Source organism: Salvia miltiorrhiza, chromosome 8 (assembly GCF_028751815.1).
Source record: "Salvia miltiorrhiza cultivar Shanhuang (shh) chromosome 8, IMPLAD_Smil_shh, whole genome shotgun sequence".
Classification (NCBI taxonomy): Eukaryota; Viridiplantae; Streptophyta; class Magnoliopsida; order Lamiales; family Lamiaceae; genus Salvia; species Salvia miltiorrhiza.
The window spans coordinates 52568906-52699643 of NC_080394.1; the positions used below are offsets into that span (position 1 = coordinate 52568906).

At 38.6% G+C, this 130738-nt stretch overlaps 9 protein-coding genes, 2 long non-coding RNA genes and 2 pseudogenes across 19 annotated transcripts; 9 read left to right on the plus strand and 4 right to left on the minus strand.

The window, feature by feature from the left end:
- Positions 1-7132: 7132 nt before the first annotated feature.
- Positions 7133-9245, plus strand: LOC130999019 (uncharacterized). The gene is made up of 7 exons (XM_057924488.1): positions 7133-7299; positions 8084-8198; positions 8285-8347; positions 8425-8472; positions 8551-8604; positions 8741-8798; positions 8965-9245. The coding sequence occupies exons 2-7, from the start codon at positions 8115-8117 to the stop codon at positions 9006-9008; spliced, it is 351 nt and encodes a 116-aa protein (XP_057780471.1). The 5' UTR covers positions 7133-7299; positions 8084-8114; the 3' UTR covers positions 9009-9245.
- Positions 9246-17737: 8492 nt separating this feature from the next.
- On the plus strand, positions 17738-22341 carry LOC130999020 (C-terminal binding protein AN-like). Its single transcript, XM_057924489.1, has 7 exons — positions 17738-18528; positions 19084-19252; positions 19346-19476; positions 19939-20736; positions 20878-20925; positions 21698-21811; positions 22119-22341. Exons 1-7 carry the CDS (start codon positions 17956-17958, stop codon positions 22188-22190), a joined length of 1905 nt encoding a protein of 634 aa, XP_057780472.1. The 5' UTR covers positions 17738-17955; the 3' UTR covers positions 22191-22341.
- Positions 22342-24067: 1726 nt separating this feature from the next.
- Positions 24068-27468, plus strand: LOC130999021 (protein REVEILLE 3-like). 7 transcript variants are annotated; one of them, XR_009093375.1, is made up of 8 exons: positions 24068-24531; positions 24647-24704; positions 24956-25079; positions 25181-25345; positions 25426-25548; positions 25773-25815; positions 25913-26025; positions 26308-26366. XR_009093375.1 is itself a non-coding variant. In XM_057924490.1 (8 exons), the coding sequence occupies exons 1-8, from the start codon at positions 24296-24298 to the stop codon at positions 27155-27157; spliced, it is 897 nt and encodes a 298-aa protein (XP_057780473.1). In that variant the 5' UTR covers positions 24068-24295; the 3' UTR covers positions 27158-27468. The 7 variants fall into 7 exon arrangements, 3 of the variants coding, with proteins under 3 accessions (XP_057780473.1, XP_057780474.1, XP_057780475.1); XR_009093376.1 differs by having other exon boundaries at positions 25916-26025; XM_057924490.1 differs by lacking the exon at positions 25773-25815 and adding an exon at positions 27140-27468 and having other exon boundaries at positions 26308-26367.
- A 269-nt stretch (positions 27469-27737) lies between these two features.
- Positions 27738-35075, minus strand: LOC130999023 (uncharacterized). Its single transcript, XM_057924493.1, has 12 exons — positions 34571-35075; positions 34305-34457; positions 34112-34210; positions 33724-33935; positions 32565-32758; positions 32270-32375; positions 31843-32159; positions 31050-31460; positions 30149-30230; positions 29983-30057; positions 28487-29887; positions 27738-28082 (listed from the first exon to the last, which is right to left on the minus strand). Exons 2-12 carry the CDS (start codon positions 34370-34372, stop codon positions 27940-27942), a joined length of 3108 nt encoding a protein of 1035 aa, XP_057780476.1. The 5' UTR covers positions 34373-34457; positions 34571-35075; the 3' UTR covers positions 27738-27939.
- Positions 35076-52576: 17501 nt separating this feature from the next.
- On the minus strand, positions 52577-57113 carry LOC130999024 (uncharacterized). Of its 3 annotated transcripts, XM_057924494.1 has the most exons (9): positions 56753-57112; positions 56618-56665; positions 56456-56515; positions 56298-56381; positions 53924-54028; positions 53553-53654; positions 53338-53441; positions 53118-53229; positions 52577-52918 (listed from the first exon to the last, which is right to left on the minus strand). In XM_057924494.1, the coding sequence occupies exons 1-9, from the start codon at positions 57014-57016 to the stop codon at positions 52802-52804; spliced, it is 996 nt and encodes a 331-aa protein (XP_057780477.1). In that variant the 5' UTR covers positions 57017-57112; the 3' UTR covers positions 52577-52801. The 3 variants fall into 3 exon arrangements, with proteins under 3 accessions (XP_057780477.1, XP_057780478.1, XP_057780479.1); XM_057924495.1 differs by lacking the exon at positions 53924-54028; XM_057924496.1 differs by lacking the exons at positions 56298-56381; positions 56456-56515 and having other exon boundaries at positions 56753-57113.
- Positions 57114-68753: 11640 nt separating this feature from the next.
- Positions 68754-70376, minus strand: LOC130998659 (uncharacterized). The gene is made up of 5 exons (XM_057924074.1): positions 70231-70376; positions 69905-70067; positions 69617-69828; positions 69266-69533; positions 68754-69077 (listed from the first exon to the last, which is right to left on the minus strand). Exons 1-5 carry the CDS (start codon positions 70374-70376, stop codon positions 68790-68792), a joined length of 1077 nt encoding a protein of 358 aa, XP_057780057.1. The 3' UTR covers positions 68754-68789.
- Positions 70377-78864: 8488 nt separating this feature from the next.
- On the plus strand, positions 78865-87415 carry LOC130999025 (DExH-box ATP-dependent RNA helicase DExH12-like). The gene is made up of 5 exons (XM_057924498.1): positions 78865-79053; positions 79506-82479; positions 83125-83514; positions 83622-86850; positions 87189-87415. The coding sequence occupies exons 2-4, from the start codon at positions 79534-79536 to the stop codon at positions 86802-86804; spliced, it is 6519 nt and encodes a 2172-aa protein (XP_057780481.1). The 5' UTR covers positions 78865-79053; positions 79506-79533; the 3' UTR covers positions 86805-86850; positions 87189-87415.
- Positions 86808-89793, plus strand: LOC130998660 (50S ribosomal protein L5, chloroplastic-like; annotated as a pseudogene).
- A 1257-nt stretch (positions 89794-91050) lies between these two features.
- LOC130999026 (sphingoid long-chain bases kinase 2, mitochondrial) lies at positions 91051-94944 on the plus strand. Its single transcript, XM_057924499.1, has 12 exons — positions 91051-91437; positions 91670-91746; positions 92200-92253; positions 92332-92391; positions 92510-92584; positions 92721-92767; positions 92878-92918; positions 93026-93110; positions 93229-93343; positions 93444-93566; positions 93941-94041; positions 94403-94944. The coding sequence occupies exons 1-12, from the start codon at positions 91278-91280 to the stop codon at positions 94530-94532; spliced, it is 1068 nt and encodes a 355-aa protein (XP_057780482.1). The 5' UTR covers positions 91051-91277; the 3' UTR covers positions 94533-94944.
- Positions 94945-96085: 1141 nt separating this feature from the next.
- On the plus strand, positions 96086-99225 carry LOC130999027 (uncharacterized). The gene is made up of 3 exons (XR_009093379.1): positions 96086-96236; positions 98312-98376; positions 98967-99225. It is a non-coding gene; the product is annotated as an uncharacterized LOC130999027 (long non-coding RNA).
- A 6308-nt stretch (positions 99226-105533) lies between these two features.
- LOC130999028 (uncharacterized) lies at positions 105534-108266 on the plus strand. Its single transcript, XR_009093380.1, has 3 exons — positions 105534-105810; positions 107353-107417; positions 108008-108266. It is a non-coding gene; the product is annotated as an uncharacterized LOC130999028 (long non-coding RNA).
- A 625-nt stretch (positions 108267-108891) lies between these two features.
- On the plus strand, positions 108892-113196 carry LOC130999029 (mechanosensitive ion channel protein 1, mitochondrial-like). Its single transcript, XM_057924500.1, has 7 exons — positions 108892-109216; positions 109365-110178; positions 110260-110537; positions 110848-110948; positions 111376-111483; positions 112180-112401; positions 112929-113196. The coding sequence occupies exons 2-7, from the start codon at positions 109439-109441 to the stop codon at positions 113025-113027; spliced, it is 1548 nt and encodes a 515-aa protein (XP_057780483.1). The 5' UTR covers positions 108892-109216; positions 109365-109438; the 3' UTR covers positions 113028-113196.
- Positions 113197-113305: 109 nt separating this feature from the next.
- LOC130999030 (putative UDP-rhamnose:rhamnosyltransferase 1) lies at positions 113306-114900 on the minus strand (annotated as a pseudogene).
- Between the last annotated feature and the right edge of the window lie 15838 nt (positions 114901-130738).

Consider the following 130738-nt stretch of genomic DNA (forward strand, 5'->3'; position numbering starts at 1 on the left):
TTTCACCACTCTCAATACCAATTATAACACATTTTCACATTTTCACCACTCTCAATACTAATTATAACATATTTTTCTCTACTATCAATACACTTTACCACTTTTTCTTAAAACTCGTTCCGTCCCCAAAGAGGAACTTATTTTGGGGACGGAGGAAGTATAAATTATATACATTTAGAACTAATTTACCCTTATGCCGAGCATTAGTTCGTACTGATGCTCGACTCGTAATCGATAAATGTCAAGCATTAATGTATTTTTTAAGAATGTTAGACTACTAATACTCGATTACTCGACTCATAAAGGTCAAACATTAATGTATTACCATAAATATACTAATGTTCGATATATTCGACTTGCCATGAAGAAAAATATCGAGCATTAGTATTTATCACTAATACTCGATATGTATTGATCGAGCAAAATTTATGATTTCAACAAAATTTGCAATTTAGATAAGGACAATTTTATTTTTTCAAACTCAAAATGAATAATTTTTAGTAGTATAATTTTTTTTATAATAGGTAAAAAAGCAATCATTGACCCAATTTATTAAGTGAATTGAGAAACGTCGTTTTATAAAGAATTATAAGAGATATCTGCACACAGGCGGAACCTCTATACCACATAAAGATTAAAAATTAACCACATGCACTATCCACACAAAGGTAAAAAATTACACCGCATGCAAACAGGATTGAACCTGATCTCTACATCATACAAAAATGAAAAATTAACCGCAAGCAAGGGGGACCGCTATCCACACAAACGTTAAAAAACTACAGCGCAGTATTTGGTTGCTTCTTTTTATAGATATTCACAAGAGTAAAATTTTGAAGTAGCCAAAATGAAGCATAAAACACAATTTATGGTCACACATTGAAAAAACACAAAATTTGTCCATTTTTATTGATTTGGACGTTTTTACCCTTAATGAGGCGGACCGGGTAGGATCAGGCACTCGGGTCACGTGCCGGGTCAGGTTAGGCACTTATGGCACTATTAGTGCCATAAGTGCCAAGATTTTACTTTGGTTTTATTTTGGATTTCCGTTGGCACTTATGGCACTAATAGTGCCAAAAGTGCCAACGGAAATTCAAAATAAAACTAAGTAAAATGGTCATTTGAGCACTTATGGCACTAATAGTGCCATAAGTGCCATACGTGCAGCACAAATACAGAAACAACATCATTTAAATCCTAAATAGAACATCTAAACCCCAAATGGATAATCTAAACCCTAAATGGAATATCTAAACCCTAGGGGGAAGTGTGCACTTATGGCACTAATAGTGCCATAAGTGCCATACGTGCAGCACAGATCAGATCAGATCAAATCTGTCGATGGCTGAAATCGAAGGAGGCGGAGATCAGATCTGCCGATGGAGGAGGCGGCGCAACGATCAGATCAGATCCACCGTCGCCGCCTCATCAGATCAGATCCAAAAAATCATCCCAGACACGCCCAAAAAAATTAGAAAAAATCAGAAACTCGAAATTCCCCCAATCGAAACGATGTCGTTTAACAACGACAGCCCATCGTCGTCCACGGCGGCAGCACCGTCGACACTACGCCTTTGCTTGGCGACCAGAGCCCCAGCAATCGCTCCCGCTTCCTCAGCCTCCGCGGCGCAACTCGTTTTCTCCACCGCGCTAGCAGCCACGACCGCTCTATGTGAGAGCCCTCCGTCTGCGTCTGCGAAACCACGCCGGAACAAATCGAGGAGCGCCAGAGCGATTGGGCCAAATCGAAGAGCTGTAGTGCGATGGTGGAAAGGGCAAATTAGGCATCCCACCTAATTAATGACTAAATTTTGATATTTTTAAATTTAGGGCTAAATTTTGATTTTGTATTCTCAATAGGGCCATTCGGCCCTATTGTTTCTATTCACAATTGCTTCTTTCAGTATTTGGTTGGAATTATAAAGTCTTCATATAATTAATGCCTATAAATATATGAAATATACTTAATTTCGATTTTTAACAATTTTAGTCAAAAAAATTCATAAATTTTTAATTTTCTAGAATTTGGTCTGAATTAAAAATTTATCCATATTTAAAAATCATAAATTAATTATGCGTGACCAAAAATTTAATACGGGCCGAACTTTAAGAAAATTAAAAATTTATGTATTTTTGTCAAAAAATAAAAATTGTAATTAGTTAATTAAAATTCGGGTGTACTTCGATTATTTATAGTCAATAAAGCCTTCCTTACCTAAAATATTTCAGTCTTATGAGTTTTTTTTATATGCATGAGGAAGTATTTGAATCAGTTTGAGTAAGATATTACATATAAATTTAATACAGGATATACACTTAAGTTATTCTGACATGAATTATTCTTAGGACGAAATGTATTTCTCCCTACAATTTAAAACTATATAATAAAATAATAAATTAATTAAGATCAAATGAGAGATATACTATGTAGGATTCGTGATTAGTATCATAAATTTATAAGAGTAACGATCTTTGTTTTGTAGAAGATAACAACAATAATTTATAAAAAGAAATTAAGTTAACTATATAATAAAGGAATTTGAGTTAGAACCAATCATTTAATGTGATAATAAATTTACAAACTACTTAAATCTATTTGGAAATTATTCTGACATTGAATATTTGAATGGCATTTTCCTGCACTTTAGGTAAAAGCTAAGATAGGAAAAAGTATAGCCGGCCTATATATATCTTATCTGAAATCAATATAATGTATTAATGTTTATGGGCCACACACACATATTTCTTGGGCCACAAATTATTTTGGTCATGGTTTATGCCTTCAGAATTTTGTTAAAATAAGTATGTTTTATGAAAATACATTACTTGTAAAAGTAGATTAATGATTTGACAGCGATTATTATCATTATAATGTGCATTTTAATTAAGAGGAAAACAATTCTAAGAAAAGTAATCCTCAAATAGCATTTGAAAAAGTAACCCTAAACCCTAACCAGTAACCACCAATATCAATTAGTTAAGTATGATTTGTCAAACTTAATTATATTATCTTAGAGTAAGTTTTGATTATTCAGAAATGCATCCACTAGATTAGAATAAAATTCACCGTCGCATTAAATTTTCTGTTATTTAAAGTAACTAACTTAATTGAGCGAAGCAATTTATTGGTGAGTCAAAATATAATGTTAATTAATTGTTGTAGATTTTTTTTAAAAAAAATTAAGTTTTTCACATGCTATTTTAACATATGTATGTATAACACTATAACTTATTGATTGAAGTCTTTCTTATGATGATTTCATTTTCTTAAAATGTACTTTCATTCTTATGCATCCAAATTATGCATACACTGTGTTTAAAAAAAAAAAGAAAAAAAGAAAACGACATAATTCAAATAAATCGATATCGCTATTTGGTATGAAAAAAATAGTTTTATGCATTTCACGGGGAAAGCACTAATTTTTTGTAAAGGTTCAAAACAATTAAATATTGAATTATTGATTAATGTGACTATCCACTGTAACTATATCTTGGTAATGAGTAATGTTGTCAAAAGATTTATTGTTTTTATTGATTTATTATTTATTAGTACATCCATGCATGCATGCGATGCATGATTAAATTGAAATTAAATGATATTTTAAATAAATAATATAAATATTAAACAGAATCAAAACATAAAATATAATTTAAAAATAAAATATCAATAACTCAATAAAATTCTGAATTTAAAAACGTAATTTTCAGCTATATATAAAGTGTATATATAAAGTGTAATGATAATTATAGTTATTAAATAAATTTAAATTATTTGATAATAAAAATTAATATACACATTATTATTATAGAGTATTCCACATAATAAATAAATAAATATTTTCATATACGGATATAAATAAAAAAGTTGTAAAATTTTAACAAAGAGAAAAAAATAAAATATTTTAAAATTTTAATAACATATTCGTTTTAAGTTAATTTTTTATGATTCTTATACCATATTAAAGTTATTATTACGAACTTAAACTTAAACTGCATATTTTTCTTTATATGGGTTTTTTCCTCTGAGTTATCCATATAGAGGTTTTAACGAGGTTCGACCCTTAATCTTTTTTTTTTTTTTGTGCTTTTAAGGGTTCTCTAGGTTCTTTATTTTCTTTTTCTTATATACAACCGCAATTTTATTAATATTTTTTTATAAATCAAATTTAATGATATTTAAAAAAATATTAAAATTAAAAAAATAAAAGAGAAAAAATGTAATGAAAAATTTGATGGGAGAAGAGAAAAAAAATATAGAGAAAAAATAGACGAAGAAAACTCCTCTTTTATACTCCCTCCGTCCCATAAAAATATAGTATATAGTTTTTTTTTTTTTTTTCGTATATCCCATAAAAATATGCATACTTCATTTATAGTAATAATTTTTTCATAAAATATTAATGTGGAATTTTTTCTCCATCATTATATACTTTATAAAATTTTTGAAATCTGCGTCGTATCATACTATGCACTATATTTTTATGAGATGAGAGAGTATATTATATAGTACTCCCTCCGTCCACGAATCATCTTCCTGTTTGCCTCTAAAATTTTGTCCACCAATTAACTTCATACTCTGCTTTTTTGACATATATACCCTCCCTTATTTATTTATTTATTTTTGAATTTTCAGTTTATTTATTTCCAATTTATTTATTTATTTCCAGCTTATTTATTTATTTATTTATTTCCAGTTTATTTATTTATTTTCCGAATTTAAAGTTTATTTATTTATTTATTTTTGAATTTTCAGTTTATTTATTTTCCAGTTTGTTTATTTATTTATTTATTTCCAGTTTATTTATTTATTTTCCTGATTTCCAGTTTATTTTTTTTTTTTTAATTTTCAGTTTATTTATTTCCAGTTTATTTATTTATTTATTTCCAGTTAATTTATTTATTTTCTGAATTTTCAGTTTATTTATTTATTTATTTATTTTCGAATTTCCTGATTTCCAGTTTATTTATTTATTTTGAATTTTCAGTTTATTTATTTCCAGTTTATTTATTTATTTAATTATTTCCAGTTAATTTATTTATTTTCTTCATTTTCAGTTTATTTATTTATTTATTTTCGAATTTTCAGTTTATTTATTTTCTGAAATATTTATTTCCAGTTTATTTATTTATTTATTTTCTGAATTTTCAGTTTATTTATTTATTTATTTTCTGAATTTCAAGTTTATTTATTTATTTATTTTTGAATTTTCAGTTTATTTATTTCCAATTTATTTATTTATTTATTTATTTCCAGCTTATTTATTTATTTATTTATTTCCAGTTTATTTATTTATTTTCCGAATTTAAAGTTTATTTATTTATTTATTTTTGAATTTTCAGTTTATTTATTTTCCAGTTTATTTATTTCCAGTTTGTTTACTTATTTATTTATTTCCAGTTTATTTATTTATTTTCTCAATTTTCAGTTTATTTATTTATTTATTTTCGAATTTTCAGTTTATTTATTTTTTGAAAATTTTATTTCTAATTTATTTATTTTCCAGTTTATTTATGTATTTATTTATTTATTTTTCTGAATTTTCAGTTTATTTATTTATTTATTTTCTGAATTTCAAGTTTATTTATTTTTTGAAAAATTTATTTCTAATTCATTCATTTAAATGCTTTCATTTAATTCACCTAATAAAATAATACCAAATATTTAGTGCAAGATTAGTAAAAGTAACCACAATACATTAACACTACCCTTTTAGTCTTTTACATCACCTTTACACCACCTTTTTCAGCTTTCTTAAAACCCGTGCCGAACAACAAATAGGAAGATGATTCGTGGACGGAGGGAGTATATTTTTCTTAATCGGGAGCCAAGTGACCCTACATTATGCCTACGATTAGATAATTACAATGGGATAGGTGTAGAATAACGCACCAATCAATAATCAAGACGATGCGTAATTGTTACGCGATAAATGGATGAGTGTTAGATTAATTATTTAATTGGGTCGATTTTATCTAAAAAAATCTATCGACCAAATTAACCAACTATTTTTAGAAAGTTTTTTTTTTTTCTTGCTTTTGGGTACAAGTTTGAGCACGAATTTAATTAAGGTGAAATCGAATAAATTGAACGACGATCGGTGTTTTAATATCAATTTAGTAATAAAATTAGTTGTTAATTAAACGTTTATTACTATCTATCATCTCTCATCGTTTTTTGAATAAATCTTAGTATTTTTTTATTTTTTATTTTTTATCTTTTTTTTGCCTTTTCATAAAATTAATTTTTATTATTACGATTCTTCGTTTTTTTTTTTTCAATATTGAGCTCAATTATATTCAATTAAAACTAATTTTTTTATTATATTTTAATTTTATATAAATATAGAAATATAAAGCATTTATTGTGCATTGTGCGAGTGCAACTGCTATTTATTTATTATTTCAGCGTGTTTGATATTGGCTAATACACTGTATTAGCTAATTTAATACAGATCAATATAGTGTTTGGTATTATTTAGTAATAATGCGGATGACCCGGTTTAATTCCACGACCCAGTATTATTAATCCAGATTTCTTAGGATTAATAATATCACCTCCCCCTAGGATTAACTTAAACCATGATATTCTGTATTTAGCCATGATAGCAAACACCAACTCAGTATTAATAATTTGTCATTATCCACGCTAAATATCCTGATTACAAATTATCCTACATAATCCTTTACTGAAAACCAAACGAGCCCTAAAAAAATCCTCAATGTAAATCAAATTTGTTAAATTTCTTCTCTCTCTTTTTTTGTTGTTGTACTTATTAAAGTGCCTTCCTTCCTTTTTCTATATATATTGATCACAATTATGTCTTAGATTCGAAGATTATTTTTTTAATGTATTTTTTGAGATTGTCATAAATTAAAATTTGTCGCATTAAAAATTTAAAATACTCTTTGTGAACTGGACATATAAAATACTTATTTATTGACATAGTATCTTTTTAGTTGTATCCACGAATACTAAAAGATGTATTTGTAATTTGTCCAAATGCGACGTGGATGCATTATCCTTTATAAAATATGTTGTTTAACTCTAAATTATTATTTTTAAGCAAATCAATTTCTGGGAAGAATTTTAAATACTTAAAAAGGGATCGGTGAAAATAATTTTTGAAGAACTCAAGGGCATGGATGTAATTTGAGCCCCTGCTAATTTATTCTTATTTGCTCTGAAACGGTTACCTCTCCCTCTCCTCTCTCTTTTCTCTCTCTCTCTCTGATAAGACATTAACACACACAATCGATCTGCAGTTGTAGCATACTCGAATTCCTATTTCCTCCAAGGCAATACCTCTATCTCTCTCTGTGATTAATTTTTCTATTCAAACGGTGTGAATTCCTAATTTTGTCTGTGTCTTCGGTTTAGATTGATTGTGATTTCTTATCGTATTTTGTTGTTCTTCGTAATAACTACGCGTGTTTGTTCGACGCATTGGCGCGCTAAAAGGATTCGTGCGATTTATTTTGTGATCCGTCACGGTGTAGGTGATCGGAGATTTATTGAAATGAATGTTTGTGAATTCATCATACGCATTTGTCGTAAATATTTTGTTGAAGTTCCGTATTTCACATTTCGTGGTTTAACTCGTTTTTTAAGAATTCTAGGGCTGATTCTGTTGTTATTGAGCTGATTTACGAGTTAACCACTTTGGCTGATTCAGTATAGTTGAATTTTGTGTGGATTTTGTTTGTGTGAATTTGTTTCCCGGATTAAGTAATTGTGTAGCTGAGAATTCAGTTAATAGTTTCCGAACATTGTATTAATGGTGTCTGTTTGGGGAGTTCTTAGTTATGGTACTTTGAGGAAAAGAACTCATTTGTGACTAAATATTTTTAACTAGACTTGTTCAATGGTTTTTGTCGATATAAAATTTAAAAACTTATCCTCTTTCCGATCCTTTAATTTCATAGTTGTACATTTGAGGAATAGCTGAAGCTCTTTCTGAATCTGGGAATCGCCATAGTTTCGTTTCCGTACATGCTTTGACCGTCTCTTTTGCTGTTGTCGATAGCAGAATTTAGTTTCTATGGCAATGTTATGAGACATTTGGTGGCACGGTGTTTGTAGGTTTTTCTTGTGCACTGGTGGTTGGGAGAATATGTCAGGCACTGAGGAAATCAAAGAGCAATCGGAAGTTGTTATGGAGGATGCTGAGAAGGCCATGCCATCACCGCAGCAGGAAGTTGTGTTCAGATCATTTTCTATATTACATAAGCTGGTAATGTATGTGATTGTATATATTCAAACAAATATTGTATTTTCTTGCAGGAGGAATCTGCAAAGAATAAATATGGTGGGTTAATGCCCAAGAAGCAACCATTGATTTCTAAGGTACTATCATAAGCTTCTTTCATGCCATATGTAGATTTTGAGAATACTCTTTCATATGAAATTTTATCAAATGTCAGGATCACGAACGTGCCTATTTTGACTCTGCTGATTGGGCTTTGGGAAAGGTACTCACTTTCGTAATTGCAGCCTCTTTGCCCGACATGAAGCCTAGTACACTAACATCTATGTTTGTATCTCCACAGCAAGGTGGACAGAAGCCTAAAGGACCACTGGAGGCTCTCCGGCCCAAGCTACAGGTAGTAGTTACAAGAGGAAGTATTATAGAAGAAGGATATTGCTCGATTCTAAATATATATAAAGAAACATGTATTTTTATGTGATCTTTCATCTCTGATACACATTGTTTTTCTTTCTTCAATTGGGTTGTTTCAGCCAACTCAACAGCAAACACGCTATCGCAAGTCTCCTTGTGCGCCATCGGAAGGTGAAGGTATGCATATCCTGTCAATATTTTACTCAGATGCGTAGTTTCTGAAGTTAGTTCCACTAGGTTTTTGGATAACAAATTAATGATAGTCCGAGAAGATGGTCTTTTCTCCCATTGTGCATCAGCATCACACAAGAAGTAATTAGCGTTATCATTTATCTGCACGTAGATGGAAGCACTGCCCAAGGCGAAGATGCGGCAAACAACGAATAAGAAGCTCCGATCCTGGGAAAGTCGTCCGACATCGCCTGCATTGTTGATATTGAAGTTTCGCCTAAATAAAAGACGTGCAAAGAGGATGTTTTAGTGCCTCGATAAGGGAAGATGCACCCATTGAGAGGTCTTCCAGAGCTTATTCCTGTTGTAGATAAGTTTGAGATTTCACATATTTTCAGACTATGAATTTGGAAAGACAAAATCTTTTAAACGTTCCTACTCTTGATCTTTTCACTGTGATAGTATTGCAGCTCATGATATTGGTTTCAGAGAATTTTTGATTTTTTTTTTTTTGCAAGACTAGTTTCTATACAAAAATATGATATTGTGGCATAATCTATTGATCTGAGTCCCAGCGATAAGTATAACCAGAAATAACATGTTAACAGTGAGAGAGGGAAACCATCGCCATCCTTATCGAAGAGGCTGAAGGCCTCCTTGAACTCAGAGATCTGATCGTCCGTCAACTGATCCGCCATTTCTTCTCAACAAGCTGATTCCGTAAGCTTTTTGTGGATCAAGAAATTCTGGGTTGGGATTGTGTTTGAGAGCAGATGATTAGAGCCTTCGCCGATCTGCCACCCCGCCTTCGCCGATCTGCCACCTCGATATTATGTCTTGACGTTTTGACCACCTCGCCTTCGCCGATCTGCCACCAATCCGGCGTTGCTCGCCACCAGCCCGGCGTTGCTCGCAACCGGCTACAGATCTGCACGCAATCGGCCACCGATCTGCACGCCATCTCTGAGCCTGAGACTACAGTCGTCGAGCCGCCGCACCTCTGAGCCTCGCCGCCCCGACACCTGATTCTTTCCGCTGCCTCCGAGCAGCAGCAGCAGAGAGGCGATCGACACACACACAGCCACCGCAGAGAGACGATCAGCACGCAGCCTGCAAGCAGAGAGAGATCTGAATCTGACTTATTCCTTGGCAAAATTCTCTTATCTCACGAGAAGCAGCAACAGCGGAAATTTGGATTCAGATTCGGCCATTTCTCAGAGGCAGAACCCGATCGAGACACCGGAGGAAAACTACCAACACAGATGCACCCGGCGTGACCCAAGGCCGAGCGCACCGGGACCTTGAAAGCCGAGATGCCGCAAACAAGACCCAACAGCAGCAAGAGACAAGAAGAAAACCAAAGCGCCAAGCACAGAACCTGTTTGAGTAAATGCCCCAGACTTCAATCTTTTTGCGTATCTCTAAATAATTGAGTTTCATCTTAGTAAAATGGAGGGAGGTGTTTGGAGGGAGGTGAGGAGGAGAGGGGAGAGATCCAAAACAAAGTTCGAGCTCAGATCAGAGAACCAAGTCAAGCAGCATGAGAAGGGGAACGTTGAGAACTCAATCACCTTCTTTTTCAACAATTTTCCGGAAGGCACATGGAAACAGACCTTGGAGAAAAGCTTCAACAGAATCGGTAAAGTCTTGGATGTGTTTTGTCCAAGGAAGAGAGACATCAAGGGTAAACCCTTCGGCTTCGTTCGGTTTGAGAAGGGGCTGGATTCGAATTGGACTCTGGAAGAACTGAACAACACCTGGATTGGAAGCTACAAGATTAGGGCTTACATCCCTAGGTTTGAAAGGCAAAAAAAGGAGGAAGTTGCTCTGAATGGAGGGACACATCCGAATGAGAATGGGCTCCCATCGCCGAAGAGTAAGGTCTCACAGGGTCCTAGAATCGCGAAAAGATCAGAACTCGTGACGGGGAAAAGAGATGAAGGCAACTCCTACGCGGAGGTTCTCAGGAGGACAAACTCGGGGTTTTCTTGTCCCCCGGGTGAGATCTTTGAGTTCCAGTCAACTGTTGAGGAATCGGCTTGGCTCCACAGAGCATACACAGGTTACATCAAGACGGATTTCTTTTGGGATGAATTTGGTGAGGAAATTCTTAGTGAATGTGCAGAGCATCTGAAAGTTACTCATATGGGGGGAAATCTTACACTTATTGAAAGTGTGAGTGACGCCCCTGTGGAAGAAGCTCTGAAGGATCTCGACGAATGGGCCGGGTTCTGGTTCGAATGGCTCCGGCCGTGGACATACGTGGATTTCAATACGCAAAGAATGGTGTGGACCAAATGGCTCGGTGTGCCACTACAAGCTTGGAATTCCAGATTTTTTGAAGCTTTTGGGGCTCGCTTGGGGATGGTTATTAAGATCCATGAACACACAAAGTCGAAGGAACGTTTGGACATGGCACTTATTCAAATATCAACAGGCATTGCCCAGATCAATAAGACCTTCGAATGCAAGATCGATGGAGCTCATTTCAAGATTCGGGTGGAGGAGATTGACGAGCTTCTTGTGTCTGGTTTTTTGCGGCCTCGGGAAGAGGAATTCTCCTCTGAAGAAGAGAGCTTCTTTGACGATGAGGAGGGGGAGGGTGGCTCGGTCCTTCCGGCAGCGGCTCAGATCATCGGAGAGTTACCTTCCATGCAAAGCAGTGGTGTGGCAGGCCCAAGACCAATGCAATTGCGAGACCCCTCGATTTCTGCCAAGGATACAGCCGCAGTCCCAACTCCCGAAAATGATTGTTTGCATGCGGTGGAGGTGCAATCATGGGATCGGCAGGAATCAGAAGAGGAAGCCCAAGGTAGTTACGGCTCTAGGGACCCACTTCGAAAGGTTTCGAGGCAGAGTGAATATCCGGATGGTTCCCACGTAGTTGCGGAGCAGTCTTGCCCTAATGGGCCTTCAGAGGGATGCACCCAAAGCATTCTGGGCCCTATACCCAGCTCTTTTTGTTTTGGACCCAACGGTAAGGAGATTGTGTGCGGACCTGACCTTTTTTGTAAAGAGACTGGGTCAGCTGGAACTGGAGAGAAAAATGGGCCCAACTGCATTGTGGAACGCGGCCCATTCTACTGCCAACCTCTTTCGAATAACGACTTAGGTCAGGTTAACCCAGAGGAGCAGACACAACGACAGGCAAAGGGAGAAAAGAGAAGACAAAAACAGAGGAGGAAAAGACTTGGCGGAGACATTCCAATCAAATTTGGGCTTAATCGCCTGCTGCAAAATAGAATCAAGAAACCTCACTCAACCAACATGCTTTCGAGGAAAGGGATTGCAGGGAAGGAGAAATCTCTCCTGTTATCTAGCGGGGGTGAAGGAGACGAGGAGAGGGAGGGTTTCCCAAGTAAGGCTCCGATTTCTGAGGAGGTTTCTGCAGAAGTTAACCAAATTCTGGTGGAGGAAGGGACGAGAATATGGGATTTCGGGAAAAAACTTGGCCTTTCTTCTTCTGTTGGTGATCTGGAGATGGCGAAAGAGTTGGGTGAGGCTGAGAAGATCGATGGCGCCGGGGAGAAACAGGTAACAATTTCCTTATGAAGTTGATGTCTTTTAATATCAGAGGGCTGGGAAGTAGAGTTAAAAAAAGGGAAGTGAGAGAGTTGATTCATAAACAGGAGATCGATGTGTGTTTCATCCAAGAAACAAAATTGGAAAAAATGGGGGATGTGGAATTCAATACTATATGGGGTTCCGATGACTTTGGATACGCATTTCGCAATGCTGAAGGCAGGTCGGGGGGAATTCTTACCATTTGGAATGCTTCTAAATTCTCGAGCTCAAGTCAGTGGGATACGCCGGGAGCGGTGATCGTCAATGGGGTGTGGAAAGATGGGAATTTTCGATGTTGTTTGGTTAATGTTTACGCTCCCCAAAGTTTACAGGATAGAGAGCTTTTGTGGGATAAGCTGGAGTTGGTTGCGAGGCAAAATAGAGATCTGTGTGTTTGCTTCGGGGGGGACTTTAACTCGATTCGAAACCTGGCCGAAAGAAATGGAAGGGGCACGCAGGTGTCAGCTAGAGATATCCAGAGTTTCGACCTTTTCGTGAGAAGAAGTGAGATGGAAGAAATTAGACTTCAAGCAAGAACTTTCACGTGGTATCAACCACAAGGGAAGTGCAAATCTAAACTGGACAGATTTTTGGTGAATGAAGAATGGTTGTCAGTTTGGGCTTTCACAAAGGCGAGAGGGCTCCAACGATCGATTTCAGACCATTGCCCAATTCTCCTTGAAACGAATAAGGTGGACTGGGGACCGAAACCTTTCAGGTTCCTCAACGCTTGGACAACTCATCCGGATTTTGACACAGTGGTTCGAGACTCTTGGCAACGTATCGGAATTTCTGGAAGAAGTTGCTTTGTGTTTAAAGAGAAAATCAAAAGATTGAAAGAAGATCTCAAGGTTTGGAGTAAGGCGGGATTCGGGATTGTCGAGGAGAATATTTCAAAACTCAAGACGGAAATACTCAAATGGGACTCTATTGATGATGTGTTCGGGTTGGAAGAGGAAGAGGCTGTTTTGAGATGTGAAGCGGAAGCAAATCTCCTTACTCAGTTGCAGCATCGGGACAGTACTCTCGCTCAAAGGGCTTGTAATCGGTGGCTTAAGGATGGGGATTTGAATAGTAGCCTTTTCCACAAGGCTATTAATGGCAGAAGAGCGAGGAATAATGTTTCGGGGCTTAATATGGACGGGGCATGGATTCAGGAACCCAACGAAGTGAAAAGAATTGTCAAGGATCATTTTCATTCTCAATTCAGGAAAAGATCCAGAGCTTGCCTTAGGTTGCCAGATGATTGTGTTAACCGGAAAATTTCAGATTCAGCAAGAGAGTGGCTTGATCGTTCCTTTTCTGAAGAAGAGATCAAGGAGGCGGTGTGGAACTGTGACGGTGGTAAGAGCCTCGGGCCCGATGGCTTTAATTTCCTCTTTATGAAGAGATGTTGGGAGGTCATTAAAGGTGATCTTCTGTCGGTTTTGAGGGAGTTCCATACTAATGGAATTCTGGCGAAAGGAAGCAACCCATCCTTTGTGGTTTTAATTCCGAAAAAAACCACGGCCTCCGATCTTGGCGACTTCAGACCCATTTCACTTATTAGCTGTCTTTATAAGGTGATTGCTAAAATTCTTGCAGGGAGATTGAAGCAAGTACTGAAGGATATTATTTCGGAGCCCCAAAGTGCTTTTGTGGAAGGAAGGTACATCCTCGATGGCGTGGTGGTGCTGAATGAACTGATTGAGGCCGCAAAGAAAAAGAGAAGAGGTCTTGCCATGTTCAAAGCTGATTTCGCCAAAGCATACGATACGGTGGACTGGGATTTTTTGGACAATATGATGGAGATGATGAACTTCAGTCACAGATGGAGAAGGTGGATTTCAGGGTGTCTTCGCTCGGCGACTACTAATGTCCTTGTAAACGGGAGCCCCTCCGGGGAATTCCAGCTGGAACGTGGGATTCGTCAAGGTGACCCGCTGTCACCTTTCCTTTTCCTAATCGTGGCAGAGGGGCTGAATATCCTCACGGAAAGAGCAGTGCAGAGGGGTTTACTCGAACCCTTCAAAGCCGGAAATGGGGAACTTCGCGTATCACATCTCCAATACGCTGATGACACCATTTTCCTCGTCTCAGAGAAGGTTGAAAATGCCCGAGCTATTAGGAGTATTCTCAAGATTTTTGAGGTGCTTTCGGGTTTGACAGTGAACTTTGACAAAAGTTGTTTTTTCGGAATCAACATCAAAAATGAAGAGAAATCAGTTATGGCAGATCATCTTAAATGCCGTGTTAGCTCACTCCCAGTCAAGTACCTCGGAGTCAAGGTTGGAGGCCATCTCTCAAGGGCGACGGACTGGGCTTACGTGGTGGAAAAAGTGGAAAGAAAGATCAACGGTTGGAAAACTAGGAAGATCTCGTTTGCCGGAAGGGTTACTCTCCTCCGGTCGGTGTTGCTCTCCATCCCTATCTACCACCTTTCTTTCTCAAAAATTCCGAAAAATGTGTTAACAGCAATTAGATCGCTGATGTGCAAGTTTCTTTGGGGGGAGGAGAAGCGACTAAGAAGATTTGTTGGGTCAAATGGGAGGACCTGTGTTGGGAGCACGGGGAAGGGGGACTTGGTCTTAAAAATTTGGGATGGTTCAATTCGGCACTTTTGGCTAAATGGCTTTGGCGGTTTCTAATGGAAAAAGAGTCACTTTGGGCGCGAGTGATTAGGAGTAACCATGGGGAAATCTGTTGGGATGACGGGGGTTTTCGTATGGAGGGGAGTGTCGATTCTAAAACTGGGTGGTGGAGAAAGGTTCTTAGTTTGAGCTGGGGCCCGAACGGGAAATGGCTCAGGGAGAATATGGAAATTCAAGTTGGAGACGGGGCAGGCTTTATCTTTTGGAACCATCTGTGGATTGGAGAAAGTAGACTCTCCGATCAATTCCCAAGACTCTATCGTCTTAGCAGCAACCAGAATGGATCAATCTCGAGCATGGGGGAGTGGAAGGAGGGAGAGTGGGTGTGGAGTTTCAGTTGGAACCGGGAGCTTTTAGAAAGAGAGAAGGAGCAGGTGCAGCGTCTAGTCAATATTATCAAACACGTCCGAATTTGTGAGGGGAAAGCTGATAAATGGAGATGGAAGGCCTCAAAAGATGACTCATTTACAGTCAAATCCGCCTACAAAACTATAAGTGCAGCGGATGGCCGAAATTCTATCAGGGGGAGTGATCTGGAACTTGCTATCATCTGGAAAGCCCCGGCACCACCAAAAGTGATCACTACAGCGTGGAAAGCTATTAGAGGACGAATGGCTACGTGTGAAAATCTTTTGAAAAGGAAGGTGAACATCCAACATCAGGAGGCTTTATGTGTTTTCTGCAAGGCGACGATCGAGACGGCAGACCACCTATTTTTGAGCTGTGATAAGGTATATCAACTGTGGAGCGAGGTCGTGGCTTGGCTTGGCAAGCAAACGGTTCTGCCGTGCAAGGTAAAAAACCACTTTAACGCCTTCATCAATCTTGGTTGTAAGAAAGAAAAACGTTTCCTACTTAGTGTGTGGTCTGGAGTTATTTGGAGTATCTGGAAAGTGAGAAATGAGTGTAAATTCCAACTTGGCGAGTGGAATTCGTACAAGATGATTGTTGAGCTTAAGTCGAGATTGTGGAGTTGGATGACGATCCATAATGTGCAGAAATCAACAGAGGAGTTCAGGAGTTGGTACACCGCAGCTTTGCCTGGAGAGTCTTGAGCGGATGTTTTTGTTTGTCTTCTGTTATCCCTTTCTCATCTTTTTCTCTCCCCTTTGTATTTCTTTGGTACTGCTGGTACCGGATCAATAAAGTTGCTCCATTTTCTGCTCAAAAAAAAAAAAAAAGTATTGCAGCTCATGCTCTCACGTGTAATTGTCACTCGTTTACTCCTTGCTCTATATTTCAATTTTCTCACCAAAACCAATATGCAAACGATAGTACTTTGGCAACAATAATGTTCATTGATATTGTTGTTCTTGTGAATGCTACTTATAAAGAGCATTTATCCCTTCAGACCTAAAAATTCTCGGTCAGTTGTTTCTGTCACGGGTTTTAATGAAAAATTATTTAGGATATTAACTGAGAAGAAATTGGGTAAATTTGAGGAACTTACTAAAATGGAAAGGTACCCGCAATATGGGGTGTAAAGGGAGTATTATACTTGTATGCATGAACAGAATGTGCTAGACTGCTAGTTAGGGCTGTGTACGAACCGAGCCGAGCCGAATACCTCCAGGTTTGGACTCGGTTCGTGAAAATTTTGGTTTGGCTCGAGCTTTAAAATGAGCTCGAACTCGGCTCGCCTATATAATACTAAGCTCGAGTTTGGTTCGAATTCAACTCGTTAATTATTCGTTTATCTCGAGCTATAGCTCGCTCGAATTTCGAGCTCGATTTCAAATCCGAATTCAAATTCGATTTTAGATTCAGGCTCGAATTCGAGCTCAGTTCGAATTATTTATATGTTAAAATTTCATTAAAATAAAAAATTATAATTGCTCATATATTTCTAAACTATTTATAAGTCATAATTTATAATTTATTTTTAACAAATAGATAATCTATCAAGTTAGTTGTAAATTAGTTTTTTCATTACGAGGATTATTTTTATTATTCAGAAAATATTTAACAAATGAAATATATAAAATTATTATTTAATGAACATATTCGCGAGCCTATTCGCGAACATATTCGTGATCCTATTTGCAAACCTATTCGCGAATAGGCTCGCGAAGATACGAGCCGAACATGTTTGCGAGCTCACGAGCCGAACATGTACAGACTCGAGTTCGACTCGATGATTTTATCGAACTCGGATTCGACTCGTTTAGAAACCAAACGAATTTCGAAAGAGCTTTTTTCGAGTCGAGTCCCGAATAGTTCGTGAACCGCTTAGTTCATTTACAGCCCTACAACTAGTAGAGATTCTACTGGTGCCTTATCGTTCTATAATATTTACTTTCCTTATCAAAAAAAAAAAAAAAAAAAAAAAACTAGTAGAGATTCTAGAGAACAGATGCTAAGATAATTACTCTCTTCGTCCCACTTATCTTGACATACTTTTATTTTTAATTTGCCTCATTTATAATGACAATTTTCAAAAATAGTATGTGGACCATACTTTTTCTACATAGATTAAATAAGTGATCCTTACCAATTTTACACTCTTAAGCGCATCGGAGGACTCGAACCTAACATATCAGGTGTTGGACATTAATCTCCTACCATTAGGCCAATACATACACATTTACACTCTTAACTCTTCATTCTTAATTTTCGTGTCCAAACTGAACGTGCACTCTTAACTCTTTACTTTTAATTTTTGTGCCCAAAGCAAACGTGTCAAGATAAGTGGGACGGAAGAAATATTTATTTTAGAAAAATGTATATTTTGAAAATTCAATAAAAGAAACGAAAAAATAAGTTAGCAAAATGTATTTCCCACTAAAAATTAGGGACTTAACTGCAAATGTGAAGGGCACCATGGGTCCCACTGGGCTCCACAGTCGGCAAAACACTCATCGGAAAAAATGAAAAATTTCATCTCTACTTTCGAAGCAATCAAAGAAGCAGTTGATGGTTGCTAGCCACGGATTTGCGGAGCGCGTGTGAGGGTTGGATCTGCTGCAGCAATGGCTCCCCGTAACAGCTCTGCTCATCAATCTCAACCGTTGCCGCTGGTAGTTACGCTCAACTGCATCGAAGATACAGCCGTCGAGCAGGAATGCCTCTCCGGCGCGGCGCTAGTCGAGCACGTGCCGCTCAGCCACCTCGCGGACTCGCGGATTGAATCCGCCGCCGCCGTCCTCATCCACTCCCTCGCGTTCCTCCCCCGCGCCGCGCAGCGCCGGCTCCGCCCCTGGCAGCTGATCCTCTGCCTCGGCTCGTCCGACCGCGCCGTCGACTCGGCTCTGGCCGCAGAGCTCGGGCTGGATCGGCTGGTCCACGTCGACGTGAGCCGGGCGGAGGAGGTGGCGGACACTGTTATGGCGCTCGTTTTGGGGTTGCTGCGGCGCACGCATCTCCTGTCGAGGCACGCCCTCTCCGCGGCGGGGTGGCTCGGCTCGTTGCAGCCGCTGTGCCGTGGAATGCGGCGCTGCCGGGGACTGGTGTTGGGCATTGTGGGGAGGTCTGCGTCGGCGACGTCGTTGGCTAGCAAGAGCTTGGCGTTTAAGATGAGCGTGCTCTATTTTGATGTGCAAGAGGTATGGTTAAATAGTTTTGTTGATTTTCCAATTAGATCTTTCTATTTATATCTTGTTAGTTTATATTCCAGTAGTGATGATGATCTAGTTTGATCCAGTGAAGGCAATGGTATACATTATTTGGTCCAGATGTTTGTACATTGCACTGAAGCATATGGTAGTTTCCATTTTTTGTTTTACTGAAATATTTTGTTTTTGATTTGGTGTCTGCCTATGATTAACGAGGATTGTGGACTTTTATGCTGTTGTTTTAATCTTTAATAATGGTTATCGTTGCTGTAACACAAAGTTGTGATGACTTTCGTGTTGTTTGTTGCTTTCATAGGTTAATTTTTGTGGCAGTGGAGATTTAGCTAATCTTGAACATTGTGGTGTAACTTATGATTCTATTTGATTTGGTGCATTTGTTGATTCTATATGTTTGCTCATTTTGTTTTTTCTTTTCTTAATATCTTCTTGTGATTGAGGTTATGCTTATCAGATTTGATGCGGGGAAGTCAAATTATTTAGATACAGGAAGCAATTTTTTATAATTCTTCTTACATCTGTATGTAGGGAAATCGTAGAGTAAATAGGTCTTCCATAGGATTCCCACCTGCTGCTAGAAGAATGGATACACTTAATGATTTGCTTGCTGCAAGTGATGTTATATCACTGCACTGTGCTTTGACTGAGGAAACAATTCAAATTATGAACGCAGATTGTCTACAACACGTAAAGCCTGGTAATTAAGTGTTATAAATATTGATTGATTTTTTATGCTTTGTTTGTTTGATCCATCTTGCTTATGAGGATGCCACTGATGACTGATCTGCAGGGTCGTTTCTTGTGAATACTGGTAGTAGCCAGCTACTGGATGATTGTTCTATAAAGCAACTTTTGCTTGATGGCACTCTTGCAGGCTGTGCCATAGATGGTGCAGAAGGCCCCCAATGGATGGAAGCATGGGTACGATGAATAATAGTATAGGGTATGAATGTGATGTACAAAGTAGTTTAGAGGATCGCTTACTTCTGTTATGAAAACCTGTCCTGAAACTGCATACATTTTGCTTAAGTTTTGGCTATGCAACCTACTTAATGAAATGAGGCTTTTCTTCCCTTTTCAAGTGATTACTCAGTTAGCAATATAGATTAGTTTGTTTAGTTGGTTTTTACTGAGTTACACTTTATAATTATGTGTTGTTCATGCAAAATGTCCATTGGAAATAGACTAAAACGAATGCATTACTAAGGAATTTTGGAGTTAACTGGTATAGCAATTTCATGTTCAACTGACTTATATGGGTATGATTAGAGGCAATTAATATTTGATCATAACAACTCCAAAACAAAGTGTAAAATTTGATATTTGTCGGTACCATAGTTATGCTTTTTTATCCTGCAATAATCATTCTATGACCTATTTCAGGTTAGAGAAATGCCCAATGTTCTGATACTGCCTCAGAGTGCAGATTATAGTGAAGAAGTATGGATGGAAATAAGGGAGAAGGCAATTTCCATACTGCAGCAGTTCTTTATTGATAATGTTATTCCTAAACATGATGTGTCTGACGAGGAAGAAGACGAGGAAAGTGAGGTGGGCTATGAAAGACGTCTCTCAATGGAGAATGAAACTTCACATCAAGGTTCTGTCTGTGACAGAGTGACTGGAGATATTGAGCTACATGCTGAAAGCTCCCAGAAAAAGGTTTTGAACCAGGCCAAAGATACCTCATCTCAAAATCAAGGTTCGATTTTGTCTCAAACTACATCCAACAGATCTGAACTGAAGCCAAGTAGATTGAGTAAGAAGGCTAAAAAAAGGCATGGTCATCATAAATCTCAGTCTAAAACAGATAATTTAATTTCTGGAAAAGAAAGCATTTCTTACAGAGAAGATGATGCTAGTATGAGTGGCACGGATCAGGTGCTGAGTTCTAGTTCACGTTCTGCTTCTCCCGAAGAATCAAGGAATCATAGGAAGACATCAATTGACTCAAAATCTGAATTACGTGCTGCACTTCTCTTAAAATCGAGCATAGAACTTGGTAAAAAAGTGGGCGAGCTGCTTAAAGATGGTTATATTATAGCTTTACATGCCAGAGATCACCGCACACTTCATGTCTCAAGGCAAAGAGTTCAAGGGGGTGGTTGGTTCTTGGACACGTTGTCAGATGTAACAAAAAGAGATCCTGCAGCGCAATTCCTGGTTGTTTCTAGAAGCAAGGTGCGAAGTGTTTCTTCTTTTCCCATGGGATGTTCTTCAATTTCTTAAAAACTTTGCAAAAAACTGAAGCAAGCCAAGGATGATAAATGTTGGCAGGGAAATTAAGAATCTGATTGTTTCTTTTGCTTACGTTGTTTGCAGGATACATTTGGTTTTAGGTCATTTACTGCTGGGGGAAAATTGCTACAGGTAAACTAGATTGAGTTGGGATGAATTTATCATTTTGTATTCGTTCAATTGCTGAAAGGGAAATAGTGAATATGTATGGGTATATTTAGGGGACGTTATCTTTGATGGATTAGCCTTGATAGATTAAAATAGTAAGGGTAATCCCTTGTTTACTTTGATGGATTGAAACTTTGGGATATTCCAAGGCCCTTGATTATTTTTATCATGTAAGCTAGTTTTGCTTGATTCCTATCCCATTGAAAAAGTGGGATTGGAGAAATCCTACTATTAAGTATAAAAATACTCAATCATATATCTATTAATCATGCAAAGTAAACGCCCGCTTAGAACATAACTTAATACTTCATGTGGGGTCTGAGATGGTTTAAATTGAAGCTTCTTTATTAAATTTATGAACATTGTGCTGTCGATATTTTCATGCTTCTGATTTATTTCGTTTTTTCCATATTAGTTATAGTGACAAATGTTCTTACTTCATTGATCTTTGGTGACGGCCTATAGGAAAGTTGCATGGTTGAGTACGTGGATTCCAATTTCTGAAAGATGAATCATGATTACAAGAGCAACACTGTGGCTCCTATCATTAATGAGACTTGATTTCTACATTCTCATCATGAAGACATTAACTTTAGTTGAAATTTGTTTTTATTAGTTTGATTTGAATGAATTACATTGCAGATGACTGTCATTCTTGAGATACATCTATCTTGATAAACCTTCAGGTAACAATGTGGAACTACAGTGATGAGCTCTTATTGTTTTAACTTTGCAGATAAATAGAAGAATGGAATTTGTATTTGCTAGTCATAGCTTCGATGTTTGGGAGAGTTGGACGCTTGAGGGTTCTTTAGAAGAATGCAGGCTGGTGAACTGCAGAAATCCTCTGGTAAGTTCTTATTCTCTCTAGAAAATATTATCAATTGATGAAAGGTTTTAAACTATGGAGCCATAATGGCTTACACCTAAGGCAGATGTATAATACAGTAATACACAGTGCGTACTGAGGCATTAAGTTTGAGCGGAATTAGTTCTAACACAACTAGCCAATGTTTAAGATAACAGTAAACGTTGATGACCGTATTGAGCAACTAATTACAAAACGAAAGGCTCAACTTATTCGAGTGGTCGTACAGACATGGAATATCATCTTCATCTCCCGGCTGAACTCTCTGCTCTTATTATTGTTAATGCAGGCTGTGTTGGATGTTCGAGTTGAAATCGTTGCAGCCATAGGCGAAGACGGTATTACTCGTTGGCTTGATTAGGTTATTGAAACTAATTCTTGACCTCATTTTTGACTGACGTGCACACACATTTTGTTTACTCTGAGCTTTGTGATGTATACATATACCAAGAGCTCATGATATTCCAAGAATCTGCATTTGGTGAGATATGAAAATGAGTATTCTATCTCAAGCTAATAACTCAATTTTCTGCACGAAAATGCCATTTCTTTTTGTGGATGAATTATTTAAACTCATGCTATTGGATCCTGGAAAATGATAAGTAGCATGAATTATTATCATGTCTTATTGAAATTGGGTACTAATTTCAAGTTCTTAGTTTACATCCCTTTAAGGTTGATCTAATTGTTAATTGGGTGAATTAGTGGGCAAAAAGTTATTGACTGCGAATACCACTAATGTTTTTAGGTTGAAACAATCGTGTATGCACACTATCTAAATTGGAGGCACATTGACATGTTCTCTAATGATGTAACAATACCAAATATATTACCCTATTTTTTTTTTCATACATTTTGAAAACATATGTTGCTTTTAAAAAAATGTTACTCCATTATAGACTATATATGTTTTAATAATCTGTAAGTGAAATTATTAGTAGAGTGAGGGTCCACTTTAATTGTGAGTGGAATTGTATGGATTATACTACAAAAGATGGAAGTGACAAATTTTTTGTTGATGGATCGAAAAGAAAATCATGGTAAATTTTTCGTGGATGGGGGAAATAATTGATTCCACTAATAATCTCGATTTACAAACTTTAATTTTGTTGAAATTTGTATGATACTCTCTTCGTGCCACTCTATTTGATTTGTATTTCTTTTCAGATTATCCTATTTGATTTGACCTTTTTTTTATAATCAATTTTTACTAAAATCGATATAAGTTCATATATTTTATACTCCTTTGGTCCCAACTTTTAATATTCACATTTTCATTTTAATTCGTCTCACATTTTGGTATCCATTTTTATTTTTAATAGGGGTTATGGCTAAAAAATACATGAACTTTGAAAAAAGTTGTAATTTTCACCTCAACTTTCAATTAAGTAATTTATATTATTGTTGTAATTTTCACATAAGTTTGACTTTCAACGAAATTAGAGCTTAATTGACAATCGAAATTAAGTCAAATATATTAATTTTTGCCTTCTTAGACCTCCGAACTTCTAAATACTCATCATCATTAGAAGTTAGATCAACATCGGGTGAATTTTTGATCGTCAATTAAGCTCTAATTTCGTTGAAAGTCAAACTTAGGTGGAAATTGCAACAAAAATATAAATTCATGTATTTTGACATTTAATTGAAAGTTCAGGTGAAAATTGCAACTTTTTTTAAAATTCATGTATTTTTTGGTCATAACCTTTTTAATAAAAATAGGTGGGACTCTTACGCCACTTTAATTATTATAACAGTCACATAAAAGGTGAGACCTTATTTTCACTAACAACGCACTCAATCACTTTATTAAATTCGTGTCATTCTCAAATGGTTACTAAAAGCTAAGACTAACACACTCAATCACTTTATTAAAATTTGTGTCACTCTCAAATGGATACTAAAAATTGGGATAAAGGGATTATTAATTTTTTATATATATAATAATTATGTTAAAAAGAATTATAGGCAGAGGAATATTAATTTTATTTTTGAAAATAATTATGTTAAAAAGAATTACAGGCCAAATGAGACGGAGGAATATGTTACAAGAACGGCCCGCTCCAATCACACTTATCTCTTCTTCTATTTAAACTAAAAAGAAATTTATATTTTACCGGGAAATCGAAACTTCTTGAACATTCCATCCAAAGTTTTAACTAACTAACCAACAAATATCCGCCACGTGTACGGTCCATATCGCTCCTGCCTTGTTTAAACCTCCACCACTCTCATTTCCAACACTCCAATTTCATGGTATTTCACAACAGAAATCAACCAGATAATTAAACACGAAGATTTCCACAAATTTCACCAAAAATAGAAAAGAAAAAGAAAATCAAGCAAACCGGCAATCAAAATTTCAAATTTCAAACTGCTGAACTCATTTGTGTATACGGATTCTATCCAACTTCTTCTCTTTTTTTTTATAGCTTTGAGTCGTTGAGCTTCTACAGTCGATCATATATGGTTTCGGTGCACCCGAATCCCCATCCGGGTCAGGGTTTTACCCATTTATACAATTTCCACTTGGGCGGGGATCCGATGAAGGCAGCAGAGAACAACACGGCGTCGTACTGGAGCGCCGCCGCCGCCGCCGTGGATGAACCCGGAAAGAAGGTCCGCAAGCCTTACACGATCACCAAGTCGAGAGAGAACTGGACTGAGATGGAGCACGAGAAGTTTCTAGAAGCTCTTCATTTGTAAGTACTCGATTAAGGAATTCATGGTTGTCTGTAATCAATTTGAAGGTTTAATTACTTATTAGTACATTTGATTGAGGCGCTCTCTCACACAGATTTACTTTCCTACTTCCAGATTTGATCGTGACTGGAAGAAAATTGAGGCTTTTGTTGGCTCTAAGACAGTAATCCAGGTAATTTCAAGTTGATTCTCATCTTTGTTCATGTGCTATACATCGATTAATTACTGGAATTCATCTTGCTATCATGTTCATTCCTGATAAGAAGCAGTAGAAAGTCTCATGTCATGATCAATAGGGGATTTTTTAGTTCCTTGGTCATCAATAGGATAATTTAGTTGTTTAGGGTTTAGACTGCAGTGTGATCCTCAGGATTTTTTGAAAATGGGGGCTGTGTTGCAGATGCTAAGCGATATATTTTGCAGATTCGCAGCCATGCTCAGAAACATTTTATGAAGGTTCAGAAGAATGGAACGAGTGAACATGTTCCTCCTCCACGTCCAAAGAGAAAAGCAGCTCATCCTTATCCGCATAAAGCCCCCAAAAAAGGTTAGCTCTTATTGGTTTATCAATGAGTATCGCGTTGTTCGGTTCTTCCTCCATGAAGTCTTCTCTTATCAATTGTTCTACTTGTATTTCAACCTATGCAGTTGCCTCTCAAACCTCAGAACCGCTGTCTTCAGCTGCTCTTCTTGACTCCAAATATGCTGTGGGGCCTCAATCAGTGTCAGTGCCCAGAAATATAATTAGCAGCAAATCTCTGTATCATTGGACTCCCACGGTGCCAACAGGCTGTGCCTCTCCTATGTCAAGTGGTTTGTATCTACGATTGGACATACCGATCTTCTAGATTTTTTAAGATGGTGGTGTTGAGATCTTTATATTGTTCTTGCAGATGATTTTGCATTATCTGGTGGTGACATGAACTGGAGTAGCAACAGTGATGACATTGCTCTTCACAGATGGACGTCTAATGAGACGAATAGCCAAGTAAAAGAAAAAGTGATACGAAAAAGAGGTCTGCTTCTATTGCTTCTCTCTTTTGATCGGTCATCATGTTGGATCTGATGATAACTAGTAGCTCAGAGTTTCCATTGGTAAATTTAAACCCAAACTCGACCATTCCGTGATTCTGTTATGGGTGTACAAAACTTATCTTTGAGACTTTCTGGTTTTGGGACTTAACTGCTCGGTTATGTAACTATGCATTTGCTACTTCAAATATATCTGCTCTACATACAGCTAATTATATCAAGAAAGAGCGTATCAGATTCTTGCCCGAAGAGTTAGTGGATTTAGATAAGTGCTTTAATGTTTGGTTATTTGCATAATATGTCATCTCTTTTTTGTGGTTATCAATTTTACTACTTCCATTGTTGCAGCAGCTCTACCAGATTTTGCTCAGGTTTATCGCTTTATTGGCCGTCTGTTTGACCCTAGTGCCAGATGTCACTTGACCGAGCTAAAGAAGATGGATCCCATAAATATCGAGACGGTTAGTCAAATTTTATCTGCAATTTGGTTTTGAGGTGATATATCTATATAATAACCAGATCTCCCAAACACTTTTACTGGCTTTGTATATACTCGACTTTACCCTTTTCTAGATGTCTCATGTAAGAATTTTTCATGCAATTTTTTTATTTCAAAAAGAGGATGTTCTCTATCCTTGGTCCTTGGTTTCAGAATTTAGTGGTGGCATATGTGATCCGCTTATTCTTTTCTCTACTTTTTTTGTTTGTTGAAGATCTTAAATGTCCTGTACAACTTACTTCAGGTGCTGATGTTGATGAGCAATCTCTCAGCTAATTTGGTCAGCCCTGAATTTGAGAATCATGTAAGTTCCTGACATGCACTCACTCTTGTACTCTTTTGTTTATGAGCGGATTATGTGTGTTCGTGTTGCTTCTTAGCAAAATGTTGTTTTCTTTTTTCCTAGTACCATCTGATTGCTCCAGTGACTATTTCAATTGGCTCATGGAATCAATGATGTTCTCAAGAAATTATTAGCAATTTCTTGTGCATCATTTTCTAATTACTGGATCATAGTCATTATTCTGCAAATGTAAATTTGATTCTACTCCCTACCTCCTAGGCTGCCGGCTCTTATCCCAGTACCCTATCTTGAAAGGTAGCTTATCATTGAAATGGACCCATGCAAAGGCTTCCTATAGATGTATGCTTTGTGGTTATATTTTGCTCAGTTTTCTGTTTGAATATTGAGATTCAATCTGAGTAGGGATTAGCCATTGGCTTTGCGGCATAGGAACTATTTGATCGAGTATTGTCCATGTGTCAGAATGCATTTTTTGAGGCTAGTGTGGTCTCAGGTGTCGTTTATATGATTTCTTCATCTTCCCCATCAATAGATTAAGAGCTAGGTTTTTGTGCCATTATTCATTTGCTATGGTTTATAGTCATGGCTCAGTTGTTTAGCTATGAATTTTAGCAACTATACCATATATGTTGTTTAGTGAGCTTTTAGTTGAAAGCTTGCTTGAGATGTTCGTGCGTAACAAATGCCGGAAGTCGGAAGTTCTTAATGTTCTTCTTTGGTCTAGTAAAAATATTCTAACGCTCAAAGTTGCCTCTTGTCTGGATTGTTGCAGAAGAAGCTGCTCTCGTAGTACAATGCTGACATTCAAAACGACCACACGAGCAGTGAAACCTCTTCTTAGGAGTATTGCAAGCATGAAAGCTCCTTGTTATGGATGAACCAAATTCGGGAGTAAATAGCAAGTTATCTTTTCGTTTTTTCTTGTCATAACTAAATTTGGAATCTAGCTGTTCTTGAGGGACAAACATTCCACAGCTGTAGTGTGTGTTTGTGTGGTTGACAGAGGCATATTTTATTGCATCGCATCCTCTGGAATTGATTGTGGATATCAGATTGCAATATGTCTATATATAAAGTTGAGGCAATCAGTTTTTGAAATAATCTATCCCACTTATCACTATTAATTTTTTCAATATCTTTTTTTTTTGCCCTTTTCTATTTTAAGATAAAAATTAAAGTAAGAATGGACAAATGATTCGAATTAACTTACTAGGGAGTGAGAAAAGCCAGTCAAGAGAAATGGTGATATTTAGGCTGCTTTGGTAAAACTGAGGGAGAGATTTATAAGCAAACCTGAGATGTCTCTAACCATTTAAACATGACTGTCACATACTAAGGAAAGTAGAGCAGAGAGAGAGAGAAAGAGAGAGTAAAACTGTTGAAACGAACATGCATATATCCACAGCAGAGTCAGGAAACAACCCTTTTACATGGTTCTACCACAATCTGATTGAGATCCTGAAATTACAGTGCAGCAAAACTATCCATTCTATAGACCAGGTCACTGGGAGGGGTGCTTGATCTATTCACATAGACGAGACTGCATTTTCTTCCACGTGTAATTGCAACCGACTATCGGTACCTAGACTCCAGGTCTAGCTCATGGCTGTATATTCCTTGGTTGTGACCAGGAGGGCCAAAAGGGTGAATCTGCTTTGAATTTGCTCGGAGCTCCATTTCTATTAGCCTCTGGAACGCTTCGGGAGGGGTACCGCCTGCACAATTCATAATTCAATCACAACAAACTGCATAAATATCCTCATCTTAGATTACGCCTAAACTCTATGATATTAGATTCATTCATAACAATCTACAGCAAGCAAACAACAGCATTTACTTCGTCAAGTTAAAAACAACTTAAGGGCTTCGTTCTAAGAATTGGAAACTTAGATTCTTTGAAGTTTTACTCTCTCTCAGATCACTAATAGAATATAAATAAACAAATAAATAATGCTAAAAAATAAATTGCTCTTCTAACAGAATGAATATCTCAACAAAGCAGGCACGGAAAACAATTAATTTCTGGGTCCATGAAGTGGGGTCAGTAGATATGAGGTATATCCATAACTACTACAAGCTCATTAAAACAACAAAATGAAAAAAACAAAACAGTTTTTACCTGGCATCGGCACTCCACTGCCGCCAATGTTTGGTAAGCGGGGCCCAAAGGGGAGACCTTGCATTTGATTCATTTCCTGGACAAAACCAGTCGGTTGGTTGCCATGATGGGGAACTGGACCACCCCTTGCAAACTGAGGATGGCTGCCTGGCATTTGCATCTGATGCAACATTGGGTGTTGCGGAGGAGCAACGTCAAATCCAGAAACCCTAACATTGGGATTGTGATGGAAAGACGGCCGAATCATAGGTGAAGAGAGTTGGTGATTAACTGGAGAATCGTGACCAAAAGTGCGCTCTGGACTCAGGAACTTCAGGTGGGAGCTCATGTGAGCAGGATGTGATTCCAAGTGATGATACAATGGCCTTGGTTGGGTAATTTGTGGAGGCTGAAAACGTTGAGATGATTGCTGCTGCAACTGGAGATTATTAGGATAGGAAATATCAGGTCCCCTTTGTTCATACGAGTTGTGTGGAAAGGGAATGCCTTCTGAACCTACCATGCTTTGCTTGTCTTTAATAATACCACCAAACACTGCCAGTTTCTCTGCTATGTTGATCGGTGTACTTGAAGAACTGTTTACACTGTTGATTGAACCACCGCCTGGCATTATTGGGAGCAACCTGGGATCGCGAGTATCACCTGCAGAAATAAAGTTTTCTTCTTCAGGCAGTTGATATCCAGCATTCCTTTCAAATCCACCACGTTTGTTGAGCGATTCAGTTTGACGCTTTGGTGAAGATATTCCAATTGAAGAATCGCCGACGCCAAGCCAGTTATCAGCCCCACTAAATTTTGCAATCTGTCTATGGTTTGAAGAGACATTATAGTCATGAATTGGTCTCTGAAGCTCGGTATTTTCTACTGTTGAAGAAGAAATATCATTGTCTCCAATGGTAAAAGGAAATGCATGAGCCTCTGGGGCATCAACTCGAGCAGAGCCAGTAGAGCCTCTTTGGACAGAAACAGGGGCTCCAACCGACTCTAGCTCCTTCATGAAAGCAGTTCCAAAGAGGGCTTCCAGAGTGAGTGTCTTCCCCAAATTACCATTTTCTTCCTCTTTAGGCTCATTCATCACTGTGGCCCTATCATGTTCCTGAGAAACTACTTGTTTATCAGCCAAGTTGATATTAACAGGGCTAACAACTGTATTAGTTTGGTCCGAGCTCTTTTGCAACATTGAGAGCAGGTGTAGAGAAGCGTGATTATCAGCATGTCCACTTGATTGTGCAATATCTCCTCCAGCAGAGGTCCAGCTTTTCATGTGTGGCTGTGTGTTGGTAGTCTTTGTACCATATTCAGACAAGATAGATTGTTCAAGGTCTTCACAGGTAAGAACAGTTGGAACAGCATCCTCTTTGCTGTTACTGCATGCTTGATCAGATATCCCATTAGCTGCAGCTGGAATGTCAAGCTTCACCATATTAGATTTTTTATGGACTAAAAGGAGAAATCATGTGCAGTAGCTGCTTCTGAAGCATAAAGTTAGTACTTGCCTTTATCACTGCCGACTATTAATGACAGTAAATCTTTCTGCCCTGCAGATGAGACATCATCAGCAGCCTTTGCTTCTGTAATATGTGCTAGAGGAATTAGAGCCACAAAAAAAATAAAAAGCAAAATGAGAATTTCTGCTACCATTCAATGTTTAGCACATGTTACCTTCCTCAGAAAACCATTGAGCAAACTTCGATGAGTTGGCGGACTTTGGGCTCCATCTATCATCAGGTTTATTATTGTGAAGCTATATAAGAACAAAATTGATGAGACATCAGCGATCAATACAATTCATCAGAAGGAAAGGATGTGGAAAGGCTTGATAGAATGGAAGCACGAGAAGAACAGCAGCAAAAGTTCAAAATACCCTCATCATTGACCAGCTAATATCAAACCATAGGAATGTCTCTCTAGAACAAAAATGCAGCTCCTAGAACAAGTTTAGTCTCAAGTGAGCCTGTGGTAAACATCACATTGAGGTTTACAGCAGAGGGTGCACGAAGTACTCCCCTAAACTTCACTTGCTCTCTTTCATAATATCGCTAATTATAGTCATCCTCAGGGTGGCACATTTGATTTGAATACTTGGACCTAATCTAATCATTATTGGACCCCAACTACGTCGATGATGATTACAGATAGATGGGATACCATATTAACAAAATATCCCTATTTAAGAGGCAATTCATGTTATTTCGGATTTTGGAAGAACTTATCCGGAATAAAAAATTCATATGCCAATATATATTTTTTTAAAAACTACTCTGGTGCAAGTTTCCAGGCCCACATTGAGCAGTGACATTCATCAATCTGGTAAATAATACTACACATCTGTCTGGACAACTCATAGCCGTCTTTATCAATTAAAATTAGCTAAACTAACGTCAAATAAAATAATCAATGAAGTTATAAGAAGATAACTGTTTTCAAGTGTCAATGGGAATAGTGTAATCAGGAAGACTGATTTAAGTAGCAGGCACATCGGCAAGGCAGAAGCACAGTCTCATAGAGCAAGGGCTGGGAGCAGGCACTCGTTGAAGATAAATTTATTTAAAACTTCAATTACCTCAACTGAGCTGGAGTGGCCATCATTTTTCGTAGATAATGTGCTACCAAAAATCTTTTCTAAAATTGATGTTGAATGACTTCTGCTAGAATCACAAACGGTTTTATCCTCCAATCCCTCAGCATTGAGATTGGCAAAATTGGGATCATCCAGCGTTCCATGAGTCTGTAAGGGACTGGAAATGCGGAACAATTGATCTTCTATGGCAGTTTGCTTAGGCCCATCTAAACTAACATGTACGTTTACATGTTCCCCCTTATTCAATAGGAGTGTTTGCTGTGTCTTATCTGTGGGCTGCCCGCCAACTAGACTGATTTCTTCAGAGAGCCGACTCTCAAGACCATGATTAGCATTTTGATTCAGGTTGGGGTCAGCATCTGCAGCGCTCTCACTTGTTACAGGCTTTAACACCTGTAAAAGTATAAGATATCTGAGCAATTTGAACATATTGAAAGTATCTTTGCAAAGGGATCCTGATGTAGCAATTGACTATAATGTAAAATGAGATTTTAAGAACAGTGAATTCATCAGCAATAGAGCTGAAGACAGATAAAGTGCCAGGACCCTCCATGCATAGAGAAGGGTTTCCTTTCTGAATTGGAGCAAAAAGATTACAGTGTGTAGTGTATGTCTTACGAACAATGATATTGTGTCTACTGCTTTGCAGAACAGTTTCTCACAGGGTGTGTGTGAAATTTTTTAAAATCACAAAATAGAATTGAGTTGATGCAAGTCTGTTGCTCCTAGGTTAAAGAGCATACATCCATTACCCAACAAAAATAGATGAGTGTACCTCTGACAGAGAAGGATGAATCAACGATTTCAAGCCAGCGCTTTTTTCTAGGGGATTGGTTTTAAAACCTGGTGGAACAAGCGGTCTTGATGCAGGAGCTTGTGAAGATAAAGATGATTTTTCTGAGTCATTGCTTAAGGCAGGAGTTACAGCAGAAACCTCTAATTCATTATTCCTGACAAAAAGCCCCTTTTCCTCTTTGCTATCTACCAAACCTTCACAAAGGCTTAAGACATCGCCAACTTTGCTTTTCCCTGAATTAATTTGTTTCTCCTGTAGAGCTTTATGTTGTTCCTTTCTCATCATCTCAAAAGAGGCTGAAAAGAAGTTACATTAAAGATATAGAAACAATTAGGAACAATGAGTTTGGAATAACTAATATAGGAATTAGGAACCACAAACACCTCCCATGAGAATGAATGAATACCTCTTCTCCTTCTCTCCTGCTCTGCTCTATCTTCATTAGTAGACTCGATTGAGCCAAAAGTCTCATCATTGAAGGCATCGGTATCCTTTCTTGAATGAGGTACTGCCTGAATAAAGTTGCACAATGAAGTATTTCAGTGAGAACTTCATGCATTTCATATCACTGCACGTGGACTGAGTACTATGTTTTAAATAGAGAGAGAGAGAGAGAGAGAGTGAACACATTGGGGAGACTAAAATACAAAAAATGCTGCGGGCTAACAGAACTTCATTACAATCTACATTGTTTAGTTGACCTTGTAAGGACGCGGAGGATGATATGGTTCACTGCTTCTGCTTAGTTGATTTTGCTCATTTGGTCGCACCTTAGCCGCAGAGATCCCAGCAGAATATCCAGATGGTCTTGGAAATGAACCGCTCCCAAGCAGCCCATCATGCTCAGGAGTCTGCCAAGGACGTCGAGATTGATTTCCAAAACGCTTCCCAGAATCTACAGAAAAGGGTGAAAAACAAATCAAATGTAGTGAGGGAAAAAATGATACAAGGGATTCCAGAAGATATAATTCACAAAATAACCTGAAGGAAGCCAAGCACTATACAGAAACTCGGTATATCTTACTTAACAAGACACAGTTTTTCCCATGTGTGCGCTAAGCATAACATAAAGCACAGACACAATATCAAGAAAATATATTATTTTTTTTCTCAAAATTTCATAAAAATAGGCCCAAGAAAATGTGATGAGACTGGTGTGATCCCAGTCCACATGTACATTCAATGTACAAACTTAAGTTTGAGTGGTTGCATAGTTCATTAGGTGCTGCCATCTTTGAATGCAACACATAGCCAGAGGGGGGAGGGGGGAATCATATAAGATTCAGCCACTGTTGAAACTCCAACCAAACAGAATGAGTATATATTACTCCCTCCGTCCACGAAAAATTTGCCACAATTTCCTTTTCAGTCCATCCACAAAAAATTTGCCACATCCATTTATAATAGTAGGATCCATACAACTCACCATCTTATTAACCTTCTATTCCCCATTTAAAGTGGGACTCTTACTCCAATCACAACACTACCAACCATTTTATTAAAACCCGTGCAGTCCACAATGTGGCAATTTTTTTGTGGACGGAGGGAGTACTAGTTAATGTTAATGTTAACTTAGAATTTCATACCAATGCTTACTTTTTATTTAGTTTTTGGGATCATTTAAGGCAGCAGACTTGACTCGTCATTAAGAAATCTTAGACATTATTTTCATCCAAGGGCAAGAACTGCTGAATCAGCTATGAGTAAAAGGAGATAAACTGAAGTTATTGCTATGAGTAAAAGGAGATAAACTGAATCGGCTAACAATGATTTTGGTTTTGAATCCTTCACTTCAACTAGACCTTCCTACTAATCAAAATAACATACATGTGTCAAGCCTGCAGAAATGTTAAAGATAACCTGAGTCCTTGTCAGACTGAGAATCACTGTCTCGATCACTGCGGGCAGAAGAACGGCTATCCCATTTCCCATAAATGCCTCTAGAGTATGTACTAGTATCCCCCCGAGTAGGAGGTGATGAGGAATACTCATTCCTTCTGAAACCTTGGTATGGCAAGCTCCCAGGAATTCTTGTTCGATCAGGTAATTTCAACAGTGCTTCTTCCATTTCACTGTCAAAAAACCAACAGGTGAGCATACTAAAAAATTGCAGGACACTTCTAAATATATCAAAGATGCCAAGCAAGCAACTCAATAAACTGCCTGGCAACAAAAACAACACCACTGATATCACAATAACTTCTTCGGGAGGCATTCTCTATAACATTATCAATCGAACATCATTTACCTTGACAGTGATTCATCAAACCCGCTCGGCAACTTCTTGCAGATATCCGAAGTGCTGATCGACAGTAGAAACTCTCTTGAATAGGATATTTTTGGCTTCCTAAAATCACCAAAACAGCACTTTTCTTCATCTAACATCAATAAAGGCGTATCAATTGCAGAAAGATAAACAAACTTGTGTAACAAAAGATTACGTTGAAACATCTTCATGAGTTTCAGAACCCTCGTCCAAGGACCTTCTATCTTCATCTTGTGAGCTCATTCTGCTGCCCCCAATAAAATCTAACTTCCCCAAAAAGCAACCACCGCAGTCTAAATCGTACAAATTTATCCAACCTCGCCGCGACCTGATTTAACCATGCACACACCAAACAGAACAAATAACTCAAATCAAACACACCAATTTTAAATCTTCCCAAACTCTAACTCTCCCAATTCATTGAGCTGATCCAACACGTACCCAAGTCAATCTAACATTCAAGCTAAAATTCAGTTGATTGATCCAGCTCAATCAAAATCCATGCCCTAATCGCACCAAAATCCAATGCTAAACAACAGAATTTAACCACGCGTTCGCCCCCAATCCCAATATACTAAAAACTCGAAATCCCTCGAGAAATGTTGCAACCTTCGCTTCCTCTACCGCCTAATCTAGCCAAAATCTCTCTGTCTTAACATGGATCGAGATACAGCAATGAAAATTGGAAAAGAAAAGTTAGGGTTTAAAATCCTAGCAAATTTGTTTTCCTATTATCTGATCAACCATCTCTTCGCAGAGAGAGATACATCACGCACATATAGGTATTTCAACTTACGCATATAAAACCATACACATACATATATATATATTTGTATCTATACGTGTGTGCGCGTATATCTATATATATTTTTTGTTTGTGAAATGGAAAATGGGAGAGAGACGCTATAAATTTGAATTTTGAGAAACAAGATGGAAAAAAAACGCTGCGATAAAATAAAACGCCATTACAGAGCACCGGAAATAAGAGAATTCTTCACGCACTGTGTTTTGAAGTTACAGCACGCGCCAGTTTCAGTGGTGGATGATGTGGGCTCTGGTTTCCCGATTGGTGCGTGTTGTTACTGCTTCTTCTGCGAGCGGTAAAATGAGGCATCAAATTAGACAGGAAAAATCTAGGAAGCTGTTTGGATAAATGTTGAAATATTTGGAAATCATAGTAATAGTGCAATTTACAACAAACAACACAATGATTAAGCATAATTCTGTATGAAATTCAGAGATTAGTCTTGGGTAAATTTCTTTGGAGATGATACCAATGATTTAGTCAAAATTTAACACCAATGATTTTATTAAAATTTAATTAAGTAGGGTTATTAACAGTGACGTAGCCAGACTTTTTAGCTAGGGGGGCCAAATACTCTCTTCGTCCCAACTAATTTAATCAATATTTATTTTTGGACCATCCCAGCTAAATTTATTTCAATTTTCTAATCTGGAATAAATATAAACAAAAAACTTCTAATCACTTATTCATTTTATTACCAAATACACTTATTTTGATGGAAAAACATAGAAAAAAATATATTTCATCCATTTTCCACCATTTTTACATGTTTATTATGATGGAAAATTTTCTCTGACCAGTGTGAAATATTTTATCAGGCGAGCTTTTCACTCATTTTCTCTCCAATATTAGATAATATTATTCTAAGGTATGGGTGTGAAAATATTTTTCAACATTTTATCATCTTTTCATCTCTAGCAAAACATATGATAAAAAAAAGGAGAAAAATATTTTCTCACATTTTCTTATTTATATATCATTTTCCAACCTTAAAACACTAATTTTACAATCGTTCAATAGCTTATCTCTTACACGTAGAGAAAAATTGGGATTATTACTAAAATAAGAATATTTATGTATTTATTTAATATTAAATATAAAATTACTAAAATACCCCTAGTGTTTTTTGAAATTTCCAGGGGGCCCAGTGCCCCCACTGCCCCCCTCTGGCTACGTCAATGGTTATTAATTTCCTAGCCCAATATTTGGTCGATGACTCACTCATAAATTAGCTAAGCAAATAATGCACACTTAAATTTGCGAGGTGCTAAGAAAGTATTGGTCGGACCTCAGGCCAAGTAGATCAACTTTGATAAATCATCGATTTCTTTTAGCCCAAATACAACACTTGGCAAGATGATGAAGGTTGTTAACTCGATATTTATTATGCATTAATGGAGACTCTAGTTTGACTACCTTTGCGACCGTACCTAGAAGAAGCTCGGTATATGGTTCTCGGCTTGTGCAAAGAGACATTGATTATCCATACTTACGCTATGACGTGTTTCAAATTGTCCGCAGGGCTGTGTACGGACATGAAGTAATTTTTGGTAGAGAGATTCTGATGAAGGGAAGAAACTCTTGATGGAATTTCTTTTGGCTTTCAGAATCAAGCTATGTTAGCTAAATAAATCTGGAGGCTTATCAAATTTCATAATTCTCTTTTGGTGAGAGTTCCCAAGGGATATTATGGATGATAAAGTCACCTCGATCTTTGACAGGAAGGAAGTTGATATGGTTTAGGGGGATGTAAGAGTCTCATATCTCATTGACAAGGATCAACCCACACCCAATAAGGAATCCTCTCTATCCAACTTCCTAATTCTTGCTACTGACGAAAAGTAACGGTACTGTGTGAAGTTTGTATCCACAGAGATGTCCCTATGGTGGAAGACGTTTTATCTTCCACCAAGGTTCGTCATTTTGCTTGGCGCTTCCGGTGGATATCAACCTTACCCTTCACCATGTGCTTACTTTGGGCATATGTTCTTGGTGCAAAAAATCCTGGTTTTGTTAGGCATTCATGGAAACGTACCCTTTTTTGGTATATTATTAGTAATATAGATTGGACTTTTAAGAGCCCAAAATTGTTATATTAAATGAATGTTGTTAATCTTGTTATATTAATGATTTAGTGTTATTTGCTCAAAATGAGATTGACTTAAATTATTTGCTTTATTATTTATAATTTTATTATTATTATTATTATTATTATTATTATTATTATTATTATTATTATTATTATTATTATTATTATTATTATTATTATTATTATTATTATTTAACTATTAATATTATATTTACTCATTAAGTTGATAATATTGTTATTATACAATATTTGAAACCAAATACTAATATTTAAATTAACATGATTTTTTTTGTACCGATTAATCCAACTCATATATAATGACATTTTGATATTTTTACATAGTTTCAAATTTTAAAAACAATAAAATACATCGTGACCCATGCATCGCACGAGAGGACGTGCTAGTTGTAGAGGTTAAATCTACAATTGAGGATGATGTTTGTACGTCCGGATCGATTGGGCACTAGCAACTTGTCAACACAATAACATGTAAGAGCCCTAGGTTGAGCACCGGGAGGGGGTGTCCATCGTAGAGCCTCCGACGCTCAAGTTAGTAACGTAATAGAAAAATAAAATGGCAAACAAAATGAAATAAGAGAGAAAGATGGATTGGAATGAGTGATTATTCTAAGGTGTCAGCGACGTCAGAGGGTGGAAACGGTGACGGCGGGATGTGATAATGGACTGTTGGAGGCGGAGATAGACCAGGTTGGCTATTTCCGACTTAGAAGAGTAATGAGCGTGGTGGCAGAAGTATAGAGTATTCAAGAGATAGATAGTCAGACGGATTTCTGTCTCCTCTTTATGACCTAGTCGGGCTGTTTATATAGTGGACATCCAGCTGCTAGGGTTTCTGCAGTTTGACCTCATCCAAACCCTTCTCTCCTAGGGGTTGCGATTTGGACGGAATCATAAAGATTCATCCTCTGACTATGTCAGCTTGGCGGAAGACGCCTCTTAAGGTCGACGGTTAGGTCTTTGTGACTTCGTCAACTAGGTGGATGGTAACTCTTGGGCCGGATGTGATATATCCGGCTTGGTTGTCCATTCCAATTGATCTATAGTTTTTTAGGCTAGATGAATCTGTTGACTGATCGGGCCTTTTAAGGTCGTGCCAAATTGACGAGCTAGCTTTGACGGACTAGCTTGATGGGCTCGAGCTGAGTGTGAATTATTCAACCTGACTGTTTAGAACTTTAGACAAACTGGACTTGAAGTGGAATGGTCAATCTGGGTCGGCCCAGATAGGTCTTGCAATAAGTATAACTGGACTTATCGGGCTGGGCAAACAAGTTTAAGTAATTGGGCTAGCCTCGTTGTCGATCCAAGTTGGTTCGAAGCTAGACGGACCGAGTTGCTTGACTCATTTTTCCAGCTTGGAATATTAATTGGGCTTGAGCTAAATTGACGAATTTTGCTCACCACAGTTGATTTTTTATTTATAAAAATTGGTTTTAACTTTCGACTTTCACCTTTTACCATTTTAATCCAACTTTTGTACCTACTATTAGAGGCATCTTAAGGATATGTGTATTAAAATAGAAGCTTCACACATATTAATCTAACGTGGATATATGATCATTATCAAGTCAACGTGGAAAGGGTGATTTTAATAATATAAATCTTCGACTAATACAATGTGTACCCTGCTCGAATATCTTATTAGAATTGAGCTCATTATCATGACCATCTATATAATATATAATAACAACCCCGTATGCCGTATATAGTAACTTCAATTCAGCCAAAAGTTTAATTTCCAATTCTGGAAAGTTTAAAATCCGTTCATTAATTTGTGATATGTTAGATTAGAATTAATAAACCACTTGGTAAAGCTTAACATTCAAACCTAGATCTAAATGAGTGAAGAGGGCGCTCGAATTAACCTGTGTGATTGAGAATGGAAAGGAAACTTGCAGACGAAGAACTTGTAGATTTCTTAAGATATTCTCGCGTGTGTCTAACGATGGATTACATGAGGTATTTATAGAATTACATTAGGGCGAAGGGTAAAAAAGACTTTACAGGTCACTCACGTACTCCACATGCGGTGTACGATCATGAATCACTATCTATCAAAAAGCTTTTCTAACTAATTTGCAGCTTTATGATGAACGTGTGGTCCTCCCGCCAACACTGGTTGCTTCCGCCCTTCGTCTGCGCTGACTTCATCCAAATGAACTTTCGTCTGCGCCGACTTCGCCTGAACGAGCTTTCATCTGTGCTGACACTCATACAAGACGTAATTGAACCCTTCGTCTGTGCCGCCATTTGGTCTTATCTGCGCAGCCATCCTTTTAGTCCTTGCTCCAGCTAGGAATGCTTCATTTTCTAAGTCTTCTTCAGGCATTACCTTGAGGCCGAACCGCCCTTTTTAGTCTGCGTCGACTTTCGTCTGCGCCGCTGGATCCTCCACTCTGGTTACTGGGTAATGTATCTACGTTCTTTAAACCAAGTGTGCCTAAAGCCAAAGTCAGCGCTGCTGACACTCATTTCCGTGTCCCTATGATGATCCAATATTTCCCATGGTTAGTAATTTCTTGATAATTGAGTTAACAAAATCCCGCCTTCTAGAATAGAATAGCTGATGAGATCCTTACTCCTCATCAGCTACTCCCACCTAGTCTATGAAAAGAAGTCTTTTTTCTTTGAATTTTCGTAGCTCTACAAGGCTTTTGACGCATTCCCATCAGCGCATGACTTTTTCCTTTTAATGATGTCTCCTCATTTAATGACTGACACATTCACTATTCCCCGTAAGTGCCTTTTCGCAGCCCCTGGCACAATCTAAGCCCTCCGTTTTTAACCGTCGTTTCGTGACGTAATCTGGGCCCTTCCTTTTCTGCACGCATATCAACCCTAATGATTTCCCCCTCTTTCGTCCCTTTGAATTCCCCTCTTTATAAATACCTGTCATCCTCTTCTTCCTTTCTTCTTCTTTTTCCCTTACATTCTCTGGTGTTTCATCCCTTCCTCAGCCTCTCTCTCTCTTTCGCCGGTCGCTCCCCTTCCTCTCCCTACTTTCCCCGCCGCTAAGTTTGACCCGGGTACCCATTCTCTCCCCCTTCTGGTTTATAATACTTTAATCTTTTTCCGACGATCTTTTCATCATCTCCCTTTTTCCACTTTATCTTAACCCTTCTTCAAAGCTCTGTATAATCCATGGCTGCCGCGGGATCCGAACTTCCCCAGTCTACCCTTAATGTCCGGGTCATGAAAATGGTGAGGGACGCCATCCGCATCGACATTGCCGATCCAGACTTTAAGATCTGGATTCAGAATTCGGCTGATCCTGACTCCAATATGCCCGACACCCGTCGGGGCATTGATCCTGGCGTCATTCCGATCTGGGTGCATCAAATTGATGCAGGGTTGCGAATCCCTCCTTCCCCTTTCTTGCTTGATGTATGTAATCGATACGGGATCCCTTTTTTCCAACTCTCTCATTCATCTATTCGTCGGGCCCATTTATTGCATATAGTATGTGCCGCTAACTATTATCCTTACATCGCCGCCCTATTCCATAAGACCCATGTCTTGAAAAGGACCGGATCCCACTATAATTTCACTTCCAAATCCGGGGGCCATATGGCTTTTATGAATAAGCTGACCTCCTTAGACAAAAAATTTCATGATAAATATTTCTTTGTCCAAACCCTTCATGGCTCATGGCCAGACATTATCGGTGCCGACGCCCAAATTCAATGGCACCACACCAAGCATCTTACCCCTTGCGATTCCGGACGTGTTAATGATCTTGAGGATATCCTTCTGAAATAATTAGCTGAGGCCCGCAATGCTAATGTCCAGAAGGTGAAAGAACTAGTAACTAGGTCCTCTGTTTTAGCCGGCGCAGGCTTATTCTCCCGCTATCCTTTGTCCGCCGCGGGTACTAAATGTGTTATTGGTATTTCATATTGATGTTTGTTCTGTTCTGTGCCCATATTTGCGCTTTTTATCTCACTGGTGCTTGTGTCGTTTCCTGAAATATGTTTCTGATGTGTTTTTTATGTGGGTTAATTTGTGCTAGGTATGGATGCGTGGAAGACACCCGCGCATGGCGTCGTTGCTCGTTTCAACTTTACTCAAACATGAGCTAGCCCTTCGGCTCCAGCTGCGCAGACGGTTGGCAGTGCTGCCCAAGCCATTGCGGCAGCCTCTTCAGCGTCTCGTCGACCCCAGCCCATTCATTCCTCCCACAGTCCCCCTCAACTTCGTGATGAGGAGCTGGATGATGAAAATACAGGGGACAGCAGTCCCCTGATACAAAGGAAACGCAGGGGGGCTCCCACCAAAAAACAGCCCCAACAAAAGAAAAAAAGAGGACGGCGACGCCGGCTGCGCAGCCAGAGCCGATGCAACTAGCTTCGGAGGATGCCGACTCCTCTACCAGGATCCTTGCTTCTCCTCCCCGCCCTTTCGAAGGCGGAGTGACCTCTAGGGCGGGCATTGCCCCCCGTGCTCTTGCAGACTTGACTGGCGAAGAATGTCGGTCTCAGATGATCGCCCAAATTGCTCCCTCTGATCTCCAGGCTCGTGAGTATTTGGAGCGTCGGCAGATGGCCGACAACCTTGTGTTGATGATTGAAGCGGTAATGTAGTATTATCTATTCCCTTTATGTTGAATTTTATGATCGTCCCATTAATATTTCTTATACGTTGTCTGCGCAGGCTAGAGTTGAATGCCTGGCCTACTCTCGGAGCCTTCTCCGCGTCGAAGGCGAGATCCAAGAAAAAGACCGAGAGTTCCTGGCGGCGCTGGCTAGATGTACCAGCGCCAAAGAAGAATCTCGCCGTCTGCGAGAAGAAAATGAGAGACTAAAAGCCGAGAGGCTGTCTGTTGATGCGGAGCTGGCCCGAGTTCGGGAGGAGCTAGCGCGCGCGAACCGCGAAAAAGGGAAAGAACTTGCTGTGATTACTCAGGATTGTTCGCAGAAAATGTCCGCCCTTGAGAAGCAGATCGTGGCCAAGGAGAACCAGGCTTTCCGGCGCGGGACTGATCAATATCGGCTGCGCTATTTCCTCTCTTCGGAAGGTCATGAGTTTTTGCGCATTATCTTGATGGAGACCATCAACGAGTTCCTCCGCACCCCCGAGTTGCTAAATGTTGTGGCCCCGGCGCTGCAATGGCTTGTCAGGGAGTCGACCCATGTCACCCTCAACTTGACACAAGCCTCTCCTGAACAACGGGCTTTGTGTGAAAACGACGCGGTGCTGAATGCCGTTGACTCAGGTGGCCTCGGAGGAATTCTGGTATCAACGCGGATGCGCCGAGATCTCTAGAGTGGTGGTTCCCAATTGTAGACAAGGCTATTCGCCTGTTTGTGATGGGGTGCAGCGCTGATCCACTGCCCAAAGAGCCCTTCGTGAGGACACCCTACCTCGATGCTATTCGCTCCTGAATTCGATCAGTGCGGGGTAACTTCCCTGGTGGTGGGGTGTTCTACGAGCCTGCCCCTGTAGTTGAAGCGGCGCCGGCATCCCAGGCTCATGAGTCTGCGTAGCCTGATCCCTCTGATGGTCGTAGCAGCAGCAGTGCAGATGAGTCTCTGCAACTGGAAGATCCTCTGAACCCGACTCCCAATCCCTAGGTTTTTAGATGTTTCAATATTTTGATGTAAAAACTTTGAGTATCCTCCGGATGTTAAGTTTTTGCGACAGCAGATCGTTATGATGTGCTTGTTATCTGGATGAATGGATTTTTCTTATCTCTTTCCTCCGTGATACATTTTACTTTTTCTTGTCTTGCATGCTGCTCGTTATTTCCACACTGTGTATGCATAGATATTACTTAATATTAATAATTTTCCCATTGTTGATGTAAGAGAACATGTCAGGGTTGAATCATGCCTAGATGACAATTATGGTCGACTTTTTAATTAATGCTCCGTGCATCTGTGCATATTTGCATCCCCTAGTTTAGTAACGGAGCTTCGACTAATGGTTTATGCACTGCGTTTGTCCGCGCAGACTTGGAATGTTAGTCTGCGCAGACTTGAAATTACTGTCTGCGTTGCCTAGAGACTTGGATCATCGTGGTTCCCAATTCTTGCAATTTATGCCTTTGTCATACCATTCATGCCTAGCTTGTGCAATTTATGTCTTCATCGTGCAATTAATGCCTTAGATTTTGCAATTGATGCCTTCGTCGTGCAATTAATGCCTTAGATTTTGCAATTGATGCCTTCGTCGTGCAATTAATGCCTTGGATTTTGCAATTGATGCCTTCGTCGCTTTTTTATCTGCGCCGTCGTGGAGGCCTGTGTTAAAAATTACGCTGATCGAAACGATAATATGCAAGAGGCAAATGTTCCCTAAAACCATAGATCTTTATTGATGATGACCATGGTCCCAGACCTCATTAAAACCCCTGTGGGGAAAAAGAGTATCTGGTCTACATGGCGACATAACATATTTGAAATTTACACGTAGAATTTCTTGAGATGATTGATATTCCATGGCCTTGTGAGAGATCTCCCTTCTTGATCGGACAAGTGATAGGCTCCGCCCCCTAAGACTTCGGTGATAATATAAGGCCCCTCCCAATTAGCTTCAAATTTCCCAGTGGGCTTTAAAGCATCCGTACACTTGAGTACTAGGTCCCGTTTCTGGAGTCGGCGCTGCTTTACCTTCTTGTCATATCCTGCTTTGATAATACTCTTATATTTGGTTGCTCTAACTTGGGCCTCTTCCCTTTTTAAGTCTATCAGGTCTAGTTCGAGCCGGCGCAGCTCTGCGTTCTGCGCTGGGTCATATGCACAGATTCGATGTGATTCTAACCTTACTTCCGCAGGTATGACCGCGTTTGATCCGTAAACCAAAGTGAACGGAGCTTCTCCCGTTGCTGTTTTTGGGCTGGTGCGTAGTGCCCATAAAACCGTATCCAACTCATCTGCCCAACGTCCTCTGCTCCTTTCCAACCTCTTCTTGATACCCTCACAAATGGTGCGCTTGGCCAATTCCACTTGTCCATTGGCTTGTGGATGAGCCACTGAGACAAATCTTTGCCTGATGTCCATCCTTGAACAAAAATCCTCGATTCTTTGGTTAGTGAACTGAGCTCCGTTGTCTGATACTAGAACTCTGGGCACCCCGTATCTGCAACAGATGTTCTCCCAGATGAATTTTTCGATGGTGGCATCATCTACCCTTGTTACGGCCTTTGCCTCCACCCATTTTGAGAAATAGTCCACCGCCACTATCAGGAAGCACTTTCCTCCCAGCGCTGTCGGCAATTTGCCTACAATATCAATTCCCCATTTGTCGAAAGGGTGTGCCGAGTACATTATCCCCATTTCCTCCCCTGGGATATTAATTCTTGGCGCATGCCTCTGGCAGGATTCACATTTCTTTACGTAGGCTTTGGCCTCTTTGTCGACGCCAGGCCAATAAAACCCAGCTCTGATGATCTTCCTGGTTAGATCTTTGTACCCCGCGTGATTCCCACAGCAACCCTGATGAACCTCTTTTAAGGCGAACTCTGCCTCTTCAGGTGACAAACATTTAAGGAACGGATGTGTGAAAGACCTTTTGTAAAGTTGATCGCTGATCAGACAAAAATTCTCATATTTAGCATATTTTGCGGCGTCTCCCTCCATTCTTTCCCCTGTTCGTAAAAAAATGGATAATTGGAGCTCTCCAATCATTTCCAATTTCAACTGCGCAGACTTGGACCACTGAACCTTTTTTTGGCTCAAATAAGAGTGTGATCTCATCGCTCCATGTTTGTTCGACGGCGCTGGCGACCCTCGCCAATAAATCAGCTTTTTGGTTTTCCTCAGGGGGTACTTGTATTATTTCCAATTCTTCAAATTTTTTCTTGATTTGCTGTATCTGATCATAGTAAGTAGGGCTGTCAAAATGGGCCGAGAATGGCCCGGCCCGATGGGCCCGCCCGTAGTTTTGGCTGGGCTGGGCTAGGATTTTCAAGGCCCAAAAAAATCCGGGCCTCCCTGGCCCCGGCCCGGTCCATGCGGCCCGCGGGCCAAAAAGCCCGCCGGGCTTTCGGGCCCAAATCGGCCCGTCAGTATAGAAGGTGAAAATTTCAAAAATTTATATCTCCTCCCAAATCCCAATCGGCCAATCCCAATGGACCCAACCCAATCTAAGTCCATTTCTTCAATTGACGACAATGACGAGTCGAAGTCTAACTTAGGATTTAAATTAGCAATCAACAATCAATATTAAATTATTTTTACTTGAAAGATTTATTTATTTTTGGTTATTTTTGGTGGTTGTTATTTGATTCCAATTGATTTGATTACTGTATTAATTCATTTGTGAATAAATCGTTTTCATTTTTTGTTGTTTTTGCAATTAGTTTTTATTTTTGACTTGTATTCATATTGTTTACATTTAGTTTTAGTCATATTTGTTTACATTTAATTTTAGTCAATTACGTAATTTAGATGTAGATTGCTTAAGACCCTTTTTATTTCATCGAATTTGTCTTCAATTTTTTTTAAAATTTGATTTAACTTATTAATTTTTGGAACTATATATATATATATATATATATATATATATATATATATTAATTTATCAATTTTTGGCCCGTTTTGGCCCGTCCCGCCCGGCGGCCCGTATAGGGCCGGGCTGGGCTTCATTGTTCGAGGCCCGCTGAAATTTTGGGCCGGCCCGAGCCGGCCCAAAAAATTGCCTAGGCCCGCTGGGTTGGGCCGGCCCGGCCCGCAAGGCTTGACAACCCTAATAGTAAGCCCTCATCCTGTCATCTCTGACTTCACATTCACCCCTTAACTGATGTGCTACTAGTTGAGAATCGGTCTTGATGATGGCTGTATTTGCTCTGAGTTCTTTCAGGATGTGGGCAACCCTGATCACTGCCTCATATTCTGTCTCATTATTTGACAATTTATCCTCAAATTTGATCGCGAACTGGTAGGTTCCATCTTCCGGTGATTCAATGTATATTCCAACTCCACACCCCTCCTTGGTGACAGAGCCATCGACATGCGCTGTCCATGGTCCTCGCAGTGGCCACCTTGTGGTTTCTTGAATGAAATCGGCCAAGGCTTGCGCCTTGATGGTTGTGCGAGGTTCAAATATCACGTCATACTCTTCTAATTCGATAGCCCATTTTACCATTCTTCCTGCGAGGTCTGGTCTACCCAGAATTTGTTGAAAAGGCAGCGCTGTTCTGACAATTACTTTGTGTGATAGGAAGTAAGGACGCAATCTTCTTGCCGTGATCATGATAGCATAGGCTGTCTTTTCTGCTGCGGTATATCTAAGTTCGGCTCCCTGAATGATTTTGCTCACAAAGTATATTGGCTTCTGGATCCCCCTCTTCCTTTACTAGCACAGTACTCAACGATTCTACCCCCACTGAAGTGTATAAATACAATGGCTCTCCCGGTGTCGGCTTGGTTAAGATGGGTAGCTCCGTAAGGTAGCTCTTGAGGTCTTCAAAGGCTTGTTGGCACTCGCTGTTCCACTCGAACCGGCTCCATTTTCTTAGAATTTTGAAGAAAGGCAAACTTCTCTCCGCCGATCTTGATATGAACCGACTCAGCGCAGTTATCCTTCCGTTCAATGTTTGTATCTCTTTGATGTTTCGCGGCGCTGTCATCACCACTAATAGCGCGTATTTTACAATTGATATTTATAAACAATATATTTACTTTTTATTATATAGGGCAAAAATGACAACATTAATTTGTGATCTGTTTTCAAAAAAAAATTTGCGATATGTTAAGAGTAGAATCAATAAACCACTAATAGCGCGTATTTTACAATTGATATTTATAAACAATGGAGTATATTTGATTTTTAGAGGTGGACTTACGTGAGCGCCGCTTTAAGTCTGCGCGCACATGGTGAGCGCAGGTCTGGGTCGGGTTGGATCCCAGACCCGGATCCAACATATATATAAAAAAAAAAAAAAAAAACTGCAATGGATTTATACATTATATTACACCGTTAATGAAATAAATCCCAATAGAGCTGTTAGCTCATTTGGTTTAGGCGCTAGTTTACAAGCTCTAGGTCTAGTGTTCGAAGCATTTATTTTAGCGAAATTTTCTATTTTTTTTTTCCTGTAGTTTCTTTATTAAAAGGCGAGATTTTGTGTAGTTTCTTTCTTTTAAGTATGTAGTTTTTTTTTTTCTGTAGTTTCTTTCTTTTAATACTTGTAGTTTCTTTCTTTTTTCTGTAGTTTCTTTCTTTTTAAGTATGTAGTTTCTTTCTTTTTTCTATAGTTTCTTTCTTTTAATACTTGTAGTTTCTTTTTTCTTCTTCTTCTTTTTTCTTTTTCGTTTCAAATTTTTAATTATTTGCGCAAGAATAAGAGCTCGTCAAGGAGTCACTAATCTGTAGCAAAGTTTTGCTATCAGGTGGACATTACTTTCATATACATCAAATGAGTTTAATGTTACAATTGAACAAGTTATTCCGTTACAAAATCTTTGAACTAAAATCATTTCAATTGTTGTCTTGCCATAAATGTTTCAATTTTGGTATGATATCTATCTGATGTGTTATGTAATCGAATTCGGGTCCTGAGCAGTTGATAGCTATCCTGCTAGAGCTAGTGTACATGTGTGACCGTGTGTCATCGAGCGGGTTGGCCGGTCAGGTGTCCGTGAGAGGTGGCCACCTCTCCGGCACGCAAATTCCAGATATGATAGATTACAAGAGAACTTAGTCTGCAGACGAACTTTAAGAATCACAAATGAATTTAGTAAGCTTGGGCCTTTTAGCGAAAAACCCCCTTGATGTACTGTTTATGATGGCATGACAATTTAAATCTTTACGAAGCATGTTATATTCCATTATAGGCTTATGTGCCCACTGAGTACCTTTTTACTCAGCCCTGCATATATTTCTAAATGTGCAGGTTGAGCAGTAGCCGATGGCGATGAAGTGACGAGCATGATCTTCTTTTGTTTCGACGTTATGTTTTGAAAAACTCTTGGGTACATGTCTTCATACATGTAATCAGAAACCCTTTTTACTTCCGCTACGTACTCAAAGAAGTCTTATGTTATTTTGGCTAAGTCGGAGATATCCGAACTTACTAGTTCATTCGGATCATTGCAACTAAACCTCCGTTATATATATATATATATATATATATATATATATATATATATATATATATATATATATTAGATGTTCCCTTCGTTATCAATGAAAGGTACGATCCTTCTCTATTTATTCACTCCCTTTTTCTACTCCCGCTTCTTATCTCCCTCCCTTAGTCATGGTTTCCCGGTTTAATTATCCTTAATTAAGTCCGGTCGTGATATATTGTCATTGTCATCATTGAGACTATAAGCTCACTCAATACGAACTTATGGGATCTTTAGAAGCTCACGACCAGAGAGTAAGCAAATACAACAATCAACCTTTGGAGCAAGCATTTCAAGCCAAAGGAAATACTTCAAAAAAGTCTCCTCAACAAGGACGAGGAAATTCATCTCACGAAAACTTCTCGAACCGAGGGCGCGGAAGAAATTCTCCACAAGGAGGCAGAGGAAGAGGGAGGACATATTCTCTTCCTCACAACAAAAATCTGGTAATGCTAATCTCGAGTGCCTTGTTTGTGGTAAAAATAATCACGAGTCTAAAGATTGTTGGTGGAAATGCACTAGATGTAAAACTCCTAATCATTCTAATGATGATTGCTGGTTTAAGAAAAATGAAGAATACAGTGAAAAAAAGAAATGAGTAAATTTTTATGGCGGATGAAGAAGAAAATAAATTGTTTTCTTCTTTCATGGATGCTAGAAAAACTAACCACACTTGGTTTTTGGATAGCGGTTGTAGCAATCATTTGACAGGAAATCAGAAAGAGTTTCATCAACTCGAGGGTTTCACGTCACACGTCGAACTCGGTGACGGGAAACATGTCAAAATTGAAGGAAAATGAACTGTTGTTGTACACACCAAAAAGGTAACAAATTCATCCATGATGTCAATTACTCTCCTGATATATCTCAAAATCTTTTGAGTGTTGGACAAATGATGAAAAATGAATACAAGCTGGTCTTTGATGAGGGACAATGTGAGATTCTTAATAAAAAGACTGGAGATATTTCTAGTGTCAAGGTGACCTCAAACAACTTCTTTCCACTCAACTTGTCATCCACTAATGTTGCTTGGAAGAGTGCTACTCCGGACAATACTCGTCTTTGGCATTTGAGGTTTGGCCATCTACACCTCAAAGGTCTGCAACTTTTGAAGCAAAAAGACATGGTTGTTGGGCTGCCAAAAATCAAACTTAAAGAAGAGGTATGTGAAGGATGTGTATATGGAAAGATTCATCGGCTTCCTTTTCCAAAGACATCCTGGAGGGCTGATGCACCACTCGAGTTAGTGCATTCAGACATTTGTGGTCCTACAAAAACACCTTCGTTGGGCAATAAGAGGTACTTTCTACTTTTTGTTGATGATTGTACGAGATGACTTGGTTTTACTGTTCGCTAATATTTTCACCACGCCGCAAGTATACGGGTAGTTGTAATATATGGAAGCAAGGTCGTATCCCACAAGGATTAGTAGTTCAATCTAGTGATTATCCTAAGTCATTATGCTATAGCTATTTAGACTAAACAATAAGGTAATTGGTTTGATTATCTACTAATTACTTAACAAGTTCAAAGACAAATAAAATCAAATAAGCAAGTGGATTAATATGATGATTAAGACGATTTAGGGACTAGACATCAATAGATTAGTAATGGACCTCAAATTAGCTCAACATTAGTCTTGATATTGCCTATTATCTAGAGTGATCTCCCAACTAGTTCTAGCCCCCTCCCGGACGACTAAAACGGTAGATTACGGGTCATAGTTACCGTCCCCGGTTAACTTCTAACCTATAACTCCCAAAAGCACAACAAAGATCGATAAACTCTCACCCAACTCTCAACCTCCCGGTTTATTGAGTCGATATGTTTCAAACACCTAATCTATTGCAATTATCATCTCCCGATTCAAATTACAAATTAGAAATGCATAAAGAGTGGCCAACACTTCATACAAGGAATAAAACTAGGGCTTGAAAAGATAATGAAGAAGATATAATCAAAGACTAATAATGAGCATAATAATCAATTCATTACATCATCCATGAGCCTAATCCCCAAATCAAGGGGGGATTTTAGCCTATCATGCTTACAATCAAAACATCTAAATCAAAGAAATTCATGAATGAAAGAGAGAGTAAGAGGTGACAAATCCTATTAATGGGCTTCTTCAACCTTCTTCCTTCTCTCCTCTTCAATGCTCTTCAAAAATAGGTTGTTGGAGGTAGTAATGGAGGCTAGGGCTTTAATGTAGAGGATTGGGAGTGTATTGAATGTTGGGGAAGATGTGTTGATGATGAATCGGAGAAAGAAGGGAAAAAGGGGGGTTTTGGGGTCAAAAATCGCGTCAAGGCCCACCAAAGGGCGGATCCCGCCTTTTCCCCGCGGTCTTGGCCCGCGCCCGCGGTCCTCAAACGTGGGCAAAGCTCAGGGACCCGCGGTCCCAGGCCGCGGCTGCGGGTGGTGACCGCGGGGGTGCCCTGGGAGCTGGAGGATGAGGCCCGCGGTCCCGCCCCGCGGCCGCGGGTGGTGACTGCGGTCGAGTGGCTTTGTCGGCCCCGTTCTCCCTCGTCCAAGCTCTGATTTGGTCGCCGTTCGCTCTCGTAGATTCCTCTCGAGACGTACTTCAATCCCATGTCTTCAAAATCCTCTAACTAATCCTTTAATTATCCTGAAAATGCTCCAAAAACTACACCAAGCATCAAATATCAACAAAGCATAACATTAAGGCACAAACAAACATTTACAAGCAAAACATGAAGGAAAATGACAACAAATCATGCGAAATCGAGGTACGAAAACCATGTTTGTCATTTACATTATTGAGCAGAAATCAGAAGCTTTTATGAAATTTCTGCACTTCAAAGCTCTTGTGGAAAAGCAAAGTGGCTATGCACTTAAGTGCCTCAAAACCGATCGAGGTGGAGCATACATCTACAAACCATTTGTGAAGTACTGCAAGGATGAAGGGATTAAGAGGCAGCTTACAGTTCGTCATACACCACAACAAAATGGTGTTGCCGAGAGAAATAATCGAACTATCGAGGAAATGGCCAGAAGCATGTTGAATGGCAAAAGTCTTCCAAACAAGTTCTGGGCGAAAGGTGTAAGTACTGTTGTCCATATATATTCTTAATCTTTCTCCAACAAAGGCGGTCCGAAATAAAACACCTTTCGAAGCATGGCATGGAAGAAAACCAGTTGTAAGTCAACTTAAAATATTTGGTTGTCTTGCATATGCTCTCATTCCATCACAAAATAGGGAGAAGTATGATAAAAAAGGTGAAAAACTCATTTTCATTGGCTACAGTGATGAATCGAAAGGCTATCGTCTCTTTAATCCAATAACTAACAAGTTGGTGATTTCAAGAGATGTAATTTTTGATGTAAGTGCAGCATGGAAATGGGAAAATGAAGCATCCCAACACATTTCTATGGATCTTGTACCCTTGCAGCAAATTCTTAATCCGGAACGTGTTCCATTGCAGCAAAATTTTGATCCACTGGATAATGATTCAGATTCGGACTCGGAAAATGGTCGTCCAAGAAAAGAACGCTCTCTGCAAGAGATTTATACCTCGTGTAATGTCTCATTCTTTGCAGGAGGATATGAAGAAGCTGTAAAATAACATGTATGGAGAGAAGCAATGGATGATGAAATGAGATGCATCGTCAAAAATGCAACTTGGACATAATTAATGGATCTTCCAGAAGGAAAAGAAGCCATCATATTGAAGTGGATCTATAAGATCAAGTATAACGAAGATGGAAGTGTGCAAAAACACAAGGCACAACTGGTCACTAAGGGCTATTCACAGCAGGCCGGAGTCGATTTTACTTAAACTTTTGCACCAGTCGCGCGGATGGAAACAATCTGAACTTTTCTTGCTATTGCAGCTCAAATGGAGCTGCAATAGCATGTTACACAACTCTACTAGATCCGAGAACTTCCCCATGAGTAGGTAAAGGGCAACAATGCATGCGAGGAGGTTTATGACATGTGAAGGTGGATCTTTTTGTTTGAAATGGGCCGGGCATACTCGTGTATGTTATGCTTAAGATGAGTAACAAATCGAAGAAGAAAACATAAGATTTGAAACTCTATGTAGTTTTATCTTTTAGTATTCATTTGAGAATGTCACGTATTTTAATTAAATGGTTGCGTGTGTTTTGTGAGTGGAATAAGGGTTCAATTTTATGAGTTATAATGTGATTAAAGTGGAGTAAGAGTTTCACTTACTTTTACTAAAAATAAAAATAAATATCAAAATATGGGACGGACTAAATAGAAATATGGATACTAAAAGATATAAATGTGGGAGGGAGTATATTTTTTGACAATTTTGATATAAACTTTTTTTTACAATTAACAAAAAATGTTCATTTCATTTTTTGTCATCAAAAAAATTTGTACAAAAAAGACCAAGTTTCCACAAGTAGGTCAATCCGCGCAACGTTTTCTCGAGCTAGTAATCATAAATATAGAGAAAGACAAAAAGAAAAAGTGGGGAATTGAAAAAATTGCCATTGATATATGTCAATAGACCCACATCTCAGACTTATCAAGCACACATAATAAATGAACAAGAATAAACATAGGCAGAGAACTGACATTTAATTTTCGACAAGCTCAAATAGGCAAAATTCTAAGAATGAGATTTACAACGGCAACAACGTCATTGTTGTAGCAGTTTTCATCCAAGCTATGAGATCTCATGGAATGCAGAGTGCTAGTTCTTGATGGAGAGATAAATGCCATAAACTATGGCAACCCCCATAATAGAACTAAGTATCTTGCCCACTGATATTGTCTTTTTTTTATTTGGTATGGTAAGAAGTTGCTCCACCTGAGACATTCAACAACATAAAGTTCCATAAGATGGATATGTTTGAAATCAATAACAACGTTAAACAATCAATCCTAACGAGTTAGAACAATGGCATATATTAAAGTAAAGAAAGCATGATTTATTCTATGTGGAAAGTGAACATCCAGTAGAGAATTTTGAAGGGCAAAGTAGTCAATGAATGGCGTTGATTTTTTACGTCAACAGGTTGTTTCCAGTTCTTCTGGATTCCTGGTACATGGCCCTTTCCCACGACGGCTACCACTGATTTATGCTTACGGGCAACATCTAGTATCTTGGCCGACAGATATCTATACAACAAATATAGAATGAAAGCAATCAATCATGCAATTTTACAATGATACAAAGCCCAGTATTAAGAATTAGAATGAAATTTGGAGAAGGATCAGAACACGAACAGGTCACGCTCATGGATATATATTTCTGCCCAAGCAGGATCGCTCTTGGCCATCTCTTGATTATATCGATGGACCGCATGAGCATCATACTTTCCGTATGTCACCTACATAAAGGAATTATATATCACCTTTTAATGCTCAAGTAAAATCATTAAAACTGATCTCCCCACATATACTCTCTATAAGTCTTATATTAAAAGGTAAATATGTATCACCTTCTCCACAATATCATTTGGCAAATTCATGGGAATTCCTTCAATTTGAACGGTGAGAAATTGACAAATAGACGTCTTGGCAATATACCTCCGATCTGTAATCTATCAAAAAAGAAAAGAGTAGGAACTTGAGAACACATGTAGAAGACTTTTAATAGATCCAACAAAAAGAGCTTCAAAAACAATAACAATGAAAACTTAAAATATTATTTGTGATTAATTGATATGGGAAGGGATTATAACTAAGTGGAAAATATTATTGAACGAAAAAATCAATTAGCTAGAGATAGAATATTAGCAATACTCAAAATGCAAAAGTAGTGTATGACTATGGAGGAAGAAGGTAGCAAACAAGAAGAAAAGTAGCTCACATCTTGTGGTCGATCGCCTAGTATAACCTTGGCACCATATTTCTTGGCTTCATCATATGCTGCCAGAAAATCTCCATCATGTGGAACTTCAAATCGACTCACACGCTAGAAAAAAGAGATGAATATCACTTTGCAAAGTTAATTTGGAATTTGTTGAAGAAACCAAAACGAGGTATCTCTAGTAAGTTTATGATACGATCCGTATCAATGGTGGAGCAATTCGAGTTGCTCAAACTCCAGAAATCAAGAGAGAAGAGAGAGATTTGATAAACATCAACCAAAATATTCATTCCTTAATGAGTAACTTAGAGATTACAATATTTATATCATTGATAATGATAACCCAATGGGCTATGGCCTGAGCATAATTGGGCTGGCGTATCATTCCCTACTCCTTCACAATCACCTTGTCCTCAAGGTGAAGCTGCGCAAAATGGTGATGGGAGTACATGATTCGGCCCACTAATTGCAAAAACAAAACTAAATAGTGCCGAAATAACAAATGCCCGACACTTTCTTGATAAAAACTCCGACTGAAATTCAGCTAGAAGCTTGATAAAGCTATGCCCACCATGTGCTCGACAAAAGTACCAGCTGAAAACCTACACAAAATTAACCCAAGCAAACTCAAGAACTGATACAAATGGGCTGGGTGGGCCCAAGAGATCCGGCGGCGGTTCGCCACATAGCTGGACTTCTTGACCGGCGAAAACAACCATGGAAAGGTAAAAGCTAGAGACAACGCCCACGATTACAACATCCGCAATAGCAACTGATATGGGTCCAAAAGCATCGGACACAATCTCATCCTCAAAACCAACGAGCAACCAAAATTGACTGCATCCACAATCCTTCTCCTTGATTTTGACGGTGTGAAGTGGCGTGGTTAATAGTGCAGACACATCTTGAGGCAGTTGAAATACCCCAATTTTATAAACTTGGAGAGAGTGACAGAGACAGGCCTGTGCACTTGGGCTGTGGGCAGCTACAATCAAAGCTTTTGGGCCACTCGTAATGGGCCCAAATATCACGATTGGGTTGGGCTCTTCGTTTTTAGACCCAAGCCAAATGTGAATCTCAAACGGCTGATTAAACAAGTCAAGATAAACCCTAGCGTGTCGTAGAGAAATTGCGAATATCGGCGGGGTTTCACCCACAATAACCTCATTGCCGTATGCCCGAATAGGACTATCCGGTGACTCAAGGTCATGGTATCCATAATCCAGAAGGAGTAAATTTTTGTTGCGACAACGAAGGGTCGGAGATGGTGGTGACTGACTGAGTTGGGAGGGAATTGGCGGAAGACTCACCGAAGGGTTTATTGGTGGTGGTGGTGGTATTGCAGGTGAAGGCAATAAGTCCGGGGGTGGCTCGGTGGGTGGAGGTTGTATTGGCGGTGGAGGTGTTGGCGGCGGTGGCGGTTGGAGAACTATCGATGGTAACGGAGTGGGCGAATGCATAACAGAGTGAAGTGGATAGCTTTGGACGGCAAATGGGGTGGAGCATCTGTAAAGGGCAGATCTGTTGGGCTAGGCGGTGCAAGAGTGGTCGGTGGTACAGGAGGAGATGGAAATGAGTCAGGTTGCGAAGTTGGAGTAACGGTGGTGGCGAAGGGTGCTGACGGCGAGAAAATCGGAGAGGGGCTGTGAGTTGTCGGGAATGGTGAAGGACTTGAGACATCCTCCACCGTAGCTTCAACTCCAGCCATGAGATCTGGAGATTTAGGATCGCCGAAGTCATCCTCATCGTCGGTGCCGAACAGAATCAAGAATTTGCTGCAGCATCGATGGGTATCGGACCAAGTTTGGTCACAATTGTAACAAAGCCCGTGGTTTTTTTCTCTTCGATTTCGGATGGGTTGAGACGGCGAATGGGAAGAAGTGAAGTGGAGTGAGTTATATGTAGGATTGGGAGAAACGATTGTGGTGGATAGGGAGCTGGAGTAATGGGCGTTGGGGAAGAAGGTGGAAACCAACATAGATCTGGAACAGTAGCCAGAGGGAACGTGTTGGTGGCCGAAAAATTTGCATCGATGGAGGATTGCAGGCTGTAGATGGAGGTATGGATCTCTTCAATGGCAGCTAGTATTTCAAATTTTGATATTTTTTTTATTTTTTTTATAATCAAAGAGAAATGATCTCTCAATGAAAGCACCAATTGATACGATCCGTATCAATGGTGGAGCAATTCGAGTAGCTCAAACTCCAGAAATCAAGAGAGAAGAGAGAGATTTAATAAACATCAATCAAAATATTCATTCCTTAATGAGTAACTTAGAGATTACAATATTTATATCATTGATAATGATAACCTAATGGGCTATGGGCTGAGCATAATTGGGTTGGCGTATCAGTTTAGCATAATAGAATTATACCTTAGCAAAACACCACTTGTAAAGAATCCAAGAAAGTTTATTATTTTTTTTCCACATTTCCACCATTTCCATTATGGTCGGAACCTGCAAAATAAGCCCACCATTTCATGTTCAATGAATTCTACATAAACTGAAAACAAATACAAATACAAGCAAACCTTAATTTTTTCACGCCTAAGAATATGTTCGCGAATAGAGCAAAATTCTAGGAAAACAACCTGGGAAAGCATATAATTGCTATATTAATTAGAGAGATGATGATGATGATCACATAAAATTAATAGTAGCCAATGTGGCTTCTAATTTGAAAAGAAAAACACCTCTGGTTTCAAGAATCGCACTGTTGCCCTAACTTCTTCCCAAGATTTCTGCAAATGATAAACAATTAACTTAAGCTATTGTAATTCATTAAAAATTGACATAAAATATTAAACAAATAAACAACAGTAATTTACCGGAGAAGCGTGATTGGATCCGACCAAATAAACATTGCAGACGCCGCCATCTGCAGATGAATCGCAAGTGAGCATCACCACACTCCTCGAGAGCTCCTTCAGCTTTTTCCCCCGTTTTCTCACATAACAATTGCGGGTGTCACTAATTCCAGCTGTCGCTGCGGGAGAGGAGTGACCGATACTTGTTCTGAGCAACCGTTTCGGATATACGGCGGCGGCGGCGGAGATGTGATTGGCCGAATTGAGACGGTTTAATCCGTACATCTTTTGGCTACTTCCGATTTTGGGTGAAATTTTGGAGTGAGACGTTGGCCATATTTTATAACGAGAAGTGCAAAATTTCGGAGTGATGTTTAGACACGCGTCACTATTTATGCTGAATATATAAGGTTTGACTCATTCAATTCAATTTGTTGTGTAGACACATGTTCCTATTCTTGCTTTGAATTTTTTTTCTCTTGCTTTGATATGGTTAGATCTAAGTGTTCTACGTATATTTAAAGTTTTTTTATTGATATATTACATAATTAAAAGCTTTACCGATTAACCGGAATCGGATTAGGCCCATTTCCTTAACCGGTCCGGTTCCGTAATTAACCAATTCATTCACACTTTCTGAATTTAATTGAGGCAGTTTATGAAATTTTAACCGGTTCCGTAAATAACCGATTAATTCGCACTTTCTGAATTTAATTGAGGCAGTTTATGAAATTTAAAAAAATTCGAAAAAAAATTGAATTTGTGATGTTAGCAATAGTATTTGAACTCTTGACCTTTGGAAGAAAGAATAAAGTTTTATCTACTTCACCAACTCATGACTTGTAATTATTTAGAATTAAAAAAAACTTTTATAGAGACTTGTAATTTATATTAAAAAAAAGAACAATTCTAATAAATTAATTCTCAACCTAGGCAACAATTAATGACAAGTAAATATATAAAATTATAAAATTTTGTAATGTAGGTCTATGAGAAACTATTACCTTTTCTTACGTTCTGGCCACCTTAATATCAACTTTTCTTAGCTCTCTTTTTTTTAGCTTTAAAAGCTAAAAAAACTATCACATTTGTAAATTTACAAAATAAACAAAGTTGAAAATGTCAGTAACCAAAAATTCCAAAATTTAGCAACGGAAAAGGGCCGAGTCCTTTAGCTTGAAATATATGATCTAATAACAAAAAAAAAAAAAAAAAAAAGCTATAGAGAAAATAAGATACAAGTAAGGAAGGCACATCAGAAAAATTCTCTAGCTAGTAGCTGTTAATGACGGAGTAAAACAAAAAAATGAGTAGCACAAAAAATCTACGCTGTCAGGAGTTGCAAAGCAATATTTAGTTATTTACATGACCAAAGACGTTGATCTCTACAAAATTGAGCCCTGGGATCTCCAAGGTACCTTCACTTCATTCACATTCAAATACTAATTAAAATACTAACATAAATTAACTCAATATATTTAAATCTCTCATTTGATTCCTCTTTATCTCACTTTTTTCGTTAAAGTAGGGAAGAGGCGCCGATGGCCGGTGGGAAGAGGCGCCGGTGGCTGGAGGGAAGAGGCTGGACTGGAGCCTGGAGGCGTGCGCGGCGCGCGACAGTGGGAACTGGAGTCTGGAAGTGAATTCTGAATCAGATTTGCGGTGCTCCGTGCTGCCCTATTTTGTATTTTCTAAATTGAATTAAATTTGTAATATATTAAAATATATTGAAATGCAACAAAAACTATATTGTATAAAATAAGAGAGAAAATGGAGAAAAATATTTTTTTAAAAAATTTATAACCTATATAAGTTTTCTTATTTTAGATATATTTTTTACATGGATCAAATTAAAACTTTTGTCACGATCTTTAATTTGATATGTATATTAAACGTTTTATCATTAATAAAAATAGAGATTAAAAGAGAAAAAGAAAATTCTTCTATTTAGGAACGCAAATTATTGGGTGCGACCGTCGCACAGGTGTGCGACGGGTCGACCCGGCTCCAAACCCGCCCTCCTGACCCGGAACCCTGACCCGCGTGGATTTGACCCATACTCCTAATTATTACATTTGTTTATAATAATTGTTACTTTTAATAAACATAATATATACATTTGTTCATATAAATGTATATTGATATATATAATGTTTTATATTGAATGAAGATAAATATTTATATTAATATAAGTATACATTTGTGCGACCAAATGTATATCTTATGCTTATTAAAAGTAAATACTCCTATTAGGGTTTAGTGTTCAGGCTTAGGGTTTAGTTTACAGGGTTTAGGGTTTAGTGTTCAGGCTTAGGGTTTAGTTTATAGAATTTAGGGTTTAGAAAATATAATACTTTATATTAAATGAAAATAAATACCTATATTTATATAAGTATACATTTGTGCGAACAAATGTATATTTCATGCTTATTAAAAGTAATAATTATTATAAACAAATGTAATAATTTAGGATTTATGATTTCGGGTCTGGAATGCGGGCCGGGTCGGGGCGGACCCGTCGCACACTGTGCGACGGTCGCACCCAAGACCAGCTGATTTAGGAAAACATTTCATGTTCGAGTTCAAAATTTCATATCGAGAAAGAATTGTTATTCAATATAAAACTAAGTAAAAATAATTATAAAAGTGATTAGATCTAGGAATTTCTCAGAGACGGGGATGTCGTCGTCGCCGGTGAAGTTCCCGGAGCTGAATACGCTCGAGGGTTACCGCACCCGAACCCTTGTACAAGTTCAGCCCCTCCCAAATTAATTCCTGGCTCTGCCATTGTAGACGGATGAAGTATTTTTTTAACATAAATATATTAATAATCTTTAATAACTTTTTTAAATAATTCATAAAACAAACAAACAAACCTGCTTTCACAACAGCTCCCTCAAACAATTAAAAATAAATTATTACACGGTTTTATAAAATTGTATAAATCAAAAAATATGTGTAACAATATCATAAAAAAATATTACTCCCTCCGTCCCAATAAATGTGGCCACTTTGTTTTCGGCACGGAGATTAAGAAAGTGATAGTTAAGTGTTAATCATGTGTGGCCCACTTTTTTAATTAAGTGTTATCTATCAAAATTAAAGAGCTAATTAAGTCTTCTTCTCACTACATCAGTTCCATATTCTCGCCGGAGGCAACGCCGGCGACGAAATCGCAAACCAAATCCCAAATTGCAAAGCAGATCGCAAATTAACAGATCCAAATCACAAGAAATGAACTAAATCAGATCGCAAATGAACAGAAATAAATCCCAAATCGCACATCGCAGATCCCAAATTGCAATTGCAAACCAAATCACAAGAAGTTGGGTCGGATTTGTTCGATAGAGATCTGAGCAAGGGAGAAGAGTCGAGCTTCGTGCCAAACCCGAGAAAGGAGAGGAAGCAGAGGTTGCAAGGGAGTCCGGAGAAGAGTGAGGAAGAGAGAGGGCAGTGGCTTGCCTGGAGCGATGGCAACGACGGCGGCGGTTGCCGCTCACCCCTCACCTTCACAAGCGAGCCAAGAGAGGGAGGAAGAAGGAGACACGGCCATCCTCAGATCTAGGGCTCGCTCGCTCTCTTGCCGGAATTACAGAGACGCGGCGGCGGCGCGACTCCGAATTCATGAAGACTAGACGTCGGAAGGCAGGAGGCGGCGACAGACATAAAGCTCTTTAGAGAGAGAGAGAGAAGCGATAGATGAGAAAGAAAGTCAGAGGGTGAAAGAGGGGGAGACAGAGAGAGATGCGAGAGGGTGAGGAGACGGCGGTCGTGGCGCAACGGCGGCGCCGCCGTCGACCGGAGGGTACAGACGAGAAGGAGAGGGTGCGACGCTGTTTATCTGCGTGATGTGTGTGTGAGTGTGTGTGTTTGTTTATTTAATTAGAGTTTAGGTTTAGATAACTAATTAGGGTTAATTAAATTATAAATATTTCCATTTTGGGAAAGTGGCCACTTTTAGTGGGACAAACCAAAATGGAAAGGTGGCCACATTTATTAGGACAGAGGGAGTACTATTTTCATAATTTTAAAATACATTTTAAAAATATTTTAGTAAAAAATATTACTACTATTTTCATAATTTTATTTGTATAATTAAATTTTTTTTATTACAATTAAATTTTCTTTTATTATATCATCTTGGCTAGAATAGAATAGGGTGCGCTAAGCCTTCTAAATATTCTCTTTACGGTTCTCCTATTTTGGTTTCCTTTGGAATACTAATTTTCAATTTATTCTAATACTCCTTTTATTATCCCACAACCTCATTTATAATTATATATAATCATTTTCAATTTCTATATTTTTTGAAGTTTACATTGAAAAAAGAGTAAAATTTTGAAGTAGCCAAAATGAAGCATAAAACACAATTTATGGCCACACATTGAAAAAACACAAAATTTGGTCATTTTTATTGATTTGGACGTTTTTACCCTTAATAAGGCGGACCGGGTAGGATCAGGCACGCGGGTCGCGTGCCGGGTCGGGTTAGGCACTTATGGAACTAATAGTGCCATAAGTGCCAAGATTTTACTTTGGTTTTATTTTGGATTTCCGTTGGCACTTTTGGCCAAAAGTGCCAACGGAAATCCAAAATAAAACCAAGTAAAATAGTCATTTTGGCACTTATGGCACTAATAGTGCCATAAGTGCCAAGGGAAATTCAAAATTAATAAAACTAGGTAAAATGGTTATTTGGGCACTTATGGCACTAATAGTGTCATAAGTGCCATACATGCAGTACAAATACAGAAACAACAACATCATTTAAACCCTAAATGGATAATCTAAACCCTAAATGGAACATCTAAACCCCAAATGGAATATCTAAACCCTAAATGGAATATCTAAACCCTAAATGGAATATCTAAACCATAGGGGGAAGTGTGCACTTATAGCACTAATAATGTCATAAGTGCCATACGTGCAGCACAAATACAGATCAGATCAGATCTGTCAATGGCTGAAATCGAAGGAGGCGGAGATCAGATCTGCCGATGGAGGAGGCGGCGCAACGATCAGATCAGATCCACCGCCGCCTCATCAGATCAGATCCGCCGCCGCCGCCGCCTCATCCTCCGCCACCTGACCAGTCCCTCCTCCACGCCACCGATTTCAGAGGACCAGATCTCCTCCACCGCCGCCGCCTCATCCTCTACTCCGACGAATTCTGCCCAAGCCGCGAGAGCTCCGACGAATTCTCCAAGCTCGGCGCCGCTAGAGAGAGAGAGAGGGAGATGAGAAAGAGAGAGGAGAGAGCGGCAGCCGAGATGAGAAAGAGAGAGGAGAGAGAGAGAGAGAATGGTAGAATAGTCATGACATACAAAATATGGCCAAAATTTATATTTTTTCAAATGGTGGACAAAATTTGATGTTGTATGTTGAATAGGGCCATTCGGCCCTATTGTTTCTTGAAAAAATATACTCCCTCTGTCACAATATTCAAGTCTCGTATTCCTTTTTGAGTCGTCCCAATATTCAAGTCTCATTTCCCTTTTTGGATAAAATTAGTTACTTAATTAACAATGCTCTCTCTCTCTTCTCTCTCTATTCTATCTCTCTTTGTCACTCTCTCTCTCTCCTCTCTTCACTCTCAAATCGCCGCCTCTCTCTCTCTAGCATAATTGTATTTCTCTTCAAACCTCCACACACAACCGGAACGCTCTCCTCGGCCTTGATTTCTCTCTTGGAACTCAGGCGGAGTTCCTCTCTCGTTTAATTCTCCGTCCGGCGCCGCCGTTCGCGCGGCGCGTCTCAGGCGTCCACTCGCGGCTCTTCTCCGCCGCGACTCATCCACTTCCAGTCGCCGGAGGGCTTCTACGACCACGAATCCCACCAGCCGGCGTAGCCATTCGTCGGTTCTCCTTCAATTTCCTCTACCTTCTCCTCGTCGGAATATTTCGAATCGGAAAGCTCGAGCCCTTCTCGACTCTGTGAACCTCCCATGGGCACGAGTATTTACAAGATCCACATATGCATTTTCGCAGCAGCTATATTAATGTTGTCGGTTGTGGTCATTAGTAACTCAAACGACTTTGCAGCAAATAAAATTTGAATCTTGGTTGTCTCCTTTAAATTTCCTCTCAAGGCCAGCAGCTAGTTACAGAGAGAGAAAGAGAGAGAGAGGGCAGAAAAATTGGATCTTGGACAACTATATTTTGTTTTCCGTTCATAATTTTCGGCCACATTTTGATGGTAATGCTTCACTGGATCTGGGTTTTCTTGGTTTTTCCAAAAGGTATTTCCTTTTCTTCAGTTTTTTTAGTAGCATTGCATGTTCATAAAAGCATTTGGTTTATGCTGCTTGATTTTGGGCTCGATTTTGAGAAATTGAGTGTGAGGAAGAGAAATGGAGAGAATGACAGTGAAGATGAAGGGGGAATTGACGCCGACCGAAGAAGGAATAAGGGCGGCGACTCGCCGGCCCCTCAGCAGCGGCGGCGGCGGATTCCAGATGGAGGAGGAAGTTTTGGGACTGAAGAGAGAGAGAGGCGCAGACTTGATTAGTCAATTTAATTAAGAAATAAAATAACATTAATTAAAGCACTAATTATGTGGTCCCTATTAATTTAACATCAACTTTACCTCTCCTAAATACCCGTGCCCAAAACAAATGAGACTTCATTATTGGGACGGAGGGAGTACTTTCTTTGTCCCATAAAAACAATCATTTTTTTCTTATTCATCTTTTATAAAAAATATAATTTTTATTTGTGAACAGGACCTCATACATTTTGTAAGACACGTTATCACTTTTTCTAAAAAAATAGTGAATTTCTTTTTTCACTCAATACATCATCTAGCTACGAAAGAGGTGCATATTGTTTCGTATACAAATGAGCTTTTCGCCTAAGAGGCAAACTGCCATGTTCACCCGGCCCGTCTCTAACCAAATTATGGTTTGTAAATTTTTTTATATATAAAAAGCAAAGTAAATGTAATTTAATTCAATTTGAAGGACATAATTGGAATTGGAGTAAAAAATTATAAACAACCATTTTTTTAGGAAATTATAAAGCAACCGTGACTTGATTCAAATGAGATCCTCCGTCCCAAAATATAGTGTGGACCACGTGTACCACTTTTCATTTTTTTATATTTTTAAATTATTTTTTATTTAATTTTAATTTATTATACTTTTATATAATTTAAAGATAATTAACAAGGGTTCACTCATCCATTTAGGGTTTATAATTATTTTTTTATATTTATTTGAATTAATAATAGATTATTTAGGTTCATTAATTCAAAGTTAGGGTATATAATTTTTAAAATTTTAATTTTTCAATGATAAATACTAATTAGAGTTTATAATATAATAATAATTTTTATTTTTATAAAAAATAATTTATAAAACAAAAAAATAAAGCATGGTACACATGGTACACATAATATTCTGGGACAGAGGATCTCATCTGGACTTGATTCCATTCTCCAAAAATTTCGCTGATTCTGTTTTCCAAAAATTTCGCATCACTATTTTATTTTTTCTTTCTTAATGGTATAACTTATTGTTTTTCTTTCTTATTGTTCTTAATGGTATAACTTATTGTTTTTCTTTTTTATTGTTCTTAATGATATAACTTAATTAAAATATATAAGTTTTTTTAATTAAATTTTGTCTTCATGGCCGCCATTTTTTATGTTTTAATTACAAAATTGATTATTATATCTCTAAACATACTTAAAAAAAGAAAAAGAAAAAACAATACACTCTAAAGGATGATGATGTAGCTATCTTTTTGAATTCATTGATCATTTATTTTAGTTAAATAATATTAACATAATTATAAATTAAAATCTAGCTACAAATAAATTATGAGGAGTTAATTAACTAACTAAAATAGAGAAAAACAATGATTAGTTATTATGTCGTAAAATGTTCTAAATATGTTGAAGTTTAATGAAATTAATAGTCGAATAGAAAATATTAAGCATAAGTTACAATATAAAGTATAAAAAATTAAAATTAGAATCATTTTTTTTCGAAAAAGACATGGAGTGTGGTTTCATCTTGAATTATTTAGCGTGGTTTCATCTTGAATTATGTACATATGCATCTTAAATGAAAAATTGTGGAAAATCATTTAATTTAATATGTACTGACTCTGGAATAAATAAATAAATAAATTATAATTATTAAAATTTAACAAAATAAATGTTTTTATTGTTTATTTTTATACTTGTGATATTTTAGTTACAAGAGAATGATATTCATAGTTTTTTGGTGGCAGCTTGGCAGTATAAACTTAGTCCCCTCACCGGTAATTTCTGGAAAGCGGGTATCATCACGGTCATCTGGGCCATCTGGATGCAGCGAAACAATTGTATCTTTGATAACCAAACGTTCGAGGCTCGTCGCGTCATCCACACGGTGAAAGTTGCTTTTAAAGATATGGATGCTAACTTTGCTAAATTAGGCTACATGTGGAACTCTTGGTCGGAATATCTGATTCTCCGGGCAGTGGGTGTTACTACCAGGAGTGCTCCTCCTCCGGAGTTTGTGGAGGTTCATTGGTGGCCACCGGTGGCGCCGTGGATCAAAGTGAATACTGACGGCTCGGCGACGGGAGCTCCGGGCACTATTGCTGCAGGTGGGGTGTTTCGTGATAATTGGAATGTGGTGCATGGCTGTTTTCACTTCAAAGGTGGCTCGGGTTACGCTTTTGAAGCTGAGCTTCTGACTGTTATTTCGGCGATTCAAATTGCTCACAATCATGGTTGGCACAACCTTTGGATTAAAGCCGATTCCACCTACGTGATATCCATTCTTAATTCTCGTTCTTTGAATGTGCCTTGGCGTTTTAAGGCGGCGTGGAATAGGATTTTAAAGATGTTAGATGCCTTCTCGCTACAGGTTACTCACATCTTTAGAGAAGGAAACAAGGCGGCCGATATTATGGCTAACCAACAACGTTCGGAAGGGTGGTGGCCGTACGAGATTGAGGAGATTAGGGCTGCGGTTCGCCTGGACATGGCTTCGCATAGCCAACTGCGACTGAAACGGTAGTTGGGTCTGATGGGTGGTTGTTTGGTTAGGCTCTTTCTTGGTTTTGTTGGCATGTGGAGGGGGAGCTCTTGGTCTGGGCTTTTCTTCGAACACTTGGCACGTGTTTGGACTAAGTTGGGTGCTCTTGATGCTCAGTTGGCTCATGCGTTGTTGGAGGCGTGGGTTTTGAGGCGGTGGTTGGAGTTGAGCTTGTGCTGCCCTGGTTTGGTGAGGGATGGAGTGTCGATAGAGTCTTTCCGGGTTTGGGTGAGCTCGGCTCGGGGACACTGCTGGTCGGACTCCGTTGGTTTTTGTCTCTGTTTATCGGGGACGTTTTCTTTAGGGGATTCAGTGGATTTTGTCATTGATATTCTGAATCTCGGGGTTTTATCTCCTTCTCCCCGTTTGTCCTTGGCTACTGCGAGCTGGTGTGCTCAACGCGATTTCGTCGACCCGATGGCGTTCAGGCTGCAGTTGGCGCGGGCTTTTCTTCGAGCACTTGGTGCTCGAGTTTATTTCTGGATTTGGACCGTCAATGGTCATATGTTTCAGATGATCGTCACTTTGGAGGATTTCTGGTTCTTGGGGCACTTCCGGCGAAGTCGTGTTCCTGGTAGTGTTGTTGCCTTTACTCTGTGGCTCTTCGGGTTCGATGTGGTGGAGAACTCACGGCGACGGCATATAACCGGCCGTGTAGTTTCCTTTTCTTCGTGGGTTTTGGGGCTGGAGGTTGTGGAGGGCTTACGGCGACGGCGTATAACCGGCTGTATAGCTCTCGTTTTTCTTTGTTTGTGTTTGTTCTTTCTTACGGCGACGGCGTCTAACCGGCCGTGTAGAACTCTTTTGTTAGGCGAGAGCCGGGATAGTTTGGGGACGATGGTTAGGCCGGAGTTCCGGAAACTTTCCCTTCCGCTCTTTCCTACTCTCTTTTTGTGTTTAGACGAGTACTCTTTTTCCTTTTCACGGTTTTTCCCTCTGGGTTTTCTGTGAAAAGGTTTTAATGAGGCTCGGCCCTTAGTTTGCTCCTCTGTGCTTTCAAGGGTTTTTTAGGGTTTTTTCTTTTCCTTTTTAATAAAATCGTCATTTAATAAATACTTGTGATATTTTGATTATTGTATTATGCATTTAGATTTATTTAATGTATGAAATTTACTAATAGAACAAATTACAAAATACTCCCTCCGTCCATGAAAGAACTTCCTAGGAGGGAGTGGCACGGGTTTTAATAAAATGTTGTATAGTGTATTGAGAGTAGAGAAAAAGTTGTAAAGTGTATTGAGAATTTTGAAAAAGTATTAATAATTTATTGTGTTGTTTTAATTAATGTTATTTGAGTGGTGGGAATTGTCTTAAAAGGGGAGTATTTTTTAAGTGGTGGGGTATTGTCCCAAAATAGGAAAAAGTAGGAAGTTCTTTCGTGGACGGAGGGAGTATAGTTTAATTTTTTATAATTATGTATCTATGTATGGTTCTTATTCTATTTTTTATTATTATTATTTTAAATATATAATCTGCGTGCATCGCACGAGTGGTATATATATATATATATATATATATATATATAAATGAAAGATTGTGTAAATAAATTCAATTAGAAGAATATAATTGAAGTTTATAATTAAATTATTCAATTATAAATTATCAACGATTTTATATCATCAAACACGTAATATAAATACTCCAACTATCCAATGCTCAAACTAAATTCATGTTTATTTCAAAATTAAAAAATAACAAATGAATTCACTTATCAAATCAACAGTTAGGATGTGATAAATTATGATTTTTTTTTTTTGCATAGATTATTTTCTTTTTTGCATGTAAATGTGTTTTGAATGGAATGTCAAAATGTATATTAAATAGTACTCCAGCTTATGACGCTAAAAAATAAAATAGTAACAGTTTATGAAAATAGATTTAATTAGATATGCAATATTTATGAATTGAATTCGTTATGATATTTTAAAGTGTCAACATATTATTTGAATGAAATAACTTTTTATTTTTTATTATTTTTCTTATATATATATATATATATATATATATATATTACTTGATTTGACTATAATTATAAACAACTTATTATATAAGTGATACTATATCTATATATAAACAAATGTTATATATTTGCATAAGTTACATTGGCTATATTAAAATATTAAATCAATTTGATATTAAAATTAATTTTTTTAAGTTATACTAATAATTACTCCCTACGCCCACAAAAACAGTCTATTTTTACCATTTAAGGAAATTCACAAATATTAGTCTTATTATAGTTTTGGAAAGTTTGCATCACATGCATGATAGATCTGATGGATCTTTTTCTTCACTCACAATATAATTAATTATCATTATTACACTACTTTCTAAGTGTGGTCCATTATTCATTCAAAACACACTAACTATTTTTATTAAGATTTATATCATCTTATTTTAGGATCACAGTCACCACGCATAGCGCGGGAGATACACTAGTTCTTATTGATACCCTAATTAGAAATTATATTAAATCCAATTTTAAAATACTAAACTCTAACTCACCTATATTAATTAGTACTTGCAAATATTGCATCTCATGCACACACACACACAACGCACACTGTGATGCCTCAATTTTTAATTTAATGTACTTTGAATAAAATATTAAGATTTAATTAAACGTTTAAAATAACTCAAATCTATATTACAACGGAAGACATTAAATAAAACATAATAAATTAGAGTCTTTGTTTCAATTAAATGAAAACATCTTCTTCTTTATTCCTTGACCATCATCACTTGCCCCGCCTATCATCGCCCGAAATGTTTCCTGAAAAAGTATATTGTTTTGGGGTAGGTGAGTACAATAAACTCAGTGGGGGCGCATTTATCCAAATTATATGAAATACATCAATAAAATAAACAAATTAACACTAGAAATCATTATCCTTTCTTTAAACACAAATTATCGTCTTATCAAGACAGAATACACCATAGAATTCCAACAACACCAGAAGCTAAAAACCCCAATATTAATAAACAAAGTTGAGATACATAAATTAAAAGTGGCATTTCAAACCTTTGTTTTCAAGCTATAAGTGCTTGTATGATCGCTTCTGCCATTCCATCAGCGTATGGAAACATATGTCCAGTAGCTGATAACTCGTGGTATTGAATCCACGGCAGCCGACTAGCAATGTAACGCTGCAGTGTAACAGGAACGAGATTATCGTCATCCCCCTGCCATAAGTGAACCGAACCTCCACTTTCTGAGAATGGATTTTTCAGGTCCATTGGATCGAAGTCCCAGCTCCCGAAACCAATCATCAGATCCCGATGAAGTGACTCAAACTCGCCTTGTTGCATTGCTGTTGCCTGGATCATGTCAGGGAAGCATAAATATAAGAAAATGTATGATGTTAAGAGAGTGCAACAAGTTTAATGATGAAAAACATTAATAACCAAGCATCTATCACACTCTTATCATGCATAGCAAAAGAGCCCTTACTAACCTAACAATTCATAAGCAAGTTTTGCAATTAAAAGAAAGTAAAACTAGTTACCATATACTCCATGACCAAGGAGACAATCTTTGGAAATAGTTGTTTGTCTGGATTAGTGAAAATATCTGGGTGGCCAGCAATAACGCTTGAACTAGAGAATAATTTCTGAGTGTTCCACCAGTAGGTAAGCCATGGCATGTAGTGAGCAACACGAAGAGCCCACTGGTCTTGTATGAACTGCTTGTTATAGGCTCGTCGAGACAGGTGTGAAGGGAAACCAGGCCACCAATAATTGACAACTGGTGTTAGTAGAGCAGCTCCGGCTAATCTGTTGAGTTTAAAAACATTAAATCAGAGAACGAATAGACGTAACAGAAATGAAGGCCTTGATATCTACAAAGTATGATGCACCTGTGAGGTATATATTTAAGGCAGCTCCAGACAACCTGTCCACCCATGGAATATCCAACGACATAGAATTTGGGTCCTAGTCCCAACTGATCAGCAAGCTCCTCAATGTCAAAAGCCAAGCTCTTAACAGTCCGGTTAGGGTGAGGACTACTCTCTCCATAACCAGGCCTATCAAACGAAACGATGTATATGCCTCTACTTTCAACCATATCCTGCAAATATTCTATAAATTAAAAGCAGACCAACAGAAATTCATCAAGCAACATAAAAGGAATTAAGTGGCGTTACCGGTGAGAGGTTAGCATTCAATGCAGCAACATGAAGCCTGCAATTAGCAAATCCATGGACAAACAATATTTTGTGTTTTGCTACATCCTTTGGCACACCAGATTCTTTGTAAGCCAAGTACCTCCCATCCTTGAGCTGTATTCTTGGTGCTGTAAGTTTATTTCTATAGTTTCTTTCTTTTAATACTTGTAGTTTCTTTTTTCTTCTTCTTCTTTTTTCTTTTTCGTTTCAAATTTTTAATTATTTTTTTATTTTATTTAGTTTGAAAAATAGTATCATTTGTTCTATACCTTAGCTAAACACCCCCCACTTTGAGGTATTTATACGAAGGTTTTCTTCCTTTCCACAGCTCATAGGGGGTTACATCTTTCCCTTTGAGAGGAATCTTGTTCAAGATATAATTAGCCGTTAATACAGCTTCTCCCCACATGTTCTGGGGTAATCTTGAACCAATCAACAAGGCATTCATCATCTCCTTAAGAGTTCGATTCTTGCGTTCAGCAACGGCATTAGATTGTGGTGAATAAGGAGCCGTCGTTTGATGGATTATACCACTTTCGTTGCATAAGTCAGCAAACGGAGCTACATATTCTCCACCTTTATCACTTCGAACCATCTTAATTCGACATCCAAGTTGATTCTCGGCTTCATTTTTGAAGTTTCTGAAAGCTTCAATAGCCTCATCTTTACTTTTCAATAAGTAAATGTAACAGTATCTTGTGCAATAATCTATAAAGGTAATAAAGTACTTCTTACCACCTCTAGTTTGCACAAACTTTAAATCACAAATATCGGTATGAATTAGTTCCAAAGGATTAGTGCTCCTTTCAACCGATTTAAACGGTAACTTAGTCATTTTGGCTTCAACACAAACTTCACATTTCTCTTGTGATTTAAATTCATCAACTTTTAGTAAATTCATGTTTACTAATCTTTTTATGGCATTTAGATTAGCATGTCCAAGTCTACAATGCCATAAATCGGAACACTCAATCAAGTAAGAAGAAGTATATTCTTTCTTATTGATATTTGCCTTGGCAGGCTTACAAGTTCTTACGCCAACTTTGAAAAGCCCTTCGGAGGCATAGCCTTTCCCAAGAAACTTTCCCCACTTGCGAATTACAACATAATCTGCTTTGAAAATAATTCAAAGTCTTTCTTAGTGAGCTTAATACCCGAAATTAAATTCTTTCGGATAGTGGGAACATGTAGCACATCCTTCAAGGTGATCTCCACACCTGAAGTGAGTTGAAGAACCACATCTCACATGCCAAGGACTTGAGAAGTCCGCTCACTAGCCTTCATAATCGTTTTGTTTTCCACTTCTTTGTAGTTGTGGAACAACTCACGATTAATGCAAATATGGACGGTAGCGCCGGTGTCCACGAACCAAGCATTTGGGCTATCAACATGATTCACCTCGGAAATCATAGCCGCAAAGTCATCTTGGGTCCAATCGTTGAAGTCCTTCCCGACGTTGTTAACATTGTTCTTGGCTTTCTTCCGCTTTGGCTTGCGGCAATCCTTAGCCATGTGACCATGCTTGTCACAATTGAACAGAGGCGGATCCATATGGGGCGATGGGGGTACAGCTGTACCCCCAAAAAAAAAAAATTTACTAGTAGTATTATGTATTTATAATTGTTTTAAGTATTTTGTCCCCCCAAACCAAACAATCCAACTGATTTCTTTAATGTAAATTTTAATATTAATGGGCTTGGGCCCATTGAAAGTCAAAAAGGGCGGCTTCTTTAAAAAGTGTGTACAAATGTTGAGAATTGAGAAATACAGATTACAAAAAAAATTAGAAAGTGGCGGCTGTATCCTGTATGTGAGAAACACATACACACAAATACAATTTCTTTTGAAAGCCACGAAGTGAGAGACGATTCGGAAGGAATAAAAAAGAGTTAAAATCAAAGAGGGACGAAATATTGGCATATTCCACGCATTATTGACTACACAACAAACTGTTCTAAAAGAAATATTAGGAGTTTTGGAGGATTTTGGAGGTAAGAAAAATATTTTATTGATTTTAAATTTATCGCGTTCTTTAATTTTTCGTTTATAATTCGATTCATTTATTCAATTCTAAAGTATTATTATATATTTTTTGTTTAAATTAAAGATATTATATAATGCACATAATCTATTTCACAAAATAACTAATTAATTTATAAATTATATTTCTACTTATTTGATATGCAAACTTGTTTATGTTTGTGAATAACTTTAGACTTTAATTTTTTTATAGAACTCTTATATTTGTGTATTGAATTTAGATGTAGGAATGACAAGTGAAACTCCTAAATCAAAAAAATCAAAAGGAATGACAAGGAAAAGGTACTCAAACTTGCAACTTTTTATCCCTCTGAATTTTCAAGCATTGATTTGTCAACTCTTGAATGTCAACTTGATATATTCATGGAAGATATGAGGAGAGATGATGAGTTTAAAAATTTGGAGGATATTAGTTCTCTTTCTATGAAGTTTGTTGAAACAAAGAGACATATGACTTATCCTCTAGTGTTTTTGCTAATTAAGTTGGTGTTGATTCTTCTGGTTGCCACTGCAAGTGTGGAGAGAGTGTTTTCTGGAATGACTTATGTCAAGAATAAGTTGCGAAATAGCATGGGGATCAAGTATTAAATGATTGTTTGGTCACTTTCATTGAGAAAGATATGTTTCTACAAGTTTCCGATGATGAGGTCGTCAAACGCTTTGAAGAAATGAAGACTCGTCGGAAGATAAACTAGATATATAGTTATTTAATTTTCTTTTGCATCTTACTGTCTTTGAACAATGTTTTAAGATATAGTATTTTTAACATTAAAGTATCTTTTATATTTATGTTTATGAGATTATATTTTTGTACCCCCAATTTAAAAATCCTGGATCCGCCACTGCAATTGAAGCATACACCATCAAACTTTGATGGTTGGCCACCAACTTGCTTATCTTTGCCTTTGTTGTTAGGGTTCGGGCGACCGCGCTTGTAGGAAGCACTGCCTTTCTCAGCGAGATTGGCCTTTGCAACCAACGGCGCTTTGTCCTTTTGTTCACAGCTTCGCACGTGATCTTCCATTTGAAGCTTTGAGACCAAAGTCGTCATGGACATCTCCGAGCGCTCATGCTTCAAAAGATTTTGGAAATTCCTCCAACTAGGAGGCAATTTCTCAATGATGATTGCAACGAGCAATGCATCCGCCAAGGGCATCCCTTCGGTTTGAACTTCGTGTGCAAGAGTTTGAAACTCTTTCACTTGGTCCATCAAGGGGCGGGAGTCGACCATCTTGTAGTTTAACCACTTGGCGACGACATATTTTGTAGTATTCGTCTTGTCCACTTGATACTTGAGATCAAACGCCTCCCACACCTCTTTCGAGGTTTGATGAACCTTAAAAACGTGGTAGAGCCGCTCGTCCAAAGACATGAGAACGGTGTTGCGGCACAAGTAATCGCCTTGACACCAGTTCACATATCCGGCACGAGCTTCAAAGCTCGTCTCCCCTTCACTCGGGGTTGGAGGTTTATCCTCCGTCAAGAATCCGGCAAACCCCACAGTTGTGAGGTAGAATAATATCTTTTCTTGCCAATATTTAAAATTCTTGCCCGAGAAAATGGAAGGTTTCTCGGCAAGACCCAACGTCCTCGACGTTTGCAACGGGGCCATGGTGGAGATGGAACCACCCGTTGTCCCAAAAGAGGTATTCACCACGATGGGAGTGGTAGAGGAAGTGGTCGAACCAAAGGTGCCAGAGGTGGTGGAGCCAACGGTGGTGGAGTCGGAGGTGGGAATGGTGGACGCCATTTCTCCAAGCAAAGGTTTTTTAGTTTCGAAAGTGTTAAATTGATTAACGGTCAAACTCAAGCATGCGACAGCAGCCGATAATCTTCTTGCGATTGTTAGAACCGGGTAAACGATCGAGGAAAAATACAACTCAAAATTGTTAGAAACTGAGCTCGCTGCTCTGACTCTGTCTCTGCCCGAGCTGAAGCTGGATGCTCTATCTCTGCCGGTCTGGCTCTGCCAAGCTGGTGCTGGATGCTCTGGCTATGCAGATCTGGTGTTGGCTGCTCTGGCTCTGCTGCTCTACCCTGTCAGCTCTGCTCTGGCTACTCTGCTCTGCTACTCTACTCTGGAAGCTCTGCTCTGGTTCCTCTGCTCTGCTCTATTTCTGGAAGAAAACAAGCAGACAAGAAAACGCCGAGTTGAGATAAATCTCTTCCCGCAAGCATATTATCGCCCCGGTAGTGCTCACGGTTTTGGCGAATCTTTCCCAAAGGTAAAACGGCGACGTCTCGCTGGATGTAGCACCACAATCCGGCGAGCTCCGGCGAACGGAATAGTATCAAGAACTGAGCAAGAGTTTATGCGTATGAATGCAGAATGCAGAGGCCGTGAATGTTGAAGATGTGGCTGCGGATGTTGAAGAAATGGCCGCAAAAATTGAAGTTACATCCAGAATTCGAAGCTGCTTGCGTGCTGCTGCAAGCTTCTGTTTCTGCCATGGCTGGGTTTGGGCTGAAGATAATTCAGTTGGGCCTAGTCCAAGCCCAAATGGAGTTGGTAAAAAAAATAGTTTTGGGCCACTCTTCAACATCCAAACTTTGATATACAATATCTCACTCACCGGAAATCGGTTTTGAGATTTCAAGTATATCACGTTCATCTACTTGAGACGTAGATTAACATCCAATAATTATTTCAATTATATAATAATAAATATTTAATGAAATAATTAATTTCAGATATGGTCTCAAAACCATATTTCCAACATATATGACATTCAATATTTTAGAATGTCTTATATAAAGAAGTGTACTCTAGTTATTTTAAATAAGAAACCTACTCAGTCCGTATATAATCATAGATGAACTTTTTTTTTCTTTTAGATGTTAATGCATGCTGGTTTTAATTTTTTGGGTTTTTAATGCAAGTTAGTTTTAGACGTTAATGTTGGTGGCAGCTCTACGAGAAGATAAATTTTTAATTTCTTGAGATTTTAATATCTTGGATTTTACGTTGAGGCATTGAAACATATTTTCCAACTTTTTAGCTTTTAGATTAATCATTAATGAGAAAATGAGTGGAGGAATCTTTTCAATGGAGTTAAATAAATAAAAGGTAAAATATTCACTTTAGATATATTATGTTTAGTTACAAATCTAATTGAAAAATGGGTCAACCAAAATAAGCATTCTGTCTGGACAAATTTGTCCGATTAGCATCAGTCTTCAATAATAATGTATCCTATCCATCCTCATATTTATGCCTTTTTTTTGTGTCTGCCAAATTTATGCACATTCTATTTTTGGACACTATCCCACACATAATTTTCACAAATTTATCTTTATAACTTACACTATTTATTTAAGGGTTAATTACGCGAAAAATCATGAACTTTAGGCCCATTTCCAAGTTTGCCATGAACCCCCCCTTTTTTTTATCAAATTTTCCCTAAACTTAAGGGGCTGATCAATTTTGCCATGATTTTCGAAAATCCCCAAATTCAAAGCTGACATGACACATTTTAAGTTACCGGAAAATGGCACATTTTAAGTTACCAGAAAAATGATGTGGAATTGCCGAACGATTAATAAAACTACGTCGTTTTGTCATGTGTGTTGTCTCTCTCTCTCTCTCTCACACACACACACACACACCCAACAGAGATACACCTTCGTCGTTCCTGCCCTCCCCCACCGGCCACCACCACACCTCTTCCTCCATCGCCTTCCCCAACCACCATCACAGATCCGTCGCCTTTTCTCCACCGTCCGCCCCTGTGTCTTCTCCAGCTCCCTCCGCTGCCCTCTCCCACCACCACACCTCTTCCTCCACCGCCTTCCCCGACCACCATCACAGATCCACCGCCTTTCCTCCACCGCTCTCCCTCGAGTCTTCTCCAGCTCCCTCTGCTGCCCTTTGAGTGGGTAGATCCTGAAGTAAAGCCTAAAATTGAAGACGACGAAGATGAAAAATTGAACTTCTGGATTGGAGAATTTCTATAGATTTCAATGGATAGATGCAAAGTATTCTTCAATTCCAGAGCTGACTAAGGCCGCCAGAGCTGACAGAGCCAGAGGCAGCTCTGCCGACTCTACCCGACTCTGGCCGACTCTGCCAGAGATAGCTCTGCCCGACACCCCACCGGACCGCCCCTGTCGTCAATTTTGTAGAGCCCTAGTTTCCCAAATCTCTCATTCCTTAATCTCACCAGAGCGATGAAAGGCGGCGCGAGGTTGGATGGTGGCGCCACGCGAAAGGGGCTGAAGGGCGACGGCCGCTGCCTTGCTGCCGTCAACCTGAGAAGAGAGCTGAGGGAGAGAGTTTTCAGAGATGATTTTGAGCGAATGGAATCGGGGATCTAGGGCTCCGGTGGCGGCTGGGTCGCTGTCAATTGGAGGGAGATAGATAGAGGGAGGCGGCGGCGCCTCGCCGTCGCCAAGGAGGAGGAAGGTGGAGACGGCGTGGAGGCGGTTTCCGCCGGGTTCAGTGAGGCAGAGGGCGAGAGAAAGGGGGGGCGGAGCGGCGGCTCATCGCTGCTGCAGTCGCCGGAAGATAAGAGAGTCTCCGAAGGTGGTAAGTCGAGCAAGGGCTCGGCGAGCCAGAATCCGAGAGGGAGACAGAGACGGTGAGAAATGAGTGAGTCGAAGGGAGCGGCGGCTCAACATCGCCATCCTAGGCCGGAGATCGGTGGTAGCGTGTGGCGGAACTCATGGCTGAGGAGGAGACGTCGATTTTGGGAATTGAAAGAGAGGGGCTGAGCAGATTTTCTTTTGAGAGAGAGAGAGGCGTGCGTTCACTGAGAAAGAGGAGAAAATGGAGGAAAATAATCGATTTACTATTTTTTGTTTATTTTTTTTCCAAGTAGGCGCCACATCAGTTCGGTATTACCACGTAGGCGCCATGTTAGCTCGGTATTGCCACGTAGGCGCCAGCTAAGACCGGACCTTCACCGGAGGTAAAAACCGTGGCAAAATTGATCAGCCCCTTAAGTTTAGGGAAAATTTGATAAAAAAAAAGTTCATGGCAAACTTGGAAATGGGCCCAAAGTTCATGATTTTTCACGTAATTAACCCTGTTATTAAATACCCTTATTGAGATACTTCCTCAATTATTGATATTTTAAAGGGTTAATTACGCGAAAATTTTCCATGAACTTTGGGCCGATTTTCAAGTTTACCATGAACTTTTTTTTTTATCAAATTTTCCCAGAACTTAACCAATCGATCAATTTTGCCACGGTTTTTACCTCCGGTGAAGGTTCGGTCTTAGCTGGCACCTACGTGGCAATACCGAGCTGACATGGCGCTTACGTGGTAATACCGAGCTGATGTGGCGCCTACTTGGAAAAAAATAAAAAAAAATAGAAAATCGACTCCCTCATCTCTCACCGCCCCTGTCTCCCTCTGCCTCACTGAACCTGGCGGAAACCACCTCCACGCCGCCTCCACCTTCCTCCTCCTTGGCGACGGCGAGGCGCCGCCGCCTCCCTCTATCTCTCTCCCTCCGATTGACAGCGACCCAGCCGCCATCGGAGCCCTAGATCCCCAATTCCATTCGCTCAAAATCCTCTCTGAAAACTCTCTTCATCGGCTCTATTCTCAGGTTGACGGCAGCAAGGCAACGACGCCCTTACCGCCGCCCACCCCCTCAGATCCACCCCTGTATCCAAAATCGAAGAGCTGATAATTCACGTCAAACGACGTCACTTCATTGCCAGAGCTGATATTTCACTCCAGAGCTGAGTCGGCAGAGCAGAGCAGAGTCGGCAGAGTTGCCTCTGGCAGCGCTGCACTCTGGCAAGGCTTAGTCAGCTCTGGAATTGAAGAATTCTGTCGCCGCCCCGCCGCCCTTCTCCACCACCACACCTCTTTCTCCATCGGCCTCCCCTACCACCATCACCAGATCCGCCGCCCCCTCCACTCCTCCACCCCCATCACCAGAGCTCCGTCTGTTGGCATTTGTTGAAGAGGATGAGCAGCACTTTCGCCTCCACCATCTCCTCCTGCATCGCTATCATCTTCTTCGATGAGCCTGGGGCCTCCATTGAAGGAATCAGATGGGTGAATTGAAAATTTGTCGATTCGGGAAATGGGTTTCCTTTAATTGTTGGGAAATTTTTGATTTTGATCTTGTGTGTGTGTGTGTGTGTGTGTTAGCATTGCTGGTGTTGAAAATCAAGCAAATATAGGATATGGTTGTTGGCCCAACGCCAAAGATGATGAAGTCGGTTGCGTGGAAACCCTAGAAACTAAGGGTGGCGGCGCAGAAGATTTCTTTCCGACGACGATGGTGGTGGCGTCTTTGGGGGTGGACGAAGAAAGAGCAGTAGACAGAAAATTAGGGCTCTGCAAGACTGAGGGCAGGGGTGGTCCGGTGGGCGGCTCCTCGCCGAAGTTCAGAGAGGAGAATACGGGGGCTGGAATTTGAGGTAAAACGACGTCGTTTTGGTTTTCATCCGGCGGCACCATGTCATATTTCAGGTCACTGAAAAGTGCCATGTTAGCACTCAATTTGAGAATTTTTGAAAACCATGGCAAAATTGATCAGTTGATTAAGTTCAGGGAAAATTTGATAAAAAAAAGTTCATGGCAAACTTGAAAATCGGCCCAAAGTTCATGATTTTTTACGTAATTAACCCTATTTTAAATAACTTTTCATTTAAAATCAGTGCCTGAAGCACTTATGCATGTTTATAGAAGACAAAAGAAAGTGTAATTTTTCATTTTGACATTTTTATATAATTTTTTAAAATAGTTAATTATAAATTTTATTATAGCTCGTGCATCGTACGAGAGGGTATATTATTATAATTGAAAAGATAATTTGGTGGAAAAAAAGAAAAAAGTTAATGAGAAATTAGAACTTAAAAAAAAAAACTTAATAGATATAGATATAGATATAGATATAGATATAGATTTAAATTAAATATGAATGAGTCGGTCGCCTCGCCCTTTTGGAAATGAAATAACAACAAACTTAGCAATTGAAAAAAAAAATCAAAACCTTATGGAAATAAACGAGTTATCGCACTCTCGCACTCTTTGTTTCTAACCTTCTTAAACCCTAATTCCCCTTCTCCCTCATCTGCATCTTCAATTCCATAGCTTGGGGACACAGCAGCAAGATTGAAGAAGAGGTATTTATGGAAGATGATTTCACCTTACATTTCTCTTTTATGGTGAAGATATTGAATTAATTTTGTTGATGTGATTACTGAAATCCATCTTTATGCGTAAATTGCTGAAATCACGTTTATGTAAATATGTTTGCATCTCCCGATTCCTACATTCTCGCATCGTCTCAGTACCTGCGCGCGTCGAGGCGGCCGCCTTTCGCCGACGAGGCGTGCATACATAAAAATCTTACAGGGGCACAGTGATTTTCACAACATTGATATTGGGTTATACTTGTTTGGATATTATCCGCCTCCAGCGATTTTCACAACATTAAATTTTGTAAAACCTAGGGTTTATGAAATGGCTATTTTTTTTTTCTTCTTCGTAATTTGGTAATTTTGTTCTTCGTGATTGGGATGTTTGGTTTGGGATGAGTTATTGATTGTAGGTTTTTATTCTTGTTGTGATATAGGGAACCTTGTTAACTGTTGACGGGCAAGATGGCTCATCCAGGTGGCGGAGCTGAAGCGCATGCTCGGTTCAAGCAGTATGAGTACAGAGCAAACTCGAGTCTTGTTCTTACCACGGACTCTCGACCTCGTGACACCCATGAGCCAACTGGGGAGCCAGAGTCATTGTGGGGGAAGATTGACCCTAAATCCTTCGGTGACAGGGCATACAGGGATAAACCTCCTGAGTTGGAGGAGAAGCTTAAGAAATCTAAAAAGAAGAAGGAGCGGGAGCCTGCTCTTGATGCTGCTCCACCGAGGAGCAAGAAGAGGCGTCTTCAGGAGGAGAGTGTCCTCACCTCATCGGATGAAGGTGTTTACCAGCCCAAGACGAAGGAAACAAGAGCTGCCTATGAAGCCATGCTCAGTGTTATTCAGCAACAACTGGGTGGGCAGCCCTTGAACATTGTTAGTGGTGCTGCTGATGAGATTTTGGCTGTTCTCAAGAATGAGACCATCAAGAATCCTGAGAAGAAAAAGGAGATTGAGAAGTTGTTGAACCCCATAACTAGCACTACTTTTGATAACCTAGTTTCCCTTGGGAAACGCATTACTGATTACCATGATGGTGGCGACGCTGGTGATACTGCTGTTAATAGAGATGATGGCCTTGATGATGATGTTGGTGTTGCTGTGGAGTTTGAGGAAAATGAAGAGGAGGAGGAGGAGAGTGATTTGGATATGGTACCCGAGGATGAAGAGGATGACGATGATGTAACTGAAGTAGATGGTTCTGGGGCCATGCAGATGGGTGGGATTGATGATGATGAGGAACAGGAAGCTATGGAGGGAATGACATTGAACGTGCAGGATATTGATGCATATTGGCTTCAGAGGCAGATCACACAGGCGTATGACCAGAAGATTGATCCGCAACAGAGTCAGAAACTCGCTGAAGAGGTTCTTAAAATCCTTGCTGAAGGTGACGATCGTGAAGTTGAGACAAAGCTGTTGGTGCATCTACAGTTTGATAAGTTTAGTCTTATCAAATTTTTATTGCGTAACCGGTTGAAAGTAGTGTGGTGCACCCGCCTGGCAAGGGCTGAAGACCAAGAGAAGAGAAAGGAGATTGAAGAAGAAATGATAGGTCTAGGGTCAGATCTTGCTGCCATCCTGGAGCAGTTGCATGCCACTAGAGCGACTGCCAAGGAGAGGCAAAAGAACTTAGAGAAAAGCATTAGGGAGGAGGCTCGCCGACTCAAGGACGAAACTGGTGGAGATGGTGGACGTGAGCGTCGGGATCTGGTTGATAGAGATGCTGATGGTGGTTGGTTAAAGGGACAGCGGCAACTTCTTGACCTTGACAACCTTGCCTTTCAACAAGGTGGCTTGCTGATGGCCAACAAAAAATGTGAGCTTCCAGTGGGTTCTTATAGAAATCATAAGAAGGGTTATGAAGAAGTTCATGTGCCAGCTTTGAAGCCCAAGCCATTGGCTGATAACGAAAAGCTTGTGAAGATATCTGACCTGCCCGACTGGGCGCAACCAGCTTTCAGAGGAATGAGCCAGTTGAACAGGGTACAGAGTAAGGTTTATGATTCTGCACTATTCACACCAGAAAATATCTTGTTATGTGCTCCTACTGGGGCTGGGAAAACAAATGTTGCTATGCTTACCATACTTCAGCAAATTGGTCTGAATAGGAATAATGATGGGTCTTACAACCATAGCAATTATAAGATTGTGTATGTCGCACCTATGAAGGCTCTGGTGGCCGAGGTTGTAGGCAACCTTTCTAATCGCCTGGAGCCATATGGTGTCAAGGTTAGAGAACTGAGTGGAGATCAGTCATTGACGCGTCAGCAGATTGAGGAAACTCAAATTATAGTGACGACCCCTGAGAAGTGGGATATTATTACCAGGAAATCAGGTGATCGTACTTATACACAGCTTGTAAAACTCCTGATTATTGATGAGATCCATCTTCTGCATGATAATAGAGGTCCTGTGCTCGAAAGTATAATTGCAAGAACTGTTCGTCAAATTGAAACTACTAAAGAGCACATTCGGCTTGTTGGCTTATCTGCTACACTTCCAAATTATGAAGATGTTGCTATATTTTTACGAGTTAAACTAGACAAGGGGCTGTTCCACTTTGATAATAGCTACCGGCCTGTTCCTTTGGCTCAGCAGTATGTCGGGATTACAGTAAAGAAACCGTTACAAAGATTTCAATTGATGAATGATGTTTGCTATGAGAAGGTGATCAGCGTCGCTGGAAAGCATCAGGTGTTGATCTTTGTGCACTCAAGGAAGGAGACAACAAAAACTGCTCGCGCAATTCGTGACACGGCCCTTGCTAATGATACTCTGAGTAAATTCTTGAAGGAGGATAGTGCAAGTCGTGAAATTCTCCAGTCTCATACAGAGCTGGTTAAGAGTAGCGATCTTAAGGACCTATTGCCATATGGTTTTGCAATTCATAATGCTGGGATGGTTAGAGCTGATCGCCAAATTGTTGAAGAGCTTTTCGCAGATGGGCATGTGCAAGTCTTGGTCTCTACTGCAACTCTAGCTTGGGGTGTTAATTTACCTGCTCATACTGTTATTATCAAAGGTACTCAAATCTACAATCCTGAAAAAGGAGCATGGACTGAGTTGAGTCCTCTAGATGTCATGCAGATGCTTGGCCGTGCTGGAAGGCCTCAATATGACACTTATGGTGAAGGAATCATTATAACAGGGCATAGTGAGCTGCAATATTATCTGTCTTTGATGAATCAACAGCTGCCTATTGAAAGTCAGTTTATTTCAAAATTGGCTGATCAGTTAAATGCAGAGATTGTCCTTGGAAGCGTACAGAATGCTAGAGAAGCATGCAAATGGCTCTCATACACTTACCTTTTTGTTCGAATGGTGCGTAATCCTACCCTTTATGGTTTGGCACCCGATGTTCTGAAGACAGATGAGACCTTGGAGGAAAGGAGAGCTGATCTGGTAAGCTTTAAAATACTGTTTACTTATTTCTAAACTTTAATTTTGCATTGTATGCTGGATTTATTGTATGCCCGTTGATTTTATTGCAAGTAGCTATGTTTCTTGTCCTGTAGAGAAGATTTGATATCCTTGTTTTGCTTTTTCTAATGTTCTTTTGTTTTTGGTGGTAGGTAGGCAGGAGGCTGAGGCCTCGTGCTTCTGTTTTTGAGACGTAGCAGTTGAATAAGTTACTTATCTTAGGAGACTATCTTCCTAGGGTTCATACACACCTACTTAACCTTTATAATGCACATGAGGTTATAATACTATGTTAGTGAATCAGTAATTTGATTATACTGTAATATCATTATTGTGTCATAAATCATAATATATTCTATGAATGAAGCCTTAAATCATAATTGACCTCCAACAAGCATGCGGCATATTGCACTTGCCAATTGGTTGTGGTTTTGGTTCCTTACAGATCTCTAGACTCCCCAGCATTCCTCCACTGTTGATCAAATAATAAAAAGATAGTGTTACCTTGTTGAATTCTGCATGGTTCATTTTGATTTACCTTAAAATTATTTGGTATAGATTTAATAGGTCTGTTGAATTTAGTAAGAATGCCTTTTTTACATGTTACTAATGTTCCACGCTTTTCAGATTCATTCAGCAGCAACAATACTGGACAAGAATAATCTTGTGAAGTATGACAGGAAAAGTGGATATTTCCAGGTCACGGACTTGGGTCGCATTGCTAGCTATTACTATATAACTCATGGGACTATTTCAACGTACAATGAGCATTTGAAGCCAACAATGGGTGATATCGAACTTTGTCGTCTCTTCTCCCTTAGTGAAGAGTTCAAGTACGTCTCTGTGAGACAAGATGAGAAGATGGAGCTGGTCAAGCTATTAGAGCGAGTCCCAATACCAATCAAAGAGAGTCTTGAGGAACCTAGTGCCAAAATTAATGTTCTTCTTCAAGCCTATATTTCACAGTTGAAGCTTGAAGGACTATCATTGACATCTGATATGGTTTATATCACTCAGGTATGCCTCCTCTTTTCTATCTAACTTTGTGCATGTTTTAAAGTTGGTTGATCTTTTTGTGCTGCTCTCAGCAACTAGTTCTAACTAACTTTTAATTGCTTTCGCAGAGTGCTGGGCGTCTGATGCGAGCGCTATTTGAGATAGTTGTAAAAAGGGGATGGGCACAATTGGCAGAGAAGGCTCTAAAACTGTGTAAAATGATAGGCAAGAGAATGTGGAGTGTGCAGACACCACTTCGTCAATTCCATGGTATTCCAAATGAAATTTTGATGAAGTTGGAAAAGAAAGATTTGTCCTGGGAAAGGTACTATGATCTCTCTTCACAGGAGATCGGAGAACTTGCCCGTTTCCCTAAAATGGGAAGAACACTTCATAGATGTATTCACCAGTTCCCAAAACTAAACATGGTTGCACATGTTCAACCCATTACTCGCTCTGTTTTGAAGGTTGAACTGACAATTACGCCGGATTTCCAGTGGGATGACAAGGTCCATGGATATGTTGAGCCTTTCTGGATTATTGTTGAGGATAATGATGGGGAACATATTCTTCATCACGAATATTTCATGTTGAAGAAGCAGTATGTAGATGAGGATCACACGCTGAATTTCACCGTTCCTATATATGAACCACTACCTCCTCAGTATTTCATCAGTGTTGTGTCTGATAGATGGCTAGGGTCACAGACTGTTCTCCCCATTTCTTTCAGGCACCTCATTTTGCCTGAGAAATATCCTCCTCCAACTGAGTTGCTTGATTTGCAACCCCTACCCGTTACAGCATTGAGGAATCCAGCGTATGAATCGCTATATCAACAGTTCAAGCATTTCAATCCTGTTCAAACCCAGGTCTTCACTGTCCTGTATAACTCAGATGACAATGTCTTGGTTGCTGCACCGACTGGTAGTGGGAAGACCATATGTGCTGAGTTTGCTATTTTGAGAAATCATCAAAAGGGACCTGAAAGTACCATGAGGGCTGTCTATATTGCTCCTATTGAAGCTCTCGCAAAGGAAAGGTATCAGGATTGGAAGAAGAAATTTGGAGAGGGTCTTGGAATGAAGGTAGTTGAATTAACTGGGGAGACTGCAACAGACTTGAAACTTCTCGAGAAAGGTCAAATAATCATAAGCACTCCTGAGAAATGGGATGCTTTATCTCGCCGATGGAAACAAAGGAAGCATGTTCAGCAGGTTAGTGTGTTCATTATTGATGAACTTCATTTGATTGGAGGTCAAGGTGGGCCTATCCTGGAGGTCATAGTCTCTAGGATGAGGTACATTGCTAGTCAGCTGGAGAACAAGATTCGTATTGTTGCCCTGTCAAGTTCTCTTGCAAATGCCAAGGATTTGGGAGAATGGATTGGCGCTACATCCCACGGTCTTTTCAATTTCCCTCCTGGTGTTAGGCCTGTACCTTTGGAAATTCACATCCAAGGTGTTGACATTGCTAATTTTGAAGCAAGGATGCAAGCCATGACAAAACCTACATACACAGCAATTGTGCAGCATGCTAAGAACGGTAAACCTGCCATTGTATTTGTTCCTACCAGGAAGCATGCCCGTATGACTGCGGTGGACTTGATGACTTATTCAAGTGTGGATAGTGAACAAAAACCCTTGTTCTTATTACAGTCTTCAGAAGAGTTGGCTCCCTTTGTTGCCAACATAAAGGAACCTATGTTGAAGGAGACTATTCAGTTTGGTGTGGGTTATTTGCATGAAGGCCTAAGCAGTACAGATCAGGATATAGTAAAGACATTGTTTGAAACAGGTTGCATTCAAGTCTGTGTGATGAGCAGTACAATGTGTTGGGGAGTCCCACTGTCTGCTCATCTGGTAGTGGTTATGGGAACACAGTACTATGATGGCAGAGAAAATGCTCATAGTGATTATCCAGTCACTGATTTACTGCAGATGATGGGTCATGCCAGTCGACCGCTAGTAGACAATTCTGGAAAATGCGTCATCCTCTGTCATGCCCCACGCAAAGAATATTACAAGAAATTCCTCTATGAAGCTTTCCCGGTTGAAAGCCATTTGCATCATTATCTGCATGATAATCTAAATGCCGAGGTGGTGGTTGGGGTCATCCAAAACAAGCAGGATGCCGTGGACTACCTGACTTGGACATTTATCTATAGAAGGCTGACTCAGAACCCAAACTATTACAATCTTCAAGGTGTCAGTCACAGGCATCTCTCAGATCACCTGTCCGAGCTCGTGGAGAGCACCATCAGTGATCTAGAAGCGAGTAAATGTGTTGAAGTTGAGGATGACTATTTACTGGCCCCTGCAAATCTTGGCCTGATTGCTTCTTATTACTATATTAGTTACACAACAATTGAGCGCTTCAGTTCCTCTCTGACTTCTAAAACAAAGATGAAGGGTCTCTTGGAAATCTTGGCTTCAGCCTCAGAGTACGAGCAGCTTCCAATAAGACCTGGAGAAGAAGAGTTGATAAGAAGGTTAATACATCATCAGCGCTTCTCCTTTGAAAATCCCAAGTACACGGATCCAAATGTCAAAGCAAATGCTCTACTGCAAGCTCATTTCTCCAGGCAGACAATTGGTGGAGATTTGTCTTCTGACCAGCAGGAGGTGCTTATCTATGCAAGCAGGCTTCTTCAGGCCATGGTTGATGTAATTTCGAGCAATGGCTGGCTCAGCCTGGCCCTTCTTGCCATGGAAGTAAGTCAGATGGTAACTCAGGGAATGTGGGAGCGCGATTCAATGCTCCTCCAACTTCCTCACTTCACCAAGGAATTGGCTAAGAGGTGCCAGGAAAATCCTGGGAAAAATATTGAGACAATCTTCGATCTGCTGGAAATGGAGGATGATGAAAGGCGGGAGCTATTGAAAATCTCCGATACACAGTTGATGGACATTGCTCGGTTTTGTAATCGCTTTCCCAACATTGATCTGACCTATGATGTGCTGAACAGTGAGAATGTCACAAGTGGGGAGAAAGTTTATGTACAAGTCAGCCTCGAACGTGATCTTGAAGGAAGAACAGAGGTTGGACCTGTTGACGCCCCCAGATATCCTAAATCGAAAGAAGAGGGCTGGTGGCTGGTGGTTGGTGATACCAAAACCAATCAGTTGCTTGCTATCAAAAGGGTCACTTTCCAGAGGAAGTCCAGGGTGAAACTCGACTTTGATGCTCCTACAGAACCCGGAAAAAAGACATACACACTATATTATATGTGTGATTCTTATCTAGGTTGTGATCAAGAGTATAGCTTCACTGTGGACGTCAAGGAAGCAGGAACACTGGAAGAGGATAGTTAGATGATGGTTCCCTGCCAGCCTAACCTGCTTGACAATGCGTCATCCTGTAAGTCCTCAGAAAGCTATCTGATTTTTTTTTTCGTTTTATTACCTTGTTGCATATACACTTCTGGTCAGTAATATCTAATTTGAAAATCTGCATTATCTTATTAATTGCTCCGTAATGGTGCTGAATATTTTGAAAAGATTATAACATTGAACATCCTTGGATGAAAATTCTCTGTAACTTGTACGTTGACCAATCCTATTCATGCTGCTTATAAAAAGTCAAAATCCAAGACGAGTTTCATATGTTTCTTAGTGAGTATGATAGTCATTCAACGTGTTCTACATTACACATTAACGGAATATCAACATCTCTTGATTCTTTGTTATGTTCTGCAGACTTCATTGTGGTGCATATCGTACTGTGGCTAGCTGTTGGAACTCCCGGACACTTACTGCGTCTAGCTTCTGCAGTTTTTCGTTGGTTCGAACTCGTATAAGCAAACATCTATTTATCCCTGTGTTCTGTAACAACTACCGGTCTGCTCGCAATTTTTGGCTTTGCCATGAGAATGTTACTCCTGTTGTAATTTGGTTGGTATTTTCTATTATATTCTGCTTTTGAATGTTGGTTGGCATGGGGGAACAAATTTGACATTTGTTGATGAAATCCAACATGAAGGTAACAAAGTTAAAATTACTTATAGTTGTATAATTATGAAACTTGGTATGAATCTAACGTGAAAAAACAGGTTACATCATTATTATATGGCATCGGTTAAGTCATATGGACATTTAAGGCTTTCATCTTAACTTCAATCTGGAGGTAATTGATAATGAGAAAAATTTTGGGATAGCCAAAACGAACGCAAATTATTCAGTGCGGCGGGTCGACCCGCTCCAAACCCGTGCTCCGCTCAAAGAAGAGTTCAATTACACCAATGTTCATCAGGTTAATGCAGTGCAATTCTCGAGTTTCTGTCGAATTTTGGCTGATTGTTTTAGTTTAAGGTGTTCCAGGTACTACTGATTTCTGTATTTGTGTGCGTCACTAGTTCAATTTCGAGAACTCACAATGCGGCTGGTAATTTATATCTGAATGTGTAGGAATTGGTCAATAAATGGTTAAATAAATAGCTAGCCATTTGATGTATGAATATGTCTTCGGAAATTTATTCTGATTCATATATTGATATGTTTGGCTTCTTTCAATAATTCATGCTCACGCTTGTTAGTTTCTTATTGTGCAAAGCTAAACAAGGATCATCTACTTTCATGAATAGATTTCAGTAAAACTGACTATCGTTGAGCATGGCTGGCAATTGAGTTTTGAGGGATTTTGAATACTCGTAGAGCACAACTTCCGATCCAATTATGTTACATTTCTGTATTTATAGAAAATAAATCTATTCAGAAAAGCTTTCAGATGATGCTATTCAGTGTGTTTAAATCTTCTTATTGCTGTTGATAGATTTGTAAGAACGGTAATTTTGACCAAGGCACCATTGAAAGCTGATGTTAGAAAGTTAGATTATTCTTTACATTTAGGGTGTTTTTCTGATCTTATCCTGTGAATGTACAGGTCCCCAAAGTCCTAAAGATTGTGGTGAACTGTGGAATTGGAGAGGCTGCCCAAAATGCGAAGGGTTTGGATGCAGCTATGAATGATTTGGCACTTATTACTGGGCAAAGGCCAATCAAGACAAGAGCAAAGAAGGCCATTGCCACATTTAAGATTAGAGAAGGACAACCCCTTGGGATCGCTTGCACCTAAGAGGCAGTGTAAGATATTATTCCCATTGCATCACTTTCTCTCCTCGAGTGTTTGTTTGTACGCCATAAAAGTTATAAGAGAGTGACATGTTATATCATACTGATTTATAGTGTTATTGGTATTCCAAGTGAAACTGACTAACCTAGTGGCAAACAGAGGTACTAGTTAAAAAAACAAGGGTTGTGGAGTTTGAGGTGCTTGTGCACCTGGTTATCGTTTACTTTTACACGAAATATGAAGATATATGGCATAATAAATGATGATAAAAGGTACAATATATCTGTCTAGTCCAACCGACCTTGTTTGCTCCTACTGAATGTAGAATGCATGTTAGAAACTAAACACTTAGTGCTCCAATTAGGGTTGTCACAGGAAAAGGCACGAGTGGTTATGAAAATAAATGTCACATTCTTGCCTTTATTCGGGGCATCATGGATCTATTGTGGTATGTCTTGGAACAATGGCAATTAAAGGACCGAAGTTCTTGGATCCTTAGCTACCTGGACCGCAGCCATTCTTAGGAGTGAGTACTTATAAGTTCTAGGACGATGACAACCACCTGTGGTAATCGGTGTCACCACCTGGATAATTGCCTTTGTGTGTCTTGTTGCCTATGATATTTCACCTGTTGTAAAGCTATGAAAGAAATACCACATTTGAGCTAACCATCGACTCTCCCCTTTAACTTCATTTGTTTTCGGCAGGTGATGTACTCTTTTCTTGATCGGCTCATCAACTTGGGATTTCCTAGGACGCGTGATTTTCAAGGGGTGAGCGGCAATAGCTTTGATGGAAATGACAACTACAGCATTGGCTTCCGCGAGCGGACTGTGTTCCCAGAGCTCAGTTTCGACCTACTTGGCAAGCCGAGGGGAATGGATGTTTGCATTGGGACAAAGAAGCTCACAGATTGCTGGCTCTCATGGGAATGCCTTTTAGAGAAGGTGCTGGTGGCGGCGGTGCTCCAACCATAATGCGCAAGAAGAAGCTCAAGGCTCATCACTTTGACTCGAAATTGAAAGCAAGGTCAAAGCAGAAGACCAAGAAGAGATAAGAACTCTTCTCTTGTTCTCGAACGTTTTTGTATTTATGTTGGAAGCGATGATGATTTTGAGTTTCTGGTTGGAAATTCATGTTATTGTTTTTTGTTCTTGTGAAGTCAACTGATTCTTGATATTTCCAAATTATATTCTGATGTGGTTTAGTTAATGGAGTACTAGTTTGATTTTTGATTTACGAGTAGATTAATCAAATTCATGATATGTATTTTGTATCTTAACAGAGAAAAAAGTATATACGAGAGTTTATCAATATATTATTCCGATCATTTTATTAATGTAATCAGTTACTACATTTTATATAACTTTTGAACTTTGAAGGTTTAATAATAACTTTCGTTACATTCTTTTAAAGAAACACAAAATATTTATATTATAGAATGATATTTTTTTAATTGATGTTGCAGAATGATATTAATATCTGTATCATCTAATGAAAAAAATGCCTAGTAGATCGTTATATGCCGATTTAAAATTAAGCAAAAATACATGACTAATAATCGTGTTTGATTGGGTGGAATACTGAATAAATTTCATTAGAATTAAAATGTATGCTAAGAAACATACCAAAAAGTACCAAGGAACTAAAGAATAATCTACATTGTACTCCCCCGTCCACAAAGAACGTGTGGTGGAGTGGAGGGCACAGATTTTAAAGAAAAAGTTGGTAGATGTGATTTTAGTATTAAAGAATAGTATTGGGTCCACCAAATTGTAAAAATAAATGATGTGTATTTTGTAACTATTGAGTGTGAATGGGGTTTCAAGTATAAAGAAGGTTTTTAAAAAGGAAAACACACCATCTTTATGGACGGACGAAAATAGTAAATACTCACTCTTTGTGGGCGGAGGAGTATTAAAAAGCTAAGATTTCAATTTAGAATTGATTTCAAAATTGAGTGACAATGTTATATTCTTCTTTTTATTTTCTTTTTCTTTATCTTTTTTTTTAATTTATTTATTTCTAGAAATGTAAAATTAAATAAATTATAAAATATTTAATATACATATCAAATTAAAGATCACAATAAGAGCTTTAATTTGATATATTATATGTAAATATTTGATTTAAAATATAAAAGTTATATTATTTAAAGATTAAAATTAAAAAAAATATCTGTGCTCTTTTATTTTTTTAAATAAATTTATTTTTCAATTCTTTTTTATTCTTACTTTTATTTTCATTTTTTAATAAAACTTTTTTTTTGACCTTTTATGATATCAATTTTTATTATTGTGATTTTTTATATAATATTCAGCTCAAATATATTTAATTAATTTTTTTAAATTATATTTATAAATATATTAACTGAGTTATCAATTTTACATAAAATATTAGAAATGTAAAAACATCTATCATGCATTACATTGGGGGTGCAGTGCAAATGGTAGTTTATTTAAAAAGAAATAGAAATTCGTTATTTTGAATTAATTATGAGACGACAATTTCCTTTTGACAGTAAAGGCCGATGATTATTAAGATAACGGCGGCTGGCCGCCATTAAACAACGGAACTAAAAGCTCTAATTACGCAGAGCTTAGACTGCAGATTAAGCCTTAATCACCCAATCCACATATTTGCCTTCAAAATCTTCTCGCTTAATTACTATCCGAAGTTTATATTGGCTATACACATTTATACATGCGATAGCAATTATGATTGCGTGTGCAGTGGCGATCATCCCAATGTCTAGAACCTCGTTTATCCGAGCAGAGCAACCGCTCGCTCCAGATCTCGCCGCCGACAATACAACCGGCAGAGGCGGCGGCGCCACCTCTCGCCGCCGAGACATCGTCTTCATCGTTAATCCTCGAGGTCTCTTTCGGTTTTTCTATGCTCCCGGTTGAATTTGCGATGCACACACGTAAACACGAACGCTGCTGCGGATTGCGTTGAGTTGTTGGATTCGTTGGTTTATAACTGTTGCAGAGGAATCTGCGTGTGCTGAAATCTAGTTTTGTTTGAGTTTTCTTTTCCTAGTGAGAATTTAGTGTTTTCTGCTTAATGCGAACTAAACTGTGGTCTGAAATGGTTGCAATTGGAGCAGGAGCTAATGGAAGGACCGGCAAGGAGTGGAAGAAGCTGTTGCCTTACCTGAGGTCTCGCCTTGATTCTGATTGCAATGTGAGTAAACGGTTTGTTCGAATATTGGCATAATTTGATTTTTGTGTGCTGTTGGAGGACTATTTGGTAATTTTAATCTGGAGATTGAACGTTGCAGTTACAATCAATCAGTCAGTTCTATAAATTCAAGACTAATTTTGCTGCTGTCAATTGAAATCACTTCCTTGCAGAAGTTGGTGTTTTGTAGGATTCTATGCTTATGTGCTTGACCTTTGATGTACTCGTGAAACTTGGAATCTATATAGTTAATTGAGCTGTTCCGCTAGCTGATTTCTGTTCCAAACATAGTGCATATGATATTTTCGCCATATTTTGATAAACATATCTTGTTGCAGTCTGACTTGGCTTATTTTGTTGCTGCCCTTAATCAAGAAATTTGCTGTTTCCACTGTCCAATATATCTTCTTAATTCTTCTTCGTTTACTTTTGTCATTTTTTTGATACTATGGTCAGATATGCGAATCTTTGACTTCTGGTCCTTGCCATGCCATTGATATTACAAGAGAGGTGAGAAAATTTAACTATTATATTTGACTGACTGCATTGGACACAAAGTATGAGGTTTGAGTCATATTCTGTGGTCAGGCCATCCGTGAGGGTGCTGATGCAGTGATTGCAGTAGGAGGTGATGGAACCCTTCATGAGGTGTGTTTTAGTACTTTACCCTGAAACTAGTTCCTCTTTCACATTAGCTTCAATAAGTATATATCCTGTGAGTTATAAGAGGTTCATTGCAATAACCCAATTAATCTAATAACTGCAGGTGGTTAATGGCTTCTTCTGGGGTGGGAAACCAGTTTCTGATCACGACCAATCTGGCCATACAACTGCTCTTGGTGTAAGTGATAATCATTGTCTTGTAAATGCAGCATAATTTGTTCCTTATCAGATAAGTTGAATTCATATTTTTGTTTACCTTAAATTGTGTGTTATGGCACGATGGAAAATGATTGTATTCATTTTCCTATCTACAGCTTATTCCGTTGGGAACTGGATCTGACTTTGCCAGAACATTCGGCTGGTCAGTTCAATCTCCTGATTCTGGTTTTCCTAGCGGAGGTTTCCATCGGTTATAATTCACTTAGCCCCCCTTGAATACTAATGTGATTCCATTCTCTTTGTTTTCATCAGGAAAAATGATCCTCATGAAGCCATTGAACGCATTTCTAGAGGTAATCTAGCTAATAGTTACTCATTTTTCACCTTGTTCAGATTTTGTAATGGAATGCAACCCTATCAAGTTAAGTGCTTTTATGTTATCTTCTCATGTCATTTTCAGGGATAAGATCTCGCATTGATGTTGGCGTCATCGCTGGAGAAAGTGCAGAGTTGCACTATTTCATAAATGTTGCTGATGTTCATTTGTAAGCGTAACTTTGTTGGCAATGCTTGAATTCATTTGTAAGCATAAATTTGTTGGCAATGCTTTAAACTGTGTCCTTGTATTTGGGTTCTTTACCTTTGGTTATGGTAACCTCGCAGGAGCGCTAAGGCTGGTTATTATGCATCAAGATACAAGAAGTTTGGAAATTTCTGTTATGTTATAGGTGCTTTGCAAGCATTTTTTGGCCATCACAATCAGGATCTTAGAATAAAGGTTTTTTTTTTTTTTTTGTTTAAATTGTTCAATTTATCTTGCTCTGTTTATCAACTTTTCCTAATAAAATCTTACACTCTCTGTTAATGTTGCTGCCAAGGTTGATGACGGTGACTGGGAAGTTTATTCCCAGGTAACAGCTCTTTGCATTGGGAATGCCAAATATTTTGGTGGTGGAATGAAGATTACACCAAATGCAGACCCGTCTAGCAGGAATTTTGAGGTGCAAAGAGTCAATGTTTAGCTAGGGTTATAAACAACCCCACCCTGGCAAAATAGGAGTAGTTGGCTTAGATTTGGCTCAAATCAAAATTGTTAAGTTAGCCAATGGCTCAACTTAAACGAGCTCTGGCTTGTAAAGCATATAACCCAGTTCAAGTGCAAGCTGAGCTCTGCTCAAGCTAGGGCTCACCTATAGGCTTGCAAGACGAGCAAGTTTGCAAGCTAATGAGCCAAATACTATTGGACTCGAACTCTGCTTGTTAATTAGCTGAGACTGAGGCAGAACCCCAACAAGATGCAATACTATAATAAATTAAAATAAAGAAAAGGAAGTCACAACAATAATTTTACGGCCCCAAACTTGTTTTCTTTCAGGTGGTGGTTCTTCAGGACTTCAAATGGTATGATTTCATCCTCAAAATGCACAAGCTATACAACGGTACACACTTGTCTGTGAAAAACGTATCTTCTAGAAGGTAAACTACATGGCAATTATTTTCCCATTCTCATAGTATAATATTTCACTTATTAGATGCAATTGCTAGTTTTGGATCTTCAGCATGTCATGAACCTAGCCATCTCACTTTTTTAATACTGCAACTAATTTTTAATTACAAATATTTGAAATTAGTCCGAGCACATCATTGATCCAACATAAATAATCTTGTGTTTCTGAACATAAAGAGTGCCTGCCACTTATGAAGGGGAAACTATGCGACTATATGGTGACCTATATATTGTCTTCTATCTCACTTTTTTTTTTTCATTGCTCATATCTGTTTATACTCTGTCAAATGTTCTTATTTTTATGTGAAGTATTCCTCTGTGTTCTCCCAGTGCACGTACAATTGAAGTCGAGGAGATTGCTAGCCGTCACAGTATCTTTGTCCAGTCGGATGGGGAATATTTGGGATTCCTTCCAAGAAAGTTCAGCATTTTGCCTGGTGTAATAGAAATGATATGCTAGCGTCTCCCTCAAATAAGAACAATTTAGAAAGAGAATGAATTCCAGTTTTGTCGAGTCTGTGTACTTGTATGCTAGCATCTCCATCAGATAAGAACAAGTTAGAAAGCGTTGCTCCCGTGTCAATGAATTCCAGTTTTGTCGAGTCTGTGTACTTGTCCCGTTGGATAGCAAATATTTGGGATTCCTTCCAAGAAAGCTCAACATTTTGCTTAGTGCAATAGATATGATACACTAGCATCTCCCTCAAATAAGAGCAACTCTCACTGTGAGAAAGGATGCCGACTTGGGTTAATGATAACCTTTTTGGGGCGATAGCGATGCAGAAAAAGAATAGGGGCCAATGTTCAATGTTCTAACATTACTCTTGGACTATATTTCTGGATTTTTTATAGTTTCTTCGTCTTCTTCGTTTTGTTCTTTGTCGTCTTCTTTTCTTCTTAGTGTCACCATGAGCTGAAGGCCTAAGGCTGCTTTTTTTTTTTCCTTGGCCTAAGGCTGGTCTTAATTTGCTGCTTGTTCTTGTTGGATGGAAAACTATATAAATGTATGTGATCCTGTTGATCCTTGTACTTGTACATGTTACAGATACTTATATGAGAAATATGTCTAACAGTGTGCGTGTGTTGGCCAAACGGTAATGAGTTAATGCCTAAGGTAGTATTGAGTTCGTTTAAATTTCTTTATTTAATATTGTTAATAATTTATCAAAAAAACAGTGATCCTTAGTTTCTTAGAAGAATGTGGGTGTTATTTTGGAGAAACTCTGAACTTACGAGTTTTCTAAAAATAAAATTGAAGGTATTGTTAATTGAATAAATCATGTTAAATAATAATTTGTGTCGACAGTAATGATATAATTGTTGATAAAAGGTAAAAAAAATCAATTAACAGAAAAGTTAATAAATTGAGTATTTATGTAATGCCTCGACTTTTTATTAAGGATTATAGACTTTTAATTATTGATTTAAGGATTTCTTATGGTAATTAGGGTTCAGCATCCATTAATAAAATACAGACTTATGTGAATTTGATGATTACATACGTGATAATTTATTTTTATTTTTATTTCAACGGATGATGCACTCAAAATATATTTTGAGTCCATTAAGAGAATGATGGAGCTCAAAGATTTATTTTGAGTTTTCAAATCGAAAAAAAAAATTTATGTATTTATTTATTTTTACCGAGAAATTTAGGAATGATGAGTTATAAAAATTTTCCATCAATATTTTTCTCAAATTATTTTCCTATGATGTATTTATAAATTGAGAGAGTGCACTAATGTTAGTGCTATTTATTCTAATTTTGATCACAAGAGTTTTATGCTCTAGCATTTTATTAATTGATGATTAGTCTTACATATATTTTTTTTTCTTACACATGAGTTATTACTACACCACATTTTTATATTTACTTAATGTAACACCCCATTATCCTCCACTAATATTTTCTTTTCCCTACCACTAATCTTTTTCCCTACCATCACTAATATTTTCTTTTCCCTACCACTAATCTTTTTCCCTACCACTACTCCTACCTCTCCAGCACACTACTCCTTTTCCCCCACCACTACATTCTTTCTCCCACTCTCACAACTTTTCTCCCACCATTATCACACTCCATAGAAGCCTTTGAAGCCCCAAGAGAAGTAGCAAAGCAAGGGAGAGTGTGGGAAAACTATAGAGTGAAGGTTGTGCTTCGAGGGTGAGTTTTTCTTTGCTTTTTCTCAACTGAAAATGCTTTATGGCCATGGATTTTTACACATTTGTGTGCTATATTATGTGAGGATATGTTTTATGATTTTGGATGATTATTTTGGTAGAGTTTATTGGGTGAAAAACCGTGCATGAGGTAAGGCAGCGAATCTGCCATAAGCACACTGCTCGGCAGTGTTTTGCAAGGCGATTCCAGCCATCCAAAAGGTTCCCACAACTTCCCAAATTAATTGTGTATCATCTTTCATATGTTTTCTATACTTTGGTAAAATTTCAGAAGGTTTGGAGCTCTTATGATTTATTTATGAATTTGTAAACATCACTGCCCATCTGGAATACATTTTTGGTAAACAATCTTTGGGAGGCCATAAGTAAAGTTTCAATCGGTGAAAACCTTTGAAACTTGAATATGTCACTCTAGACTCCCGTATCTTTCTTTTGACATCGGTCTCACCATTTTTGAGTAAGGGAAACAACCGGTATAAATTCTTGAAATCTAGTTCTTATTCCTTGTACCATCCAGTAGATTTTACAAACCTACGACTTTGAGGTGGCAAAGGCCGACTTAAATATTTTATTCTCAAGCCTATCTTTCTACTGAATATTCACTGACATGTTGGGAACTTACTTGTTCAGTTTTAGAATTTTTGGTGAAGCCTAAAGTGGTTTTTCCGATTTATGTTCTAAATCTGCCAAACTCGAACTCTTTTTGTGCACTGAACTTTAGACAGTCATATCTTCTAAACCATGAATGTTCTTGGAGTAAATCCAACTGTAGAGTGTTATGATCTCTCCCTAGTTTCCAGATTGACCCTTGGGGTTCCCAGTGGAGTTTTGTAAAGGGAGATATGAATTTTTAAAGAAAGCCCACTGACTTGGTTGTAATCTGGAAATCTGAAATTTTCATATTTTTGCTTGTTAAATACCCATCTTTGAGAGGGCATATCTTGCTCGTTTGAATTTTTTTTCATTCGATTCAAATTGGAGAATGATCCTTGAAATGTCTAGTTTCCAGAATGTCTTTTGGAGCCTCATTTGGAGATCCGAGGCAGATTTGATGTCTGTTGCAAAACAACCTCTTAAGAGCTCAAGTTGTTGAATTATTTTCTATGTATCAAAGTTTATTTTAAAGGATGTTTCATGAAAGATTTAGTACATGTGCGTAACAAGTTTGGGACTATTTATTTTAAATGAGGTCCGTTCTTTTATTTAAATTATGATGGACTTTTAATGAATATTTTTGGGATTAAACTCTTATTTCTTGATTTATATAAATTATTTTTTTTAAGGACTTATAAATATGAATTTCGTAGGCCTACTGACCTACTGTGATCGACGGTTTGTCGATGTCTAATAGCTTTGAAAATTTTATAGCAAGTCCCTACATGAGTCTTGAGTACCCTGGTAAAATTTCAAGCCATTCCAACTTCGTTTGATACTTCTTTAAAATGCAAAACCTAAACTGCACATTACTACCGAGAATTTCAGAGAACAGAGGAAAGAGTCATTCATTTCAGTAGCTTCTTGTGTGATCTAGATTTCCAATTTTTTATGGTATTAACCTTATTGTGTTAGCTAGGTATCCACCAAAGTTGAGCCCAGTTTGACAACGTTTACTATTTTTCAAAAATCTAAGTTTTCGATTGTTCAAAACTGCCGAACATGGTAGATCGTGGTAAAAACATCATATCTCTCAAACCACTTGGAGTTTTCGACTCTACTTTTTTTTTATATGAAACTAGACTCGAAGATCTTTCTTTCGGTATGAGTCTCGAGTCCAGGAGATGTCGGAGTCAGAACAGATTAAATTTTGAAGTTGAGTCAGTGTAAAAACAGAGCATGTTTTGATGATGTTTGATTGTGATTCTTATGTGCCTTATGTGTTTGTGTTGCCTATGTGTTTGAATGAGATTAGACGAGGTATGATTGATTTTTGACTGTCTTTAATGTAACGAATTATGGATGCTAGAACCCTAAAACATTAAAAGATACCCTAGGCACGTAGAATTAGACTTTGTCTTATGACAATTTCTTCACGAACTTATCGACTCTTCATCAATGAAGGTCCGGGCGACAGAAAGTGAAGCCGAAGAAGAAACGACTCCACGCCAGCTTTAAGAACAATTGAGGTGGGCATTACTTTTACTATACGTATATAGAGATCCCCTACGTGTCGTAGGCCTCTTATACGAATATATGCATGAGATGATTTTAACTGTTAATTTCAGTTTATTATTATGCCCAAATGATAAATGACTCTTATGAAATGAAAATGAAAATGTTTATGAAATGAAAAGTTTATGAAATGATTGACTGCCAAAAATGTTTATGTTTTTATATGTATCCTATCTGTGTTGGTTCGCCAACTTTAAAGGAAATCCAATTGGGATCCTATGCTAGACAAAGGTCGCTAGCTAGGGTTAACGTGTACACTCATGGAGACCGCGAGTCGCTTGCGACCGGTCTTGGCGTCCGTGGTAAGGAGGCCTCCTTCCCGGCGCGTGACAGAAAGGACAGATATGGATCATATAGACTGAAAATGGGATGCGCATCCACCTTTATGAAAATGAATGAAATGTTTTAGTAAGCGCAGGTCATTCAAGAAAACCCTGTGTGTTACTGTTGGCAGTTCAATTTATATATGTATGCATGTTGTATTTTCGGCTTATGTCACTGAGTATTTTTATACTCAGCCCTGCATGTATTTCTAAATGTGCAGGTTGAGCAGGCGATGGAATGGATCGGTGTTGAGCGGATTTCCCTTTTGATGTTTATGTAATGAAACCTTGAGTATGCATCTCCATATGCATAACTCACACGTTTTTTTCGCTGCAAACACTCTGACTTATTTATCATTTCTACTTGAACTTATTACTACTTCATTTTAATTAACTTTCAGTTGGGGTCTAGTCGTTATGGCAGACTCATTTGTGAATTACCCAAGTGGTTATATATATATACCACTAGTTTGTTATTAATGTTGGTTACTTAGTAAATCCCCTTTAATTTCTGTTTCTTATTGTTCACCCCAAGTCATAACCCCGATTAACCCGTCATTGGGATAGTGGGCTGTGACAGAGTGGTATCAGAGCAGTTCGTTTGCTCTGGCACTAGAAACCTTATTCTAAAAAGCCAAGTCTAGTTTGATTCACTAGACATACGTGGGTTAATACGACACCGCTCAACACTCCATTGCATCGTGCTCAATCAAGGAAAAAGGTAACTGCAGTTACAACGTTTTAAAGATGTTATTGTTCTAAACTGTTTCATGAAGATGTTTATGTAAAGAGCATGCTATGATGAAATGTTGAATGTTTTGCCTTTCATGGCATATCATTGCAGTTATGATGATATAATAAGAAGAATGATAGAGAATTGACACATGCTTTCCCCAGAAAACATAGATTGCTATAAGTTGCATGATCACGATTCTAAAAGAACATAGACTGCTGGATTAGTAGGATATCTCTACAATCTAGATTCTTGAAGTGATGATTTAGAAGAATGATAGAGAACTTAGAGCATTTCAGCTTCCACAAGAAAACAATGGTTCTTTTGAATTACAAAGAGGAATGAAAAGACATGTACGCGTTGAAGGAAAAGCACGGAATGATGATACAAGATGAATTCAAGGCAAACATTGCATCAAGGGTTTAAACATAAGTCTCTACGTTCGAATGTTTACACACGATGGAACATCGAATCGACTTATGTTACACGATAGATTATAAAAAGGGCGTGATTTGATTGTCTGCGGGTTATATATATATTTGTGACATACATGGGAAATGGGATCCGAGTCCACTAGAATAGAAGACCTTAAAATAAGTTTAGTTGTCTTAATGAAACTTATGTTTTGTTATGCATAGTATGTTCATAACCTTGTACATTTAAGAGTTTTACGTCTACTTACGTATAAGAAGACTCACACTTTCCCTTATCTATTAAAGAGGGTTACGTCCAGGCATATTCCGATAGTTAGGAAAGCTCCGCGTTTGACCCAGCAGAGACTACCCGGGCATATCGGGATTTTAGTATAGCTTTTGACGACGACATAAGAATTGTTATAGCTCAGTATACACGCCTTTGGACTGTTGCCCATGTCTTTGGGACTACAAGTTATATAAGAAAATATGGTTCGACTGTCTGTATGTAGACCTTGGGGAATAAGAGTCTAGTTCAATAGGACTAGAACCTTAAGTTTGAGCTTTAAGCTGCCACTACGAACTCAAGTTTCGTTATGTATAGTATGTCCACGACTTCTCAAGTTCGGGACAATGTTTCCCGTGTGACTGGAAAGTGATGATGTTGGACCTGGCCAGTCCACATGATCCAAATCTCAGTAGACGTCTTTTGGGTTGAAAACCTATATGTTTCAACTTTCGGTTGAAAAGCCAGACGGGTTCTTACTCGAGGTCATTTTGTTCGACCTTGTAGTTAATCATTTCATACCTCTGGTCATTCTTTTGAATCTCTTGAACAATTTCTACAACACCTTGCTTTGATGTTGTGTTGATTTTGAGCCTTGCAACTCGTGAGTTGTCATAGTAGATTCCCTTTATCGATAAGACTAAGAAGTATTAGTCTACTGACCTAGTATACCACCCAAACTATAGCTTTGTATAGTTGTCTCTCATTGTGTTTAAATTAGTTGAGATTAGTCTTTGTCCTATGAATATTATCGACCACTCATTATGATAGAAATTCAGAATCCAAATTGAGACCGTAATATAGAGTTTGCGTACATGAACGACTTTCTGTGTTGCATTCCAATTGACTGAATTTGCAGATTTTGGTTGAAGGCCAAAAGAAAAGCGATGACTCAAGAAGAGCTGTCAGACTTGTCTTAGAAGATTTTCAGACGGGGGTATATGACAATTATATTTCTAATAGCCGTTATAAGAGGAAAGGAAAAGAAGTGTTTAATCCAAAGCAAAACAAGATGGGATATGACCAAGTATGACCATATTTTCTGCAGCATGTCCGTTAGGCCCCACAGTAGGTGGACATAGAAGAAAAGATGATAGACAAGTTTCACTCCGGCCTAAGGTACTCGACAATTATACTGAGTTTATGAACTCTGAATTGTTCAGCCAAGCTCTGGACGCCGAGGTAGTAGGCCCGAGATTTGCTCGACCCAAACTCAACACAGGAAGCAAATGATCAAGGACGAAGGCAAGACTACTATGATAGTCGAAATGGCAAGAGGCCTTGGTAGGAAACATAGTGCCCAAAGGCAAGGACAAGGACATCAAACAAACATAGGACCTGCTAAGGATAAGTAGGGCCAGCCTGGGGTACCTCCATGGCCGAAGTTTTCCAAGTCATATTATGATATATGTTTGGATGATAGTAATACATGTTTTAAATATGGTCAGAAGGGCCATTTTGCTAAAGATTTCCAAGCGAGGCCACAAGGAGGGATGTGAAGATCGAATCAACCGGGTCAAGCACAACCATTTAGGGTCATTCTAGGCCAACAACTACTCTATCCACCACAACCCCCTTAAGTTAGAACCTATGCCCCGCACAAGAATAAATAAGGAAGCAAACAAGGAAACCTAATAAGTATGGGCACGCTACTCAACACACCTGTTATACTTCTGTTCGATACGGGTGCCTCGCATTCTTTCTCTGCAAGTGCATGTGCAAATACCCTAAAACTCATACCTGAAAAGGGCTAATCTGGACATGAGAAATTCTTTACCCATAGGAGGGGCGACGATAGAAACACATGCTTACTCAAACCAAGAGGTAAACATAGGATCATTTAAGGTCATAGTAAACAACTTGCAGTTTATACAATATAGGACATTGATGTAATCCTAGGGATTGACTGGTTAGCTAAGAACTACGCCACAGTTTTATGCAAGGAGCGGAAGATTGTTTTTAACTTTTCGGGGATGGATGCTTTGAGATAAACCTGGGGAACAGGATACCAATTATTTCAGCCTTACAAGCGAGGAAGATGATGAACAAGATAGACTGCCAAGCTTTCCTGGTATACCTGATCGGAGGAGTTGAGACCAAAGGGATAATTGAAGACGTAGAGATTGTACGGGAATTCTGAGATATTTTTCAGAAAATTTACCAGGGCTGCCACTCGATAGACAAGTAGAATTTACCATCGATTTTGAACCAGGATCAGCACCAGTATCCAAGGCACCTTATAGGATGGCTCCAAGGGAATTGGAGGAGCTAAAGATCCAATTACAGGAATTATTGGACCTAGGTTTTATCAAACCTAGTGTATCCCATGGAAAGCGCCTGTGTTATTTGTCAAGAAGAAGGAAGGCACCTTGAGGATTATTTATTCGACCAACTCAAAGGCGTGAGTGTAATCTTTAAGATCGATTTGAAGTTTGGGTATCATCAGTTAAAAGTTAGACATGAAGATATACCCAAAACGGCTTTCCGAATAAGATATGATCACTACGAATTCGTAGTTGTGCTGTTCGGATTAATAAATGCGCCAGTGGTGTTCATGGACCTCATGAACAGAGCATTCTATCCTTACTTGGATAAGTCCATCTTGGTATTCAAAGACGATATCCTTATCTACTCCAAGATTAAGAAGAATATAAGAAACATTGAGAATCGCATTGCAAACACTAAGGGGTGAATGTCTTTATATCAAATTCACTAAATGTGAGATTTGGCTTAAGGTCAGAAGGTATCAAGGTTGAAGCAGTACAAGGATGGAGGTCACCAACAACTCCAAATGAGATAAGAAGTTTCTTAGGATTAGCTGGCTACTATCGAAGATTCATTGAAGGATTTTCAAAAATAGCAAGACCAATGACGCAGTTACTTGGGAAAGGAATCAAGTATACTTGGACTGATGAGTGCGAGAGAAGTTTTCAGCAGCTCAAGGACATGTTAACTACTGCACCAGTGCTAGCAGTTCCAGAACCAGACAGGGAATATGTGATCTACACGGATGCGTCGAAAAATGGACAAGGTTGTGTGTTAATGCAAGAGGGAAAGGTGATAGCATATGCATCGCGACAACTTAGACCACATGAACTGAATTATCCAACCCATGATTTAGAATTAGCTGCAGTGGTGCATGCACTGAAAATATGGAGACATCACCTATACGGAGTTAGGTGTGAGATATTCACCGATCACAAAAGCTTGAAATATTTTTTTTCAAGCAAAGGGATCTGAATATGAGACAAAGAATATGGCTCGAACTAGTAAAGGATTATGATTGTGGTATTAACTACCAACCAGGCAAGGCCAATGTAGTAGCCGATGCATTGAGTCCTAAAGTCTCGTCTAAGTTAGGATACTTTCTCACGAGGGAAGATGAACTCATTAAAAACTTTGACAAGATGAGGATAGAAGTGATTAAACCACCTAATACAATAGCGAGTGTTATTGCGACAATACCCAGTTTGAGAAAAATGGTGGTAGAAGCAAAAAGGAAGGACGAAAAGATGGAGAAGCTACGAGGAAGAATAAGGATAAGAAGTTTCAAGAATTACAACGACGAATCAGATAATACTATCTTCTTTGAAGGGAAGATATGCATGTCCATGACAATGAACTTAAGAATAAGATAAAGCCATGGCACCCATATACTGTCACCAGGAAGTACTAAGATGTATTAAGATCTAGAAAAATTCTAGTTAGGAGGAATGAAACGAGATGTAACCTCATTTGTTGAAATATGTCTTGCGTGCTAGCAAGTGAAGGTTTTACAACATATCACATTGTTACTTTAAGTCTTCGAGCTCATAAAGTCAAGCTTAATGTCGTATTTGGGACAAACTGAGCCCTTAACGAACCAATGAATTTCGTTGTCGAGATGGATTTTTTTTCGAATCCATCATACTTAAGCAAATGTTGTCACGAAAGGGGGCAGTCAATGCCCACATGACTCGAGATTCTTTCGATGAATGAATAAAAGTTTATAACGACGTTTTAGGCTGACTGCCTACATGCTCGAAATGGTTGGTCTCCTTACAAACTGTTTAAGTTGCCTTAAGAATGCTCTAGAGATATTAGTCATTATAGTTCCGCTTAAACGACATAGAAATTATTAATAAGGTATGTTGAGGACGACCGAGCTAAACCGGGGTGAAAGCTGAGAACATGTTTTTGCCACTCATTGTGAGACATATAATACCAGTTATCAATCGACTATCGATAGATTGGCAAATGAGGCGTTATACCTGAGGAAATATAGATCACCACTTTGTTGGGATGAAATGGCGAGATGATTGAGATCGTCCGTCAAATCAGAAAAAGGAATCAAGGAGGCCCAGGATAGACAGAAGTCATATGCTGACAAGCGCCGAAAGGACCTATAGTTTGAGGATGTAAAGAAAATTTTTCTGAAGGTTTCTCCATCAAGAGGAATCGTTAGATTCGGTGTAAAGGGTAAACCTAAACCCCGTTTTATAGGCTCATACGAGATTGTAGAAAGGATAGACCCAATAACTTACTGGTTGGCGTTAGCGCTAAGCTTTGAGAATGTGCGTAATGTATCCCATGTGTCGCAAATAGAGAAGTATGTTTACGATTCAAAGCATATGATCCATAAGAACAACATTATTATTAGTCAATATTTGAGTTACGAAGGAAGATCCAAATCTATCTTAGATCGGGAAGTTCAGGTACTAAGGACTAAGTCAATACCGATAGTAAGGGACCTATGAATATATCATGGTCAATAATAGACTACCGTCTAACAGGAAAGTGAAGTACTCAGAGTTATTTTCTGAGGTACAAATTTCGGGACGAAATTTATGTTAAGGGGGATAGTATGTAATGCCTCGACTTTTTATTAAGGATTATAGACTTTTAATTATTGATTTAAGGATTTCTTATGGTAATTAGGGTTCAGCATCCATTAATAAAATACGGACTTATGTGAATTTGATGATTACATACGTGATAATTTATTTTTATTTTTATTTCAACGGATGATGCACTCAAAATATATTTTGAGTCCATTAAGAGAATGATGGAGCTCAAAGATTTATTTTGAGTTTTCAAATCGAAAAAAAAAATTTATGTATTAATTTATTTTTACCGAGAAATTTAGGAATGATGAGTTATAAAAATTTTCCATCAATATTTTTCTCAAATTATTTTCCTATGATGTATTTATAAATTGAGAGAGTGCACTAATGTTAGTGCTATTTATTCTAATTTTGATCACAAGAGTTTTATGCTATAACATTTTATTAATTGATGATTAGTCTTACATATATTTTTTTTTCTTACACATGGGTTATTACTACACCACATTTTTATATTTACTTAATGTAACACCCCATTATCCTCCACTAATATTTTCTTTTCCCTACCACTAATCTTTTTCCCTACCATCACTAATATTTTCTTTTCCCTACCACTAATCTTTTTCCCTACCACTACTCCTACCTCTCCACCACACTACTCCTTTTCCCCCACCACTACATTCTTTCTCCCACTCTCACAACTTTTCTCCCACCATTATCACACTCCATAGAAGCCTTTGAAGCCCAAAGAGAAGTAGCAAAGCAAGGGAGAGTGTGGGAAAACTATAGAGTGAAGGTTGTGCTTCGAGGGTGAGTTTTTCTTTGCTTTTTCTCAACTGAAAATGCTTTATGGCCATGGATTTTTACACATTTGTGTGCTATATTATGTGAGGATATGTTTTATGATTTTGGATGATTATTTTGGTAGAGTTTATTGGGTGAAAAACCGTGCATGAGGTAAGGCAGCGAATCTGCCATAAGCACACTGCTCGGCAGTGTTGTGCACTGAACTTTAGACAGTCATATCTTCTAAACCATGAATGTTCTTGGAGTAAATCCAACTGTAGAGTGTTATGATCTCTCCCTAGTTTCCAGATTGACCCTTGGGGTTCCCAGTGGAGTTTTGTAAAGGGAGATATGAATTTTTAAAGAAAGCCCACTGACTTGGTTGTAATCTGGAAATCTGAAATTTTCATATTTTTGCTTGTTAAATACCCATCTTTGAGAGGGCATATCTTGCTCGTTTGAATTTTTTTTCATTCGATTCAAATTGGAGAATGATCCTTGAAATGTCTAGTTTCCAGAATGTCTTTTGGAGCCTCATTTGGAGATCCGAGGCAGATTTGATGTCTGTTGCAAAACAACCTCTTAAGAGCTCAAGTTGTTGAATTATTTTCTATGTATCAAAGTTTATTTTAAAGGATGTTTCATGAAAGATTTAGTATATGTGCGTAACAAGTTTGGGACTATTTATTTTAAATGAGGTCCGTTCTTTTATTTAAATTATGATGGACTTTTAATGAATATTTTTGGGATTAAACTCTTATTTCTTGATTTATATAAATTATTTTTTTAAGGACTTATAAATATGAATTTCGTAGGCCTACTGACCTACTGTGATCGACGGTTTGTCGATGTCTAATAGCTTTGAAAATTTTATAGCAAGTCCCTACATGAGTCTTGAGTACCCTGGTAAAATTTCAAGCCATTCCAACTTCGTTTGATACTTCTTTAAAATGCAAAACCTAAACTGCACATTACTACCGAGAATTTCAGAGAACAGAGGAAAGAGTCATTCATTTCAGTAGCTTCTTGTGTGATCTAGATTTCCAAATTTTTATGGTATTAACCTTATTGTGTTAGCTAGATATCCACCAAAGTTGAGCCCAGTTTGACAACGTTTACTATTTTTCAAAAATCTAAGTTTTCGATTGTTCAAAACTGCCGAACATGGTAGATCGTGGTAAAAACGTCATATCTCTCAAACCACTTGGAGTTTTCGACTCTACTTTTTTTTTATATGAAACTAGACTCGAAGATCTTTCTTTCGGTATGAGTCTCGAGTCCAGGAGATGTCGGAGTCAGAACAGATTAAATTTTGAAGTTGAGTCAGTGTAAAAACAGAGCATGTTTTGATGATGTTTGATTGTGATTCTTATGTGCCTTATGTGTTTGTGTTGCCTATGTGTTTGAATGAGATTAGACGAGGTATGATTGATTTTTGACTGTCTTTAATGTAACGAATTATGGATGCTAGAACCCTAAAACATTAAAAGATACCCTAGGCACGTAGAATTAGACTTTGTCTTATGACAATTTCTTCACGAACTTATCGACTCTTCATCAATGAAGGTCCGGGCGACAGAAAGTGAAGCCGAAGAAGAAACGACTCCACGCCAGCTTTAAGAACAATTGAGGTGGGCATTACTTTTACTATACGTATATAGAGATCCCCTACGTGTCGTAGGCCTCTTATACGAATATATGCATGAGATGATTTTAACTGTTAATTTCAGTTTATTATTATGCCCAAATGATAAATGACTCTTATGAAATGAAAATGAAAATGTTTATGAAATGAAAAGTTTATGAAATGATTGACTGCCAAAAATGTTTATGTTTTTATATGTATCCTATCTGTGTTGGTTCGCCAACTTTAAAGGAAATCCAATTGGGATCCTATGCTAGACAAAGGTCGCTAGCTAGGGTTAACGTGTACACTCATGGAGACCGCGAGTCGCTTGCGACCGGTCTTGGCGTCCGTGGTAAGGAGGCCTCCTTCCCGGCGCGTGACAGAAAGGACAGATATGGATCATATAGACTGAAAATGGGATGCGCATCCACCTTTATGAAAATGAATGAAATGTTTTAGTAAGCGCAGGTCATTCAAGAAAACCCTGTGTGTTACTGTTGGCAGTTCAATTTATATATGTATGCATGTTGTATTTTCGGCTTATGTCACTGAGTATTTTTATACTCAGCCCTGCATGTATTTCTAAATGTGCAGGTTGAGCAGGCGATGGAATGGATCGGTGTTGAGCGGATTTCCCTTTTGATGTTTATGTAATGAAACCTTGAGTATGCATCTCCATATGCATAACTCACACGTTTTTTTCGCTGCAAACACTCTGACTTATTTATCATTTCTACTTGAACTTATTACTACTTCATTTTAATTAACTTTCAGTTGGGGTCTAGTCGTTATGGCAGACTCATTTGTGAATTACCCAAGTGGTTATATATATATACCACTAGTTTGTTATTAATGTTGGTTACTTAGTAAATCCCCTTTAATTTCCGTTTCTTATTGTTCACCCCAAGTCATAACCCCGGTTAACCCGTCATTGGGATAGTGGGCTGTGACAATTTAATATACTATATTTACTAAGATTAATTTTCATAAATGTAAATGTGAAAAAATATAATATTTTTTTTGAGGGAATGTGAAAAATTAGAATTGAAAGTTACCATTTCAACAATCTATAGTCGTTATTATGTTATATAGATCCCAACTTTTATTTTTAGGAATGTTAATTGAACAATCATGTTAACTGGAGTACTAGATATCAAAGATAAAAGAAAAACTTAATTAATGATACAATTTTTTTTTTTTTTCTAGACCTCACTGTTCGTAGACAGGAGTTTGCACCATTTGGTGTCCTCTTAGAAACTAATTAATGATATAGTTAATAATTGAGTATTTATACTCCATCCGTCCATTAAACATCTTCTAAATTGACCTTAATTTATAACACCATTATTCATTAAAAAAATTAAAAAAGAAGTCTAATGTTCATTTTGAATAAAGTCTTTGGTTTCGCCTCAAAAAAAGAAAAAACTTCTAACAATTAGTTTTAATTAAACGAAAGTTTTATTAACTATCACTAGTTTATAATGTTAGTAAAAAAAAATTAGAAAAGTACTTTGTGAGACCATATTTAAAACAAAAGAATAGGAATATGATTTGTGACGGAACAAAAAGAAAAAGAAAGAAAATATTTTATGGATATTTGGATATATTGTGATTTACCAGCAAACGGATATATTTTGATTTTGAGATTTTTTTAAAAAAAATTTTATTTCTTTCTTCGGTCTTCCAAGTTTTGCTCTCTTTGTCTTGCTCAGCAAGACGACGGAACAGTAGCTCTCTCTCTTGATTTGGTTCTTCAACCATGTAGTTGATTCATTGCTCAAAATTCCGCACGATATCATACAGGTTTACTTCATCTCCCTATATTTTCAGTTATTGCATGCATATCTTGTGAAGACACACTCTGTTCTTGTTGTTCAACTATACGCTACCTATTTTCCTTTTCGTTTTCAATTGTAGCTTCATCCCTTTTATTTATTTGTTATATATGCAGATTTGGGCTTTGATATTTGAGATTCATGTGATTAAATAGGAGAAATTCAGAAGAGAACATAAACTGTGTGTGAAATGGCCGCAATGAGAATTTCAAGAATGAAGCAATTGTATTCTGTTAAATCCGTTTCTCGATTTGACGTGAGGCCATCTGTTGCATATGCGAGCAAATGCTATCACACTAGAGAGTCGGGCAATTTGCAGAGATTTGATCAAAATGGTTCTGGGATTGTGGGTTTCAGCTCTGCTAACTTTTCTCAGTATTGTAGGGGGTTCAATTCTGATTTGGGTATTTCAAATAGTCTTCTGAGAAATTCGAGTTATCGGGGTAGTCTTTCGTTTGCTGGGATAAACCCTTTGATCAATCACCGTTTCTTCTCATCAGCTAGTGATGGTAAAGGTGCCACTCCTGGAGATGTTATAAATAGTGCGGGTGATGTCAGTGTTGGTGGGGGTGATTGGACTCCGAAACTTAAAGAAGCGTGGGAATCTACTGTTGAGGCTGTGAAGTATGCAGGTGAAAAGGCGAAAGAGGCTTCTGATGAAGTGGCTCCCCATGTTCAGCAGTTGCTTGATGCCCATCCCTATCTTAGAGATGTGATTGTGCCAGTCGGGGGTACTTTGGCTGGAACGATGTTGGCATGGTCTTTGTTGCCTAGGCTATTTAGGCGGTTCCATAAGTACTCAGTGGAAGGACCGGGTGCTTTGCTATCAAATAGTTCGATATGGGGGCCTGTTCCTTATGAGGAAAGCTTCTGGGGTGCATTGGAGGCTCCAGTCCGATATTTTGTAACTTTCCTGGCTTTCTTGACAGTGTTAGTCACCCCATCACTATTGATTTTGATGTGAAGTTCTTTTGAGTTTGTAGGAAAAACTTAATCCATTTTCCTTTGCAGCGGGGGAATGGTTGCACCGACTACCTTTGCTTCACAATATGCAACACAGGCTTGGAAAGGCGCTCTTGTTATGTCCGTCGTCTGGTTTCTTCATCGGTGGAAAACTAGTGTGATTGCCCGAGCTTTGGTTGCTAAGGGATTAGAAGGTGTCCGGAGAGATCAGTTGCTGACTATAGACAAAATCTCATCTGTAGGACTCTTTATCGTTGGGTCAATGGCTTTAGCTGAGGCATGTGGTGTGGCAATGCAATCTGTTTTGACTGTGGGAGGCATTGGAGGTGAATGTGCCCAGAAATTCATTCTTCTCTAATGAAATTCTTCCAACTTGTGGTATAATTCATAACTGCTAATCCTAGAAACGATGATAGCTTTGAGACATCCATTAATATGTATCTCTTTCAGTTTGTTTTTGCTATTATAGTCTATTTACACTTATAATTGTTCCAAGGGAAATTTGATTTTTATTCTGCCATATAAGTGAAAGATTGCTGCGAAATAACATCATCTCTGTCTTGTGGATCAGGTCTATATTGACGTATTTTGGCTTAACATCATGTCCTGACAAACCTTCTTTTTATCTTCATACAGGAGTTGCCACTGCTTTTGCTTCCAAAGATATACTTGGGAATGTTCTAAGTGGTCTGTCTGTACAGCTGTCACAACCATTTTCAATTGGTGATACGATTAAAGTATGGCTATGGCTGTCGCTTTCATATTTGATTCTTTTCAATTGATAGTTTAGGTTTTCAATTGGATTTTGATAGTAATTGGCGTGCTGCGTTTATGGCTTTACATGGTCTCTCAGTTGACCAGGGCCAAAAAATAGTGACATCTCAGCAGGCATTGTTCTTCCATTATTATTGTAGTCTTTGTTCTGATTTTGTTTTTCAGCTTCCTAACTAGTGTCTTTTATTTCAAAACAAATAATTTACTACTTGTGTTCTTTGATTCTCGGAATAAGTGAGATACAAAACCTTATGTCCAAGTCCAACCTGAACCAATAAGGGTTTCTGTAAGCTGGGTAACTTATGAAGCTTTCTATAGAGATAATTATACATATGCTCTGATATTTTGATGAATCGTAATTTTTTTCTTTCCCTTCTATTCTTGCTGCAGGCTGGATCTGTAGAAGGTCAAGTTGTAGAAATGGGCCTTACAACTACATCATTGCTGACTGCAGACAAGTTTCCTGTTGTCGTCCCAAATTCTCTGTTTTCCAGCCAGGTATGCATAAATCTCGTTCTTTGTCTGTGTTGTATTTTCTGGTGTTTCTGTTTGTTTACTGCTACAGGCATCTTTATTCCCCAACTATTTTATATTCTGAGGCTGAAATCCTACTACCAGCCTCTTGCAAAGTCATTTTTATTTGGCAACCAATTACTTCCTCCTTCCCAAATTTTTACCTCCACTTTGACCTCTTACGTAAAATAAGAATTATGTTAGGAAATTAGTTATATAACTAAACTTCTTATATTTCCCTATTTTGTGAAGCTTGGATACAATAGTTTAATGTAGAGTGTTAATTGTCAAGACAATAACGGGCATATTTTGTTGATGACAGTAAAAAGTAATCCTCTATTAATTATTAATAATAGTAATAGGACTATATGATTGACCCCACAATAGAATACTGGACCAAATATTCAAATTGCAGGGAGTATAAGATTTATCAAATGAATCATTGTAAGTAGTACACGCATTTTATTTGCTCCAGCATCCCATCTCTAATTTCTTGAATTTGCAGCAGTTAAACCACATATCACCTAGTTGAGTTTTCAAGTTCTGTCAAACAAATAATACTGTCTGAATTAATTTTCGCCTGATTAATTAAGAAATCATAAGAGTAAAATATCAGACTCACAGTTATTAAAGAGGGACATGAAGGAAGGGTAGCGAATAACGTTTTTCTGCCAATTACAGGTAATTGTCAATAAGTCACGAGCTAAATTTCGCTCCATGGTCAGACAAATTCCACTGCAAATTGATGACATAGACAAGATTTCTTTAATATCAGAGGATATAAAGTCTATGCTCAGATCTCACTCAAATGTGTTCTTGGGAAAAGAGGCCCCTTACTGTTTCTTGTCTCAAATTGAGAGATCATATGCGGAGCTGACATTTGGATGCAATCTTAAACAAGTGGTAAGTCTTTTCACTGTTTTCCCTTCATGAATCTCTCATTTTTTCAGGCTGACTTTCTAGTTATGAAAGTTCAACTGGACCTATATCTTGTCAAAGATTAAACAAAATATGCATAATAGAGTCGTTCTTCAAAGACACATATTGCCAACCAGACTAAACAATTGGTTTGTTGAGCATACTTGAAACTTAGGTGACTTTTGCCCTGCTATTTAAGTCAAAACTCAGACCAGTCTCTCACAACATGTCTGCATTCATATTACTTACATAAATGGTATAATGGTAAATTGCCGTGTGAAATCCAGGAGGATAAGCTTTGTGAAATTTGTGATTTTTACTGATTTTTAGTCATTTTCTTTCCACATATGCTTCTTGGAGTCCTGAATTTCAAAAATTCACTGGCAGTATATCTCGGACATACTGGGTAGTATACACATGGAATGAGTTCATAATAATGGCCTGATTTTTGCAACATTTGTTATGTTTCTTTTTTTGGCTACAACTGCTTATTGTGCTCCAAAATGCTGCAGGACAAAGAAGCAGAGCAGGATATCCTTCTTGATGCTGTCAGGATCATCAAGAAACATGGTGCTACGCTAGGCAGTACTCGTGAAGACACTATCAGTTGATAAGCTGGATGTGCTTGAGTCCTTTTGTTTTGAGGTTAGCTTCATTTGCATCTGTGACATGATGAATATACAAGATACAACTATGCAAATTATGTAGTGGAAGTTGCTGGATTTTGAATTCTCTAAAGGATCTTATCATTGTCTAAAAGTAAGTTGGCACCTTCTTGAATTTTCCTGTGTTATTCCATTATCTTTTTGACATACCTTTTGGGAGTTCAAGTTTTAGTCAATGGAAATGTGAGAACCTTACTATTTTTATGTGTCGAGGCTAATTCTCAAAAGTAAATGCCCCCTAGTTGATTGGTTTCTAGTATTCTCAGGAAACAGAGAAGATGTACATAGATAAAGGGCCTTGGACTAAATAAAAGCATTACATTGAATAACTGTAGAAAAATAAACATACATAGCGAATACTCCCATTAGAACTCACTTCTTTTCTTAAACCCCATCCTTTAGATACTCCACAAACTTCTTGATATAACTATGGTTGAGCTCTTTATTTGCGAAAATTCCATCAGCAGCTTCTTTTGATCTGGCTCTCAGTGCTTCTCCTTCCTTAGCGACCATTGCCTTTATCAATGCATTTGCAATGCCATTTCTCGTAAAAGATCCATCTTCAGCTCGTTCAACCTCTATTGCCAAACCCTTCTCAACTAGAAGCCTTGTCTCCAACGGTTGAGTGATGATGAATGGCAACAGCACAAGGTAGTTTCCATGTGCCAATTAATTTCCCTCTGGGGCGCCCATCCAATCTGCACGACTCCCCTCCCTGCTGTCCGGGACTCAAATCCTGGGGGCAGTACCTCGTCAACATCACCACCCCAAAGAGGCTTTGCCAGTATAAATAAAAAGGGAAGCCCGGAGAGTTCAATCCCATATGCTATCTCATGAATCTCCTCTCTCTGCAATTTGCATTCACTCCCAAACCCGACAAACACTACTGCTTTTGGCTTTTGTTTGTCAAGCCAATCAAAGACCCCATTCCACGGCTCTTCCCCAATAATTCTCGTCTCCTCCACCTTCTCCCGTGGAAGACATCCTATTGGAATCACCGGCTTTCCAGTGATTTTCGAGTATACTTTCAAATAATCAGCTTCGAGTTCCAGGCAAGTGCGTAAAGCAAAAGCCTGGCATCCTTGGGCTATTCTAGTCACGCGTGCTCCATCTTGGATTCCAGATGAGCTTGCACCATACAAGAGATTATACATAGCTGTAGCTTCATGATTCCCGCAAACTACTTGTGAGGGAAAATCAACCCAATCTGGAGGGACTGTCATGTCCTGAGCCGACGTCCTCGTCTGCCTTTTGCCCTCACCAGCCAGAAACTCCGGTGTCCAACAGAAAACAGCAGTTACTATAAGGTAAAATATTACAGGGATATTCAATTCTTCTGCAATATCAAGCACCTTGTGGTAAAAGAAATCAACCACTATCCAGTTTGGTAACTTCTTAGCAATAAAATTGCTGATGGGCTCCTGGAGGAGATCACAGGATTTCTTCAAGTCATCCATTCTCTCTGCCGGAATGTCGGTCGTGGCTCCAGCATTCTCCGGCAGGGGATCGGAGTCGAGCTTGGGGAGGGGAAGGGGCATGAATTCGATGAATTTTGACAGATTTGGTAGGATTTTGGGGAGTCTTGAAATGTTTTGGGGAGTAGAGATGAAAGAGACATGAATGCCAAATTTGGCTAAGGCAATAGAGAGATCCAAGAATGGGATCATGTGACCAAATGCCAGCCATGGCAGCATCACAACATGAACCTCATTTTCTTCACCCATTTTTCTTCCACCCTTATTCATATCACTCCTTAATTTCAACTCTTCTGATCACTCTGTGTGTGTGTGTGTGTATAAATTGGTGGGAGAGTGATGTTGATTTGAGGTTGTGAACCAATTAAACAGGGGGCTTAGCCCACTGGCCACCAGGTCCTCACTTAAGTGAAGTGACCCGGGTTCGATCCCTCTTGGGAGCGAATTGGAGATTGGGAGATATAAGGTGGATTTTGGTGAATGGAGAGATAAGGTGGTTCTTGGAGTGGATGGGGAACTAATTACTAACAATCTAACATGACTTTGCCCGATCAAAAAAAAAAAAAAAAAAAAAAGGTTACTGATTTTTTGTTTCCATCGTGTATCATGCTTGACCTGCATGATATCAAATAATGGAAGTTGTACCAACTATCTTAATTACCCCAAAATAAACTATTTCAAACACTTTCTTAATAAGTGCATATATCTCTCGGCCATTTCATGGACTTAAATCGAGCATTTCAATCATGTGGGAGTTGGGGGTAAAAATTTAATCTCACATCTGTAATTTGGATTTTGCGTTTTAGCTCGGGAATAGGATTGTAATCTAAGCGAAGCGAATAACGCCATATTTGATTCATATTTATGAAAATATTTTAATATTTGATTTGATTTTGAATACTAAATTCGATTCGATGTCCTTTTCGAATTATTCAATTTGATTCGAGTATGCAATTCGTTTTTCATGCTATTCGATTCAAAATTCAGAAGGGAAAAATATATAAAATAATATAGGTATACTATATCTAATATGTTTACCTAATAAACACAAAAAATGCTCAATTGATAATTCATGGATTTGTAGCGACTGAAAATAAGATATATACATATAGGGAGAGGTTCAAATAAGAATCACTAAATAAAATAAGAATGGAGAACCATTTTAAGCCATTGGATCATCAAGATCTACGGTAAATGCATCATCTTAATGGATGAATGCAGAACTTGGGTTCGAATCCTGAATGAAACAATTTTTTTTAATACAATAAATTTAATAGCGGATACATTAATTTGTATAGGAGATACAATAATTTTAATGGTTCTCATGTTCTCACGAAAATTGTGGTTCTCACTAGAACCGCACCCCATATATATATATATATATATATATATATATATATATAGGGTGTGGTTATAATGAGAACCACACTTATCGTGAGAACATAAGAACCATTAAAATCAATGCATCTGCTATATAAATTAATGCATTCGCTATTAAATTTAATGCATCCGAAAATAATAAAAAATTTGCTCCCTTCAGGATTCGAATCCAGGATCTGCATTCATCCACCAAGATGATGCATCCACCGTAGATCTTGATGATCGAATGGCTTAAAATGGTTATCCGTTCTAATTTTATTTAGTGGTTCTTATTTGAACCTATATATATATATATATATATATATATATATATATAGGGGGCCGCTCCAATGAGACCCCCTAATTTTCGTGTAACATGAGGCACGATCTTATAAATATTAGAATATATAAATATTTTAAATTTGAATCGAATATTATATTTTTATATTCATATTTGAATGCTAATTGAATCGAATAATTTGAAATACTAATATTAAAATTTTAAATAGAATGTCAAATCGAACAAAAATATTTAATTTGTTTACAACCCTACTCGGGGATGGCGCAAGTAGCAGGGAATCTTTTGTCCAAAAATTAGGGAGTCTTTTGTCCAAAAATGAGTCAAATTTTAATTTAAATTAATTAAAGGGTAATTAGTGTATAAATACATGAACTTTACTCACTTTTTGGTTTTTAACATGAACTTTAAAATTTAGGTGTAAATACATGAACTTTTGATTGTAGCAATTTTTAACATGGCAATTTTTTAAGAATTAGAAATCAACCCCTCCATTAACACAAGTGTTCAAAAATACCCAAAAATAAAATTTTAGAATAGAAATACCTTGTTGAATTCTTTATTATTATAAATTTTCAAATAATGGCCCAACATGCTTTCGTAAACACTTCAAAATTAATCTAAACATAAACCAACGGTATACTTTTAGTCGAATGGTCTTCTTCAGGAGTTAGCACCTGTTGCGTTTTACGGACCGTCTGCCCTCCAAGGCTCCGTCCAACCACGCTCTCGCAAGGGATGGTTGCAACCTTCCTCCTTCACTAAGTTCCGACGTAAAATATTTTGTTGGAAAATGAAAGAATTTTTTTTACTAAACCGGAAATTTGAGCAAAAATAAAGTGTTTAAAGTGGAATTATAAAATACTCCCTCCGTCCACGAAAGAACTTCATATATTTCCTTTTTGGGATGTGCACAAAAGAACTTCCTACCTATTTTTGGACTATACCCCACCACTTATAATCCTCTTACTTTTCACTTTTCACAACTCCTAATATTAATTATAACACATTTTCACCACTCCCAATACACTCAACTACCTTTTATCCACTCTTAATACACTCAACAATATTTTTTCTTAAAACACGTGCCACTCCCTCCTAGGAAGTTCTTTCATGGACGGAGGGAGTATTTAATTTATTTCATAAAATCTCCCTAAGGGAGGAGACAAACTTGTTTTAGCTACTCATTAGTAGCTAATACTTGTATACATAATAGAAACTGAAAATAAAATTTTAAATACAAAGGATAGATTTCTAGAGATAGCGTGTTGTGTGAAGATGTTGTGAATTTTCAGATGTCCTTCTCTCCAGAGCTTGGGGTTTAATAGAGGTCTGATGCCCTCTATAATTGCTTGGTAGTTGGCCTCAGATTCCCTTTCTTGTGGCCAACTCCTCTTGATGGTGAAAGCCACCTACTTTTGTCGACTATTATTGCCGACACCTCTTAGTGCCTTCCCATGTGACCGGGTCCCCTACTCCATTATCAGCTAGTTGTACTGTGGTAGGACTGACTGCTTTTCCTCCACTCAATTTTGTCGGTTGAGTGTCCTTCCTGTATTTTTACCCCACTTCTAGTGAGATGATCCGTCATTTTCTTTTCCACTCACTCTTGTCGTCTTCTTTTTGGTGAGTGGATTCCCTTTTCCGAGTCACATGACTCCCTTTTTCCTGTCGGGCATTTTACTTTTTTGGTGCCTGAGGTGCTCGTCCTCATGGAGTTGTGACCGGAATTTCTTTTTGTTAGACTTCGGGAGGAAGCCTTTTCTGAACTCTGGTTCCTTCTGCGTGGGACACTCCGCGCAGATGTGATCGTTCCAATGGCCCAAATGAGCCATATTGCAGAACTTGCGATAAGTCTCTTTAATCCCCGCAATTTTGTTGCGCCAAAGTGTTTGTCTTTTCTCTTGAAAGGCATTCTCGGCAAAGCTTGAAGTTGTTCCTGTCATAGTGTTCAACAAGAACAATCCAAGTCTTGAATTATGAGAGAACTCGAACATATACTTGACTGTCCATCTCCGTGAGACAAACCCATAACCCCCATGCACGCCTTGTGGAGATCTGATCCTCCAGGAAGGTAGCGACAATAGAGACTTGATGATCGGGTGCCTTGATATGGTTTAAAGCCTCTGTGTCGGGTCTCCGAAGCTTAACGAAATGAAAAGCTTCGTAGTTACCCTTTCCTACTGGTTCTGGTGCCGCGCTAAGAAAATACAGTTCCAGAATGTCTCATCTGTTAAGGGACGGGTTGTTTGACCAGACATCATAAATAGTTTCTTGGATCCACCTTGGTAGACCCTTGATTTCGCTGAAGGCTGGAGACATAGTATAAACTGAGGCTAGCGCCCCAAAATTCATACCACTCTTTGACCTCCTGAGGATTGGCTCTGGTGGTCAGCCAAACACGAGGATATTTTCTTCCAACATCAACCCGGCTATATCCCGGATTAATGCCCCTTCTAGTATTGAGTTTCTCCCATCTGGACTGGTACATCTGCTAAGCAGGAGATATTTCAATAACATTAGTATCAATCTTAGATTTGTCTGTCAGTGGCCTAAGATTGATTTTTCCCTCTTTTACCCCAGAGGTGGAGGGTTGACATGTTGGTTCGGGCGGTGAAGCCTTAGCAACATCTTTTTCTTGAGGATCCGGTTTTGACACCTTAGCCTCAGAACTTGTGCTAGGGGTACTTGAATCCCCTGCTACCGGTAATCCCGCCGGTACGGTAAAGCTTGCTTCGATTAGGGGAGCCCTGATCCCGCGTAGGAGCGGCTTGTGGATTGCTTCATGGAGATTTGTCATCTCCTTGCGACATACTTGTATTCGGTTAGACACTTTGGCCTCATCAGCCGTTTGTATTGTTTGGCATGTAGTAAACACCCATGCCATTCCTGAAGTAGCAACTCTGTAACACCCTAAACTTTACTAACCCGAAATAAAATTTTAATTTAAAACTTTCAATTACATAAAAGTAAATGAACCAAAATACTACTTCGTTTTAACTAATCTAAACACCAAATCAACAAAACAGGTTCAGCTTCAGAAAATCGTCTACTAAGCCTTAAACGACTAAATACGTCTACGTCAAGTTCATCACTCACCAATAAAAAAATTAAACCAACTACCAAAATCTTCATAAAACAAAAGCAAGCTTAACCTCAAAAGGACTCAAAGAAATTTAATGAATTTAAAGTCTAACGTTCAAAGCGGAACCAAAAGTCCAAATCAACTTCACCACACCCATTCCGCCACGCCGCTCCAAAATCACTGACCTGAAAATATTTTAATGAAAGGGGGTGAGCACAAAAACGTAGCCAGTGGTGAGAAGCAATAAGGGAAAAATAATTTATCCAAACGTGTATTAAATTATGAAAAACGTAGCCAGTGGTTCACCATCACAGTATAAATAGCACATCTTACCTCACCGGCAATTACTCCAGCCACACAGGCATGGAACCATTCTCAACGCTGCTACACAGGCAAATAATCAAGCCACCCAGGCATGGAACAATTCACAATATTGCCACACAGGCAAATAATCCAGTCACACAGGCATGAAACCATTCTCAACATTTGCCGCACAGGTAAATAATCCAGCCACACAGGCGAATAATCCAGCCACCCAGGCATGGAACCATTCACAACATTGCCACACAGGAAAATAATCCAGCCACCCAGGCATGGAACCATTCATAACATTGTCACACAGGCAAATAATCCAACCACACAGGCATGTAATAATAATAACCGACTGGCTCAACTATGCACAGGACCCTGTCATACTCGTCGTCCACAAATCAGTGATTCCCCTTCACGCTGCCATAAGTACCAATGCGCATACTCACCGTATGCAATCATACTCGTATCTTCGTCTTTTCCTGGTCCCCACACCAAGACAGTAGAAGGCTCGGTGTTGTGGATTCCAGCTTTGGAAACTTCAGTGTTCTCAACACATCTTTCAGTTTCATGTTTCCTGAAATCATCTATAGACTCATCAAAGACAACATGTGGTGTTTCTTCAACACAAAGAGTTTGAGAATTAAACACTCGATTGGCTTTGCTGGATCGATCTGTTCCAAAGTATCCAAGGAAGATTCCTGGATCAGCCTTGCTATCAAATGTGTTTAACCTCTTCTTTTCATTGTTGTGGATAAAACACCTAGAAACCGAAAGCATGAAAATAAGCAATTGAAGGCTTCCTGTTCTTCCATAGTTCGTATGGAGTCTTTCCATGTCTTTGAGTGAGGAATGAGCGATTCTGCGTGTAGCATGCGTTGTTGACTGCTTCAGCCCAAAACTTCAAGGGGAGTTTCGATTCGGCTAGCATCGTCCTTGCTGCTTCCTTCAAAGACCTGTTTCTTCTTTCAACAACTCCGTTCTGTTGAGGAGTTCTTGCTGCAGAAGTTTGATGACTGATTCCTTGTTCATCACAATACTCACGAATGACAGTATTGAGGAACTCAGTCCCACGATCTGATCTGATGCTGATGATGTTGACTTCTTTTTCCACGCTCAGTCTTCTCAGCAGCTTTGGCAGTTCTTCCAGTGTCTCCTTCTTGGTGAAGAGAAAGATAACCCAAGTATATCGTGAATAATCATCCACAACAACTAAGGTGTACTTTCTACCGTTGTAGCTTCTTGGAGAGATTGGGCCAAACAGATCCATGTGAAGTAGTTGAAGAATTCTTCCAGATGAGTGTCCTGACTTTGACTTGAATGTCATTCGCGTCTGCTTTCCTCTTTGACATGCTTCACATTCTTGATTCTTCTGTAGCACAATAGAAGGAAGACCTTCTACCAGTTGATGTTTAGCAAGCTTGTTGATCGTCTTGAAATTGAGATGGTTGAGTCTCCTGTGCCACAACCAGTTGAGCTCCGAGCTACTTTTGCTGATGAGACACGTTTCTGGTGGGCTGTCTTCCCATGAGACGACGTAGAGACTTTCTTGTCTGAATCCTTTCAGAACCACCTTCTTTTGATTGTTTCTAACAGTGAATTCATCCTTTTTGATCTTCACTGTGAAACCGCTATCACAAAATTGACTCACAGACAACAGATTATGTTTAAGACCAGAAACAAAACTAACATTACTGATACTGGTGTTACCCATATTGAGCACACCATAGCCTTTTGTTTCTCCGATTGAGTTGTCTCTGAATGCAACTTTGGATCCAGCTTTCTCAACATACTGAGATAGATATTCTTTGTAGCCCGTCATGTGCTTTGAACAGCCGCTATCCAGATACCATGTCCTGATTGAAGCTTTAACTTCTTCCTTATTTTTGTGTTTCCTGATTTTGACCTGCAAGGAAGAGTTACTTTAGGTACCCAATCAAGATTTGGGTCCTTCAATGTTAGCTTGAGTTCCCTTTGGAACCCATATCTGCTTCTGAACTGGTCTGGCTGATCTCTTGCGCTTTGCTGATCGTCTGACTGAAGTAGTTGGTACTTCAGTTGGCACATAAGCATTCTTCTGTTGAGCTTTCCTTTTGAAGGCCTCACTCTTGAAGGAATTTCGTTTGATGAGTGGTTGAGGTCTTCTTTGCTCGGCAAAGTATCGTCCTTGAGATACTCGAGTCATTCTAGACTGATGGAGACTTGACTGATGTCGTGGGACATGAGTCATGTGATGTCCAGTCGTTTGTCGTCGTGGATGTCGCTTGGCTCGTCTGGACTCATCATTGCTTTGTCTCCATGAATGTTGTTCTTTCTGAAACTGAACTGATTTCAGTTTCTGACTGATGTGACTGTTCTTCCCCCTGGACTGATGAGAAAGATTCTTCTTGATTCCGGATGTTCCTTTCCCGATCTTTGACTGAAATCTGCTTTCTAGTCTTCTCAGTAGAGTGATCTGGTTGGGGGCCTCCTTTGCTCGTCTGTAGCTCCGTGCAGGTGGAACATTTGTTCTTGCCATCAGTTTGCGTTTGCGAACTTCATCCATATCATGATCTCTTGATTCTTCTGATGTGGTGATTTCAGAAGTATCGTCCTTTGAATTGATCATGACATTCTTTCCTTTATCAGGTGCAACATTTCCTCCAATGCTTTCAACAAGACCTTTCGATGGAAAGTTGCTTATCATGGGAGACTTCATCATGCAGTCTTTGACTGTTTCTTCCAGTTTGTGATTGAGCCTCTTGATTTCATGAATGCTCTATCACATTCTGAGTTGGAGATTCTGAGCTTTTCTTCCAGTTGACTGTTCTCCATGATTAGCTGATCAAGACAAGTTTCATCCGGAAAGTAGATGATTGTCTGATTCTTAGCTCATTGATCATTGATCTATTTTTCCATTTTCTGATTCTGCTTGAGGAGATCTTCGAACATTTTCCTCAACTGACAGTGATCAGTCAAGAGTTGATCGAGCTCGTCAGTTTCATCGGATGAGCTTTCTCCAGATTCTGAGTGGTCTCCTGAAAACATCAGGAAGTTATCAGTATAAGGAGTCTTTGAATGAGAGATTACCTCTGAGCCATTCATTCCATTGTCGTAGCTGTTGTTGGCCACGCTTTCAGTTTCATTGGCCATCAGGGCTTGGCTCTCATCATCTGAGCTGGTAGGGTTGAAGTCGGATGATTCTGATGTGTCTTCGGAAGAATCGGCATCGTTAGCAACCATCGCTTTCTTCTTTGTAAAGCTGCGATCCTTCTTGTCTTTCAGCTCTTTGCGCTCAGATTGAGTCAGTTCAGGGCATTCATTTCGAAAGTGCCCTTTCTTTCTGCATCCAAAACATTCCATGTCTTTGATGTCGTAAGCAGCTGACTTTCTTTCTCCGCTTCGATCAGTGAAATGTCTGGAGTTGCTTTCTCTTTCCTTTCCTTTGTTGTGCAGTTTATGGAACCTTCTGTACTTGCGGAATTTGGACTCCATCTTGTTGAATCTTTCAGTCAACAAAGCATATTGACTGAAGAAGTCCTCAGGGTTGAGTTCCGCTGGTTCCTTGATTTGCTTCTTGCATTCTCTCGCTGAAGCTTTTAGTGCTGGTCCTCTTGAGGTTGATGGACCATCTTCGTCTGATCCTCCAGCCTTCTTGATTCCAAGATTTTTCTGTAGGTCGAACTCATTTGCCATGAGATCAGAGAAAAGCTTGTTTGTCGGGAGCTGACTGAATCCAGGCTTATGCTGATGAGCGACTGAGTAGATCTGCCATTCTCCTCGTGGCAGTGCTCGAAGAATTTTCAAGTTGATTTCTCGTTGAGTGTACTTGTCTTTAGAGATGGATTGAACTTCATTCAGGATTTGATTGAATCTGAGTTCCATCTCTTCGACAGATTCATTCTTGAGCATGAGGAAGGAGTCAAACTTCTGGCAAGCTATGGAAAGCTTATTCTCCTTGATTTCCTCGGAACCTATGCACATTCTTTCAAGAATGTCACACATCTCCTTTGCAGTTTCGCACTTGATGATCTTCATGACATGCTTGTCAGGAACGGTGCCGGAGATGATGCTTTTGGCGAGGTTATCTAGCTCATCTTGCTTCCTTTCTTCTGTGGAGAAGTCTGCCTTTTGCTTGGGCTGAACCTCATCGTAAGGATCCTGATGTGGATCAACAGGAACCCTTTTGACGGTTTCGGTGATGGTGATTGGTCCGTTGGTGATGAGTTCCCACATTCGACAATGTTGGGCGGTAAGGAAGCTTTCAAGCCGAAACTTCCATATGTCGTATTTTTCAATACTAAACATAGGTAGAGAAGATAATCTGCTGTGGTTAGTCTCCATCAAAAAGAGAGAACAGATAACAACAGATATAGCAATTAGCAAGCACAATATGGAAGAGAAACTTTTTCGAGACCTTTGAGAAAAAGGATCTAGTTCAATTAGAACCTAATCAGAAACAGAGTGTTCTTGCGAACAACCTGCTCAGATACCAATTGTTAGGTCCGGAGGGTCTCGAATAGGTGTATGGGGGGGGAATACACCTATGGGCTATTTTTCTTTCCTCAAACTGAGGGATCTCAAGATAGAGATCAAAGCGAAACTTTACACGCAAACTATGACACCTGTTAACTGAAAGGAGTTTTGACCAAACAGGGTTGACGACTGATACTGAAAACTCTTCAGTAAGGAGTTATCAGTTAAGTTACTGGAACTTAATTGATGCACGTAAGGGCTTCAGTCGAGCTTGCTAAAATAGAGATAATAACACTCTTCCTGACTATCAGAAGATAGATCAGTCAGATTGATATCATACGCAGCGGAAATAAACTTAGTTTCGTAATAGCCTCGGTTGAGCACGTTGTTAGTCTTAGGTTTCTCTTTGCAGTTATTCAGTATTCAGTTTATCAATTGAAACAACACAAGTAAGAATGTAAAACTGAAAGTTGTAAATAACACAGAGACTTTTACGTGGTTCGGAAAAACCCTTTCCTACATCCACGGTCGGTTGATCAGACCAACAATCCACTCTGCAAGTGCTTAACAGGTGCACTGCAAACCAAACCGTGTGCTTACCGGGTGCACACAACCGTACCACTGAAGAAATCACTTCTTCAGTACCCACACTTCACTCGTATCGAATTTCTCTCGCTTAGCACAACCCGCGCTAAGACTTCTCAGAGTCAGAGTACCTTCCTGAACTTCGAATCACTCAAACACTCTACTCTTTCTTCTTGAAAGGAGGTTTGAACGGTTGCCAACAGTACTTCAAAGAACAAGTTCTTTGGAGCAAGTTTGACCTTGGCTTCTGGGTAAACAGAGGTTTGCCTAAGGTCTAAGAGAATGTATGTAATCAGCAGTGACTGATTTTGGCTTTGGAATTCTCTTCTTCGATTCAAGCTTTGGGGAGGTTAAGCTTTAGGCTGAGTAGCGATTTTGGCAGAGCTTCAGCTTATGTCGTTGAATCGGTGAAGATTGAAGTTGATCCTCGAGCGCTATTTATTGGAGAGGTCTTGAATAGATCCGTTGGCGGAGAACGTCTTCAAGTTTTCTTCCGTTGGAGAGCATTTTGAATTTGGGCTGAGGCTTCAATCTTCGAGGTTCCTTGTTTGGTGGAAACGGCTCTCTTGAAGGACATGAGATGTGACGTCTCTGATAAAGTAGCCACTAAATAGGAATGACCTCTGCAGAGATAAGGAGATCCTGAGATCTCTGCATTTAATGCGGCTGTACTTTTGTGAGTACGTGGCTTCCTTTGAACGTTGGAAGTTCAGTCCGAAGAAGAAGGTTTGACTGATATTTGACTTTAGTATCAGTTCGCTGAGTCCACGGAGCACGCATTAAGTAATCAGTTCCGAACTGATTCTTCAACTGATACTTCAGTTGGTATCTTCAGTCTTCAGTCTTCAGTCTTCAGAACCGCAAGCTAAACTAGAAACGAACTCTAACACTTGAGTTCAAAATTGTTCTAGTCTATTACAATTAAGACCTATGGATTTTGGTATCATCAAAACAAAGATTAGGATATTCCACAAGGTTCCCAACATTACTACTTTTATTTATCAAGATTAATTTTTAAAAGTAAATGACCCTAATTAATTGATTTCTAGTATTCTCAGGAAAGATAGAAGATGTACATGGATAAAGCCATTGGCATTATCGTGTTGATCAAATAAAAACATGTTAGGTGCTGAGGGTCTCGAATAGGTGTATGGGGGGGGGGGAATACACCTATGGGCTATTTTTCAATTAATCCTCAATCAGAGGGATCTCAGTCAGAGATCAAAACGAAACTTTACATGCAAACAAAGACGCCTGTTTTACTGAAATCAGTTTTGACCAAACAGGGTTGACGACTGATACTGAAAGCTCTTCAATAAAGAGTTATCAGTTAAGTTGCTGGAACTTAACTGATGCAAATAAGGGCTTCAGTCGTGTTTGCTAAAACAGAGATGATAACACTCTTCCTGACTATCAGAAGATAGATCAGTCAGACTGATATCATACGCAGCGGAAATTAAACTTAGTTTCGCAATAGCCTCGGTGGAGCACGTTATTGGTTATTAGGTTGCTCTTTGCCGTTAATCAGTATTCAGTTTATCAATTGAAATAACACAAGTAAGAATGTAAAACTGAAAGCTGTAAACAACACAGAGACTTTTACGTGGTTCGGAAAAACCCTTTCCTACATCCACGGTTGGTTGATCAGACCAACAATCCACTCCGCAAGTGCTTAACAGGTGCACTGCAAACCAAACCGTGTGCTTGCCGGGTGCACACAACCGTACCACTGAAGAAAACCCTTCTTCAGTACCCACGCTTCACTCGCGTCGGATTTCTCTTGCTTAGCACAACACGCGCTAAGACTCTCAGAGACAGAAAACCCTTCTGACCTCCGAATCACTCAAAACACTCTTATGGGGGGGAGGTTTGAACGAGTGCCAACTATACTTACAAAGAACAAGTTCTTTGAAGAAAGTTTGACCTTTGGCGTCTGGCTAAACATAGGTTTGCCTAAGGTGTAAGATAATATATGTAATCAGCAGTGACTGATTTTTGACTTTGGAATTCTCTTCTTCGATTCAAGCTTTGGGGAGGTTAAACTTTAGGCTGAGTAGCAATTTCGGCAGAGCTTCAGCTTATGTCGTTGAATTGGTGAAGGTTGAAGTGATCCTCGAGCGCTATTTGTAGGAGAACTCTTGAATAGATCCGTTGGCGTAAATCGTCCTCAAGATTTCTTCCGTTGGAGAGTAATTCGAATTTGGGCTGAGGCTTCAATCTTCGAGGTTCCTTGTCTGGGTGGAAACGACTCTCTTTGATGGACAGGAGATGTGACGTCTCTGAAAAGTAACCACCAGATAGGAATGACCTCTGCAGAGATAAGATCCTGAGATCTCTGCATTTAATGCGGCTGTACTTTGTGAGTACGTGGCTTCCTCTGAACGTTGGAAGATCAGTCCGAGGAGGAATATTCAATTGATACTTGACTTTAGTATCAGTCTATTGCGCGCATTAAGTAATCAGTCTTCAACTGATTCTTCAACTGATACTTCAGTTGGTTTCTGCAGTCTTCAGTCTTCAGTCCTTCAGTCTTCAGTCTTCGACACCGCAAGCTAAACTAGAAATGAACTCTAACACTTGAGTTCAAAAACGATTATAGTCTATTACAGTTAAGTCCTATGAATTTTGGTATCATCAAAACAAGGGTTAGGATATTCCACAAGGTTCCCAACAAAACATACATAGCAAACTCATACATAGAAAACATTACCTTAGACTAAAAGCATTAGCTTGAATTAGAACCGATCACCTACCCACTGTGGGCAAGCATAATGTGCCCACCACTGATGTGGCAATCTTAATTTGGAAAGTGAATTAATATATCTTACCCTAATTAAAATTATCTTACTCTAATTAAGATTGTCATATCAGTGGTGGACACATTATGCCTGTCCACAGTGGGTAGGTGATCGTTTCTTGATTGGGCGTATTTTATACGCATATTTTGAGTGTTTTTTGGTGGATTTCAATGCCTAGTTCCTTCTTATTATTATATTTTGGAGTTAATTATGGAACTAATGAATTCTTTTAATGGTTTTGATAGGTTTTGAAGAAAATACTTGGTTTTGAGAAGAATTTTGAAGCTCGGAGCTGTGAAGAATACAAGCTGAATTTCAAATTGAATGGAATTGTTGGTAAGGCGAAAGTAGAGAACTTGGACTGCATTTTGATTTTTCTTGTGGGCTGAAATTGATTCCCTTTTGCCCAAGGCCTTGCGCCATTTTTCTTTTAATTAGTAGATTAGGCCTATTTTCTAATAAGTGGGCCATGCGCCACTTTGTTATCTTTAGTTAATTAGGTTTGCTATTAGTTTTGGCTTATACGCCACTTTTGTTTTCATTAGATTAGGTTAGTTTTACTTATTTCCTTAGTTATTAGTATATATTAGGAGTCAGCGTTTTTTTTTAAAGGAGGACAACATAGCAGCCGCAACTTTTGGAGTCAGTGGACGCAACTTTGGAGCGATTAATCAGTTTATTTCTTTCATCTTTTTCGTGCATTTATTTATTTCTTTGTGTTATTTTAATTATGAGTTCTAGATAAATTCGTTTATTCCGGCAACGATTAGGGAAGCATTAGCAAAATTATTCTGTGAGATCTAATTGTTCTTATACTTTATTTTATGCTTGCATCTGCGATTCTCTATGTTTAATGATATTAATTGTTTTAATCCATTAGATAGTTGCAAATATTTATTGGGTTAGAATTAATTATATAGCCAATTGAACCGGCCATCCGTAATTGTGGTTTAGGTTTGATTAGTGGTAAATTGACACATCAGGGTCAAGAGAAAAGCAGTCTTAATTCAATAATCCTGCGTCAGAGTTTATTGGTTTTGAATCGGGTTTCTCTAGATATTAATGCTGTCGGCTCATTAAACCTATAGAGCGTCTCTTACGGTTGTCAGTCGATTAGGGTAATAATTAGTGAAGCGTCTTCCTAGTTACCGAATAATTAAGGAGAAATAAGATCACGTCAGAAGCTTCTTCGGTGGTTATAACTGGTTTGTTTGCATGATTTAAAGTTATTTTTGCATCAATGATCAGAATAATTAAGCTAGGGTGGACTTAATTGATTGCTGGAATTCTTCTATTAATTGTTGGAATTTTTATTCATCTTTTAGCTATTGGAAAAATTGGTTTATTTGGATTTTATTTATTTTATTTTTATTTTAGTATTTTCATATCTTTTCCCCATAATTTCGTTTCTTAAGTTTCTTTGCAGGTTGAATTTTAGGAGAATTCTCGCCGATCCCTTGGGAGACGATCTTGCTTACTGCTGTCTGCGCAGTGTGGGCATACCGGCTGACTGCCGGATATTTTTGGTGTAAAACGACGCACCATTTTTGTAGCTTGAATAACTACACTAGAGTCTATGCATTGTAGAGAAGCATGTATTTTTCAATATGAAATTTAATACAAAATCAATTAAATGTGATTTCACTATTTATAGTGCACTACATATTGTAAAGAATCATACACTTTTTAATGTGAGATTCAATACAGAATCAACATAATGTAGTTTCTAAAATAGTTTTAATTCTAATTTTTCATATTATTTTTTATTATCGTTTTTTTTGTTAAAATTCAATATTTATTTTAATATACAAATACATTTAAAATAAGGATAAAATAGTAACAAAAATTATTGTAATGTTTTCTTTTAATCATTGTATTTTAATTTTCATTTAATGTAGAATTTTTTTTAAGAGTAAAATTTTGAAGTAGCCAAAATGAAGTATAAAACACAATTTATGGCCACACATTTTAAAAAAGGGTTAATTGCCGGAAAAACCATATACTTTTTCAAAATTTGGTTTTTTCCCATGACAAAAAAACCTGAACAGAAATCCATAAATTGAACAACTTATTGCATATTTCCCCCGTGTCCGTTTTCCGGCGAAATTGAATCCGAGGTGGCAATCGAAATTCCAGCGTGTCATCGCCGGCAATTAAACGACGTCGTTTCATGATTTTTTGACCGCTACATCTACACGATCAACCGCGCCGGCAGCGTGGTGCAGTGCGCCATGTCGAATTTGGAGGGGGAATTGAAGGTGCTGCTGGAGGAATACACCGCCGACGACGCCGACATCACTTCCGATCTCATCCGAATTCACCACCTTCGCCAAGGACCAGTTTCCGGCCGAGCGGAATCTCTTGGATTCCGTCTTCCCGGCCCACCCCACCATTCCGGAGACCCTATTCCGCGGGCTCACCTGCGGGATCACCAAGCACATCCTCAAATTCGCCGAGGCCGTGGCAAGAAGATAGAGAATTTTCGATGCTTAGGGCTGCTGTGAGGGTTTTGGGTTGAGGTGAGGTGGAACATTAGGTGTTAGGGTGAGGTGGAAAATTATGGTTAGGTGGCAGCCACGTTGGATCGGACCTCCATCGGAGATCGCCGGAAAACGGACGCGGGGGAAATATGCAATAAGTTGTTCAATTTATGGATTTCTGTTTAGGTTTTTTTTGTCATGGGAAAAAACCAAATTTTGAAAAAGTATATGGTTTTTCCGGCAATTAACCCTTAAAAAAACATAAAATTTGGCCATTTTTATTGATTTTGGACGTTTTTACCCTGCGGACCGGTAAGATCAGGCACGCGGGTCGCGTGCCGGGTCTGATTAGGCACTAATAGTGTCATAAGTGTCAAGATTTTACTTGGTTTTATTTTGGATTTCTATTGGCACTTATGGCATTAATAGTGCCAATGAAAATCCAAAATAAAACCAAGTAAAATGGTTCTTTTGGCACTTATGGCACTAATAGTGTCATAAGTGTCATACGTGCAACACAAATACAGAAACAACAGGTGTCATACGTGCAACACAAATACAGAAACAATAGCAATAGAATCAAGAAATCATAAATGGATCATCTAAACCCTATATGGATAATTTAAACCCTACGGGAAAGTGTTTAAAATGGTCATTTTGGCACTAATAGTGCCATAAGTGCCAACAGAAATCCAAAATAAAACCAAGTAATAAAATGATCATCTTGGCACTCATGACACTATTAGTGCCATAAGTGCCATACGTGCAGCGGGCGCTGGCTTTTTCCCGCGAGCGCACAACTCACCCAGAAGC

What these genes read in the sequence shown, in the direction of transcription:
- LOC130999029 (XM_057924500.1), top strand. Translation starts at nt 109,439, where the DNA reads ATGGCCGCAATGAGAATTTCAAGAATGAAGCAATTGTATTCTGTTAAA. An exon ending in GACTGTGGGAGGCATTGGAG is followed by an intron (nt 110,538 to 110,847) that starts GTGAATGTGCCC and finishes ATCTTCATACAG; the next exon opens with GAGTTGCCACTGCTTTTGCT. An exon ending in ATTCTCTGTTTTCCAGCCAG is followed by an intron (nt 111,484 to 112,179) that starts GTATGCATAAAT and finishes TGCCAATTACAG; the next exon opens with GTAATTGTCAATAAGTCACG.
- LOC130999026 (XM_057924499.1), top strand. Translation starts at nt 91,278, where the DNA reads ATGATTGCGTGTGCAGTGGCGATCATCCCAATGTCTAGAACCTCGTTT. An exon ending in GTGATGGAACCCTTCATGAG is followed by an intron (nt 92,392 to 92,509) that starts GTGTGTTTTAGT and finishes TAATAACTGCAG; the next exon opens with GTGGTTAATGGCTTCTTCTG. An exon ending in TTTGCCAGAACATTCGGCTG is followed by an intron (nt 92,768 to 92,877) that starts GTCAGTTCAATC and finishes TGTTTTCATCAG; the next exon opens with GAAAAATGATCCTCATGAAG.
- LOC130998659 (XM_057924074.1), bottom strand. Translation starts at nt 70,376, where the DNA reads ATGATGAATGCCTTGTTGATTGGTTCAAGATTACCCCAGAACATGTGG. An exon ending in CTTAAATATATACCTCACAG is followed by an intron (nt 69,534 to 69,616) that starts GTGCATCATACT and finishes TAAACTCAACAG; the next exon opens with ATTAGCCGGAGCTGCTCTAC. An exon ending in CCTTGGTCATGGAGTATATG is followed by an intron (nt 69,078 to 69,265) that starts GTAACTAGTTTT and finishes GACATGATCCAG; the next exon opens with GCAACAGCAATGCAACAAGG.
- LOC130999020 (XM_057924489.1), top strand. Translation starts at nt 17,956, where the DNA reads ATGGCTCCCCGTAACAGCTCTGCTCATCAATCTCAACCGTTGCCGCTG. An exon ending in TCTATTTTGATGTGCAAGAG is followed by an intron (nt 18,529 to 19,083) that starts GTATGGTTAAAT and finishes ATCTGTATGTAG; the next exon opens with GGAAATCGTAGAGTAAATAG. An exon ending in CTGGGGGAAAATTGCTACAG is followed by an intron (nt 20,926 to 21,697) that starts GTAAACTAGATT and finishes TTAACTTTGCAG; the next exon opens with ATAAATAGAAGAATGGAATT.
- LOC130999019 (XM_057924488.1), top strand. Translation starts at nt 8,115, where the DNA reads ATGTCAGGCACTGAGGAAATCAAAGAGCAATCGGAAGTTGTTATGGAG. An exon ending in AGCAACCATTGATTTCTAAG is followed by an intron (nt 8,348 to 8,424) that starts GTACTATCATAA and finishes ATCAAATGTCAG; the next exon opens with GATCACGAACGTGCCTATTT. An exon ending in TGCGCCATCGGAAGGTGAAG is followed by an intron (nt 8,799 to 8,964) that starts GTATGCATATCC and finishes ATCTGCACGTAG; the next exon opens with ATGGAAGCACTGCCCAAGGC.
- LOC130999024 (XM_057924494.1), bottom strand. Translation starts at nt 57,016, where the DNA reads ATGTACGGATTAAACCGTCTCAATTCGGCCAATCACATCTCCGCCGCC. An exon ending in TAGGCGATCGACCACAAGAT is followed by an intron (nt 53,655 to 53,923) that starts GTGAGCTACTTT and finishes CTTTTTTGATAG; the next exon opens with ATTACAGATCGGAGGTATAT. An exon ending in ACTGGAAACAACCTGTTGAC is followed by an intron (nt 52,919 to 53,117) that starts GTAAAAAATCAA and finishes TGAATGTCTCAG; the next exon opens with GTGGAGCAACTTCTTACCAT.
- LOC130999025 (XM_057924498.1), top strand. Translation starts at nt 79,534, where the DNA reads ATGGCTCATCCAGGTGGCGGAGCTGAAGCGCATGCTCGGTTCAAGCAG. An exon ending in AGGAAAGGAGAGCTGATCTG is followed by an intron (nt 82,480 to 83,124) that starts GTAAGCTTTAAA and finishes CACGCTTTTCAG; the next exon opens with ATTCATTCAGCAGCAACAAT. An exon ending in ATATGGTTTATATCACTCAG is followed by an intron (nt 83,515 to 83,621) that starts GTATGCCTCCTC and finishes TTGCTTTCGCAG; the next exon opens with AGTGCTGGGCGTCTGATGCG.
- LOC130999023 (XM_057924493.1), bottom strand. Translation starts at nt 34,372, where the DNA reads ATGAGCTCACAAGATGAAGATAGAAGGTCCTTGGACGAGGGTTCTGAA. An exon ending in ATCCTCCGCGTCCTTACAAG is followed by an intron (nt 32,376 to 32,564) that starts GTCAACTAAACA and finishes AACTTTATTCAG; the next exon opens with GCAGTACCTCATTCAAGAAA. An exon ending in AATAGTCGGCAGTGATAAAG is followed by an intron (nt 29,888 to 29,982) that starts GCAAGTACTAAC and finishes TTGACATTCCAG; the next exon opens with CTGCAGCTAATGGGATATCT.
- LOC130999021 (XM_057924490.1), top strand. Translation starts at nt 24,296, where the DNA reads ATGGTTTCGGTGCACCCGAATCCCCATCCGGGTCAGGGTTTTACCCAT. An exon ending in TTTCTAGAAGCTCTTCATTT is followed by an intron (nt 24,532 to 24,646) that starts GTAAGTACTCGA and finishes TCCTACTTCCAG; the next exon opens with ATTTGATCGTGACTGGAAGA. An exon ending in TGCCTCTCCTATGTCAAGTG is followed by an intron (nt 25,346 to 25,425) that starts GTTTGTATCTAC and finishes TTGTTCTTGCAG; the next exon opens with ATGATTTTGCATTATCTGGT.